At 47.0% G+C, this 142,688-nt stretch overlaps 3 protein-coding genes across 3 annotated transcripts; 1 reads left to right on the top strand and 2 right to left on the bottom strand.

The window, feature by feature from the left end:
• Window positions 1–50,741: 50,741 nt before the first annotated feature.
• LOC128416688 (uncharacterized) lies at window positions 50,742–72,054 on the top strand. Its single transcript, XM_053394741.1, has 15 exons — window positions 50,742–50,890; window positions 51,350–51,479; window positions 52,082–52,186; window positions 53,888–54,028; window positions 55,416–55,500; window positions 55,948–56,011; window positions 56,840–56,919; window positions 57,616–57,825; window positions 59,729–59,785; window positions 60,588–60,728; window positions 60,849–60,916; window positions 61,675–61,702; window positions 62,918–62,984; window positions 69,437–69,516; window positions 71,894–72,054. Exons 1-15 carry the CDS (start codon window positions 50,743–50,745, stop codon window positions 71,927–71,929), a joined length of 1,440 nt encoding a protein of 479 aa, XP_053250716.1. The 5' UTR covers window position 50,742; the 3' UTR covers window positions 71,930–72,054.
• Window positions 72,055–72,932: 878 nt separating this feature from the next.
• On the bottom strand, window positions 72,933–93,378 carry BPI (bactericidal permeability increasing protein). Its single transcript, XM_053391732.1, has 16 exons — window positions 93,372–93,378; window positions 92,954–93,217; window positions 91,150–91,264; window positions 88,878–89,006; window positions 87,606–87,761; window positions 86,560–86,623; window positions 84,967–85,030; window positions 82,196–82,287; window positions 81,722–81,898; window positions 80,317–80,376; window positions 80,037–80,204; window positions 79,525–79,592; window positions 78,509–78,551; window positions 76,131–76,194; window positions 74,627–74,703; window positions 72,933–73,581 (listed from the first exon to the last, which is right to left on the bottom strand). Exons 1-16 carry the CDS (start codon window positions 93,376–93,378, stop codon window positions 73,543–73,545), a joined length of 1,587 nt encoding a protein of 528 aa, XP_053247707.1. The 3' UTR covers window positions 72,933–73,542.
• Window positions 93,379–99,137: 5,759 nt separating this feature from the next.
• Window positions 99,138–135,405, bottom strand: KIAA1755 (KIAA1755 ortholog). The gene is made up of 14 exons (XM_053394740.1): window positions 134,668–135,405; window positions 126,218–126,415; window positions 123,088–124,363; window positions 120,835–121,014; window positions 120,064–120,187; window positions 116,830–116,923; window positions 115,352–115,438; window positions 107,286–107,402; window positions 105,787–105,885; window positions 104,365–104,513; window positions 103,441–103,579; window positions 102,169–102,294; window positions 100,896–101,087; window positions 99,138–100,663 (listed from the first exon to the last, which is right to left on the bottom strand). The coding sequence occupies exons 1-14, from the start codon at window positions 134,668–134,670 to the stop codon at window positions 99,731–99,733; spliced, it is 3,717 nt and encodes a 1,238-aa protein (XP_053250715.1). The 5' UTR covers window positions 134,671–135,405; the 3' UTR covers window positions 99,138–99,730.
• Window positions 135,406–142,688: the final 7,283 nt, after the last annotated feature.

Raw genomic sequence — 142,688 nt, 5'->3', positions numbered from 1 at the left:
ACCATACAAAAAAAATAGAAGTAGAAGAAAATATAGCAACGAAAGGATTAATATCATCGCTGTATAAATCAACTATAGAGGTCTACTTCCCTCCCCAGAATAATTTGAGAGAATGGTGGGAATCAAACAGAGATTTAGAAATTGAGGAAGAGGCATGGCACGGACCGTGGATCAAAGCCCAGTATAAATCCATTGTGCCAATGACAAGAGAAAGAGGCCTCAAAATCATACTTGGCTGGTCTTTAACACCTAGACGTCTAGTTTATATGAAACCCAAGAGCTCTCCTATGTGTTGGAGAGGGTGTCGCACTACTGGGACATATGCTAGTGGCCAAAATTGTGGAAACCTTTTGAGAAAAGCGTATTTCCGAGGTTTGATGGCTCATAACACCACTTCTTTTTGGAGTAATACCATAAAATTATGTATCAGTGGAAAGATGATTTAATGATGGAGTAAATTTAGAGGAATTTTGGAACCAAAGATACCTTTGTGGACATCTCCAGCTGAAGCAATAGCAGTTAAAAGGAAAAACATGAAGGGAGAGTGGCCCACCTACTGGATAGTACTAGAACCAGACAAAGATAAGCCAACTTTAAAAAAAATATGATGAAATTAGATGCCACCTGTCTGATTGGATACAATATTTCCAACTAAATCAAAAATTGTGTACAGACAAGAAGGTCTTGCCAAAGAAACTTCCATCTTTGAAAGAGAATTAATATATAATAAGGGAAAGTATATATCAAGAATGTATGAGTATCTTTTAGAGTGGGAAGTGAAAGAGGAGCAGGGAAAAACATGAATGATAAGGTGGGCACAAGACTTTGGATATAGTATCTATATGGAGCAGTGGGAAAGACTGTGGCGGCAAGGTATCAAATTTACAGCATGTTACAACTTGAGGGAAAATACCATGAAGATACTTTACAGATGCTTCACCCCCTCCCCCCGTCAAAACTTGCTAAAATATACAAAGGTAGTTCAACATGTTGGTGATGCAAAAAAGAGATAGGGTCTTACTATCTCATGTGGTGGACCTGCAAAATTATAAGCGAATTTTGGAATAAAATTTGATGAATTTAAGAAATTATTTAAATTTACCGTCAACAAAAGGCCAGAGATTTTCCTTTTAGGAATATTGCCAATAGAAATTAAGCAAAACACAAGACCACTGTTTATGTACGCAATCACGGCTGCAAGAATACTTGTAGCCAGAAGTTGGAAATGTGAAACACCACCAACAATAACAGACTGGCAAACACTCATGATACGAGAATTTCCAAATAGCAAAGCTGACCAGAAAAGTCAGGGGAGCTCTAAATCAAGAAGTATATGGAGAATGGAAATTATTTAAGGAATATATAAGACTATATTGCAAAAATGATATCATCCTAGCAGAATTGAATGATACTTATGTACAATAAATAAATGGAATAAATGGAAAAAAGTTATAAAATAAACTGAGCGATAAAACCAAGACAATAGAAAAAGTATAATGAGACCGATTGGAAGATTTTCATAGAAGACTTTATTGGATAAAGATGCTGTATAAATATTTGGTTTTTTTATTGGCATTTTCTTGTTACTGGTAAACTTTTTTGTTCTTCTTTGTGCTTAATCCTATTGTACGTACCTTTATTGTATGATTGTATTTTAAATTAATAAAGATGTTATTTTTTTAAAAAAGGAAAGATGATTTAATGAAGAATGTAATGCAACAAAGTTGGCTCAATTACCTGTATTCTATCAAACGTTGTGGCCAAATAACCAGATAAAGCAAGCACAACTGGCTTAAGTTGATATGCAGTAGCTTTTCTTCATTTGAATGTAGCCAATGTGCATGAGTGTTTAGAGCAGGGGTCAGCAAGGTTTACCTTGCCTGGGTTGGTTCACTCCAGCAGAGATCTCTCTGTGGGCCTGATTGTGCGCGTGCATGAGTGCGCTTGCCCACGATTTCCAATGGCTGCATCAACACATTTTTCAGCGCCTGTGCATGTGATTTTCGCTGCCGTGGAAACGAGTCCCCACACCACGCCGGTCTAGTGCAGCACATGGGGACTCGCCGAGGGGGCAGCTCAGTTTGGGGGCAGCTCGTGGGCCGGTTAAACGACCCCCGTGGGCGCTTGTGGCCCATGGGCCTTTGGCTGTCTAGACCAGGTGTAGTCTTCTATTGCCTATTGTCTTCTTGAGATACGGATTCAGCCAAGAACTTTATGAACTGCCTTAACTTTTCTTGTGTTCTCGTTTTGTAAGTACGTTTAGCTAGCGATGCTTTACAATGTTGTTATTTTTTCTGTCTGAACCATGTAAGAGATGTACCTACTTGTAAGTATGTTTAATCTTGTTTTTTAAATAAATTTTAAAAAGAGGATTTTCCTATTTGTTCTGTGTGCCTTTCTGGGGAAAGCCTGAATCCAAAGTCTGACCACTTAGCCTCCTACTGAATCTGTTGAATTCCTGCCTGTAATTTGTGGAACCTGTTGAATTTCTGCCTGCATTTTGTGGAAGCAATTGCAGGGTGGGGGCAGCCGGTAAGCAGGAAGAGTAACCTTCTCCCTTGGGTTAATCTTCTGGCTATCCCTGGACAAGGGAGTGGTGGCAGCAACTATGACTTTCGTTGTGTTTTGTCCTGAAAAATGTAAATGTTGTGGCACCACCTTCCCTCTTTTGGCCTGGTCCCGCTGGATTGTAGGACGGGTGAGGAAGGGACGTGTGTCCCAACATTACTACACCATAGGTAGGCAACCTATCTGCCTCATCTTGTTTTGGCAATGATTTAAACAGGTCACAGTAGGATTCAGCTATTGATGTTAAGTACCGGAGCTGAGAGGAGGACATTTGTCAGTGAGTCATGTGATTGCTATCAAGTTGGTTGATCTTTTCAGTGTTCTTTCATTTAGGGAGCTTGTAAAACATAGTAAAATTAAAGAAATGGCACAAAGAGTTGACTGGTCACCCAGAAAGCGATGTAAAATAGTACTATTAAGTGAACAAGGCTACAGTTATGAAGAAATTAGAAGAAAAATTGGTGGAAACTTAACCAAAGGTGGCATTTCTGAATTTCTGAAGAGGTATAAGGAGACTCAGTCACTATAAAAATCAGACTGCTAAAGGCAGGAAAAGGTGCACAACAGCAAGTGAATTGAGAGACTGCCTGGGTAACAGAAGAAAACCATCTGGGTCTTGGGCGCTGGTGGGGTGGCAATGGGTAGGGCTGGGCGAGCTGCTTGTTTGTGTTTTTCTGCTTCAACAATATTTCATTATGCTCCTATCATTTTATGTAATTGCATTTTCCATAAAGTATAAAAATTATAAATAAAGCATGTTCTATTGGAAAACAAACGATTGAAATAGATACCTTTCTACCAGTAGGACGTAGTCAAGATTTTTGTTGAGGGGGGCAGAACCTCAGATTTTTATTGATTTTTACTTATAGGTGTGACGGAAAAGTCTGTTTACTGAGCAAGTTGAGTCACTGAGTATCCCCGTCCCCCCCCCCACCTGCCAGCAAACAGTTAAATAGCAGCAGCTCCTGATTGGCCAGAGTTCGAAGGGAAGAAGTTGGAGTAAAGGGAGAGCTGTGAGTTGGATTGTGTCCGGAGAGCTGAGGACAGCCAAGAACTCTCAGGAGATGCTCTAAGGCAGGGCTCAGGAAACTTTGTCAATTTTGGCCCTGCTGGACTACACAAAAACCTTCAAAGCTCAGCCCAGAATTGAGATACGTCAGTGAGGATCATGTTTCTTTTACCGGGTTGTCAGAGACATCTTCTAGTCCCCAGCCCCCAAAAACACAACAGGATCAAGCTTCTGCAATGGATGCCTCGGCTTTGCATCCTACTACATCTCAGCTAATCAAATCCTAGATGTTCCCAAACAGGAAATAAACGCTCATTTAAGAAGAGTTTGTAATCCTTGCCAGAATACACACTTTGGAATGGATTAGTTCTTGTCACTATTGACTATAGATTTGTGAGTAGGGACCACTCCCACTCATGAAACTTACATTGGCCTGAGTTCTTGGTGTGCTTTTATCTAAGGCAGGGCTCAGGAAACTTTGTCAATTTTGGCCCTGCTGGACTACACAAAAGCCTTCAAAGCTCAGCCCAGAATTGAGATACGTCAGTGAGGATCATGTTTCTTTTACCGGGTTGTCAGAGACATCTTCTAGTCCCCAGCCCCCAAAAACACAACAGGATCAAGCTTCTGCAATGGATGCCTCGACTTTGCATCCTACTACATCACAGGCAGCCTCAGCTAATCAAATCCCAGATGTTCCCAAACAGGAAATAAGCATTCATTTGACAAGAGGACTGATACCTATTGTCAGAATTTCCGCCCTCCCTTCCCCACAGGTGGGCAGGGTTTGCGGCACCAAGCGGGACTCACCTGGGCAGGTGCCTCCCACCCACTTGGGCCGGCCTTTGATCCACCCTCTGGCCAGGGGCGGGGCTAAGGCCAAAGAAAAGAGGCTGACCCCTGTGATGTTAGCATATGAGAGTGCTGGAGGTGAAACAGGTAAACAGGTTACCCAATCAGGACCCAGGGGGTGGAGTCAGAGGGACTATAAAACCAGCTCTGGGAGGAGCGATGGGGGGAGTTTGTTGGGAGTTGGGTGGTTGGTTGGAGTGGGAGTGAATTGGGATAGTTTGTGGGGAGTTTGAGTTAGTGCAGCAAAAGAAGCTGAGTCAGGAACAGTTAGGGGCTAGGAAGACAAGTAAATATCTGAGAGGTGGTGGGGCGTTTGCCTCCTAGGTGGGTCATAAGGAAAGGGTTAAATGAGTGTGAAGTGTCTGGCCAGTGGGAACCCAAGGGGAGGACTTGGAGTTGCGTGGAAGTCAGTTGAGAGTTGGGAGTTGGAGAAGGAAGAGGGAGGAGAAGTCTGTGGGTTGGTCGAGTTGTGTTGTGAGGGGGAGAGAGAGAGAAACTGATAGGAGTCAGACAGTTAGCAGTTATTAGGAAAGGTATAAGCCGGTATAGAAACTAAGATTAAGAAACTGACAAGAAAAATTATCTGAAACCATAAACTTGTTAAGGCTTATAAAACAAACTTGCTTATTTGATTTAATATTAACAACTGTCTGGACTCTGTGTGTACCCGAGAGAAACGGGTCGGTGGCAGCGGGAAAGCAATCACAGTGGTGGCACAGGATCAATAGACTGTCAAACGTCCAGGGGCCCTGTGTGATCACCACAGGTGGTTTAGTGAGCGAGAACAGGTAGCGGAAGATATAGGTCTGGATAGGCACCCCATGAATGTAATTGACTGATACAGTTTATGAAACCACACGCTTCTTAAACTGCAATAAAGAGAAGTTTATGTTCCAATTTAGCACTGTCCTGACTCAGTATTGTACCAGGAAGGGCCTGGGTGGGGACAGCAAGAAATCAAGTGGTGGCACAGGGATCAATAGACGGTGAAACGTCCGGGGACCCTGTGTGATCGCCACAACCCTGTTGTCCCAGCCTTTTTTGGTTTTCTTCCTTCCAGGATCAGGATCATCAGGAGTGTGCCCAGGCGGCCAGATTAAGGTAAATTCTGGCCTGATTGGAAGGGGCATGGCCTCTCTGCCAGGCTAGGCCACAATTTTGCAGCCTTTATTTTCTGGGCAGGCGCCCAGCTAGGCTGCAGGGGTGGCCTTTTTAGTTTTTACGGTGGTGGGGAGGGCATGGCTCCTCCGCCACCATGGGCCCCAGCTAGGCCACAGGGGGGCATTTTTGTTTTTGCGGTGGTGGGGGGCTTGGCTCCCCCAGCGCCATGATCCGCTGGCACAAGGCACCTTGCCAGCCCAAGTGGGCGCCGGTTAGGCTGCAGGAGCGGCTGCCTTGCTTTTGCGGCAGCGGGGGGGGGCATGGCTTTTTGTTTTGCAGCGGTGGGGGGCTTGGCTCCTCCACCGTAGCCATCCACCGCCCTCCAGCTGTAGGCCACATGGCGGCCGTTTCCTTTTGGCGGATGCGGGGGGGGGGGGGGGTGGAGAGCAACCTCTGTAAATAATACATGTAAAAGGAAAGTGACCTATACTTTATTACTAAATGAACAGAACAATGTATGCAACAGGTTTAAAATGAATGAAATATGGAAAGGACGGGAGGCCAGAGGCTTTGGAAGAAAATTTATTGTTAGAGTGTTTGTACCGTATTATTCCCTCTATAGAATGTCCCCTTGTATAAGACACCCCCATTTTGGGGGACTCAATTTTAAGAAAATGAGGGGAGATGGCCCAAAGTTGTTGAGCCTCTCCCCCCAGCAGCTGCGCGCAAGAAACACTCCCTAGATCATTTCCCATGTGCAGCGGCAATGGCGAAGTGTCAGGAGTTTCCAGTTTCCCAGAGGGAGAAAGCATTCCCGGGGGGGGGGGGGGGGGAAGAGAGCAGTGAATCTAATAGAAGAGAACAAGAGGAACAAGAGGGAGGGACCGGCTGTTCCCAGGAAAGGCCAGGGTTCAGTTCTAGCTCAGATTGGGAGGAGGGGAGATACAGGCCAGCTCTAGCCAGGAGGGGAGGAAAAAGAGGGAAAGCGAAGGGAAGGGCGCCTTCGCCATTTTGAGAGTGGCTGGGAGCTCAGAAGGTATCTGAAAGAAGTGACTCTGAGGAACAGTAGTTAAAGATAAGGACCATTTATAAGTTTGTTAATATGCAATAAAGTTATGAAAGAACTAGAAGCGTTTGTGTGGTGATCTGAAGAGGACGACCAGTCCTGACAGGAAGTTGCGCTCCCGCCAGCCATCTGGGTGGCAAGAGCGCAATCGTCCCCCGGTGCTGCCACCGCACAGGGAGAGCCCGCCATGCACAGCGGCATCAGGGAAGTTGTGCTCCCACCAACAAGCTGGCTGGCGGCGCACAGCTTCTCCCCCCACGCAGCTGCAGGCAGAGAAACACCTCCGCTCCAGATCACTCCCCACTCGTTGCAGTATCGGAGGAAGCCGCGCTCTTGTGGCTGGCTGGCGGCACACTCCCCCCCCCCCATGCCACTATCCATGTATTTGATGACCCATTTTTTGAGTCAAAAAAGCTCGCCCAATACACGGAAAAGTACGGTAATTTTTTCTGACTTTGGATGATTTGGTTTATTGATAACAATGAATTTAAGTTTGTGTTGTTGATATGCAAGTATGCATAAAGGTAAAGGTATCCCTGCCCGTACGGGCCAGTCGTGTCCGACTCTGGGGTTGTGCGCCCATCTCACTTAAGAGGCCGGGGGCCAGCGCTGTCCGGAGACACTTCCGGGTCACGTGGCCAGCATGACAAAGCTGCATCTGGCGAGCCGGCACCAGCGCAGCACACGGAAACGCCGTTTACCTTCCCGCCAGTAAGCGGTCCCTATTTATCTACTTGCACCTGGGGGTGCTTTCGAACTGCTAGGTTGGCAGGCGCTGGGACTGAGTAACGGGAGCGCACCCCGCCGCGGGGATTCGAACCGCCGACCTTTCGATTGGCAAGCCCTAGGCACTGAGGCTTTTACCCACAGCGCCACCTGCGTCCCTTTCAAGCATGCATAGCAAAGCATAAAAAAGTTTTTTTTTTTTTAAAAAAAGAGCAGGAGGCAAAAGGCAGCACTGTCACATCTGCCACCATATTATCTTTTCAAAACGGGGGCTTTCTTCATGATTAAACAATTTAAATGGCAAGTCCAAAAGTTAAGCACCTTGGAGTATTGCTAAAATCCATCCCCTAGTCTGCAAGGAAGAGGTGGTGGCCAGGATAGTTATGTGTCAACCCTACAGCAAGGGATGTAGGGCAACCAGCTCTGCTTTTTGTTATGATGATGGTGCTTAAACACCAACAAAAAACCCATACACTCATGTCATTTGTTACAAAAATTTCAAAATTAACGAAAAATTAAATTCATACATTCCGCACAATAAATCTTAAAATACATCTAACCTCCCATCGTCTCCATACTTCATTTGGGATTAACTAACTTGTTACTTAAACCTATCAAATTCTTTCATAATAAAGTATTATTTCTCCTGTGTCCATATTCCTTACTTATTACAGCTCTGTTTCAAAAAGTGAGAAATGCCCAACTGACTTCAGGGGCATCCACTCTGAAGAAGAGAGAGACATTTCTTTCCTTCCGTTCTTTCCCATGGTTTCATTCATTGAGCCTAAACCAGCCTTCCAAACTAGGCGGCGGAGGGGATTCATAGTCAAAAGAACCCATAGATTGTTTAATTTGATGCAAAGATTCCCAAAGATGGAGGGGAACCAGCCCCTAAAGTCTGATACTCTGTATGCGTAAGGGATGCATTTAAGGGCTGTCAGCAGGTTTGAAACCCAAACTGCAATATCTAATTGTAATAGTCGCATAATAGGACTGGGAATGCCCTTCCTGTGAGCACGATCTGACCCTTTAACCCAGCCATTGCACGGGCCTCTTGTTGCTGCCGCACACCTAAAATCCATCCCCTAGTCTGCAAGGAAGAGGTGGTGGCAAGAATTGTTCTGTGCAAAACAGACACAGCAAGGGATGTACGGCACCAGCTGTTTCAACAAGTGAGAAATGCCATATTGACTTCCGTTCTGAAGGAGAGACATTCACTGAGCCAAGTTAAGGAACCAAACCAGCCTTTCAAACTAGGCAGTGGAGAATACCCCAGTCACTGGACCTGCCCGACTGACTTCCAAGAGATTTCGACAGCCCTCTGTAAGGAGAGGGTGCGCTTAAGCCTGTATGGCTGCAGGACAGAGCTCCCCCTGGAGCCAAGGGCTTCGGGTTCACTCTAGGAAACTGCAGCAGCAGCAGCATCTCACTGGCAAAGGGAAGGCAAGCCTCTGCGTGAGGTTGCAGAATCCCTGTACCGCAGGGTGGCAGAAGAGGCAAGGACTTTGGGTCTACTCATTGTGCTTTCTGTGACGGAAGAGTTGGTTCCACAAGTGTTTCTTTTTACTTTTTTCTCCTGCCAGCAAATGGTTAGGAAGGAAATTAAGAGAGGAAAACTTCAGTTAATAAAGTGTTCAACCCAGCGAAGGATTAAAGGATTGGACTGTGAGGAGTAATTTAGTGTGAAACCTATGTAAATTAAAACTACCATTTCTAAGGGGAATTCCCAAGGAAAAAGCAGTATTAAACCACGACAACAAGAAATTAAGAAACGGACTCCGAAGACAAACCTAGATTAGTAAATTGTTCCTTGAGAATAACTAACTTCAGCTTCCGGTTGATCGTGTGCCATCACAGTCGGGGGTCTCTTCGTCGGAGACCTCGGTACATCAAAGGCAGGGGAAACTACTCCAGCGTAGCGGACCCCCAGGAAAAACCTCAAATCGAGCATTTTGAGGACGTGGGATCTTGCGGGTGTCAAAAGAGGGCTCCCCGCCCCCCTGGTAAGCTCTGTTATGAGCACCGAGAGCGAGGGGGTTGGAGCTGCGGCGCAACGGATGGAACGCTTCCTTTGATGGTACGAAGCTGTGAGACTGAGGCATTGGCGGTCAATTCTTCCAGCACTAAAATCATTTAAGGACTGTACCGTGGGTACCTTTTACATTTGAATTAAAATTTGGAACAATCTGGACACGGGTAAGGGAATTGAAAAACGGAAGTCAGTCCCTACCTGCTGAGAGAATGAGAGAGCAGCGACGTTGCTGAAGCTAAGTGAAAAGATTCAGAGACTTTTAAACTTTCAAAGACTGAATCTATTAACCCCCCAAAAGCAGGTCAAGGGGGGGAGAATTTAACATTACTGAAATACAGGCGTCAGCTGAGTGAGGACCCATTGCCTGCAGGTGTTCCACTCTCAGCCCCGTCAGGGGAAGGTGAGGTTGCCTCTGGGTCCAGTAACCCTCTAGCCTCTCCTGAGCTCAGGCTCAGGGAAGAGAGAACTAAGTTCTCGCAGGAGGAGTGCTCACCTCCAGGCCAGGAGAGGCGAGTCACCTGAGGATCAGGTCCACCCTATGCCTCAGGGCAGATAAAAGCCAGCCAGCCCCAAGTTGCAGGAGCAACATTGTTGGTTGCTAGTTCCTGCCTGAACCCTGCCCTGCTCTTCTGCCAGAGTTCCTGACCTCACCCGACTCCCTGCCTTGGACCCCGCTTCAGCCTTGACGGACAGCCTCCATACTGCACCCTCGACCTCGGACTGGACCTCACTGCACAGTTAACCCTTGGGACCAGCACAGAATGCTTGTTACTTTCGTTTTCTACTTGGATACTTTGAAGTTGCTGCAGAGGTCTGAACTGAGACATTTTAACCCTTAAAGTAAAAACTGGCAACATATCTCTATCTGAATTGTTTGAGGAGTGAAAGGGGAAAATAAATAAGAAGGGCAGGTTGGAAAAATTGGGACTGTATTTTAATTGCCTTGACTTGCAAATTGGAGTTGCTGTCTGACGTCCAGCGTATTATTCCTGTTTTGAAATAAAAGTATCTCTGACCTTGGAAATCTGAGTTGCTAACGGTGTTATGGCAGGCGAGTCTGGGGAAAAGGCACAAACAAGAAAAGACTCTAAAGACCAGCCTTTCCATGAGCAAGTACAGGAGTTTTTGAAAGATAATAAGCAGGGTTTGCAGAGTCTTGCAACAGAGGTCAGAGCTAATACGAATTGTCTCCAGGAATTCAAAAAGGATTTTGGAATTTTGCATAAAGACCTCTAAGAGGTTAAATCAGAAGTTGCAGGTTTACAGACAAGAGTATCAGAGATTGAAACAGTTAAACTTTCGGATTTGGAAAAATCACAGGAAGAGACTCAAACTGTAATAGCTTTTTTACAACTTAAGGAAAGAGAGACATATCTTTGAGAGAAATAATTATCTGGACCTTACAAGTGCTTTGAGAAGAAAAAGCATCTTCTTTCGATGGGAATTTCCACAAGGCCTTTCATTTAAATACCAGCAAAGGAAATATCAAATTAGGTCAATCGAAAAAAAGCGAAGATTTATGGAAAAGAACGCTAGTGATTTTGGATTTGACACAGGAGCAGGAGTTGGACTAGCCACAGGTGCAGATCCAGGATCAGGACCCGGACTTGGAGCAGGAATTGGACCTCCAGATTTGGACTGAGATAATATGGCATTAAGAATTTTATCTTGGAATGTAAATGGACTCAATTCACAGCCTAAAAGACATAAAATCCAACATGTGTTGACAAACAGAATCTAGATGTGATATGTTTACAAGAAACTCATGTAATAAGAACCCACAGGAAAATTCTGCAAAATAAAAAATTAGGCCAGGAATTTATTTCTTCAGATAAGGTTAAAAAAAGAGGTGTTGTGATTTATGTTAAAGAGAAATTCAGTCCCAAAATGATCTTTAAGGATGAAGGAGTAATTTAGTGTGAAACCTATGTAAATTAAAACTACCATTTCTAAGGGGAATTCCCAGGGAAAAAACAGGATTAAACCGCGACAACAAATTAAGAAACGGATTCCGAAGACAAACTTAGATTAGTAAATTATTCCTTGAGAATAACAATAACTTAAATATATAATCCAAATTAGAGCTCAAACCTAAGGACAGATAAACAAATGGGCTCTAAGAGAACACAAACAATGATCAGCCTAACCTCCGGAACAAATTAAGCAAGAAGGGCATCAGTGGTAGAGAACGAGGCCAATGTGGAAATTAAAGAGTTAATTTTGTCAATAAAACAACCTACAAACAGGCTAAAACCTGACACCCAATCAGCACAATGGTGGCACCAGAGCGTACCAACACCCACATTCCCACCCCAACATACTGCTAATAACATGTTGCTAATAATATTGGCAACACTGCTTATGAACCCTATACCCGACACTGGCGTCACAAAGACGCTTAACACCGTCTCACTGACCACCCCCTATCGCAAACGACAGGGAGGATGGCCTGCCCCTTAACTAGGCTGCCCCCACACCAGCTGAGACCTAGGACCAACCGGCTAAACGCCAGATGGCCCAAAATACCCCTAATAAACACCTACATGACTACATATAGGATACTCTCTATAATCTCAATGCAGAAGGACTTAGGAGACAAAGTAAGTACGCTAGATGGGAACATAAGAGCACTGGATGAGAAAGTGGAGAGTGTGGGTAATAAAATTGGGGGGGGGGGACTCCACTCTTATGGACGTGACACATCAAGTAAATCAACTATCAATTAAGAATGAGGTAAAGACAAAAAACATCAAAAAAGGAGGAAACTATGAAAAAAAATTGGGGGCCAAATGGAAAGAAATGAAGAAAACTCAAAAGAAAAATAAGAAATAAATGAACTTTGGAAAATACAAGAATAGACATGGGATGCAATTGCCATCCTTGAAATGAAACAAAAAGAAATGACTCTTCAGTTCCGTGGAATAGTGGAAAGTCAAGACGAAGACATCACATCAAAACTACTAAAGGAACTGGCGATCTGGCTAGGAGGAGTACAGGAAGATGACCTGTCCCTGGACATCGACAAAAAAATTACGATAAGATTGTTTGGTCTTTCTAAATTCAAGACTACCCAGGTAATTGTATCAAGAACTCCTTGGTGCCTCTCTCCCATTGACTCAACAGCAATTCACAGGAAAAATATGAATAATGATTGGTTAACCTATAGGGAGTTGGTAGAAGAGATAAGTAACTATCCAAAGCTAAGGAATTTTGAAGAATTAAAAAACATGGGATTAAATTGGCTAGAAATTCATCAATTAAATGCCGTTTTCGAGAAAGACAAAAGAATGAAGGGTTTTGACAATAAAGCACCAAATTTGGAGGACATTCTATATAATAACCAAAAGACTCTTTCAAAAATTTGTAAGCTGCTGATAAACTGAAAGTTGAGGAATAAGGAAATTAAAGAGGTTATGAGAAAATGGGACCAAGACCTAGGTTATATGATTGAATTAGACAAATGGAAAGAGCTCTGGGCAAAACACTTAAAATTTATGGATGGCGCCGGGTCAAGTTTCAACTGAGTCTCTGCTGCGTGAGTAGGAGCTCTAATGATCAAATTACCCTGATAAAAAGGCTCAACCTATGAAAATATCTGCCAACTTTTATCAGTAAAAGACTCCGGGAGCTGTCGGGTGGACTTTTAAACCTCCCCTCCCTTTTAAAGCTACTTAAATCAACTTTGAATCACCTCCCTTGAAAAGCCCATAAAGCTGTGGGCTGGATAAAATAGCCCCATTTATTTCTGAGTACGAAGATGGTACTTACAAGACAATGTTGCAAAGAACTGGGGATTTCACCTTTACAACCTGTAACAACTCCCCCAAATAAAAAACAGGCCATACAGTTGGGGACTTCCGGTAAGATGGCGTCGGAGATAGCAGCATAGTCAGGTTCGTCTGCCTTCAATTAAGATTTTAAGTAAGTTTTTTAGCCTTCCTGGACTCTAATTTTACAGTTTTAATGATTTATTGGCTGCCTTATCACCTCACCACTGCCCCTGTTTCTCCTAGTTAACGTTTTATTGTTTTATTGGCTTGTTGCTGTGCTACTGACCAAGCTGGCCCCCTCCATCAACAAATGCCTAAAGGAGCGGCTCCTGTGATTGATTGCCTGCTTTGATTCCTGGCTAAAAACTTGGACTAACATAGGGAGCAGCAGCCCCACACGGCTCTCTGATGTTGCAGACAGCTACAGCTTTTGCCTGTTAAGCTTTAGCTAACACCGACTTCGACTCCAGCCTGAGTGATTTATTACCTCCTTATCTTATTGGCATTTGGCTGCTGGAGGTTTGCCTACCACAACGAAACATCTTTCCAAGTGCAACTATAATAGAGAGAGGAAGAGAGAGAGAAAGGGAGGAAGAGAGTACTGAGCTTACACTTCGGAAACCCACGCAGCTGGCGGGGCACAGCGGGGGCAGTAAATTAATGTTAACATCACTGGAGGGCTTTCAACGCCGTCAGGAAGTATCACTACATAGTCTCTTCGGCAAGTAAGATGGCGGTTCAAGCCAGATAGGATTTCATCGCCCTCCTCCCCTCAACGTTTCATCTGCCACGGTCGTTGTAAGTAATGCCGCTGTAAAAATTTATTTCATCTATCCCCCTCTATCTCTGACCGCTAGATCGTGAACTGTTGGAAAGTCTGGTACGCAGTGGACCACAGCCACTTCTAATTAATTAACTAGACGTGGAGCTTCTGGGGGAGAGCGTTATTTAACGAGAGGAGTGCTAATTCCAGCTTGTCTAATTGGGACCAAGCGGTGCTATTTTCACATCCACATTTCCCACATAGCTCCATATACTCTACGGAGATGGTGCTCACCAGACAGAAATGTAAAGTTTTGGGGATCTCCCCAACGCAGAGGGTTGAATCACCACCAGTAACCTCGCAGACGAAAATTTGGCATTATTTTAAGCCTAAAACAAAAACGCCCATATGCTCCGAGTCCCCACTTCGCCACGTTTGGTCTATTGACCGAACATGGTATGGGAAGGAACCTGATATTGGTGAGGAGAGAGAGGGGATCAGTCTGGCAATGGAGATGGCTCAGATAGTCTCCCAATCTAGTGCCATCGACACTCGTAGAACATGAGCAAGAGTGAAATTTGAAACGTCTGGAAGTCACACTAGATGGATCAGTCAATGCAGCCAGCCCCAGCGAAAAGGCTAGGATGGAACCCTCAAGTGCGACGAGAACAGAGGAAAATCCAAGTCAGCTAAAAGGAGCCTGCTGGGACACAGATAGCAATATCTATATCCTGATTGGGCTTTTCAATGAAATGATGAAAGAATGCCAAATGCACATAAGTAAAGAATTAGGACCAATTAGGAACTTTCTTACGGAATGTGTGGGTTTGCTAGTAAGCCTGACTGAGTTCATCAGGAAGGGAGCAATCTCACACACCCCCCACTCCAGCGGCTGAAATTCCAACAGAGCCCAGTAGCTCAGAGAAGGTCCCAAAGAGAGCCACTCCCATGTCTACCAACAGTCGAGTCACACACCCCTCACCTAAAAAGAAGCATTGCCACCAAAGAATACACCCACTTCACATGAAGAAGTCTAAAAACATAAAAGTGGGAAGGCAGACTAAGAGTCATACATGAATTAAGAAATTGAATTTTTCCAAGCTATTCAAGCTCCTGGAGAATCTCACAATAAAGGAATCAAATACAAAGAATACTAAACCCGTGACCCCAAAACAGAGCATTATCCAGCAACCTAAAGTGACAAGCGCATCACAATCCCCTAACCCTCAATCAACGAAAGATCGGAACAAACAACTAGATAAAGACCGGCAAACCTCCTCTGCTACTGTGGAGACTATTACCCCCATTCGCAATAAGATAACTCAGAACAATCAAACGCTGATCCTCAACAGAAGCAGATTGGTTATTTGCCCTATGTACAACCGTACAGAATTACATTCACTGGACCAACAAAGAACGTATATATTTAAAAAAATTGACTTAGTACTCAGAGGCCTCCTACTACAAGGTAATGTTATCAATGTAGATTTTCTTCCAAATGACAATAAGTATAATCGAGTGATGCTGACATTTAAAGATGACTCGACCGCAAAACAAATGTTAATTAATAAGGAGAAACTGCAAAGGGTGGGCCTGACAGTGACTCGCCTATTCGAAGTGCCCGGCCCCCCCTCGCAACTCATCAAATTAAATAAGAAAGACATCTATTCAAAGGTGGTGGAAAACAATAAAGCTGAATATCAGAATAACCACCAGTCGCCTCACGAACTGGACACCCCCCCCCACAACTTCTCCTTTGAAGAAAATACCTTAATTAGTCAATTCTGGACATTCCCACCTTTAATACAAGTTGAAATCCTAGAAAGATTAGAAACGCTAAGAAATAAGCTGGCCGGGAGAGACTTATATAAGGAAACTAATGTGGATGCCCAAAGAAAGAGCAAGAGCCCTCCCAAAACGATCATCTCACAAGAACCCGATTCAGCGGCTCGTCGACCACGTAACCTTCAGATAAAGGCAGAGATTAATCTACCTGCAATTAAGAAAGTACAACTCACAAAGGAGAACAATGCATCGCTCCCTATAAGGAAAAACATGCCTAAGGAAACCTCACCAGGCTTCTGGTCCAAAATGAGATATTTAGATGAAGCGGAATTAGGCTACAACCAGGTAGAGTACCCCCAGGAGGAGGCCTTGTATAGCAAAGGCCCAGTCTCTACCAATGTGAGCACTCCACATTTACCATCTGACACCATAGAATACCTGGGCAGCTCTCCATGTAAGGATGATAGTCAGCTGCCACGTGGAATGGTAAACTCCAACAGTACCTTGGAAGATAATTGACAAGGAGTGGATCTTGGTAAAGCCAACCTTAGCTTTTTATCATGGAATATCGCAGGATGGCAAAAAAAGGCAGCTGATCCATCCTTTGCTAAATTTATCCAAGGCTACGACATAGTATTTTTACAGGAGACATGGCTCACAGGGGACCTAGAAGTTAACGGCTTTTCCTCAATGTCCCTCACAGGATCTCCAAGCACTAAAGGGGGGGGGGGAGTCAAGGGTGGCCTAGGCATTTTAATATCTACAAGGTTGAGGGCGTCCTTAGTAAAGTTAGAGACACTGAAACATCTGGCTATGGCCGTACTAGTGAAAAGCAGATTCTTCACCCTGCTATTGATTAATGTATATCTTCCCCCCCAAAGAGGCAAGCAGCTGATTAAAAACACCTGGCATGGGCTGGAAACATACATTGATGGTTTGATGACTCAAACCCCTGCAGCTTCAGTGCTAGTGGCTGGTGATCTTAATGCCAGAACTGGCCAGTCTGACGAAGCACTATATGCACACTTCCACGACTCGCCACCCAACGTGGAAGAAAACCATCTTATACCCACAGACTCTCAAAAGATAAGGGATGTAATTATGCAGGTCTGTGCCTATTGCGTCTTTCTAACAAGCTGGACCTGGTCATACTAAATGGGCGCAAGAATGGGGAGACTTGTGGGGAATTTACTTTTATATCAAATGCAGGAGCTTCCACTATCGACTATGTTATGGTATCATTTAATCTCTTAAATAGAGCCCTTGAGTGCAAAGTGGAGGAGAGGGTTGATAGTGATCACTTACCGCTACGCCTCCTCCTGGATGCAAGAAAAGATTTATTTTGCAACGATAAACTTGAAGCCCCCAGGTCCTCCAACATGGAGTTGAGATACTCACGTATTAGATGGTCCAAAAAGCTGAATGCCGAAACATCTGAAAGGCTATACTCGGACATATTCCTCATGAGAATAGATAATCTCTTAAACTCACCATGTTCTGATTCCAGAATAATCTTGTTCCAGGATCTGATCTCACTTTTGCAACCCCACCTGACCCAAAAAAAGACATCGCGCCAACCTTTATTCCCCAACAAATCCAAACCCTGGTTTGATCAGGAATGTAATGCTACGAAGCGTTCTTTGCTGGATAAGTACAGGAATTACAAAGCAGCGAACCTACCCTTGCTTCCTGCGGAATGGTTCGAAGCCAAACGTAAATATAAAGATCTGATTAAAAAGAAAAAGCTTCAGGCCCAAAGGGGGGAGTGGCAACGTTTATTAGAGGCCTCTCGAAGGAAAGACTCAGCCACTTTTTGGAAAATAGTCGCGAAAAGTTGGCAAGACTCCCCGATTGAAATTCATTATACTATACCAGTTGGGATTTGGGAGGCTTACTTTCTATCCTTATATACATCATATCAACATCTGCAGGCCATGCCCCCAGCTGCAAGTGATATTGGCGCCGAATGGCCCCCAGTAGCAACAGAAGAGATCTATAGGCTCATCCAATCCCTTAAACCTGGAAAAGCACCCGGCGTAGACAACATTACACCGGAACTCCTTAAGGCTAATGTTGAATGGTGGGCCCCTGTGCTAGCTGCCCTATTTACCAGCATAGATCAATCGGCCACTTTCCCTGAGGACTAGCAATCATCATCCCTTTATTCAAGAAAGGGAGCCGATCAGATCCGGCTAATTTCAGGCCAATCAGCATCCTAAGTATCATTAGCAAATTGTACGCTGCCCACCTATGCGACAAATTAGTGAACTGGTTGGAACAAGACCACATTCTTTCAGAAGCGCAGGCTGGTTTTAGGGCAAATCGGTCAACTTTAGACCAGGGCCTTGTTCTCCAACATCTTGTGGAGAAATATACATCAAGCAAAGGAGGCTCCCTATACGTGGCCTTTATAGATTTCAAATCTGCTTTTGATTTAATACCAAGGGACAGGCTTTGGGGAAAGCTAAGCGCCGCAAATATAAACAAACGCCTGCTGTATCTCATCCACAGTCTATATGAAAATACACGGATCCGGGTAAGGTGTGACCGACAGGGCCACCTATCCAAGGAAATCCAAATCCACCAGGGGGTCAGGCAAGGGTGTGTCCTTGCGTCTACTCTATTTAACTTCTATATCAACTCGCTAGTAGGAAATATGGAGAAAGAAAATGCCCATCCCCCCAAATTGGCTGGTACGCCCCTCCCGGTCCTTTTATATGCGGATGACACAGTCTTAATGTCTTTTTCTTGTGTTGGATTAAGAAAACTTTTGAGATCTCTTACCAAATATTGCAGCATCGAACAACTAACAATTAACTACAACAAATCCAAAGTCATGGTGTTCTCTAAAAAAAGGAGGAGGCATAAATGGAGAATAGACAATCGCTCAATAGAACAGGTAGCAACCTTTAAATACCTGGGTGTAACCTTCCAGGAAAGGGGCTCCTGGCGCTTTCAGATTAATAATACTATTGCAAATGCAGAAAGATCTACCAAAGCGTTAATAAGATTCTTCTATGGGAAAGGGGGCCAACACATACCGGCAGCCTCCCAGGTCTTTGCTGCCAAAATACTATCACAATTGTTATATGGATCCCAGATCTGCAGCTTTAAAAACCTTACTCTCTTAGAGGCATTCCAAACTAAGTTTTTCCGCTGCCTGCTGGGGATCCCCTCTTGCGTATCCAACATAGCAGTTCGTTTGGAGGTTGGGCAAATTCCTATCAGTACTCGGATATGGATATTGAAGATCCATTATTGGCTAAAGCTTATTTTCTTCCCGGTTGGGCTGGCACCTTTAACCTTACTAGATACCTACCAATCCAAATGGAAAGCTACACTGCTGGAAAAGCTTAAAGGCTTGGGGATCCCACAGCAGACCCTGATAGCGACAGGCTTCGAGAAAGCTAGGACTACAATTCGCCAGCGTATCTGGGACGTAGAATTACAATGCCACATGAGCGAAATGATTAAACATCCAGCAATAAGGGACCATGGGAGAGGTTTCTCTCCAGCTAACTATCTGTCAGGTCTTCAGGTACCCAAATACAGACGGTCTTTTACCCTCGCCAGATTCAACGTTCTCCCTTCTGCCTTACTTCAGGGCAGATTTGAGGGTAAACCATACACACAGCACGGGTCTGCCCTTGTGGCTCGTTGGAAGTTGAAACTGCTTCACATGTACTATTACGTTGTCGTTTTTATGAGGATATACGTTTGACTTTTATTACACCTGTTTTGCAAAAGTCCAGGAAAGAATCGGAACACCATAGTTTAAAACTACTGCTAGAGGACAAGAATCCCAAGACTACATTAAATGTAGCTAAATTCTGTGCGTCTGCAATCAATCGCAGGAAGCAAGTGGTATTCCATAGTGACTAAACCCCTAAATGTTAATTACAGGGGGCACGCTAATAATTAATTTTAATTTTTATATTTAAATCCTTGTTATATTCATATAGCCTTTTGTATTTCTGATATATATTTTTTATGATCTGTGATATTGTGTGTGTTGACGCTGGACCGTATTAATAAATTCATTCATTCAGGCCATACAGTTGTTTTAACTGCATGTTTTTAGTTCTTATCTGTTTTAATTATCAGTTTTTATCCATCCATCATCCGTGTTTAATCTTGTATTTTATTCAGATGTTTTATCCTATGCTTGTTTCTTTGTCCTTATTTGCTTCAGCATCTATCAGTTAAAAAAAAAAATCCTAACTGCTATTTTATTTATATGTTGTTTTTTTATCCTGGTCTGTGACCGTAATAAAGTTCATTCATTCACTTAAAATTTACGTCCTGCTACTTAATAAGGGAAAATTTCATGAAAATGAAATACAGGTAGTATCTAACTCCTGTTAAGTTGTCTAAAGTATGTATATCTCACAACAATAATTGTTGACGAAAAAACCAAATAGGAACTTTTTATCACATGTGGTGGTCGTGCCCAGAGATAAAATTTCTGGGACATGACTTATGAGAAAATAAAAGTTACTGAAAATCACATTCTGCAAAAAACCAGAAGCATTCCTTTTGGGAATCATGACAATTAATATCCCTAAAGATTATTCCTTTATGCGACATCGGCGGCAAGGGTCTTGGTGGCTAAATATGGGAAAGAAAATCATATACCCACCAAAGAAGAATGGTTATACAAGCTGACCAAGTACTTGGAACAATAGTTAAGAATGGGATCATTTAAACAACTACCTGATAAATCAAGGTTCAGCACCTAAGATCTGGTTGAGCCTAGAATAACACTGCAAAAGCAATAGTGTCCCGATACCAAGATGAGGAACCAACTGAAATACAGGAAAATATCTTTACTAAGAACAATGAACTGCTGTGGTATTGGCGGAAGTCTTTTTTTATATAAAAAAATAATTTTTATTGATTTTCTTTTCTCATAACAAATATTCAGTATCATCACTTAGCATTCATTTTCCCTGTTGACTTTCCCCAACTTCCATTTCTGGTTTGTTACACCAAATGTTATGAAGGAATGGGTTTCTATGTAGTAAGTTTAAAATCTGACTCAACCCCCCCTTTTGTTCTTTCAAAAGAGAGCACTTTTAAATGCGTAAAACTACAACTGTTGAGCAAAACCATAATAAGGACACAACTGCATAAACAGTTCTGTCCTTTATCAGAACAGGCAAGGGATGGCCTGGCTCTCCAGGGGAACAAAGAAAACACGTCAGAACTTTATTTTATGTGCTGACCACAAAATACGCGCAAGACCAATGTCCGGGAAAAACGCCAAAAGCGTGTTCCCAGAGATTATGACGTCTTCCCAGATAAGAGTAGGAAGAGGAAGATCCTTTTATGGTCAGAAGTACAGGAAGGAAGATCCTTTTATGGTTGAGAGTGCCAGAGCAGAAACATATGTGATGTCAACCTGCGTATGTAGGCTGACGTGGTTGGGCTCCTAGGGGAGGAGTGAGAGGGTGCCTGGAGGATATATGAACTGCATGAAACCTGTCATTTCTTTGTACTTGCTGTGGACTCACCACGCAAGTGCCTTCTGCTATCCGGAGAGCAGAATAAACTTTCTTTGAACCAACTCGGTGTCATTTGACTTCCTTCTTCCTGTCCCGGAGCAACGCAGACCCAATCGGTGAACTCCAATAAGGCTACAGTTACATTCTGTTTTTTATAAAGTTCTGTTATCGCCTGTTATATTTCTTGTGCTCTGTAAATAAACTTGTAAATGTTTATTTAAATCCTGCCAACGAGTCCAAGTTGTTTTGTGGCAGAAGTCTTTATTTGTTGTTTTGTAGGTAGCATTGTATGTAGTTCTGTATTTTAATTTAAGAATTGTAAAATATTAGTCTAACAATGAATAATTTACTGTTATCCTAGTTATATATATGTACATATGTATTTTTTTCTCCTTTCCTCTTTCATACTTATTTTTTCTTCTATATTATAATTTTACTTTTCCTTATTTTTGATTCTTCTTTTACTTACTTAATCTGTTTGATGACTAAGTTTTGTTCTAATTGTTTGTATGCAACATAATTCAATAAAATAAATAAAAGGTTTGGGAGCAAACGGGCTGAAATAGCTCCTCAAACCCTTGTTCAGGTTCCCTCCCAACATCTGAACTGTGGGAATAATATCCCACTGTGTAGATTAAGGGTCTAGATTTAATTTTGATGAAGGACTTAGCAGAAGGGAAAGTAGAAAAGGAAATTGCAATCTTTTCCTTTTTTAGATTAGTATGATTTTTATTTTATATTATGGAGAAAACTTTCAACAAAAACTAGCAAAAAATGAGAGACCTCAATCTCTGCTTTTCCAGCTACAGGCCTCAGAAAAGTCCCTGCACCCTCAATCGGCTCTTCCTCCCTGGCTGCCTCTTCTGGCAGTGTGGTGCAAGGGTTAGATCGCTCTCCTAGGAAATGGATGAGAAACCAGAATGTCAGGGTACCGCTGATCTGGTAGTTGTGGGTCTGGCAAATAACGCATGCGCGCAAGCTATTTCCGGTGCTCCTCCAACCCAGAAGTGGGCAGCTGCGCAGCGCAGTGCCAGCAAAAGCGGGCAGTGGCAGCGGAGGTCGCCATGGGCCAGATAAATGAGTCCCCCGGGCCTTATCCAGCCCGCGGGCCTTAGTTTGGGGACCCCTGATCAAAACCACTTCAACACTAGGTGAGTTCATTGATGATCTAACTGACACAATAGAACATTTGATTCCTCGTTCTTTCATAGCAAAGTCAGTCTTCCTTCCTTAAAAATTTAGAAGAAATCCTTCCATCACACACTGCCGTTATTCTACTGGATTTCGGTGAAAACTTTTCATTCTTGTTTCGCCTTCCTGGGCTTCATCAGTTGTAGATTGCTGTCACCTGTAACTAAAATCAATACTGCGCCTGTCTATATAACCTTACATTGCAACAGTTTTTCACTGCAGAAACCACCATGTCATAAGTTCCATTATCTTGATATACTACTTACGGTATGTACACCTATGGTGCAATTGTTTACATTATTTGTTAAAGTATGTTGAAATACAATATTATATTCATTTATATAATTTAGAACATGTACAACTGATGAACATACAAAGACATATGTGGAACAGAAACTAGCAAATATTTGGACTCTATGAATGAGCTGATCTATTGGGACTTCCGTTTACTTTGTTGTACTTTACGTGTTGATTATGTGCAAGAGAAATATTTGATACTGTGATAAATACAGAAGAGCATTGTTTATGTGAATGCACAGCATTTTGTGTGTTTGTTGAATGTATTTTACGTAACGCTAGGTTTGATGTTGTCTTGCAAGTTATAAAACATAATGCATAATTTTAAATTCTTTAATCTTTTTCTTGCTAGGTTTTATTACCTTGTCAGCATTTAAAGTTTATAACCAATTTTTTTATTATTATTTCACGATAGGCAATTTTCATAACTTTAAATACCCCCAAACTAAAAGCAAGTCTGCACTTTCGGGGGGGAAACCTAAAACCCATATTATGTTAATTTTTAAGATGAACCACTTTGTTTCATTTTTTTTCTATTACAGCTATGGGTTGTAGGAAAGTTGTACCCAGTAGCCATTCCCTCCCCCCCATGATGTTCAAAAAACGTAAAATTTTCATTACAAGGAATAAAAAACCATAAATTTTGTTCTTTGTTGAGAAAGAGCATGTCTTTGCAATAATCAAAAACTTTTGGTTCCATCACGCCCACACACTGAAAATTCAGGTTTTCTAAACCTAGTCTTTCCGCCCAAAAAACTAGGCTACAAGTACATTTATAAAAAGTTTTTAGACATTTATAAAATCTTTTGAGTGTTGGTGTATTTTTTTCCTGAAATCCTCATCATTTTATCGCGCTCTGTAAAATTTCAGAGATCTGATCATTGGTTATTGAGAAAAAAAATTAAAATGTACACAAGGGTATCTTGTGCCAAAGGTCTCAAGAGGGACAGACAACATGGATTGAATGAAACTTCGAAGTGCTATAAAATTAAAACAATTTGAGATAGAGGGGGGAAATTTAAGGGGGTTTCTTTCAACCATAAGGGAAGGGTTTACACCAAATTTCACCAACATCCGAGACTGAGGGTGACATGACCTCGTTGAAATGACGTGGAATGACTCCATGAGCGGTCGGTGTCCATATAGGAGAGCGTCGATCCCGCATGAGAAATCAAGTCATGGAGCTACCATCACGCAGATACAGACATACTTTACAAGGTCCTATGGGTTAATCCAAGAAAATTCGGGTTGAGGAGAGATCATGTCAAATTTCTGCACCAACAAGAAACTACTAGACTTGTTTACCTATTTAAATCCCTGCACCCGGGGGGGTTTGAACAATGAATTAGATTTCAATTGTTTTATTTAATTGTTCTGACAAGATGGCTGATGTTTGTGTTCTCTATGCTAGATTTTTGGCACAGTATCTTTAAATTTCCTGAAATTGTATGTGATCCAGTGCACCTGTGGGTTGCTTTCGCAATGCTACTAGGGTTCTGGCCAAGAGCACCAACTTACTACACTTCTAAGTGATTGATGCTCCATGGCTATTTGATATACCTGTGGAGACAATTTATTTGGTATGTATTTCTTATCGGTTGTGTACATGCAGGTCTGTCATTTCAATGTGGAATGACCCCCTGGTCACAGCCATGTAATTGCAACCGATGTGATTTACAAAAATATATATACGCTAAGTGGGTCCTTGGGAGAACTGGAAAGCCAAGCTATGTGGTAGCTGGAGTAGCTGCCAGGCTGGCAGCTAGGGGCTGCCCCTGCCGGCTGGCTGGCTCAGGTGTTGGGCTGGAAGGGAGTAGGAATGCCGCGTGGGCACTGCTGCTTGCTGCTGGGGGGTGGCAGCAGCAGAAAGGGATACAGATAAATGTCACCTTATATGTCTGCAGAGAATTGAGGGGTGCTCCAGAGATCAGGGTGGTCATGACTTGGACCACCACCCAACTTTATTTAGCCTCCTGAGGCTAAATCAAGATGCCTGGAATATTTGCCTGCCAGTTCTTCATGGTGGGAGAATAAAAATTATTTGTCAGGGATTTGTGAACCTGGATCTATGGAGGACAAGAGGCTACATAAGATCCAAGCTGGCAGACATTTGCCAGCAGGCCTGCAAGCTGGCCACCCACAAGTGGAGAAGTTGGAGAAATCCTCCTGATACAGCGAATGTCTTATCTGTGGCAGATATTAACTCTCCGTGTGGGATTGCTCTGCCACCAGAGAGAATCTTGGCTCATTGGGTAGGAAGGAGGCAGGTCTCTGATTCAAGAAGACTTCAGGGGCATCCATTCTGAAGGAGACAGAGAGAGCCTTTCTTTTCTTCTGTTCTTTCCCAAGGAACACATGATAATGTTCCAAGTTAAGAAACCCAACCAGCCTGCATAACTAGGGGATGGAGGGGGTGCACAGTCAAAAGAACCCATAGATGGCATGAAAAATTTCACCTGGAATATTGTTATTTTAACTGTTGAAACTGTCATTGTGGAGTAGGACGTCAATAATTAAAATGACCGTGCTACCAAAGATCTTATTCTTATTCCAAACCTTACCAATAATTAGTGGAGTCAAATGCTTCAAAGATTGGCAAAAAGATCTGGCTAAATTAATCTGGCAAGGTAAAAAACAGAATAAAATTTAAACTATAAACAGAAATCAGACGGGAGGTTTTGCGGTCCTAGACCTCAAACAATACTATGAAGCAACAAGTTTTGTTTGGCCCAGAGAATGGATAATACAGTATTAAAAAATACTAAAATACTGGACAGAGGGGTGGGATAACGTATTTGGGTGGCACGGCTATTTGGGGCATAATAAAGTGAAACAGAGGATGCAGATTGAATCTTTTTGATTTGTTTTTGTTACTGTCTTTGTTTTGTCTTTTCCTTTTCCTGTAACCTTTTTCTTTTTACATATGTTGAGATGTAAGGTTTTAAGTCTGATATTACCATATTTTTCGCTCTAAAGGACGCACCGCACCATAGGATGCACCCGACCATAGGAGGGGGAGAACAGGGGGAAAAAACATTCTCCCCCTCTCTGCTCAGCGCCCCTTCAGCGAAGCGGCAGGAGAAACAGAGCCCCTTCCATTTCTCCTCCCGCTTCGCTGAAGGGGCGCTGTGCAGAGAGGGAAAACTGTACAGCACCTCTCCAGCGAAGCGAAGCCTGGAGAGCAAGAAGGATCAGTGTGCACCGCCCCCTCTCGCTCTCCAGGCGGTGATCCGCAAGCCTTAGGAGCGCAGCGGGAGATCCCAATATACTTGTGTTGGTGTATTTATTTTGAAGGGAGCTGGGGGGTCCAGGGTATGTAGTTGATGGTACGTTTGCCAGGGTATTTGGGTGTCCCCCAGTTTGTCCTGTATTTCCTGTGTCAACAAGAGTTTATTATTCTTGTAAATGTCTGCTAGGTGATTTAGCCTTTGTGCTGCGTGATGTGATGGAATAATGGGTGATAAACCAAGGAGATTAGTGGGGTTGGGGACAATATGCCTACTTTTTCTCTCCATGCCTTAAAAATGGATAGTGTGAACCTATTTAGTGTTGTGGGGAGGTTTTTCCCAGCTTGTTTTGGAGGAAGGGATATGCAGCAGGGGTGTTTTCAATTGTATCTAACATCGACTGATCCAACTGTCTCCTCGAACGTATGTTATGATGCGTGTTTGGTTGCCAAGGTAGTAGTATTCTATACTGTGAATTCCCCAGCCTCAGTCTAAGTTTTGTAGGATAAAATGAGTTGTAATTTGTTTGGCCACATAGTAAGATGGTTTGGTAGATGGTGGAATGAAAGGGTTGAGAATGGGTAGGTTAATTTTGGAAGGGTGATCATTTTGATTGTGGCTGTTTTATCTGAGAGAGTGAAGTTAGTATTATTCCATCACCTCAGGTCTTTGTTAATTTGTCGCCACGGGGATTTTTAATTAGGGAGGTATAATTTGTTGAGGTTTCTGGATATTCGAACCCCTAGGTATCTGAATTTGGTACAACAGAGTTTTATCTTTATTTTATGTATTTTTGGATATTAGAGAGTGTTGAAACACATTGCCTCAGATTTAGCAAACTTCACTTGTTGGCCTGACACCACTGCAAAAGTGTTGAGTTCTTTGGCTAGGTGATTGCTGTATTAATAGGGTATGGTGTCGTGACCATTAGGCCTGCAAAGAGCCCTAGTTTATATGCTTTACCTTCTATTTCCACTCCCTTGATATTAGGGGCTGCCCAGAGTTGGATTGCTAGAGGTCCTAGGGCCACAGGGCCATGATGAATAGGAAGGGAGGCAGCAGGCTCCCGTTTGCGCCTCTTTGGACTGCTATAGTGTTAGAGTCCATATTGTTACGGTATTTGATTTATTTAGAAGTTATCAATGTATTTATTTATTTTTTGTATATTTTAAAAACTGAATAAAAAAAGCAAAGAAAAACTTCACCTGGAATATTGTCATTTTAACTGTTGGCATTTTTATGCTAAAACCCAAAGCAACAAATAAAGTTTGGTATTTAATATAATGGTAGTGGCGGTCTTTTGCAGGTGCCCTGCCAAACAGTTTAACAGGAATACAGAAATATGTTTTGATTGAGCAGGAAAATTACGCATACCTCCCAGGGTTGGAAGCTGGGGGAAGCTCCCAGGTGGAAAAGATCACCTTTTCTTGTGTGGAATAAGGGTCAAAAGTTAATTAAAAAGTCCTGCATCAGCATTTCCTTTTCTACTTCTCTTGTTTTCTTTTAAAACTTTAGTAAAAAAAAAAAAAATAGAAGAGAATTAGAGAGTGAGCTCCATGTTTGCTTCTCCAGCCACAGCCCTCAGAAGGGACCCTGGTCCCGAGATCGGCTTTCTCCCTTGCTGCCCCTTCTGGCAGTGTGGTGCAGTGGTTAGACCGCTCTGCATGAAGCCCACGGGGTGACCCTGGGCAACTGACTGTAAGAAGTCAAAACGATGAACCTTTAATGGAAGAGCCTTTTGCACTATTTGATAAAGTACCATCCATGCATGCAGGATTTTAGATTTGAGCAGCAGCAGGAGAATGTCAGGTTATTACGAGAGCTAGACAAAACCACTTGCAGAGTCAAGCCTCCGCTTGCGTCCATTTCGCCGAACGTCCGCGGCAAACCTGGAAGTAACCGGCAGGTTTGCCGCGGTCCACACATGCACAGGAGTGGCGATTGCTGTTTGCGCATGCGCAGACGCGGCGCCTCTACACGCGAGCAGCTTCAAGGTAGGGACGGACCTCTGGAACGGATTACGTTCGTTCAGAGAGGTTCTACTGTATTCATTAAAATCTTTTCTTCTGCACTGGCACCAGCCAACTCCAGATGAACTTTCAAATCCGAGGAAAGTGCGTGTTGGGGTTGCGCCAACCTGAGTAGGTCCAGGATACCTAATGCAATTGAAAGTGGGTGCTGCTGCTCCCTATCTAGGGGGTGATGCTAGGCAAGGGGCGCACTCAAGATGTAAGTAACAATCAGACTTTGAAAAGTTGGCATCACTGGACCAAGTCCATCCATTTTGTTGAATTAAACCAGGAATGGGGGATGTGAGCACAGACAAACGTGTGAATAAAATATCACGGGTGGGCGTGATGCCTGTTTAAAACCCACTATTTTAATTGCTGTGAAGCTGCTCTGAGCAACGCCGAATGCGCTGGAAAGGCAGGACATACATATTTTGAATTGAAAAAAATAGTATTTATTTACTTTTCCAGCCTTCTTTTGCTAGGTGCGCAGTCACTAAGGTGCGACGTGTGACCAATGGTCGCTTCTGTGATGAGAGAGGGAGCGCCGATAGGCAAGGGGGCACTGGAGATGTAACTATCAGACTTTGAAAAGTTGGCATCACTGGACCACGTCCATCCATTTTGTTGAATTAAACTGAATAGTTTTAATTAGATATTGAATGAATATGCAATTAATTGTTACTGTTTTGAATTTCATCGTGTTATTATCTTCCTTAGTGGGTCATTCAAACCACAGGATTCATTATCGGTATCCTATTCCCGTCACTTATGTGCCTTATCTTTGACAGGCTTGATGCCCAAGAACCGCTCCAAAAAGACAACCCACAGATGGCTTGAAATATTTCACCTGGAATACAACTAGTTTAACTATCGCTATCCCTTAAGATTTGGAAACCCAGGGAACCATGTCCTGGTCAGATTATGTCCTCAGGTCCACTTTCAACGCTTAAGAGGGAAATGGCTTGCTTTTTCCCCTGGGGACATCAGAACAAGAAGAGCCCCTCCTCTTTTTGGCATGATTCCCTCCTTGGTGGGTCGAACTCCTTGCTGCACTCTTTATTAGAGGTTCGTAACAAGAAATTCATTTGCTAGGTGCCCCAAAATGGACTGCATGTAGATCTAGGAATGATCTGCTCCACTCATATTTTTCACAGCAATGGGAATGTTGTTTGATAATGTATTAATAAAAATAATTTAAAAAATTGTTCTATATACAGTTCCAATCATCGGGAGGGGGGATTGTGGATATACTGTGCTCAGAACTGACTGACTAAATATAAAGAAAATATAGAGAAACCAGAAGGAGGAGGGAGCGAAGTACAAATTCTTTTAGAGTTGAAGTATTAAGGTTCAAAGAAATAAGGTATGTATTATGATGGTGAAATTTGGAAAATCTCTAAAGCCAATAAAGATCTTTTTAAAAAAGAAAGAGGCAGGTATTGCTGATCTTCGTGTTTTGGGGCTTGAACTGAGGGACCTCTGCAGAAGATCTGGAGAAGTTCTCAGTGTTCAGGTATCTAGCATAGCTCCCCTTGCATGAGCCACTAGTTTCAATGTTTTTCTGGAGGCCTTAAACGAGCCGTTTTGGGTTTACTCAGTCTGCGAAGGTTTCTTTTCTCATAAATTCTTTTTTCTTGCCTTATTTCCTTTTGAATTTTGTTGCTGCCGCTACCACTTTACGTTTATTTTGATATGAAAATGGAGATTTTACTGTCTTGTCATTGCTTCAGGAATGTGAGGTTTTCCACCCGTCTGTTCAATGTTCTTCTCTGTGCCTGGATTCCCCCCCCCACACACACACACCTCTGCCGGGGGGGGGGGGGTTCCGGCGAGGGGTGCCGGGACTCCAAAGAGACACTGCCAAAGTTCCTTTGGCTTGGGCTTCCAAGCCTTTTCAGGGGTTGTTTAGCCCAACGTTGACCCCCCCCCAGTACCGGTGTACACCCCAACTCTCTTACTGCGATTAGAGCTCACCCATTGCAGCTGCAGTAAAAGTGGAAGTAATTGCTTTCTAATTCTAAGTAGCGCAATGGTACGTTGGGCCCAAGATCTTGGTCATAATATGTATATGAACCAATGGGAGACTCTTTTTGGAAAAAAGGGTATCAGGTTCACAGCCTGTTATAGGTTAAGAGAAAATATTATGAAAATGGTATATCGGTGGTACCTCACCCAAGCCAGATTGGCCCAAATGTATAAGAGCAGATTGGAGAATTGTTGGTGTAATGAGGGGAGAGGATTATTTATGCAGATGGGATGGGAATGTGGAAAAATTAGGAAGTTTTGAGACATTATATATAACAAACTAAAAAGGATGTTAAAAATCCCATTCACAAAACGACCAGAAGCCGCCTTATTAGGGGTAATGTCAACTGAAATAAAAAAAGATCTCTATGTATGCAACATCCGCAGCCAGAATTTTAATTGCAATGTACTGGAAAAATGAAACTACACCCACAAAATCAGAATGGCAAGTTAAACTATTAGAATATCTGCAAATGGCAAAAATGACAGGGCGGGTAAGAGGATATCCGATGCAAAAGGTAAATCAAGAACGGATTATATTCAAGGATTATCTGAAAAATTACCATGATAGCAAAAACCTCCTGGCACATCTTGAATGATTCTTGCAATGTACAGGTAATATATGTGAAATTTAATGTTTCTACTTAATTTATTTTTTATTTCTTTATCAAAAAGCTTTATGAAAATAATGTAATAATACAACACTAAAATATAACAGGTGTAATTTAGCTTTGTTTGAGAACATTCGGAAGTCTACTTTAGGTCTTTAAAAAATTTCTTGTACAGTGGAACCTCGACTTACATACCGCTCTTTTTACGTACGTTTCGAGTAACGACCTTCGCAAAACCGGAAGGAGCACTGCAGCCTCCACTGCCGGGGAGAGGGCCCCCATCCCACCCCCGAAGCCATGGAAGAGGTGCCACCTGCAAGAGGCACATCAGGGCGCCCTGCAGCCCCGAACCTGGCCTGGCAAGAAGAAAAAGTGACCCTGGCCAAAGTGAACCAGCTGTTTTCTGACCCTCACCCCACCCCCAGCTTGTAGCCAGGTAAGCCCACCCATCCTCTGGGAGTGGTTGAGTGGAAAATTTTGGGATTCTGCCTTATGGTATTTTTTTGTGTGCCTTGTGCCTTTTCCCTTTGTTTTGGGGGGACTCGCCCTTCTGCCATTGTTTTTTTTTGGGGGGGTGGAACCCAGTTCAGCTACTGATTGATTGTGTGACTGCAAAAATGGATAAAAGCCCTCCCATCCAATGACTATCATCAGTGCACGTAAGGAAAAAAATGTTATTTTTTATCATCTACGATACTGTTATTTATTTCATAGTAAAGGTAAAGGTACCCCTGACCATTAGGTCCACTCACGGATGACTCTGGGGTTGCGCGCTCATCTCGCTCTATAGGCAGAGGGACCCGGCGTACAGCTTCCAGGTCATGTGGCCAGCATGGCTAAGTCTCTTCTGGAAAGCCAGGGCAGCACACGGAAACACCATTTACCTTCCCGCCGGAGTGGTACCTATTTATCTACCGTATTTTCCAGCGTATGGCGACTTTTTAACCCAGGAAAATCTTCTCAAAAGTCGGGGGTCCTCTTATACGCCAGGGGTCGTCTTATAGGGCGGGTGCTGAAGCTTCTGAGGTGGACTGGAGAATCTGTGGTCGCCACATATGGTGCGGGGAGCTCAAAAACGGCCGCGGCCGCATCCCCGCCATATGCGGTGACCGCATGAAAGCAGCAAGGGCAGCGCTTTACAAGTACGGTAGAAGAAAATCCACTCACCAGGATTCGTGGGAAGAAGTCACTTAACGTGGTCCCAATGATGAGGTGAGGGGGCGCCTCACTGGGAAGGTGTAAGTGAAGGGCGGAGCAAGCTGCAGGCATCCTGGGTATGGAAAAAAAAGATGGAGCGGCGCTGTGCCCAGAAAAACATGCTTCTTTCACCTGTCTGGCCCGCCTTTGTATCCTATTACTGTACCTCCTTCTCTGCCCCTCAGATCTCGCTCCTGAGGACTGCAGTGAAGCGGCGCAGGCGCGCATGTGCGAGATCTGAGAGGCAGAGGAGGAGGTAATAGGATGCAAGGGCCAGATGGGTGAAGAAGGCGTGTTTGCGCTACCGCTCTGATGGTCTTGGAGACAGGGAGGGCTGGACAGGCATGGAGATCTGACCCATCCAAGCAGGCTTTGTATACAACAACCAGCTGATGGCCGGTAAGGTACATACAGTACAGTATACAAATGTCCAAAAGTCAAAGCCCCATCATGGCTCCACCAGCAAGAAGAAAAATACGAAGCCAGTTTCAAACTTAAAGTTGTAAACTTTGCCACGGAACATAGTAACTGCACTTTTGCAAGACAATGTGGAGTAAAAGAAAGATGGTTCAGGACTGGAAAGCAAATGAAAAAGCATTAAAGAGTGTGCCAAGGGATAAGTGTGCATTAAGAAGAGGCACCCCACATTGGCCAGAACTCGAAAAACATGTAGCAGACATGGGGAATTGAGCATCGCCAAAACGGTCATGCAGTGACGAAATAAAATACGTTTGTTTGCACGTCAGTGGGCCAAATCTAACCCAGATCACAGCAACAGATTTAAGGCCACTGTACCCTGGTGTACTAGATTCATGGGAAGGCATAATATGGTACTGAGGCAAAAGACAAAAATTGCCCCAAAATTACCTGCACACCTGATAGCAAAGTAAATAGTTTCTATCAATACGTAATACAACAGCGCACTAAACATGGCTATGCATTAAGTAGCATTGGAAATATGGATGAAACTCCAATCAATTTTGATATGGTTGGAAATAAAGCTGTCCATCAAAAAGGTGAAAAAACAATTTTAACTAAAACAACAGGACATGAGAAGTCCAGTTTTACAGTGGTACTAGGATGCACTTGATAGGTTGGAAGTCCAAAAAGCAAGGTATCGTGGCCACAGCTTCAACAGAGGCTGAATACTGTGCTTTATCAGAGCTGTGCAATGAAATAAAATTTTACGTTCAAATTCTCAAGGATTTAGATATATAATGTGATTATCCAGTTCAAATATGGGAAGACAATCAAGCTATAATAACTTTGGCTGGGTCTGAGCAGTTTAAAAATAAATCCAAACATTTAGAAATTAAGTATCAAAATGTGACTGAAAATGTGAAGCAAAACCTGATAATGCTAAAATACTGAGAGTATGCAAACTGTGGCTGATATATTTACGAAAGCACTAACTTTGGAGAAACATGCCAAAATTAGGAATTGTTGTGCATGATGCATAAATATGTTTTGTATATGTTTAAAGTACTGTTGTTTCTGTTTCTGTTTGAATGAGAGGGGGTGTTGAAAGAATCATTCTGCACAGAAACATGTTTGTACCTTTAAGAACAGTTTATGTGAGCTTTGGGCTAATTGGTTGCAGCTGGCCATGGCTACAAAAGAAGAAAAGCTGCAGTTTGAACTCTGCCTGCAAGAAAAACACCCAGAAGCTTTGCTGTTTGTTGTTTTATAATAAAGTCCTTATTTAAGTTTGGTTTTACACCTGTCTCATGGTGTCAGTCTCTGTCATATGCCACCAGTGAAAAAACTCCCTCTAACATGCACAGCTGATGGCGCTAAACTGAGACCAATGGTCATTTTTAAAAGAAAAACAATGCCGAAACTCAAGTTCCCTGTTGGTTATTTTGTACATGTGAATGAAAAAGGCTGGATGGATGAAGAAGGGGTAAAGCTATGGCTTGATGTATGGAGCAGGCGACCAGGTGGACTTGTTCAAAAATGTCGTCTACTGGTGTGGGATATGCTCAGGGCTCATATATGAAAAGAGAAAGAAAATGCATGTATAACCAAAAGTTTGCATAAAGTAATTCTTGACTCTGCATTCGAGTGTGGCTACAGTTCTTGTCTGCCACCAGGGAACCTTTGATAAGACACTTTGGGAAGCAGTTACGGTTGGTGACCTAAAATCAATCAAGGTCCTAAGAGGGGGGTGGACCTTAAGAACATTTTTTCTCCTTTTGAAACAACCCGAGACAAAAAGGATTTAAAAGCTATGAACTAAATCAGAGTCCAAACCGCTCCTATAGTGAAGTTAGGAAATCCTAGTATGTCCAAACTTTGGTTCATGCAGGAGTGAAGCATTGTGAGGGAGAGTGGACTCCTGGGGAATGTGTATCTGGTTTCTTTAATTGTAGAACTCTGTCTTTGAGGGTGTGAATCAAATTGCCTCCTGTCTTTGGGCAGGAAGAAGCCCTTATCTAATTTGTAAATTCTGGCAGCTGAGAGTCATGGATGTGGATTGGTGTGAAAAGGCTATCAGGCGATTTGCAGCTCAAAGAGCCTGATATGTCTCTGGGAATGAAGGGGGAGTCTTTGATTCTCAAGGTCTCTGAGACTAAACAGAGTTCAGCTTTCCGAGTCTCCAGACAATCAAGTTATTGTCTCCGCATACAGCCATTGGCAAATTGGTAATTAAAGACCTGATTGGTCCCTAAACCATTTATCCACATGGGATTCTCAGGAATAAAGGTCTGGGGAATTGAGATGCAAATTGCAGACCAACTTGCCATGAAAATCCTCTTGCCCTGGTGTTTGTGCCTGAGGGCGCTTGACCAGCTAAGAAATCTTACGGTCTTGCTATGCTTGAACTACTGTCATTTAGTGAGCATGTTTTTAGTCAGTTATACTATGCAACTTTTTAAAGTTCTTGTTTGTAACTTTTAAGAAATGTGCAAGCTTTTATTTTCTGAGTGACCTTTTCAATAAACTTGGAAAAGGACTTTTGCCTTTTTGAATTCTGTACCTTTGCCCGGAGAAACTAAACCAGCGTCTGGCCACTTTGGACACCTACTGGTTTTACCTGTTGGATTTCTGTCTGCATCACAGTACAGTGACACAGAGCTGGGCAACCCGGTAAATACTGAAAGGGGATTTTCCTCCTTGGACTCTTTACCAGGGTTGACCCAGGAAAAGAGGTGTTTGGCTTGTGCCTTAAAACCCCTCGCGTCCTATCCGTCTCCCTGCTAGGTCCTGCCAACTGGTGGGGGGGGGTGGATAGTGTCCTGCGAACCACAACAGCTGCCTATCAAATTCCGTTGCCCACTGCCCCACATTCCTCTTTATCACCAAAATTTCAATATCGTTGCCCTCCAAGAGACATGGGCGGCGGAAAATACAACATTGAAAGGGTATTATTCATATGCAGTTAAGGCTGTCCCAGGCAGACTCAAAGGGGTGTTATGTACTCTGATCTCGCTATGCCTAAATGCCACTTGCAAGGAGTTGCACCCCTCAGAACAACTAGCAATGGCCTTACTTAGATCATGCGGAAGCTGTAGTGTTGGGAGACATTCTGCACAGAAACGTGTGTACCTTTAAGAAGTTTCTGTAAGCTCTGGGCTAATTGGTTGCAGCTGGCCGTGGCTACAAAAGGAAAAAAGCTGCAATTTGTACTCTGCCTGCAGGAAAAACACCCACAAGCGTTTCTGTTTGTTGTTTTGTAATAAAACCTTTATTTAAGTTTGGTTTTACACCTGTCTCGTGGAGTCAGTTTCTGTTCTCTGCCACCAGTTGAAAATCCCCCTCCAATATGTAGTTTGTTATAAATGTTTATATTCCTCCAACTAGCAAAAATATTGATATCGAGAGTAAGTGGGAAAGACTGGAAACCTATGTTAGGTCACTGCTATTGGATTACCCGGGGGCAAAGGCCCTGTTGGTGGGTGACCTAAATGCAAGGTTAGGGCCAGACAACTCTAGTTTAGCAGTTAAATACAGGTATAAAATTGGGTTCCCTGAGGTGTTTGGCCCAGAGGTTCTACGGCAACCAAAGCTATCAAAAGACTAACACTCAAATTATGCTGGTGCTTGCCTCTTCAAATTTCCATATACCGCTCCCGCTGCCATTTCCCCAAAAGAAATCTCCTCCGTTTTTTATATACTCAAAGACAAACATCCACCAAGGAACCCTGCGCTTTGCTCTGCCATGCTAGTCTGGAGGGCACAAAACAGCATGAATCATTCAAGCGTCTACGATGGTGTGCAGATAAAGCTAATGCAGGTCACCTGAGAAGTCTGTTAGCTCAGGGGCGATATTCCTGGGGAATACACGTTCAAGTCAGGGTCAAAAACCAGTACAATTGACCACATGTTGGCCGACAGTGATTTACTAGCAAAAACTAACATTGCAAGTGCTCCCATACGTAGAGAGGGATCATTTCCCTCTACATCTGCAGGTGTCCCTTAAAAACAAGATAATTTTTCTCAAAACTGTTTATCCCGCAGAGATTACTGCTTTAGAGCACAATTTGAAGGAGATTCTAGCTTCTGAAAAACTGCTCACACTTACAAACGGTTCTGTGAACGATTCCAACCCAGAAGACCCACTTTTGGAGCACTTGTTACAACGTATAAAGCCCCATCTCTTCAATATATCTGAGAAAAGGCCAACTAAACCGTTAACAGTAAATAAACCTTGGTTTGATCACATTTGTATTCAGGCTAAGAAAGCTTTGCAAAACGCCTACAGAGCTGCCCTGACATCTGATAACTGTCAGGCAGCAAGCCTCTCTCTCAGAACCTGCCTTAAAGAATATAAAGCCCATCAAAGGAACGTCTACAGCAGAAAATGCTGGTCGGAACCAATTACTGCCCAGTGGCCCAAATTGGCTGTTCTGGCCATCTAATTTCTTCTCCTAATCCTAGGTGAGGACTAATATCCACTCAGACCCCTCCAAGTGCATCCGTGTCCTAAGGTTTGATAGAAATTTGAGAACCATGCCATGGTTTGAGTATTTAATGTTTGTCCTCATTGCCACTTTAGATGCTTCCAGAGAAATGGCTTGCATTTTCTCTTGGGAGCATCAGAACAAGGGCACCTCTTCCTCTGCCTTCATAACCACTTTGCCTTCAGAATCGGTTCAGGAAAACATTAAACCACCCATCACCATACAATTGCAAAGAGCGCATCCTTGGACAGCCACTTCACAAAACATATTCCTTAAAAATCATGGTTGAACTTGTTGAATGGTCACTTTAAAATGTGAAGGTTCATTATCGCTTCCCAAGTTGTGTATGTCTTTAAGAGCCAGGGCAGATAACGAGCCCCCGTCTTGCAGCTGTGAAACATAGCAGGTGCTGCTAGGTTGTGTTAATTAAGCTGTGTCAGCATTTGGGCATAGTATATAAGGAGCAGCACCTAGCTCTCCCATTCCCCTGGGGGATGGGTTGGTGGTTGGGTCATGTTTGTTGTTTGTTATCTTTAGTGTAAAAGGAGTTTGTTTTGTTATTAAAACCTTGTTAAAGTTATTTTTGAGTTCCTTGTCATGCATGGCCTCCCCAGCAAGCTCTCTGCAGCGCTACTAACCTGCAAATAAGCCAACAGAACTCGCATTCCACACTTCTGATTTTCCCTAGGACTAACCCTCACTGCTTATTCTTGCTTTGCATTTCAGCAAATCAATCAAAGCCTCTGCCACCACAGACATATACATGGACCCACACTCACCCAACATACAAGCATGCACACTCCAAAACGATAAGCTTTACTACAGGCTTCACAGAAGCTGGATAAAACAGCATCTCACTCCTTTCACAACTTTGCTCATTGTTCATACTCCAAGAAGCGCCCATAACACATACCTGACCCGAAATTCTCTTGGGAGGCAACTTAGAAGAATGGAAAGACCATTTTTCCTAAACCTATACTGGAAGACATACCTCAAAGGCTGATTCACCAAATTCACGGCTGGAGTAACAAGGGTTAAAAACAGAGAGGGGGGGGGAAGCACCTGAAACTAACCGGAGTCACAACTTTATACTTGGTCCACAACTAAATGAAGCCTTGCAAAAGTGCAACTAATCACTAAACAAACTGCACCACCTGGAAATGATTGACTGGTCAAATGAGAGGAAAAATAACTTTTTTAAAGAGAGCTTGCTCAGGAGTAAGTTTACCCATTGAGAAGGGAGGGTGTGGACAGATGCCTTAAAGGATAAAACCTTTTAGAGAAAAGGCCTCAAAACCAGACCTTGAAATGACTAGACTGAACTCATTTAAAATCAAAGACATTTAAACCTCCCCCCCCCCAAAGCAGGTCACCAGATCAGTCTGGGCTAATCTGATGGAAACCTTTTAACGATTATTTAATCGAGATAAATCAAAGTCAGAACTCAAACCTCAAATAGGCAATGCCTGGACATGGAAGTTCCACCTTTTAACAACCAATTTACTCACTTTCTTCAATCATACAGTCCGAGTTCAGAATTTCCTTTATGCCCTTCAAGAAGATATAGTTAAAGGAAAGTCGCCTATTTTACTCAGCCGTCTCAAGCCCACTCCACTTCATAACATTACATATCCCCCCTCACCCAGCTCAAATACATATCAATTCTATTTTTATTGCTTGCTCTGTAAATTTATTAAGAGCAGCCAGTAGGCGCATTCATAAATGAATTTATGCCAATTAATTTTCATTATAATTCATTATGCATTAAAATGGTTTTTTTTTGTTGCTGCTAATTTATTGCCCCATAAAATGCATCTTGGAAATAAAGTGCAGCTTTTCAGCAGTTTCGCCTTAAAATAGAAGGAAATGAACAAAAAGATCGAATCTTGTTACATATTACATATATCCTACTTTATGCTCCATAGAGTGTTGGTGTTCTTAAATCTCAATAAAAAGCATTTGGGGGGGGGGGGAATAGAAGGAAATGAACTCCACGTGAGCTCTCTTTTTCTCTCTCTCTCGCCCACAAAAGCCCTGCATAATCCAAAACTGAAGGCAAAAATTACCTGGATAGCCGCCGCCCGACGCCGTGGGAAGAAGCACCGCAACGAGCCTTCTCCGCCGCTCTTCAAGCCGCTCTGCAGTCCCGGGGAGCGGGGCACGTGGGCCTTTATGGCAAAGGGTCGGACCAGAGTGAAGCCCGCTCCCTCCAGGTCCGCTCCCAAGCCCCGCCCCCTTGGCCGGGCCGGATTGGCCAGAATTCAAACCAGGTTTGCAAAAGCGGGAAGAAGAGGCGAGGCAGGTGGAGGAATGGAGATTAATTTGAAATGATCCAAGGGATCATCTGCCCTGCCTTCAAGGTCCTGGATGGGCTGCAAAACGGCTCGAAACAAGAAATGCTTGCAGCTGGGGCAGCAGAGCGTCTCTTTCCAAATTACTTGTTTTCTGCTCAATTGCAGAGTCCGGGGCACCTGGCAGTGCTTTCTAACTTAAGTTCAATACATGCACGCGCAATATGCATGCTTCAAGCTCCACACACACCCCGCGCGCGCTTTTTTATTTTTAGCAAGGAGCTGCTTGCTAGAGTGCATCTTCTTTTTACTTTTTGCAATCCCCTGTGGCTTCCACCAGTAAAAGTTCATTTTGCAAGCCTTTCTTGTCCACCTCGCCCCATCCGTTTGTGCCCAATCCCAAGCATGTCTACTAGGACGTAAGCCCCATTAAGGTCAGTTGGATTTACTCCCAGGTAAAGGTGCATGCAGTCTCTGCTTTTTATTAAATTTTCTGTTTTGAAAGGGTTAATCTCAATACTATCTGCACCTAAGCTAACTTCTGCAGTTGTGGTTAAGCAGCTAGCAAAAAACCGCAATTGCAAGCTGGGAGCTACTTCCTCTTTGCAATTGCTTGAGCTCTGCAAACCAGGAACTGCTCTCTGCGCATGCTCTTTGCTGCAGTAACGCAAGAGAGGAGCACACGAACAAGGGAAGGAGGTGGGCTTAGCTAGCCAGATAGCTATATACCATATAAGGAAATAAGCTTAACCTTGCTAGCTGATTGGAGAATTTGAAGAGGTGGGAAGAGATGGGCAGACTCTCAGGTATAAAGATGCTTGTTTATTTGTATCTATGGGCCAGTCTTTTGGGAACGATCCCACTGGCCACCTCTGTGCACAGATTTCAATAAAACTTTTTTTCTCCAAAGAAGAATCTTTCCTGGTGCTTTTTGCTCTCTCTTCGGCCCTGGGGACGCAGGCAAACGATTCCCTGGCAAGGATAAGGCTTCAGCCTTCATTTTGGTGCGTTGGCCGGGAAACGCCCCACCCCAGGGGGCCGGGGAGGGCCAGGCCCGACCTAGGTGAACAGCCCCGGACCGGCGTTCGCGGCTCCAAGTGCGCACCCCTGCCTGTTCGTGGGGGGAGCCGGCCACACCGCTCCGGAGTGAGACACCTGGTCGAGGGAGAAAAGAGGACGGCCGAAGGAGGGGTCCACAGCGGAACAGGTAACCCTAAGGGAAAGGGCGTGGTAGGAAGCCTGGACAGCTTCACCTGGCTGTGAGCAGTAGAGTGCCGCCAGAAAAGGGATAAAGGGTCTGGCTGTGAGCAGTAGAGTGCCGCCAGAAAAGGAACAAGGGAACTGGCCGTGGCAATAAGGTGCCGCCCCGCCAGACAGGGACGGGAAAAGGGAAAAGGGGAAACAGAGGTGGCAGTAGAATGCCGCCAGTAAGGTTGGGGAAAGGGGAAACAGAGGGAAAATTATTTTGGTGTGTTTTGTGTGTTGCATGTTGGAATTATTTTGGTGTGTTTTGTGTGTTGCATGTTGGAATTATATTGGGGTGTGTTTTGTATGTTGCATGTCAGATACTCCAGTGGTTGAATTGTCAAGTGTGGGCCGGGGCTTAGCGTCCCCTTGGCCGAGCAATTGCAGGGCTGTGCATTTCTTGGCAACGAGAGTTCGCCAAGTCACAGTCTGTAGTGGTTGGTGTGTGAAAGGATCTTAAGCCCGGTTAGGAGCGGAGTATCTGAAAAAAAAATGGGGTCTGGGGCAAGCTAACGTAGTCCTCTGAAATGCTTTTTAACCAACTGGAAAGCAGCTACGAAGCATGATGATTGGGTTCAAATTGAGAAGAGAGAGGATGAGGACATTATGTGAGGTTGATTGGCCCACCCAAGGAACTAATTGGCCCTCGGAGGGCAGATTTAATTTGCAACTAATCAACCCACTATATCAAAATATCTTGAACGTCCACCCAGACCAGATCCCTTATATTTCTACCTGGAAAACCAATGTAGAAAAGAATCCACCGTGGCTGAAAGCCTGCCGAGGCGACGCCCCACAAAATACAATATGTGCAGTCCGACCGGCAGGGAAGTCAGAAAGGCCCCCCCGGTGATACCAGAACCGGAAGGAGAAGAGGGGGAAGTCATTAAACCGCCGCCACCCTATGCTCCACCAACTGCCCCTCTAGCGAATCCCCGAGGCCCAGGGCCCCAGGACCAGGGAGGAGCCGGCCCTCAGCCTGAACCCTCCAAGGTTGATGAATTAGAGAGCAAAGAGGAAGAGGATGATGAGGAGTTTATGAAGGGACTAATTGAGTTAGCAAAGAAAGGAAAAATGTGGACACAGTATCAGACAATTGAGATTGCAACAGTATGTACAACCCTATGCGAAAGAAGTGGATGTTAGTTCCCATTTGTTGGCAGCAGCAGGATGTTCCCAACACAAGGGAAGAAATGGCAGAAGGAATGGATAGAAGCAGCAACCAGGGCGTCCCTCCATAAGTCCCATAAGGCACAGAAAAAGGGTGGGACTGCAATGATGCCTCTACGCAGAGTGTATGACCCCCCAGGCCCCCCCCCCCAGGACAGGGTGGGGAAGCACCACCATGCACTTATACAGTCCAACATGTGCCTTTTTCAAGTGCTGATGTGTGCAATTGGAGAAATTAGAACCCTACCTTTGAGGAGAACCCAGATGATATTGCCAACGCCCCATTATAAAGGCTGCCTTTGTAGCTCAGGCAGCGTCCGATATTCGCCAAAATAAAAAATCCAGAAGCATAAGGGGTTCATCGGCCATGGGCTGGAATAGATGTTGGAAATAGCTCAAACCACTTACAATCAGAGAGATGAGGAGGCCCAGAGAAAAAAGGAGAAGTATCAAACAAGGAAGTTGATGGCATTACAGGCTACCACACCCACCCCTCAGGAAAGAGGAAGTGCCCGGGGAGGAGGGCGAAGCCGTCTCGGACGGAATCAGTGCGCCATCTGCCGACAGGAAGGGCACTGGAAGAGAGAATGCCCTATTCTATTATTAGGAAGAGATTTGTTGGTAAAGTTGCAAGCCCAAATTACTTTTAAGCCATCGGGAGAAGCCACATTGTCCACTATGTCACTTGGGGAACTGGTTGTGGAGGCACCCCTGAGGGAGTACTGGCGCCTCATGATGGTAAAAGAAGAGGAGGGACCCATCCCCGCCAGTATTCTGGAACAAGTGAACCCCGCGGTATGAGCTGAAGGTAACCCCCCAGGAATGGCAAAGAATATCCCACCAATAATTGTGAAGCCCAAGCCATTTGCCAATCCTGTTGTAGTAAATAAGTATCCCATCCCACGAAGGGCGGCTGAAGGAGTGTAGGTACATCTAGAGCGACTGCTCCAACATAGGATCTTGAGGCAATGCCAATCACAGTGGAACACCCTTTTGTTACCAGTGAAGAAAGGAAGCAGGCTATTATCCTGATACCAGAACCAAAGAACTCCGTGGCTTTCTGGGGTCTGCAGGATTTTGTAGGATATGGATATTTAATTACAGCATCATTGCCAAGCCTCTACATGAGTCAACCAGAGGAACTGAGAGAGACCCCTTTGTTTGAGGCACAGAACAACAGCAAGCCTTCGTGGATTTGAAGAGGGCACTACAGCAAGCCCCAGCGCTTGGCATCCCAAACCCTGAGAAACCCTTTACTCTATTCGTGGATGAGGACCAAGGGACAGTGAAAGGGGTTTTGTGCCAAAAATTGGGAAGCTGGCAACAGCCAGTGGCATACCTATCTGAGCGCCTGACGCCTACAGAACAAGGCTTACCGCCGTGCATGAGAGCAGTTGTGGCAGTAGCCACCCTACTGAACAAAGCAGACAAATTTACTTTTGGCCAAGACACTGTTTGTGTGACCCCGCATGCAGTCCCAGCTCTGCTTGACATGAAGGGTACCTATTTTCTCTCCCAAGCGAAGATGAGAAAGTGCCAGATGTTACTGCTGCATCCGCGTTTGAAGTTTCAGGTCACCACCGCCCTCAACCCAGCTACCCTGTTGCCAGTAGGAGAAGGTGAGGAGCAGATGCACGATTGCATTGAAGTAATGGATGAAGAATATTTCAGCAGGCCTGACCTCAAAGAGGAGGCAAACCCCCATTGGCCTTCATGGTTTGTGGATGGAAGCAGCTTTGTTAAGGCTGGACAGCGGAAGGCAGGCTATGCAGTGGTAGCCTTGGAAGACCAAGTGATCGAAGTGCAGCCACTCCCGCCTGGAACGTCGGCCCGGCTGGCATAAATAACAGCGCTCACCAGAGCCCTGACCCTAGCAAAGGGACAGAAGATAAACATTTATACTCTAAGTATGCCTTTCTGACTTTACATGCCCATGGAGCCTTATGGAAGGAAAGAGGTTTGCTTACCTCCAGAGGAAACCAGGTGGCCCACCCACAAGCCTTATTGAACCTTCTGGATGCTGTATGGGAGCCCAAGGCAGTGGCAGTTATCCATTGTTATGGACACAAAACTGGACTAGGAGAAGTGGCCAGAGGAAACCGACTAGCAGACAGGGTGGCCAAGGAAGCAGCCCGGGAACCAGCTCCCGCGTCAGTTATTGGAGCACTGGTCCCTGGAAGGATCTTGAACACCGCTGATAAGCCAATATACACCAAAAGGAGAGGGACACTGCAGATGCCCAGGGGCTGACCATGTCCAAAGAAGGATGGTACCTTACTCATGATGACAGAATATGGATTCCAGAGTCCCTTTCTCGGCAGATTACTCAGAGATACCATGAGTCCACCCACATGGGACCAGATGCCACAACCAGACAGCTGAAGCAGTGCTTCTACATAGCCCACCTTTATCAACTGGCAGCCCAGATTTTCAGGAAGTGCCCGCTATGTCAAAAGAATAATCCCAGAACCGGACCCTTGGCTCCCCCGGGGATTCAGCATAGTGGAACTGCACCCATGGAAGACCTTGTTGTGGATTTCACTGAATTGCCCCGCTGTGGACTATACCGCTACCTGCTTGTGGTGGTCTGCACGTATACAGGATGGGTTGAAGCTTGGCCTACCAGAACTGAGGGGGCGTCCGAGGTAACCAGGTGCCTGTTATAGAAGATCATTCCCCGCTATGGACTACCTAGGTCAATAGGATCTGACAATGGACCAGCCTTTGTCCACTCAGTTTTGCAATAACCCCCCATGCTAGTCAAAATGTGCAGTTTGATAATTATGTGCAGTAATTCTCCCGAGATTTTTTCTCTTTCTTAACAGGTGGACCCAGGCCCACTGCTGTTAAAGTTGCTGACCTCACCCCTTGGGTCCACCACACTTAAGTGAAGAAGGCTATTTTAGATTGGACAGTTACACCAAATCCTGATGATCCTCCGAAGCTAACCATCTCCAGAAGAGCGCCAGACGGCTGGACAAGTGGATGGGAGGGACGCCCGCGGGCAGCGTCCCCAACGTAGAGACTTTTTTCCCAGCAAATTTTAAGGCACCGCCAGGACTTTTGATATTGGGGCCAGCCGTGTGTCAGGCCTCTGCAAGGGTGGATATATATTCCTGTGGGTATATGTTAATATATGTAGAGGGAGAAGCCCCTTTCGGATACAGTGTGTTGGGAAGAAATCATGAGAGTATTAAGCATCCACAAGGACAGGTGGGAAAATTGGTTAAGATAATAGGCTCCTCCTCAGAGAGGTGGGACACAACCTCCCAAGAAGCAAGGCAGCTGATAGAGCACGAGTATCAGTGGGCCCTTCAGCAATAAAATAGATATGTCCCAGATAATAATGTCAGCATTTCAGCCACCATTGATCACATGGAAACAATGATAGCCAGGAACCCGCTGAAAACTACAGGAGGTGATCTATGGGGTTGGGTATGTTCCTGGCTGCCTCATGGCAGTTGGCTCAGGCATATTGTGGTATTATTAGCAAGGCTGCTATTAATCCTTTTGCTTCTTTGCCTCTGTATACCCTGCTTGGTGCAATGCTTACAAGGTGTGATGCAAAAAAATAAAAATAAAAATATCATGGCCCTTATTGTTCTCCCCCAGGATTATAAACCCAAGAGACCAGGACGAACCTAGGAGATAGGTTGTCCAAAAGAAGAGGAGGGAATTGAAAGGGTTAATCTCAATACTATCTGCACCTAAGCTAACTTCTGCAGTTGTGGTTAAGCAGCTAGCAAAAAACCGCAATTGCAAGCTGGGAGCTACTTCCTCTTTGCAATTGCTTGAGCTCTGCAAACCAGGAACTGCTCTCTGCGCATGCTCTTTGCTGCAGTAACGCAAGAGAGGAGCACACGAACAAGGGAAGGAGGTGGGCTTAGCTAGCCAGATAGCTATATACCATATAAGGAAATAAGCTTAACCTTGCTAGCTGATTGGAGAATTTGAAGAGGTGGGAAGAGATGGGCAGACTCTCAGGTATAAAGATGCTTGTTTATTTGTATCTATGGGCCAGTCTTTTGGGAACGATCCCACTGGCCACCTCTGTGCACAGATTTCAATAAAACTTTTTTTCTCCAAAGAAGAATCTTTCCTGGTGCTTTTTGCTCTCTCTTCGGCCCTGGGGACGCAGGCAAACGATTCCCTGGCAAGGATAAGGCTTCAGCCTTCAGTTTTACAATTTAAAATACTCATTTTGCATCCCTAACATTTCAGTGACTTTCCTTCTCTTTCCGTGGTTCATATTACATATCATACATCCCTGCATATTTTACAAAAACTACAGCAATCAGTATTCCATTACTGCATCCATCAAAATAAATTTACACGGTTGAATTTATCTTAATGAAGCCAGTGTTTTCAGCTGTGCACAATTATTTCCCATATATTTAATAAACGTCTTCCAATCTTCTTTAAATGTGTGATCTTATTGTTCTCTTATTCTATATGTTAGGTCTGCAAGTTGTGCATATTCTGTCAATTTAAGTTGCCATTCTTCTTTGGTTGGGACCTCACTTGTTTTCCATTTTGGGGCTAATGAAACACCAGCCGCAGGTGTAGCATACATAAATAATCGTTTCTAACACCTGGGAATTTCAGTCTGAATTATCCCTAACAGAAAGGACTGGTTTTGGGGGGCAAGTACTTATAAACATTTTTTTCAATACATTATAGATCATTTCCCAATACTCTTTTACTCATTTATATGTCCACCACATATGAAAGAACATTCCCTCCACCTCTTTGCATCACTTGTCTGATTCTTTCTTTTACATCTTAGCAAGCCTACTCAGAGTTAAATACCATCCGTTAATCATTTTCAGTTGGTTCTCTTTCAAAGAATAATATGCTGTAAATTTCAAGTCACTTTTCCAGAGTTTTTCTAGGCTTTGCAAAATTAGCTAGCGCTCTCTCTCTCTCCCGCCCTCCCCAGCAAAATCCCAAACATGTCTACTTGGAAGTAAAGGTGCATGCTGCTGCCTCTGCTAGGCTTAGGTACTGGGCAAAGCAAGCAAATTTGCCATTTGTGTGGGAACTGGAGGCTGTTGTTTTGGGGGTCTTTAAAAGTTACATGAACTCCATTGGGCTGGTGCTGTGAATAAGTGTATTAAGCTTTTTCATTAACCCCTTTTGATGTTGCAAATAAATCTTTCTGTTAGACTTTTAAAGCACTGCAAGCCTTTGAGTATGATGGCACTGCATGTGTTTACGTGTGTCATCATCGTGTGTGTTTTGTTTGTGTGGTGTGTGTTTGTGTATGCAAAGGTAAACTTTATATCCTATATAGACTGGCACCTCCCCCTGCTTGCAGAGTTAGTGTCCCTTTAACAGATATATGGCAGGCAGAAATTCAGCAGGTCAGAACCAGCCTTTAAATTCCCACTTTTAACAAGGGTGGCAAATCCCTCACTGACTTGAGTGGGACAGCATGTGTATAAGATTTCAGACTTGAACACCCTTGTATTTGAGATTGGTGGAGCTCACAGTTTGAGCCATGTTTGCTTGTTTTAAAGTAAGTCCCACTAGAGCAGCTCAGCCAGCCAGGCTCTTTCCCCTTTATTCCATCAGCGGTGAGCATATATGTGGGGTGCAGAAATGGCACTGATGTAAATTAAAGGTCAAGGGACCCCTGACCATTAGGTCCAGTCGTGGCCGACTCTGGAGTTGCAGTGCTCATCTCGCTTTACTGGCCGAGGAAGCCGGCATACAGCTTCCGGTTCATTTGGCCAGCATGACTAAGCCGCTTCTGGCGAACCAGAGCAGTGCACAGAAACGCCGTTTACCTTCCCGCCAGAGTGGTACCTATTTATCTACTTGCACTTTGATTTGCTTTCAAACTGCTAGGTTGGCAGGAGTTGGGAAGGAGGAACGGGAGCTCACCCCGTCGCGGGGATTCGAACCGCCGACCTTCTGATCGGCAAGTCCTAGGCTCTGTTGTTCAACCCACAGCGCCACCCACGTCCCTTGATGTAAATTAGAAGGTCCTTATTTTCATCCGACAAATGTTGAAGGGTATGTGTACTCGGTTCATTACCTCCCTGCCCCCCAGCCATGCAGCCCCTCATTTAAACAATGCCATAGCGAAGGTGAAAGATGCAGGTAACAGGTAAAAAGGGGGGAGGCCCTGAGGGAGGGAGGACAGACAGACAGTGTCCCTGAGGGCAGCCATGAGGCCCATTAAGCAAAGCAGCCCTGCCTATGGTGGCATCCCTTTGGCTGGGCCCTTCAATGACTTCTTGGGCTTTTTGTTCTGCCAATGTTAATGTTGTATTTTAATCTTGTTTTAAGTTGTATTATATTGTTTTTATACCTGGTGTTAGCCGCCCCAAGCCCAATCTTGGGCTGGAGAGGGCGGGGTATAAATAAAATTTATTATTATTATTATTATTATTATTATTATTATTATTATTAATTAAAAGGCTCTCTGTCCCTTTAAAAGCTTTGCAACAGGCAGGCATGCAACAGGTAGAGTCCTTATGTGTGTGTCTCCCCGCCCCCCGCCCCCCCCATAATAACAGGATGCTGGACTAGATGGGCCTTATCCAACATCAGTCCTTTCTTAAAACACATCTGCCAGAGGCATAAGGGGTTCAGTACTGGGCTGCAATACTTTCCTCGCCCTGGGCCTTGGCAACTCACCTGATGCCACCGCTCAATTAAATTCCCTGCAGAGTTTTTCTCCAAGGTGCCCAGAGGGAGGTGCCCAGTTGCTGTGCGATGGCACCGAACCCCTGGAGAGTCAGCAACAGTAGTGAGCGGCTGTCTGGCCTCCCTTTGCCTAGAGCTCAGCATCTCGGGCAAGGGTCTTCTCTGGGGGCTTCTGGGCAGAACCGGCTTGCATAGCCAGTGGGAAGAGGAGAGCAGGCTCCCTGGAGAGTCACCTGGCCGGCAGGATTTGCAGAAGCCTTTCTAGCTTCCGAGGTGAGTGGCAGCACCCTTCTTCATTGCATCAGGCACTGCAGCACAGTGTGCCCAGAAGGTGCCACCCCGACCTTGGCAGCAGCAGGAAGGGAAAAGCTGGCCGGTTTTGTTTGCTAGGTTACTTCTTCCTTTGCCAAATGCATCTGCAAATGCCGCTTTTTTGAGGAAAGTTGCTTGCTTGCTGTTCCTTGAAAAGCCGCCCATCAGTCAGTCTGGCCCAATATCTCCATCTTGGCTCTGGGCCCTTCCACCTGCTGGCTGTGGGGAGACCAAAATGGGGGGCATCTCTCAGGAACTCCCTGCAAATGGCGAGATGAAGGGGCTGCCCATGAAATGGGGGGTCTCTGCCTGTGCCAGAGGGACCCCCTTGGCCAAGGGCTCCTTCTCACCTGGAGGTACCTTGGGACACTCAGGAGTCACCTAGTCAACAGGTGTGGAGAGAGTCCTCTTTTCAAGGAAGGGAGGACTAGAATTAAGGGGGGGACTGAATATGCAAACATTAATAGACAACCGTCCTTTAAAATTTACACTCCCCCCCAGTTTTTGCAGTGCAGTCCTCTGGCCAAGAAATTTGTACAAGTAGATAGATATTAAGATAAAGTGAAAATAACCTAGGAAAGCATGTTATGGGAGGAGAAATTGCTTTGCCGAACTGTGCATGTTAGGAAGAATTGCACGCAACCATGTGTGTATCCAGAGAAATGTACACTGAACTGTTGATGGATTTTCCTGGGGACTTGCCTGCCCCCCGATCCCTAATGCCGGGAAATGAGAAACAGAGAAATGGGCAGCAGGTTCTCTCCTTCCGGCTCCAAGTCCTGCGATTCTAAGCAGCCATAACTGGGGTTGGGGCTCAGGTGCGAGATGAGGGCAAATGCACATCCTTCTCCTCAGGGACACCATTGCTCAAGCCGGGCTGCCAAGGGACTCCTTTTCCCAGCAGCGCCTGATCCTGCCATCTCTCCTCCTCTCTCTGGACTCTCTGATAGGATTCCTGCCTTGGGATCCCTTCTAACTCTCCTCTGGCCAGAGAAGGAAGCCTCTGAGCTTAGTCTGAGGGGAAACAGATCCCCCCATTCTGTTCTGTAGGGGAGGGACCTGCCTCGCAGGGCTGGTTTTGGCTGCCTCCGACTTCTCTGAGCAGCCCCAAACTTGGCTTTTCCAGAAGGTGGGGGACCCACAAACCTCCCCAATCCCCTTCCATCTCGTCCAGGGAATTGGCGGCTTCCCCCACCGTTTTCAGTTTTTTATCCCAGATGTGAGGAGACATGTTTAAAGAGCTGTTCCCAAACTATCATTTGCTTCAGTTCCTCCAGCGCCTGACCCTTCCTTCCCTCAGCCAGGCTCTTGAGGCCATAACATAACTGGGCATAAGTTCCCCCAGGTTTCCTCTTAATTTCTCCAAAATGTTTTCCTGCTCTGCTCAGTCGTGAGCCCCAGTCAAACTCTCCCTCATTCTTTAAAGAGTCCACAATTGGCGGTTTCCTCATCCCTCATTTCTGAGTAAACTCCCTCAGGAGATCCTTCATTCTGGCCTCATCCAGAAGCTCTGAATTTGGTTCTCTCAAAACTGAATAAAAATGCTTCTATATCATCTCCTTTTTGAAATTTTGTTTGTTCCACTGAGGTAACCTCTCCACTTCTCTGTGGAACCAGTCGTTCTGCTCTAAGCTGTACTTTTTGCATTTTAAGATTATACATTTCTAACAGAATCTTTTTTTCTGCTTCTATTCTATTTTCCATTTCAAGTTTGATCTTTATAAGTTCAAACTCCTGACCAGAATTTCCCTCAGAAGTCTCTACCTCTGACTGAGTTTCTCCTCTTGCCTCTGGCTGCCATTTCCTGACAGGAATTTTCCCTCACAGAAATCTAAAACACTTTCTTCTGCTTGTGGGATTTTATTTCCATCTTATTTTTTTCTGAATAAAATTCTCTGATACTTGGAGACTTAAGGAGATGTTTAACAGATGAAATAATTTATTTTTCAGAACAAAGTTGGTATATCAAAAGGTGTGTCAGGAGATAGAAATCTTTCAAGGAACCATTAACTTTTTTTAGATCTATTAAACCTAGTAGATGTTACAGGCTGCTAAACTAGGTTCTTTTTGGTTATTTCACTTTAGTTTCTTAAGCTTAATTATATAGTTGTTACAGCTTAGGGGTATACACACACACACACACACACACACATACTGAGTATTTAAAAACAAATTGTAAACAAAGTAAGACATTAGCAGGACTATTGTAAAAACTTCAAGTTTCTAAAAGAAAAAAAGAGAGTAAATTAAATGGAGCCGCTGAAAGAGGGGGAGGGAAGTTGAGGACTGATAGGTGAGAATTTTGTTTTTGTTTTTTTGTTGAAATGTTTATTTTTAAAAAATGAAAATTATGTGTGTGTGTGTGTGTTGATTTACAAATGTTTATAATATACATATCCATAATAAACATTTTATATTGGGTTTAATGTCATGCTGGGGATTTTTCTGCAGCTGCGATCAGAGGCGGAGATGATCCGGGCGTGGGGATTCCTCTTCTTCTGGGGTCTCCTGAGCCTGACTTGGGGACATGAAGGCCAAGGGGCCTTTCTGAGGATCAGGAAGAAGTACCTGGAGGAAGGTAACCTCACATGCAAACCTCACAATCCTTGCAGTTAGCAGGGTGAGGCAAGTGCTTGGGTCTCATCTTCCCCATTTTGCACAAGATACATGCATGTCCTGAATTAGGTAGGCTGAACTTTTTTGGCCTTCGTTCCATCTCTTTGCTGTGATTTCTGCATTACGGGAGGGGGGGTGGACTAGATGGCTCTTCGGGGCCCTTCTACGATTCAAATAAATAAATACAAATCAGGACTAGCATGTTTTAAAAACGTCCTTGCTTGCCTCTCCATTATATCACTGTTTTGATATATTTTTAAATAATACTGTAATAAAAAATAATGTAGTATGAGAAAAGTAATGAAGTACATCGTCCTATATCTCAGCATTTTTCACAGTCAATAAATGCCTGAGCTGCTTGACTTTTTATTCACTACCTCTAAAGCACAGTCACTGATGGATCAAACTACAATTATTTCAGAGCTTGGGAGATGTCTGGTCAGTTCGGACATGGGAGAAGAGTTAACTCATTTGGTAGGGGAACTCAGCCCTCAACCACCCCCTGATTCTGGAAAGCCCTTCTTTGGACACATCCCACATCTGCCTCCCAGGTACGATCTGTGCAGATTGGGAGCCCCCTTTGAAACAGGAACTCTGGAAGAGCACAGTAACGCTTATGTGCAGGTCCCATTCCATTTAATAGGGTGTGTTCAAGAGAATCTCTTTTATGGAGGACTCCCTTCTTCATGCAAGGGATGCGGGTGGCGCTGTGGGTTAAACCACAGAGCCTAGGACTTGCCGATCAGAAGGTCGGCGGTTCGAATCCCCGTGACGGGGTGGGCTCCCGTTGCTCAGTCCCTTCTCCTGCCAACCTAGCAGTTCGAAAGCACGTCAAAGTGCAAGTAGATAAATAGGTACTGCTCCAGTGGGAAGGTAAACGGCGTTTCTGTGCACTGCTCTGGTTCGCCAGAAGTGGCTTAGTCATGCTGGCCACATGACCCGGAAGCTGTATGCCGGCTCCCTTGGCCAGTAAAGCGAGATGAGCGGCGCAACCCCAGAGTCGGCCACGACTGGACCTAATGGTCAGGGGTCCCTTTGCCTTTACCTTACCCTTTTTCATGGGGTACCAGAAATATCCAGCCCACAGTTTTAGGCACCTCCCCATTTAACTCAGAGCCCCCACTAGTTGAGTCGCCTTTTGTTGTCTTTGCAGAATAACGGTGGAGACCCCGTATCGCCCAGCTATTGATATAACAATGCGATCAGACGATTCACTGAACCTCCATTGGATAGTGGTATTTGGCGTCTATTTAGAATAGTAAGTTCTTTTTCAGCATCTTCTTTTCAGGAAATAGCCTTGAAGACCAGCAGTGAAAACTCTGCAATTCTATAAGTCTGTGATATTTGGGGGCATCCAAGCACTCTTGCTGTTAGAGGTGAACTCTGTTGACCCCCAAAGAGGTCAAATCTGTGTGAGCATCCAAAGTGTCTTCTTATCGATCATTTTAAGCCAGTTCCGATGCCTTTGTGGCTGGAAAGGGTGGTGGAAATTTTCAGATAAATAAATAGATGAAGTATTATGCCACTAGGATAGAAAACTCCATCGGTAGCATGGAACCTATTGCTCCCACAGGAGGCACTGTTATACAGTGGTTCAGCTCCTTCCTCCTGGGCCGTGTTCAGAAAGAGGGGAGGATGGGTGTTCAGACCCCTGGGCCCTCACTTGTGGGGAGCCTCAGGGTACCATCCTCTCCCCCATGCTTTTTACATCTATATGAAGCCAGTGGGAGAGATCATCAGGGGGTTTGGGCTGGGTGTTCATCAGTATGCGAATGATACCCAGCTCTACCTCTCCTTTAAATCAGAACCAGTGAAGGCGGTGAAGGTCCTGTGTGAGTGCCTGGAGGCTGTTGGAGGATGGATGGCGGCTAACAGATTAGGGTTGAATCCTGACAAGACAGAAGTACTGTCTTTGGGGGACAGGAGGCGAGCAGGTGTGGAGGATTCCCTGGTCCTGAACGGGGTAAACGTGCCCCTAAAAGACCAGGTGCACAGCCTGCGAGTCAGTTTCGACTCACAGCTGTCCATGGAGGTGCAGGTCAATTCTGTGTCTACCAGTTGCATCTGGTACGCAAGCTGAGACCCTACCTGTCTACAGACTGTCTCACCAGAGTGGTGCATGCTCTAGTTATCTTATGCTTGGACTACTACAATGCGCTCTATGTGGGGCTACCTTTGAAGGTGACCTGGAAACTACAACTAATCCAGAATGTGGCAGCTAGACTGGTGACTGGGAGCAGCCACCAAGACCACATAATACCATTCCTGAAAGACCAACATTGGCTCCCAGTACGTTTCCGGGCACAATTCAAAGTGTTGGTCCAGCTTTGAGGGCCTTCTGGCTGTTTCCTCACTGAGAGAAGTGAGGTTACAGGGAGCCAGGCAGAGAGCCTTCTTTGTAGTGGCACCCACCCTGTGGAAAGCCCTCCCATCAGATGTCAAGGAAATAAACAACTACCTGACTTTTAGAAGACATCTGGAGGCAATCCTGTTTAGGGAAGTTTTTGATGTTTTATCGTGTTTTTAATACTCTGTTGGGAGCTGTCCAGAGTGGCTGGGGGAACCCATCCAGATGGGCATGTTATTAATAATAAATTCTTATTCTTATTCTTACTACAGTACCACCAACTTGGGTGGCTTTAAAAACAGATTAGATTAGACAAGTACATGGAGGAAAGATCTCTCAATGACTGCTAGCCAGGATGGCTGTTCTCTCCTGCCCAGTTGGAGGAAGCAATGCTTCTGAATACCTGTTGCTGGACAGCCCAGGAGGCAAGAGAGCTCTTGTGTTCAGATCTTCCTTGTGGCTTTCTCATCTGGTTGGCCACTGTGAGAACAGGATTCTGGGGCCAGTGGCCTGATCCAGCAGGCTGTTCTTACGTTCTTAGGTAGGCTAAAACCAGCACTTTGTGTTTTCGGTGCGTGATACAAATGCAATGTATCCTTTCCTTCCATCTAGTTCCTTTGATCCTTTGGGCAAAGAGGTGGAGATTCAAGTCACAAAGGACTTCTCAACTGTCATGACCATGAACAGCAGTGGATTTCAAATGAGGAGCTGCCGCTCCTGCGGTGGTTGGTCAGATATCAAAACCTGGTACAGGTAAGTAGCAGACAGAACATTTTCCTAGGGCAGGTGATGGGGAAGAAGAGAAACAGCCAAGCAATTCACTCAGGGCAAAGAATGGCAGGCTAGACCGTGTAAATGAATGTTGTGTTCCGGCATTCCTGATGGTTGGCAAATGATTTCAGATGCTTTCAAGTCATCAATCTGACCTGGTTTTTGTTTTGTTTGTTTACTGCTTAACCTACCTGATAAAAACAAATTAAAAGCAGAGTTTTCTGGTTCTTTGTTTGATCCGAAGCATTTCATTCCGCCAATGTGCTCCAATGATTGGTGTGTGTGTGTGTGTGTGTGTGTGTGAGAGAGAGAGAGAGAGAGAGAGAGAGAGAGAGAGAGAGAGAGAGAATGTCTGCCAGCCCTGGATCTCACTGATGTGTTTCTCCTCCTGCCCTCACCAGAATGAGAAAAGCAAGCCTTAGGTTTTGGCCATTCTGTTGGCACATACTCTCTCTCTCTCTCGTCCTCATTGAATTGGACTGTAAATAACAATCCATAGTCTTTTTGATAGTTCCTTTGGAACTCTTTGCCACTGGATTTTCAGCAGGTGCCTTCTGTGCCAGATTTTAAAGACTTGCTGGAAACCTTTTTATTCTGTCAAGCCTATGCAAGCAATTAAGGGTAAAACCCCCAACCAAGGTTTTATTGATATTTGCTTTTAATTTCTATTTGCTTTTAACTCGTTTTTCACTTTTTATGATTTCATTGTCTAGTTTTACATTTCTATATTGTTGATTACTGTCGTATATTTGTTATGCTACGGCAGTGTGTGCGTTTGTATGCACTGGTGGTTGTTTTTTACTGTCTTCCAAGGGCTTGGAACGGCACTGTTAGAATTCCTGCTCTGTGATTGCAGTCATGGGATTGTTGTCTTTCACATGACGGTGTATGTTTTACTCCACAGAGTGGGAAGTGACGGAGACAGGATGTTTGTGTCACTGTGTTCTTTGAAGTGGGACTATTGTCCTTTGTTCTTTCTCTTTGCTGTCTGATGTCAGAGAGAAAGGGAGCCATGTTGCAGTGCTCCGTGTGTGTTTATATGTAAATAAAGTTGATTAGCCAAAATGCTGAGTTGCTGAGGTCTGTTATGCAAGCTGCGAAGACTCTGTGGATCCCTAAGTGTGCTGGTGTCTGTTGGCATCAGTCGCTGTGATGTTTGGGCAGAAGAAAGCTTTTGAAGCTCCCGAACGATTAACCAGGAGGGAGAGAACATGCCAGTCGGGCATGTGTCTCTGCCAGGGTCCTACTCGAGAGTAGGACGACGCCCTAACAGGCACTGCTAGGATGCACCTTTTCATTTAAATTGCAGGCAGCTGTTCTAACTTCTGCAAGCTTTTCGCATCTCTTTCCCATTTTTATCACTCATCAGATCTTCCAGCACTTCGATAGAGGGTGTCACGCCAATGGTACAGATTGCTCTGGGGGAAAGACTGATCCCTGTTTTGGATGAAAAGGTTGGTCTTATCCTGCTGGAGCTGAGGTTGAAATGTACATAGGGCTCTGACTGCTGATGTTAAGTGAATTGATTTTGATGCTGTTCTTGGTGTTACCGGTGTTCATAGAATTGTAGAGTTGGGGGGAATCTCAAAGGTCATCTAATCCACCCCCTTGCAATGCATCCTTTGCTTAAAAACCTCTGAATCCACCACCTCCCAAGGGAGTCCGTTCCACTGTCAAACAACTCTTCCCATCAGGAGGTTCTTCCTGACGTTTAGCCGCAGTCTCAACCATTGGTTTGAGTCCTCTCCGCCAGAGCAGGAGAAAGCAAGCTTGTCTGCCATATCACCTCTCAGTCTCCTCCAGGCTAAACAGACCCAACTCCCCCAGCAGCTCCTTGTAAGGCTTGGTTTCCAGGCTTGTGTTTCCCACTCACTCTTTGCTTTTCCGGCTTTATATTTCAGAGCTGTGGCCTCTTGCAGTCTGCCCTGTCCAGGCCTGGAGGTTGCCTTCTGAGCCAGACTCTGTGTAAGCGGCTTCCTTCTTTTGCACATTCCTTTAAGAAATGCTAAGGCAAATCAGGGAGAAGCTACTTCAAACAGATCCTTCTGATGCTGGTTTAGTTGATATTTTAAACACACAGAGGGGGAGTAAATGAAATATGCACATTCCCCAAATTTGAGCTAAATGACTATGGATGCCATTAGGTTTGAGAGAGAAACGGTGCCTTCAAAATACCAACCCCCCTGCTTTTATTAGACATCATGTTTGAAGACCAGAATTGCAAAACTTCAAAATTCTGATACTGTTCCTTTGATGCTGTAACTGGTCCTGTGGACTTCCCCACTCATTCAGCCGAAGGTGCTGATCTTTGTGTGCATGCCGTTGCACGGAAGGAAAGAGTCTCCCCATTGAAACGTATGGGGAAGTCCATAGCAAGGCTTCTTTCAAAGGAAATGGCAATTGGGAAGATTTCCTAAAAGACAGGAGAGGTTGGTGCAAGTAATGCATATTCCAGGAGCTCTGAGGCCACAGGGGTAAAGACATTTGCTCCTTAGTTAAAGAGTATCAACACTGAATGAGTCTCCTCACTTGAGAGGCAGTGTGGTGTAGTGGGTAGAGTGTCAGAGGAGGAACTGGGAGACCAGGGTTCAGATCCCAACCCAGCCACAAAGCTCTCACTGAGTGACTTTGAGGGCCAGGCACTGCCTCTCAGATTAACCAACCTCACAGGGTTGTTGTGGCGATTAAATGAGGAGAGGAAGAGTCACGGATGACGCCTTGAGTTCCTTGGCCAAAAGGTGTGATACAGATGCAATAAATATATAAATATATAAATTCTTGGCTTCCCTGCAGTTGACTTGTCACCTCTTGGGATCCAGTACTTTCTCGAGAGCTTCCTTCTGAGAAACGACACTTTCATCCTCGAGCTGCGTGTAAGTACCAACCAGTGCCATGCACTCCTGCTTCTCTGAAAAGGGATTCAGGGGGCCAAGGGCTTGCCTACACTCTCTGCCCTGCTAACTATTCATCAGGCTTCAAAAGTTTTTGTTCCCAGTCAGGAGGAACACCATCTCAACCCGAAAAGTAGTTAGGGACTTGCGATGGCACTCCGCGGCCATGGTGGTGGCTCAACTATGACCCTATCTGGACAGGAATAACTTGGCTACAGTAATCTATGCTCTGGTAACCTCAAGGTTGGTGTGTGGCAATGCGCTGTATGTGAGTGTCCTTTGGAAACCATTCAGAAACTTCATACACGCGGCAGCCTTTGAAAATGATTTGGGAAGCTTCAGTTCCTGCAGAATGCGGCTGCCCAACTGTTGAGCTGAACAGATCATACAGCGCAGTGGCTGACCAGACGCCACAATGGGAAACGAGCAAGCAGGATTTAAGCACATAAGCCCCCTCTCCTCTCCTGTGTTTTCCTGCAACTGGGATTCAGAAATACTGCTTGCCTTCAGCTGTGCAGGCAGAACATAGCCTTCGTGGCTAATAGCCACTCACAGCCTTCTCCTCTGTGAATTTTGTCCAGTCCTCTTCTAAAGCTGTATAGATTGGTGGCTCCCACTGCGTCCTGCAGGAGCGATTTCCATAGTTCAACTATGTACTTCTTTTGATGCTGCTGCCAGGTCTCGGAAGAAGAAGGAAAGCCGGACGGCAGAGCAGAAGAGGCCGACGGTGGAGCAAAAGAGAGGCTTGACAGCCTCTTGGACTCTCTACCTAAAATGCACAAGGAAGCTGTCACTGACATTGCCATGGCGATGAAGCAGCTGGACTGGAACTTTGCCCAACTCCTACAACCTATAAAGCCCATCATTCTGGATAAGAACCACAAAATGGTGAGTGGGGCCAAACCCTGGCCCAAGTGGAAACTGTGCAGGGAGTGTTTCACCTGTACCCCAGACCTGTGCCCTCTCTCATGGCATGTTGGCAGCCCCCAGTGGCATGCATGGAGCCTAGTTGGCATATTAGGTCACATGTTGAGTCACATCAAGCTGCACATGTGATTTGGAGCCCCAAGGAGCTGTGACTCAAGGCCGGAGTGTGGCTCTGGCAAATGGAGACTAGCTGTGTGGATGGCAGGGACAGAGAGAGGAAGGGTGAAGAGATGCTGGTCCAATGCCATCCGTTGGGATTTTCCATTGCCGGGCTGCCGTCTCCCAAGAGAAGCCAGATGGCTCCCTCCTTGCTGTCCTCCCATTGGCCTTTGGGAACTAACTGTTTCGAAGGAAAGAACGGGTGCTGTGATGTTTTTATTGCAATTATCTGTAGGTTTTAATAGATCACACAGGCAGACACATCTATAATTCTAATCAGTGTTTAATTGCTTTTTAATGATTAGTGTTTTTTCTCTGTTTTTAGTTGTTTCTATTTTATCTGTTAGCCACTTTGAGTCCTTGCCTGGGAAGAAGGCGGGATACAGTGGAACAGTTTCAGGTTAAGAACAGACCTCCAGAACGAATTAAGTACTTAACCTGAGGTAAAGTAAAGGTAAAGGGACCCCTGACCATTAGGTCCAGTCGTGGCCGACTCTGGGGTTGCGGCGCTCATCTTGCTTTACTGGCCGAGGGAGCCGGTGTACAGCTTCCGGGTCATGTGGCCAGCAGGACTAAGCCGCTTCTGGCGAACCAGAGCAGCGCACGGAATAATAATAATAATAATAATAATAATAATAATAATAATAATAATAATAATAATTATTATTATTATTATTATTTATTTGTACCCCGCCCATCTGGCTGGGTTTCCCCAGCCACTCTGGGCGGCTTCCAACAAAGATGAAAAATAAACTAAAATGTCACATATTAAAAACTTCCCTGAACAGGGCTGCCTTCAGATGTCTTCTGAATGTCAGGTAGTTGTTTATCGCTTTGACATCTGATGGGAGGGCGTTCCACAGGGCGGGCGCCACTACCGAGAAGGCCCTCTGCCTGGTTCCCTGTAACTTGGCCTCTCGCAGTGAGGGAACCGCCAGAAGGCCTTCGGAACTGGACCTCAGTGTCCGGGCAGAACGATGGGGGAGGAGACGCTCCTTCAGATATACTGGACCGAGGCCGTTTAGGGCTTTAAAGGTCAGCACCAACACTTTGAATTGTGCTCGGAAACGTACTGGGAGCCAATGTAGGTCTTTCAAGACCGGTGTTATGTGGTCTCGGCGGCCGCTCCCAGTCACCAGTCTAGCTGCCGCATTCTGGATTAGTTGTAGTTTCCGGGTCACCTTCAAAGGTAGCCCCACGTAGAGCGCATTGCAGTAGTCCAAGCGGGAGATAACCAGAGCATGCACCACTCTGGCGAGACAGTCCGCAGGCAGATAGGGTCTCAGCCTACGTACCAGATGGAGCTGGTAAACAGCTGCCCTGGACACAGATTTGACCTGTGCCTCCATGGACAGCTGTGAGTCCAAAATGACTCCCAGGCTGTGCACCTGGTCCTTCAGGGGCACAGTTACCCCATTCAGGACCAGGAAACGCCGTTTACCTTCCTGCCGGAGCGGTACCTATTTATCTACTTGCACTTTGACGTGCTTTCGAACTGCTAGGTGGGCAGGAGCAGGGACTGAGCAACGGGAGCTCACCCCGTTGCGGGGATTCGAACCGCCGACCTTCTGATCAGCAAGTCCTAGGCTCTGTGGTTTAACCCACAGCGCCACCCGCGTCCCTTTAACCTGAGGTACCACTGTATAATTAAATATAATAATGAACATCATCATAATAATTACTTGTCATTTCATATACCTCCCAGGGCTTTTGCATGTTGGAAAGTGTTCAGCCTCTGCTTCCAGGGCACGTTTCTGATGAGGTGAGTGGCTTTTTATCTGCTCGGCTTCTGAACCCTCCTTTCCCTCTTGCCTGGTCTTACTTGTATAATGGTAAGTACGTCTACTCAGAAGTCAGCATGGAATAAATCCCCCCTTGGGAGTTGAAGGATAGAGGCTCACACCAAACTCCCAGTCAGTCAGATTTTATTCAGCAATGCATTACAGGACAGAGTCCGAAGGGCCTGGGAGAGCATCTCCAGTAGAACACACACGGTGTGGCATAGGAGCCAAGTCCTAGGGGCTGAGGCCCCTCTCCCCCCCTAAAATATTTGAGGGCCACCCCCCAAAGTTGGGGGGGAATTCCCATTGAAATAGTGTGTGCGTGCCGTGCCATATGATGGATTATGTGTGGTGGGCCTTACCTGCCCCCCCTATATTTTATTCGACACCCCTGCTGTGTGGGAAATGTACATCATCTTAGCTGCTCATCCTCTCACCCAATTAGCTACTGCTCTTTCAGGACCTCACCATCTCTTCATCCAACTACAATCCTTGAAATGCACGTTTAATTAGTCCATTTTCATGGTACCTTTCAAAACCCTCCTTGTACCTTATCTGGAGTTGTTATTCAAGGGGATTTCCTACTCAGTGAACATGGCTATTTCCCTGTGGTAACACAGGTGCCCAGATATATGAGGAAGGCATTTCTGAATTATTTCAGGCTGTGCCAACATCACCCTGGATGTTTTGGGGAGGTTGTTTCCTTTCCTTTGCATTTTAAATTATTATCTACACACTCATCATTTGTGCCCTCATTCCTGTATTTAAACCAAATCTGTACAGGAGTTAGAAAACTATGTGATGAACTTAACCGCTCGTGAACCACCTCGATTCTACAGCGACTTTGGCATGCTTTACGTGATTCATCTATTGGAGTTGGAGACGTTTAATGCTGAGGGGATCTCCGTCTGGAGACTAGATGAAGTAAGTTTCGGCCCAGCTCTCTCTGCAGAGCCTTGTGCAGGAGAACTTCCCAGGGGATGGTGTCCATCAGCACCATCTCTCTCTGCTGAATGGTTCTTCTTTTGTTTCCTTTCATGGCAGACTTACTATGCACCAGCTGATACTTTGATTGCAGACAACAAGCTGAAGGTCTCATTGTCTCTAGAAAGGTAAGACCAGACCACTTGCCTTGCTGTCACATACTTTGCTCACACAAGCAGGATGGTGCTAGCAGTGTCAAAGCATCATTTTTGCTAAGTACAGTAGATAGTCTAATGTTATGTTTCTTATTTTCTTTCTATTCGTCATCTGGCGTAAAGTGTAAATGCAGCTAGAGACATGGTTCACAACTAAGATACAGCACAGTCTGCAGGGCAACAGTTGGTGTGGATCTAATACTTGGTTCCTGAACAGGGCTAGCCAGTTGACTACAGAACCATAGAATCAAGGAAATGTAGACTTGGGAGGGTGCAGAATGCTGTGGCCAGATTGCTGGTGGGGGCATCTGAGCAACATGTGGTGCCACTGTTAAAACATCTGCACTGGCTGCAGTGGTGGAGCTTCATGCTCCGGCACCAGGGGGCGAAGAGCAGGTGGGGGCAGGGCAGGCGCGTGTCCTGGGGGCGTGGTGCTCAGCGCAGGCGGGGGAGCAGCCGTGATGACACCCCAGGGGGATTGCACTGCCAGGGGCAGCGCCCCCCCCCTGCACTCCTCTTCCTCCGCCACTGCTACTGAGCCAGGTTCAAGGTCCTTGTATTAACTTACAAAGCCCTGAACAACTTAGCTCCAAGTCACCTTAGGGACTACCTAAGGCCTTGAGATCTCAGCTTGATATCACTGCAAACAGCTTCTTGGGGGCTCCTGGCAGATGTTGTTCACCGGAACCTTACGGAATGCCGAGTCTAACATGTGGTTTCCTTATTTTCAGTGGATTTCTTCAAACACATATGAGGGGTGTAAGTTCTTCCTTATGTTTCAATTTATGTGATCATACTAGAGGCTGCATCCCTGCTTGCATTGCTTGCCACCCCCACATATCCCGCCTCCACCTGCTTGCAATCCCTCTCTCTTTGCACCTTACCCCCAGAACCCCTTCCCCTTACAGCTCACCCCCAACCACCCCTGCCCTCCCTTTGCATTTTGCCATTCCTGCCCCCCCCCACCAGGGGCAACAGGAGGAGTGTGTGAAAACTTGCATACTTGGGTTGTTAGTAGACCACAAGCATAACATGAGCCAGTAGTGTGGTGCAGCAGCAAAAGAAGCTAATGCAATAATTCAACAGAAGTCTAGTGTCCGGATTGAGGGAAGTCATAGTACTTGCCTTGGAGTCCTGCTCTCACAGTGGCCAACCAGATCCCTGTGGGAAACCCACAAGCAGGATTCAAGCTCCAGAGTACTCTCCCCTCCAGTGGATTCCTTGAAGGATCCCCTGCATTCCCCTCATTCTGTGGAACTTCCCTGGAGTAGGAGACAGAGGCTTCTGATCTGTGGGGCACGACCCACCTGAAATAATTCTCCACAATCCTCTTGGAATACTACAGCGCCAGTCAGTGGGGTTTGAACAGTTGTTGTTGTTGTTTAGTCGTGTCCGCCTCTTCGTGACCCCCTGGACCAGAGCACGCCAGGCACTCCTGCCTTCCACTGCCTCCCCCAGTTGGGTCAAACTCATGCTGGTAGCTTCCAGAACACTGTCCCACCATCTCGTCCTCCGTCGTCCCCTTCTCCTTGTGCCCTCCATCTTTCCCAACATCAGGGTCTTTTCCAGGGAGTCTTCTCTTCTCATGAGGTGGCCCAAGTCTTGGAGCCTCAGCTTCTGGATCTGTCCTTCCAGTGAGCACTCAGGGCTGGTTTCCTTCAGAATGGATCGGTTTGATCTTCTTGCAGTCCATGGGACTCTCAAGAGTCTCCTCCAGCACCAGAATTCAAAAGCATCAATTCTTCGGCGATCAGCCTTCTTTATGGTCCAGCTCTCACTTCCATACATCAGTAGCTCCATTTAAATTTCTGGGCGTGTGGAATAAGCAACCATTAGTCAATCCACCTCAGGACAGTCTTTGTGCTGACTCCCCATGCAAACCACCCTGATTGCTGCAGGGTCCTCGCTTCAGGTGCTTTTGCTTCTGGGCTGTTTCTTGGACTTTGGTAATGACATTTCTTCATCCCAAAACAGGACCTATCTAACGTAGTTAGCATGTTGGAAACCCTACTGGAATTTGAGGATCCTGTTGCATTGTTGGGTAAGAATTTGTCCACTTTTGTGAGGGGTGGGCACTTGCTTCAGAGGAACTTTGACAGTTGGTGGGTACAGTTGTGTTAGGGACAGTCCCACATCTGTTAGGGTTGTGACGATTTTGCTCTGTTCAAAGAACAAATCTAATTGTCTAATTTCTGTGTAGCAGAAACTGAGTCCAAAAGCTATTTTTTTCAGCCAAGTTCATTCTATAACTGCCATGTTAAAGGGACAGTTAACCTACCACTTCAAATATGCGCTCAGAAAATTTTCATTGAGATAATTTAGAAAGGTTAGACATCTTCAGGAAAATATTTGATAAATTATATGCCCCAAACCCATGCATTGCAATGTTGATTCAACACAGTTAACTATCATTAAAGCAAAATAATTTTGGCAGCATCTAATAACACTATTTTTAAAAAGCATATCTAGATAGAAGTCACACAGACAAATGATAAAAACCTAAATGATGGAAAAAGGAGTTTGACTCACCTCTGAATATGCTAAACGTATTAACGTTAAAAGTAGCACTCATTATGAACAGAACTTGTTCTGAAAGGGTTAATCTCAATACTATCTGCACCTAAGCTAACTTCTGCAGTTGTGGTTAAGCAGCTAACAAAACCGCAATTGCTTTAGCTTTGCAAGCTGGGAGCTACTTCCTCTCTGCAATTACTTGAGTTCTGCAAACCCGGAGCTACTCTCTGCACATGCTCTTTGCTGCAGTAACGCAAGAGAGGAACACACAAACAAGGGAAGGAGGGGGGCTTAGCTAGCCGAGTAGCCATATGCCATATAAGGAAATAAGCTTAACCTTGCCAGCTGATTGGAGAATTTGAAGAGGTGGGAAGAGATGGGCAGACTCTCAGGTATAAAGATGCTTGTTTATTTGTATCTATGGGCCAGTCTTTTGGGAACGATCCCACTGGCCACCTCTGTGCACAGATTTCAATAAAACTTTTTTCTCCAAAGAAGAATCTTTCCTGGTGCTTTTTGCTCTCTCTTCGGCCCTGGGGACGCAGGCAAACGATTCCCTGGCAAGGATAAGGCTTCAGCCTTCATTTTGGTGCGTTGGCCGGGAATTGCCCCACCCCAGGGGGCCGGGGAGGGCCAGGCCCGACCTCGGTGAACAGCCCCGGACCGGCGTTCGCGGCTCCAAGTGCGCACCCCTGCCTGTTCGTGGGGGGAGCCGGCCACACCGCTCCGGAGTGAGACACCTGGTCGAGGGAGAAAAGAGGACGGCCGAAGGAGGGGTCCGCAGCGGAACAGGTAACCCTAAGGGAAAGGGCGTGGTAGGAAGCCTGGACAGCTTCACCTGGCTGTGAGCAGTAGAGTGCCGCCAGAAAAGGGATAAAGGGTCTGGCTGTGAGCAGTAGAGTGCCGCCAGAAAAGGAACAAGGGAACTGGCCGTGGCAATAAGGTGCCGCCCCGCCAGACAGGGACGGGAAAAGGGAAAAGGGGAAACACAGGTGGCAGTGGAGTGCCGCCAGTAAGGTTGGGGAAAGGGGAAACAGAGGGAAAATTATTTTGGTGTGTTTTGTGTGTTGCATGTTGGAATTATATTGAGGTGTGTTTTGTATGTTGCATGTCAGATACTCCAGTGGCTGAATTGTCAAGTGTGGGCCGGGGCTTAGCGTCCCCTTGGCCGAGCGATTGCAGGGCTGTGCATTTCTTGGCAACGAGAGTTCGCCAAGTCACAGTCTGTAGTGGTTGGTGTGTGAAAGGATCTTAAGCCCGGTTAGGAGCGGAGTATCTGAAAAGAAAAAAAATGGGGTCTGGGGCAAGCTAACGTAGTCCTCTGAAATGCTTTTTAACCAACTGGAAAGCAGCTACGAAGCATGATGATTGGGTTCAAATTGAGAAGAGAGAGGATGAGGACATTATGTGAGGTTGATTGGCCCACCCAAGGAACTAATTGGCCCTCGGAGGGCAGATTTAATTTGCAACTAATCAACCCACTATATCAAAATACCTTGAATGTCCACCCAGACCAGATCCCTTATATTTCTACCTGGAAAATCAATGTAGAAAAGAATCCACCGTGGCTGAAAGCCTGCCGAGGCGACGCCCCACAAAATACAATTTGTGCAGTCTGACCGGCAGGGAAGTCAGAAAGGCCCCCTGGTGATATCAGAGCCGGAAGGAGAGGAAGGAGAAGAGGGGGAAGTCATTAAACCGCCGCCACCCTATGCTCCACCAACTGCCCCTCTAGCGAATCCCCCAGGCCCAGGGCCCCAGGACCAGGGAGGAGCCGGCCCTCAGCCTGAACCCTCCAAGGTTGATGAATTAGAGAGCAAAGAGGAAGAGGATGATGAGGAGTTTATGAAGGGACTAATTGAGTTAGCAAAGAAAGGAAAAATGTGAACACAGTATCAGACAATTGAGATTGCAACAGTATGTACAACCCTATGCGAAAGAAGTGGATGTTAGTTCCCATTTGTTGGCAGCAGCAGGATGTTCCCAACACAAGGGAAGAAATGGCAGAAGGAATGGATAGAAGCAGCAACCAGGGCGTCCCTCCATAAGTCCCATAAGGCACAGAAAAAGGGTGGGACTGCAATGATGCCTCTACGCAGAGTGTATGACCCACCAGGCCCCCCCCCCCAGGACAGGGTGGGGAAGCACCACCATGCACTTATACAGTCCAACATGTGCCTTTTTCAAGTGCTGATGTGTGCAATTGGAGAAATTAGAACCCTACCTTTGAGGAGAACCCAGATGATATTGCCAACGCCCCATTATAAAGGCTGCCTTTGTAGCTCAGGCAGCGTCCGATATTCGCCAAAAGAAAAAATCCAGAAGCCTGAGGGGTGCATCGACCATGGACTGCAATGGATGTTGGAAATAGCTCAAACCACTTACAATCAGAGAGATGAGGAGGCCCAGAGAAAAAAGGAGAAGTATCAAACAAAGAAGTTGATGGCATTACAGGCAGCCACCCCCACCCCTCAGGAAAGAGGAAGTGCCCGGGGAGGAGGGCGAAGCCGTCTTGAACAGAATCAGTGCGTCATCTGCCGACAGAAAGGACACGGGAGCGGCCAACTCGGTCGTCCCCACCCCCGTTGCTAAACCAACCCCTGAATCCATTACCATAATAGGAGCCACCAGAAAATCCCAGCGGGCATCGTTTCTGCAACCAGTTACCTGCAAGTTGGGAGGCCAAGTGGTGTAACACAACCTTTTGTATATCCCTGAATGCCCTATTCCATTATTAGGAAGAGACTTGTTGGTAAAGTTGCAAGCCCAAATTACTTTTAAGCCATCGGGAGAAGCCACATTGTCCACTATGTCACTTGGGGAACTGGTTATGGAGGCACCCCTGAGGGAGTACTGGCGCCTCATGATGGTAAAAGAAGAGGAGGGACCCATCCCCGCCAGTATTCTGGAACAAGTGAACCCCCCAGGAATGGCAAAGAATATCCCACCAATAATTGTGAAGCCCAAGCCATTTGTCAATCCTGTTGCAGTAAATAAGTATCCCATCCCACGAAGGGCGACTGAAGGAGTGTGGGTGCATCTAGAGCGACTGCTCCAACATAGGATCTTGAGGCAATGCCAATCATAGTGGAACACCCTTTTGTTACCAGTGAAGAAAGGAAGCAGGCTATTATCCTGATACCAGAGCCAAAGAACTGCAGAGAACTCCGTGGCTTTCTGGGGTCTGCAGGATTTTGTAGGATATGGATATTTAATTACAGCATCATTGCCAAGCCTCTACATGAGTCAACCAGAGGAACTGAGAGAGACCCCTTTGTTTGAGGCACAGAACAACAGCAAGCCTTCGTGGATTTGAAGAGGGCACTACAGCAAGCCCCAGCGCTTGGCATCCCAAACCCTGAGAAACCCTTTACTCTATTCGTGGATGAGGACCAAGGGACAGCGAAAGGGGTTTTGTGCCAAAAATTGGGAAGCTGGCAACAGCCAGTGGCATACCTATCTGAGCGCCTGACGCCTACAGAACAAGGCTTACCGCCGTGCATGAGAGCAGTTGTGGCAGTAGCCACCCTACTGAACAAAGCAGACAAATTTATTTTTGGCCAAGACACTGTTTGTGTGACCCCGCATGCAGTCCCAGCTCTGCTTGACATGAAGGGTACCTATTTTCTCTCCCAAGCGAAGATGAGAAAGTGCCAGATGTTACTGCTGCATCCGCGTTTGAAGTTTCAGGTCACCACCGCCCTCAACCCAGCTACCCTGTCCCCGGTAGGAGAAGGTGAGGAGCAGATGCACGATTGCATTGAAGTAATGGATGAAGAATATTTTAGCAGGCCTGACCTCAAAGAGGAGGCAAACCCCCATTGGCCTTCATGGTTTGTGGATGGAAGCAGCTTTGTTAAGGCTGGACAGCGGAAAGCAGGCTATGCAGTGGTAGCCTTGGAAGACCAAGTGATCGAAGTGCAGCCACTCCCGCCTGGAACGTCGGCCCGGCTGGCATAAATAACAGCGCTCACCAGAGCCCTGACCCTAGCAAAGGGACAGAAGATAAACATTTATATTGATTCTAAGTATGCCTTTCTGACTTTACATGCCCATGGAGCCTTATGGAAGGAAAGAGGTTTGCTTACCTCCAGAGGTAACCAGGTGCCTGCTTAGGGAGATCATTCCCCGCTATGGACTACCTAGGTTAATAGAATCTGACAATGGACCAGCCTTTGTCCACTCAGTTTTGCAATAACCCCCCATGCTAGTCAAAATGTGCAGTTTGATAATTATGTGCAGTAATTCTCCCGAGATTTTTTCTCTTTCTTAACAGGTGGACCCAGGCCCACTGCTGTTACCTCACCCCTTGGGTCCACCACACTTAAGTGAAGAAGGCTATCTTAGATTGGACAGTTACACCAAATCCTGATGATCCTCTGAAGCTAACCATCTCCAGAAGAGCGCCAGACGGCTGGACAAGTGGATGGGAGGGACGCCCGCGGGCAGCGTCCCCAACGTAGAGACTTTTTTCCCAGCAAATTTTAAGGCACCGCCAGGACTTTTGATATTGGGGCCAGCCGTGTGTCAGGCCTCTGCAAGGGTGGATATATATTCCTGTGGGTATATGTTAATATATGTAGAGGGAGAAGCCCCTTTCGGATACAGTGTGTTGGGAAGAAATCATGAGAGTATTAAGCATCCACAAGGACAGGTGGGAAAATTGGTTAAGATAATAGGCTCCTCCTCAGAGAGGTGGGACACAACCTCCCAAGAAGCAAGGCAGCTGATAGAGCACGAGTATCAGTGGGCCCTTCAGCAATAAAATAGATATGTCCCAGATAATAATGTCAGCATTTCAGCCACCATTGATCACATGGAAACAATGATAGCCAGGAACCCGCTGAAAACTACAGGAGGTGATCTATGGGGTTGGGTATGTTCCTGGCTGCCTCATGGCAGTTGGCTCAGGCATATTGTGGTATTATTAGCAAGGCCGCTATTAATCCTTTTGCTTCTTTGCCTCTGTATACCCTGCTTGGTGCAATGCTTACAAGGTGTGATGCAAAAAAATAAAAATATCATGGCCCTTATTGTTCTCCCCCAGGATTATAAACCCAAGAGACCAGGACGAACCTAGGAGATAGGTTGTCCAAAAGAAGAGGAGGGAATTGAAAGGGTTAATCTCAATACTATCTGCACCTAAGCTAACTTCTGCAGTTGTGGTTAAGCAGCTAACAAAACCGCAATTGCTTTAGCTTTGCAAGCTGGGAGCTACTTCCTCTCTGCAATTACTTGAGTTCTGCAAACCCGGAGCTACTCTCTGCACATGCTCTTTGCTGCAGTAACGCAAGAGAGGAACACACAAACAAGGGAAGGAGGGGGGCTTAGCTAGCCGAGTAGCCATATGCCATATAAGGAAATAAGCTTAACCTTGCCAGCTGATTGGAGAATTTGAAGAGGTGGGAAGAGATGGGCAGACTCTCAGGTATAAAGATGCTTGTTTATTTGTATCTATGGGCCAGTCTTTTGGGAACGATCCCACTGGCCACCTCTGTGCACAGATTTCAATAAAACTTTTTTCTCCAAAGAAGAATCTTTCCTGGTGCTTTTTGCTCTCTCTTCGGCCCTGGGGACGCAGGCAAACGATTCCCTGGCAAGGATAAGGCTTCAGCCTTCAGTTCAAGTAATCTATAATGGTGATTTGAATTAGTCATGTCAGTTCTGTGTGTGTGTGTGTGTGTGTGTGTGTGACATAGCATATGTCTGAGCAATAGCATATAGCTGAGCAGTTTCAAGATCAGCCAATTCTAGGAGGGCAGCTTCCATGGGCGTTAGTCCAAATACAACGGGTCATTTCATTAGGGACAAACCTGAAATTGTGGGGCAGCAGGCACAGTAAATGACATTAGACAGAGGAAGGGGTTGGCAGGCAGAGCAACACAAGGTCCCTGCTGCAGAGTTTCTAGAGGGCCACATGCCAGTCTGGACAGGTCACCTTCTGTTTGCCCAAATGCGGATTGTGCTTCTTTTCTTCAGACAATCTGGAGCAGGAGTTCCTGCTGCCGCTGGCTCCAGGCGTGGGTGATGTGGTGAGAATGAAAACCAGCTGTACAAAGGTGAGTCCTTTGGGGTTTCCCATGTTTCAGGATGTAGGTTTTGAGCTCCTCAGGGTCTTCTCGGTGGCTGCTCCCAGTCTCTGGAGATGCCTCCCTGAAGAAGCCGTCCTGGCTCCCTCCTTATTCTCCTTCTGCCGGCAGGTGAAACCTTTCTTGTTCCAAAAGGCTGTTGGGAACTGACTCCTTTTAATGAAAGGGGGGTGCAGTGCAGTTTTTGTGACAGTGATCTGTATGTTTTTAACAGATTTCTTATGTATAAACATAGTTTCAATTTTATCAATGTTTAATTGTTATTTAATGATGTTTTTTCTGTGTTTTTAGTGGTTCGTATTTTTATCTGTATGCTGTCTTGAGTCCTCTCAGGGGAAAAGGTGGGGTATAAAATACATATATCAAAGAAGCAGTAATACGTAGTCCTGGGGTGTAGGGGGGAAAGCTCAAAAGTGGAGCCACTTTTTCAGAGGATAACTTCGTGCCCCAAGGACCTTACAATCTAAAACTCAGCACAGGGGACAATCTAAAAGCCCGCACTGGCAGGTATGGAAAGGGATACCCAGAGGAGGAACATGTCTTTATATCAGCTACTCAGAGTGAGGTAGATGAGCTACTGGAGAGAGAGAGAGAGAGAGAGAGAGAGAGAGAGAGAGAGAGAGTGTTCTGGGGTACAGAGGTAGTGCTCTGTCAAAAGCAATGTCAAGCTCAGGCTGGAGACCCCCGTAAGAGAGGGCTCAGGTGTTGTTTCAGAGGCAGCCATCCTCAGACGAGCCTTAAGTTGGGAGGTGCAGTTCCGCTGTAGCTGTTGGCTCCACCTGCGCGGAGATGAGTGTCTGCATTGAAAGGAGCCTGGCTGGCTTGAAGAGCTGTCGTTTGCAGAGAAGTGGGAAGCCTGTGCTTCTCCCAGGACTGCTGAGACCTCTGAGGCAGAGGTGGACTCCATGCCACCCTTGGGTTGGAGGTGGGCTAGCAGAATGGGCTTCTCTTGCACAAGAGCTCCTGGTTTCATATGGACAACTGGACAAACTCCCTCTGCCACTCATTCCCTGAAGGAGGGGCGACTGACCCAGAGTCAGGAATGGGAAATGTGGCACCCAAGTCCACATGGGGTTCAGGGATGTTGCCTGTGGCCAATGGGCAGAGATAGAACAGCCAGGGACACGTTTATGAGGGACTCCGAAGGAAACCAAGGAAGTGTTTCCCATGTGATGGGGCTAAAAGATATCCAGCAGTTCAGAAAAGAGCCAGCCAATGTCAGGGTGGTACATGACCCCAGTTAAGCGTGCAAAAATTTATCACCTGCCTGACAACAAGTGTTGGAAATGTAAAGAAGCTGAGGGAACATTCTTTCATCTTTGGTGGACGTGCCCAAAGGTTAAGGCTTACTGGGAAATGATCTACAACGAACTGAAGAAGGTATTTAAATTTACCTTTCCTAAGAAACCAGAGGCCTTCCTTTTGGGCATAGTCGGCCAATTGGTGCCAAAGAAAGACAGAACATTTTTTATGTACGCAACAACAGCAGCAAGAATACTTCTCACTAAATATTGGAAGACACAAGATTTGCCCACCGTGGAAGAATGGCAGATGCAAGTGATTGACTATATGGAGATGGCAGAAATGACCGGCAGAATCCGAGACCTGGGAGAAGAGTTGATGGAAGAGGATTGGAAAAAGTTCAAGGATTATCTACAGAAATATTGTAAAATGTTTGAATGTTAAAATGATGTGGGAGGTGAAGGTAACATGGCATTTGGGATATGGTTAAAAGAGGTATGAAAAAAGAATCTTAAAAAAGAGAAGGGGGGTATGACTAGAATAATATTATGTCAAAGTATATAAGGTGGAGTAAAGGACCAAGATAAGGGAAATTAGAGACATAATAAGTGGGAATATATAATTATAAACGAGGTTTGAAAGAGGGTTAGAATTTGCTGAATTTGACGGAATAAAGAGGAACACAAAAAAGGGAGATGCGAGGAGGTCAGGAAAGAGGGATATAGAACCTTGAAATTTAAAAGTGGATCCTTTTTCTTTTTCTTTTTCTTTTTTTTATTAAGTGTGTATTTTCTGTTTTCTGTTTTGATATATGTGTTTGTTTGATTTCTATGTTTTGTAAAATCCCAATAAACATTTATTAAAAAAAAGAAAGAAAAGAGCCAGCCATGTCAGGTCATGGAATCCAGCAGCGTAAAAGGAGTGAAGGTAGCAAGGAGGATCAACTGTGCTGAAGGCTGCAGAGAAATCCCTTAGCACTGGGTTTGGGAGACAGAGGGGGAGCAGCAGCTTGGAGGGGTCAAAAAGCAGAATTAGAAAAAGTTTAATGGTCCCACTTCAGGAATTGGGCGGCCCGTTTTGAACTCTTCCTTTTTCTTCAACCTAGGAATACCTTTTGATGTCTCTCATCCCCAAGCAATGATGCCCTCTGGAGCCCTGCATGAAAAACCAAGTGGCTGGAATTGTATCTTACTATTTCCTCTAAATTTGGATCCAGCTCCTTCTGTTGCACCAACCATGCACTGGGGTGTGTGTGTGTGGCAGAAAATGCTTTCCCCAGCCTTGGAATGACTAGTATTCCCATAGTTAAGCAGCATGCAAGAAATAAAATTGCTTTAAACTTCTGAGTTGTGGCAAAAGGCAATGTGCGCAACCCACGTGTGGGACTTGTGTTTGCAAACCCCTTTGGAACAGATGGGAACCACACAAGGATTCCTGAACAGGCTTTGCACAGCTCCCATTCATTTCAGGGAAGCTTGTGTGAGAGAGCTTGCAAGTGGTTTGTGTTTTTCCAGTCTTGTCTTTCAAGGGCTCTGCATGGCTTCTAGCCAGGATGGCTATGCTCTGCCTTCACAGCGGGAGGGAAGAGGGGGTCTTGTGCTCCAGTCCTGCTCCCTGGTTTCCCACAGGCAACTGTTTGGCCACTGGGGGAGCAGGATGCTGGACTAAATGGGCCATTGGCCTAATCCAGCTTTCTCTTTGACATTCTTCTGATGTCCTCTGTTGATGGATGAACTGAGCACAAGGCTCCTTTGACGGGTTTACCTCTCTCATTCCTCCTGTATTCCAAGCATCAGCCTGTGGATCGTGTCCAGCAAAATATGCTGCTTGTCTGACTATCTTGTCTCCCCCTCACTTTCTTCCTACCCAAAATGTCAGCATTGCTATTTCCCCCTCATGAAGGTTTTCTGCAATAAAGTCCTCTTTCTGCATTAATAAGCCTTTTGCTTCCTCTGCATACTTATTTATTTATATTCAATGGATTTATAAACCACTTCACAATGTAGAGTTATTGAAGCTGTGTACAATAAAAGAGAAAATGAAATAGAAACAAAACAGAGGAGAAAATGTAGACTCTAAAAGCCAATTTGATCATACCTACAATTGTGCAGTTAAGATTATACAAAAGGATTAGGGAAGCCTCCTTAAACAAAAAAGTATTTAATAAGTGCTCAGACATCAAGATGGGAGAAGCCTGTCCAGTCGCTCCTTATAATGGTTCCAGAGGGCAGGGGCTGCAACACTAAAAGCCCAGTTTCAAGTGCAAGCAAAGCATGCCTCTGGGGCATGTGGGACTCTCAGCGGTGCCCTATCTGAGGAGGGCAGTTTCTGGACATGGATTTCTGGGGTGAGGCAATGTTACTTCTCAGGCTACCAGTTTATCAAAAATTAATCTCTGCCTATGCTATCATTCTGATGCTCCTACTGGCTCTAGGATCTACACTGGTGTAAAGCAACCTCCATTGTCCACCATGACCGTTTCTGAATCCATTGCTGAACCCGGATTTAATCTCAATCGCATCTATAGTCCCATCTCAGTGGAAATCAACATAAATACCTCTTGAACTGCTGTTTATCTGAACAGTCATTAGGGTTTACCAGTGTGAAAATTATTCCAAAAACAGGGAGGGGCCCATTTCCAGGGAAGAACCCCCACCCCACCCTCCTGTCTGGAAGACCAAGCAGCAGAAGCAGAAGAGAGGGCGACATTCTGCATTGCGTCTGGGCTCTCCTCTCTCTCTTTCTGCATCGCCATTAACCGTAGCGAGCGTCTGCTCCAAAGAGCAAGAAATCCTGGGGAGAGATCAGAAGGCAGAATTAGGAACAGAGGAAACTGCTTATACAGAGTCAGGCCATTGGTCCCTCTAGCCAGTGCCGCCAGACTGCCCCCAAGATCGGGGGCGGCAGCATGTGTGATGTCATGTGCACATCATGTGATGTCACACCCATTTTCCTGACACCAAGCAGGCCAGTGAAGCCTCCTGTGACGTTGCTCTGGGCCCCCTCAATTTTGGGAGGGCCGGAACCCTTGCAAAGAAATATCGAGGGGTCGGAAGACAGCTCTGCCGCCTAGAATTGGCCTGCCTGCCTCTAGCTTAGCAGTGTCTCTCCAGCAATGGCTCTCCATGACTTCAGGCAGGAGTCTCTCCCAGAACCGCCTGGAGACGCCAGCGAAGATTGAACCTGCAACCTTCTGCTTGCGAGACAGACATGCTACCCCTGAGCTATGGCCCTTGCAGCTGAGTCTTCCTATGGCCAGCAGCAGGATAACAAAATCCTGGCATCCAAACACAAACGGTGCAGGATGCCTACCTTCTGGGACGTGTGCTCTGGAAGCAGGGCTGTTTGTTTTATTTAATATTTCCTAAAAATTTATACACTGCTTGAGTGTAAAACAACAACAACCTTCAAAGCAGTTTGCAAAATAAGATAAAGCAATAAAATTATCGCTGAGAAAAATTCACAACCACGATTCAAGAGTTTTGAAAAGTTAAAAGAACAATAGACTAAAAACAGATCTGAACTCACCTCAGATTTCTTAAACATCTGGGTAGCCTCGTCGAAGCAAGAATGTTTTAAGCAGGCGCAAGAAAGAGTAAAGTAACGGAACATGCCTGGTGTCAAGAGGCAGGGAATTCCAAAGTGAAATAACTGAGTTCTTGCAAATGTGGAAGGGGTATTATGGGATGCCTGCTGGGCCAAGTGAGGGCTGCCTCAATGTGGGCTTCACCTGCTCCCTCAGGGAGCTTTCCCCACAATTCGTTTTTAGCCTCAAAATGCAGGAAGCTTCCCTGAGTACCCAGAGCTTCTTTTGCAACAGGGCTAATGCATCACCCACCTGGCGAAGCTGCAGAAAGGCACTGGAGAGCTCCACGTGGTCCGGGAGAGGGAGGGGAAAGCCTTCAGCCAGTCGCGCTGGAAGGTAAAATTTATCTTGCACTTACAAAAATATTGTAAAGAAGTAGACTCACTGGCAGGGTTTGATTAAACATTTACAATTACAAGGAAACAAGTATAAAAGTTAAGATGTAATAATGCGGAATGAATAAAGGGAAAGATGTAATTTGGGGGGGAAATGGTACAAAAAGAATACAAGAATATTTAATTAAAAATTTGTGAAATTAAGGTAGAATAAGATGGACAGGAGAAGCAAATATTTAAAGAACCAGAAGAGGAAGTTGAGAGAAGTCATTGGGGGGGGGGATTGGGATTTATAGATTTTCCTTGTGATAATGATTGTGTTGAATATAAAATTTTAAAATTCAATAAAAACTATTTTTTTACAAAAAGGGAGGTAAAATTAACTGAGGTCATAGAATCACAGAATTGTAGAGTTGGAAGGGACACCCAACCCCCTGCAATGCAACTAAAGCATCCATGGCAGATGGCCACCCAACCTCTGCTTAAACACCTCCAACGAATGACAGTCCAGCACCTTCCAAGGGAGTCTGTTCAACCACCAAACAGATGTGGCACATTGAGTGAACACAGCTATATGAATCCCTCCCAATTATGAAGAGAGTCTAAAAATGTTCTGCAAATTGCAAAACGATATATAAGAGATTTCGCCCCCCCCCCCCCGCCGCCAGACCTGAGGAGCTACCGGCAGCTACTCAGCTCTATGAGAGTCCTGCTCTGCCATCTGAACTTATTCAGGTGTGCAGCCATAAAAACTAGAAACTTGCTTTAAACTATGGAAAAGAAACCTGGCCTCCACTCAGTAGTGAAGGTTCACCATTTGCGCAGCCTCTTATTTATTCATTTATTGTATTTCTGTGCATCTATCTCTCCAAGGACCTCAAGATTATTCTGCTCTTAATTTCACCTCCTCAACAACCCTTCAGGGTAGGTTAAGCCAAAAGGGACTGACTGGCCCAAGGTCTCCATCCAGTGAGTTTCGGGGCCCAGTGGGGATCTGAACCCTGGTCTCTCCTGGGTGCTCTAACCACTACACCACCACTGCCCCTCATCCTGGACTCTTGCCTGCAACTGGGGAAGTGTGCATTTGCCCTGCAGTTTCCCCCGCTGCTCCTGGTTGTCCCCTCACTCTGAAGTGCTCTGCGAGCTCCCCAATGTTGAACTTGGGATGCTGGACATTCGTCCCCTAGTAACTGAAAGTAGCTCTTTCCATGGGGTTGCAAGGCTAGAGTTTTCTCAAAACGGCACAGCCAGATGCCCTCTCGGGAACCACCTGCCAGTCTCCTCTCCTCCTTGGAGATGCAACCGGAGGGGTCTTTGCTCTATCCTGGGAGTCCATATCAGAGGCCTGGTACTGTTGGGATGGTGAATGAGAAACAAGGCTACAATAAAGCATGTGGTGCAACAATTAGACTGATATTTACCATTCATTGCAGGCAGGAGGGTGCTTGAAGCAAGGTAGTTCATGATGGCTTGCATTAATTGTACCTGGAAAGAGAGAGACAGAGACCATAAAAGGGAAATCAAGATGAAAGGGCTCATAGAATCACAGAACTGTAAAGTTGGAAAGGAGTCAAGGGTCCAAGGGTCATCTAGTCCAACCTCCTGCAATGCAGGAATCTCAACTCACAGTCATTCATCCAATTTGAAATCATACTGGACCATGCTTACCTTTACAAATGCACTAGCCGTTTTGTTGCTGCACGGGGCAGTGGGGAGGAGGATCAAGGAGTCCTCTAATTCCCCACCCTGACTTCTGGCTTCATCCTGGATGTCCTACATCTGCCTTGGCCGGTACATAAATGGGTGTGTGAATCAAACTCCCAGTCAATTGGAAAGAACATTAAGCCCGTGGTCCATTCTTTCCAGTTCTCTCCATGGCCAACCAGAGGTCCTCAAGAAAGACCTGAGCACAAGAGCTCTCTCCCTTTCTTTGGTTTCCAGCAACTTGTATTCGGAAGCATGAAGACCTCCAATTATGCAAGCAGAGCAGAGCCATCATCCCTAGTGGCCATTAATAGCCCTCTCCTCCTCAGCCCAGTATACCTGAAGGAGCGTCTCAACCCTCATCGTTCTGCCCGGACACTGAGGTCCAGCACTGAGGGCCTTCTGGTGGTTCCCTCCCTGCGAGAAGTAAGGTTACAGAGAACCAGGCAGAGGGCCTTCTCGGTGGTGGCGCCCGCCCTGTGGAACACCCTACCTTCAGATGACAAGGAACTAAACAACTACCTGACTTTTAGAAGACATCTGAAGGCAACCCTGTTTGGGGAAGTTTTTAATGTTTGATGTTTTATTGTGTTTTTAATACTCTGTTGGGAGCAGCCCAGAGTGGCTGGTGAAAGCCAGCCAGATGGGCAGGTTGTTGTTGTTGTTTCCATGAATCTCAGGGTTGTGGGTTTGAGATTTGCACGTTGGGAAAAAGATTCTTGCATTTCAGGGGGTTGGGTTAGATGAATCTCAGGGTCTCTTCCAGCTCTACAATTCTATGATTCTGTGATCTGTCTTGAACCTTCAAACAACCAGCTTAATTGAATATCAACAAGTTCTAGCGTCGTGAGAAGGAGGTAGAACCTTTTCTCTGTTCACTTTCTCCATGCAAGGCATAGTTTTATAAATATCTATCGTGTCAACTATTTCTTGTCTTTTCTCTAAACTAGGAAGACCTCAGCACTTGCATGCTTCCCTCACAGGGGATTCCCCTCAATCATTCTGATGACCCTTTTCTGAATCTTTCCCATTTATTCGGTTTGCTAGTACAGTGGTACCTTGGGTTACAGACGCTTCAGGTTATGGACGCTTCAGGTTACAGACTCTGCTAACCCAGAAATAGTACTTCGGGTTAAGAACTTTGCTTCAGAATGAGAACAGAAATCGGGCTCCGGCGGTGCGGCAGCAGCAGGAGGCCCCATTAGCTAAAGTGGTGCTTCAGGTTAAGAACAGTTTCAGGTAAGAACGAACCTCCAGAACGAATTAAGTACTTAACCCGAGGTACCACTGTCGTTTTATCTTGCCCAGGGCAACCCAAAGCAACTTTGTAAGGTGAGGCGACCAGAAGTGTATGCAGGACTCCAAATAAGGTTGCACCATAGATGTGCAAAACGGCATTATGCTATTGGCAGTCTTCAATCTCTTTCCTAATGATCTCTAGAATGGAATCTGACATTTTCACAGCGGCTGCACACTTGGCAGAACCACCGAGAGGAATGACAAAGCAGGTGTGTGTCTGTGACACCTCAGGATGGGGGTGAAATTTGGGTCGGTCCACATTTTAGTGCAAACCTTATTTACCCCTTCTGAAATAATAAACAAACCAAAGCTCAGCTGGCCTTCAACATTCAGACTATTTTGCAGCGGTGTTCTCCAGGCAAGTAATGTCTACAAAGAAACCACATGCTTAGAGGTTTGCATGTACTTGAGTAGAAATAAAATAGAAAAAAAGGCATGACGTTTGAGAAAATTGAATGCCAATAATATGTGTATTAGGAGTTACATGCAAGGAGAAGTTGGTAAATCTTCACGAGGACAAATAAAATAAACGCCAAAAACTGATGTGTAAAAGGGGGGAACTAAACTTAAGACTGCAGGAGTGAGAAGCTGAGATTGATAGGTTTGCCCACTGAGAGTGGCACCAAATCTTTCAGGGAGGGTATTGGCAAGAATGGGCTCTGAGAAGAAGGCAAGAGAGCCTCTGGCCACGGAGTACGCACGTTGAGAGCTTGAACCTCTAGCTGTGACCATGGAATCCTCAGGGGTCACTTAAGATCACGGGATCAAGCAATTTAGGGAACGAAAAAGATCTTACTGAGAAAGGCCCAACGTCCGAGTGCTTCAGAGACAGCTGCAACCTATATGAGGATATGGGGGGGGGGAGAGGAATGGGGGTTTTATGCCTTATGACGACAATATACCTTATTGACTTGCTGAGTTACGGTAAGTCAGTGGAACAAGCCACAGGGTCATGGCTGATAACTCTTTTCTGCACTCCTCTTTCTGCATGCCCTTTGGGGCTGCTGTGCTGCAGGGGAGCACCTTTTCGGCCGAAAGGTCCAATAGAAATAAATTGGAAAGTGTAGTACAACCCAGATCTCGTCTCCCACAGTTTGCAGTGCAAGGTAAGCAAGCATTCGGTGTGACCCTTTGGAACTCCCTGCCACTTGAAATGCCTGCTAAAAACATTCTTGTGTAGACAAGCCTTCCAAGGGGCTTAGAAAGTTTGAATGGGTTTAAATCTATACTGTGGTTTTAACTTTCTGTATATTTTAAAGTGTTGTTGGGTTTTTTAAAAATATTTTTATTGTTTTAACTTCTCTGTAAACTGCTTTGAGGGTTTTTTCCCTACCATCAAGTGGTATACTGTATAAATTTTATGAAATAAATAAATATGCATTGCAGGGGATGACCCCCAGGGTCCTTTGCAACTCTGTAATTCTATGATTCTACGAAATAAAGTCAATATGGTTTTTTTCCTGGATAATAGCCAAACAATGATATTTGAATTATAGAATTGTAGAGTTGGAAGGGATCCCAGGGTCATCTAGTCCAACCCCCTTACTGAAACAAAGATATGCTACGTCCACAGCATTCCCCTGATCCGTCAAGCTTGTAACTCTATCAAAAAGGGAAATGAGATTCATCTGGCATGACTTGTGTTTGAGAATGCCATGCTGGGTCTTAGTAATCACAGCATCCCTTTCTAAGTGCTCACAGACTGACTGCTGAATTCTCTGTTCTAGGACCTTTGGTGGTAGCTTCTAATCAAGCAAAAAAACTTTTTTGGGGGGGGTATTAAAATGGTAAAGCACATTTGTTGTTTCTTACTTGCCAAGCTTCAGGGACCCAAAGATCTTGGTGGAGTTAACAGAAACTTTGGCTGAAATGGTGGTTGACTGAAATCAAAGAGAAGCAGGTTGAGTGTGCTTTGCAAAGAGATCAAAACAAGTTTACATCATGTGAAATCTATACATATGAAGATTTGGAATTCTTTTAATCATTGGGGAAATTTGCAACAAAAAAAAGAAAAGGAAAGAAGGGAAGGGAGGAAGGGAGGGAGGAGGAGGAGGAAGAGGAGGAGGAGAAGGAAAAGGAAAAGGAGAAGGAAGATCTCTTTGAGAAAACGCATCTGTTAGCAAAACTGAGGGGAATGTATAACATTCAAAAAGAAAAATATCTGGGAATAAGAAAGGGAAGAGGCAGAAATGAGCACCCACAATTGACAAAAGCTCTGATGAAGGTGGAAGAGGAGGCTTAGGGCAATGGGCAGACTGGAAGGGGGCACAAAATACCCTCCTGATCATGGCAGCACCAAGGCTCAAGGTGTGTCCTGAACTTACCGCACCAATCACAAAGAGCGAGGCCAAGGAAGCGTTGGGGAGGATGGCAAATGCTCTGATGTCGACCGCCGGGGACAGCGAAATGGCGTCAGGTGTGATGGTCAGAGACGGGGCAGAAGAAGGTGAGACTTGGAGCTTCATGAGCATGTTGGGGTACAGCTTTTCCAACTGGGTGTGGAGAGCAAAGGCAGCATGAGAATCTCAGTGGAGCCTGGCTGCTGGATCAGGTCCAAGTGGACCCATCTTCTCCCGTAACCAAACAGATGCCCCAGCTGCTCACCTGTGGAACAAAGGGCTTGAAGCATGTGGTGTTGAGCCGGACTTTAAACTCCTTCGGAACCTGCAGCAGGGGAGAAGAGGCAAGTTGGGGATGGAGAGATAGGACAATATACTATGACTTGGAAAAGCAGAGGTTAGAAAGAACAGCCCCTTTAAACCTTCCTCTTGTTCTCCTGCTGGCTTTTAGCTGTGGGGGACATTCCTTGGGTGCCAGCCACAGTAGTGGGAGTCACTGGACCTCGCTCGTACCAGGTGGCACTCAAAGACGGACGCTTGTGGCGCCGGCACATAGACCAGCTTAGGCGCAGGGTTGGGGACTTGGACACTACCGTGGGGCCCCCAACTGCGCTCGTAGCTCCGGAACAGACACTTACAGATGGTGAGGCTCCACCTACACCTCTCTCGCAAACTGCCGGCGTGGAGCCGAACCAAGCCACTTCAGAGGGTCTGCCGGACTTCCCACGGACTCACACCACTGCTGGGCCTGACATTCCGCCAACTCCACTCGCGGAAGTTCCACCCACAGCAGCGGATCCAGGGGACTTGGTTTCAACGCCACCTAGGGTCGTGCCACAGCCTCAGCAAGAATCCGGCAGCCCACCGGACCTGGGTACCGCTCCCCGAAAGTCTGGCAGAGTTTCCAAGCTCCCAACTTATTTAAAGGACTATGTTGTTGGACATGTAACACTGTTGGTCTAAGTATGTGGAAGTATGTGAAATGTAACCGATATGCTTTTGTGCCTAATTGAACCATTACGTGTAGTGCTGTATATAAGGAAACCATTACGATTGTAACTAACGCCTTATCTCGGTGGGGAGGGGTGTTATGTACTGAAGTTCTCACCCTGGGCCAGCAGGGGGATACTGTAGATAGTTATGCAAATGAAGGATCAAAAGTGACGTTCAGTGATTGGATAGTTTTAGAAAGTTGCTACAGTAATGTTGTACTGGAGCTCTATATAAGCAGGCTGACTGAGGCCTTCAGTTCAGTTCAGTTCTGGCCTCTGAATAAGGAAGAGCTGTTTGAAGAATCGCTGTGTTGTCTGATATGTTCACCCACAACTTAACAACTTGGAAAAGCAGAGGTTAGAAAGAACAGCCCCTTTAAACCTTCATCTTGTTCTCCTGCTGGCTTTTAGCTGGAAACTCAGCCCAGAATCTCCCATCAAAGCCAGCCTTCCATTGTGGGCCATCGACAGGCTCCTATCGTCTTACTGGTAGAAAAACATGGCGGCAGCATTGAGGAGATGAGAAAAGCCTGCTGCACCAAGCCAATGGCCCATCTAGTTCCACATCCTGATCTCACTATCAAAGGGAGCTACTCAAGAGCCACTGTAGAGGATTGGAGCATGATTCACCCCTGGTAAAGCCAGCTCTGCAGACTTGGGCTCCCCAGCCCTCCTTACCATGTCGTCTGTGATGAAGAAGTTCATCTCCCCTGCTCCGTAGTATACAAGGCCTGCGGTGTTGAAGAAGTAAGTGGAGATCCCAAAATAAAGCATGTGGTCGTGATCCACCGGGAAAGCGAGGGCTGGTGGTGTGAAAGGAGGAGGAGAGCGATGGGCGAGGGAGAAGAATTCACCCTGGTGGGAGAGGAAATGTGAAAAATGGGAAGCCATTCCTAGGACAGAAGGCTAATGAAGGGGACTCAGCCTGTTTCTTTTCTCCTTCCTAGAATCACAGAACTGTAGGGCTGGATGGAGCCCTTCGCTTCTTCTGGTCCAATGCAGGAATCTCAGGTAAGTGTTTTAGGAAGAGATGAAGGGAAGCGACAGGCAAGCGTCTTCCCACCAGGAAGCTGCCCGCAGCACAGGAGGCCTCCAGGAGGGAAAACTGGCCACGATCCATAAACCTCCCTCTCCCTCCCTCCTTTTCCCTACCTTCAGGTCCAAGTCTAGGGAATTCTGTGAAGCCACAGGAGGAGCAACCAGAGAGTAATCGATTCCAGACACCTTGTCAATTCTAGCCGTGACTAGGAAAAAAACAGGACAAATCGAGGAGCTGGGGCGAGATGGCGACAAAGCAGCGTCGGACAAAGGTGTCCATTTCAGTCTCTCATTTTCCCAGTCTTGAATCCAGTTCTCTGCATTTGCACATCAGATTATGCTTTTGGTTTTGTTTGTTGTACCCCCAGAAAGAAAGAAAAACCCATCAGCATTTTAGTGCCAATTTCTATAATACAGTACAGTGGTACCTCAGGTTAAGCACTAAATTCGTTCAGGAGGTCCGTTCTTAACCTGAAACTGTTTTTAACCTGAAGTACCACTTTAGCTAATGGGGCCTCCCGCTGCTGCCGTGCAATTTCTGTTCTCATCCTGAAGCAAAGTTCTTAACCCGAGGTACTATTTCTGGGTTAGCAGAGTCTGTAACCTGAAGCATCTGTAACTTGAAGCTTCTGTAACCTGAAGCGTCTGTAACCCAAGGTACCACAGTTCTCATAAGCAGAACCCTGCTGGATTGGTGTGTTGAAGCAAAGTGCAAGCTCCATCTTGGTAGTCAAGGTAACCCAAAAAAGAATTGGTAGTTGTTGCAAGAATGAGCTCAGATATGTTTCCTTGCTTTGATGTATGCTAATGGGTTTGCTTTGATGCTGTGCTTATCTGAGGGCCTTGGGATGCTGGGCTCTGGGCCCAGAGAGGACAGAAGCAAACTGGGCTCTGCTGCTTTGTGCATAAAGGATGCCTAAATGTTTGCTTGGGTGTGGACAAGCCATGGCAACCTCTCACTGCTGTGGGGTCTGTCCCATGTCTGTAATGGCAGCGAGGCCCAGCAGGCTGACTTACCATAAACTTATTCTTTTTTCATATGTAATAAATCACTAGAACTGATCCCTCAGGTGTCTTTGAAATCCTTCATGGGTATACCTTCATCAAACCACTCCCATGAGCCCACCTTTGGGCTGGTGGATCGGGACAATCAGGCCAATGGCCCGTCTAGTCCAGCATCCTGTTCTCCGAGGGATCCACTAGATTCCTCCACAGGAAACCAGCAAGCAGAAAGTGAGCATAACAACTGCTTTTCAGAAGCATGGCTGCCATCTCCTCCTGCATGCATTTGTCTAAAGCATGCAGAACTCCCTGCCACTTGACATCCGGCAGGCGCCTCTACTCTTTTTGGCACCTGCTAAAAACACATTTATTTAGACAAGCCCACCTGGATGTTTAGAAAGTGGATGTGAGTTTTAAACTGGTTTGAGCCTATTGCTATTTTTAACTTTTAACCATTTTAAATCATTGCTGCTATTTTTCAAAAATCTTTCCTTTTGCAAACCGCTTTGAGGCTTGTTTGCTTTTTGACAATCAAACAGTGTATTAATGAATAAGCCCACATTATGCCAAGGTATGCAGGGGCCCAGAAGCATTTTAGACTGCAGACTGAGCAAATCTACGGATCAGCTGGTCACAGACTTCCCTACTAGACTGAGCTGGGTTGTATATCTATTTACATTTAGATCATAGCTGTCAACATTTCCCTTTTTTAAAGGGAAATTTCCTTATTCCGAATAGGATTCCTCACAAGAAAAGGGAAAAGTTGACAGCTATGTTTAGAGTAATTATCTCTAGAAAATTTAATCTGCATCTGTACATATAAAAGATGTGAGGTTTATGTAAGTCTTCCTCCTCCTCTATCCTCTACGTTTGGCTTAGAAAGAAATCTCCCATTGCCCTACTGACAACTTGTGTTACAGAATTAATATTAGCCAAATATTAGCTGAAAGCATTTTGGTCTCCCAAATCCTCCAGATTGTGGGTTCTGTTTAAGGCCAGAGACGCTGACTGGGCCAAAGTCGGAGTCTCACTTCATAGAATCATAAAATAGTAGAGTTGGAAGGGGCCACAAAGGGAATTTAGTCCGACCTCCTGCAAAGCAGGAATAAAGCAGGCATTGCTTAAAGGTAAAGGGACCCCTGACCATTAGGTCCAGTTGTGGATGACTCTGGGGTTGCGGCACTCATCTCGCTTTATTGGCTGAGGGAGTCGTCGTACAGCTTCCGGGTCATGTGGCCATCATGACTAAGCCGCTTCTGGCGAACCAGAGCAGCGCACGGAAATGCCGTTTACCTTCCTGCCACAGTGGTACCTATTTATTCTACCTATTCTACTTGCACTTTGAGGTGTTTTCAAACTGCTAGGTTGGCAGGAGCAGGGACTGAACAACGGGAGCTCACCCCATCGCAGGGATTCAAACCGCTGACCTTCTGATCAGCAAGTCCTAGGCTCTGTGGTTTAACCCACAGCGCCACCCACGTCCCTATTTTGATAGTGTTAGGTACCACCTGAAAAACATTTTCTTGAAATTCTCTTTTATGGTGTAGCAAGCGGCGAACCTACTATCTATACATCAGAGCCTTTCCCACTGTTCCAAATATTTAAAGGGTGGGGTGTTTCCCTGCTAGCTGCAGAAGCAGCCCTGAGATCTTGAGTGATGCAAAAGTGGTGCTTTCGAACTGCTAGGTTGGCAGGAGCTGGGGCAGAGCAACGGGAGCTCACTCCGTCGCGGGGATTTGAACCGCCGACCTTCTGATTGGCAAGCCCTAGGCTCAGTGTTTTAACCCACAGCGCCACCTGTGTCCCTAGGCATTGCTTAGAAGGAGCTCTTTCCCCCTGATGGGGTCCAGCTTGTCACCAGCTTCCACCATCATTGCTCTTACCTGGCAGAGTCTGCAGGAAAGGCTGCAGTTTGGAGCCAATGGAACTGCTCACTTCTTCACAGACCTGGGGGGAAGAGAGGAAAGGCCATAAGGACGCCTTACTCCTTGGCAGGAGCCCCATGTGTCCATGGGCTCGTTGCTTGGCTCCAAAACTAGCAGAACCTCCATTCCCAGGTGTGGTCCGTGTTGAAGTACTGGTGCTAGATGTGGGGCACAAACAACTGTGAATGGTGATCTTCACTGAGCCTCACTTGCGGCCCCTGGTCTCCTCCTACCATTGTTTACCCACATCTGGCCCAGGGGTTTATCAATGCAGTTTTGGACCATGCACACCAGAGGCATATTATGGGTATGATGGTCTTCTGCACTGCAGAGAGTTGGGCTTGAGGACCTTTGGGAGATCCCTTCCCACTCAACAATTCCATGGTTCTAGGAATTGCTGGGCCTTTTGGGATGGGTACAGAAGGCTCTGCTTATGTTCCCATGAGAAGAAGAAGAAAACACTTCGCTACCAGCTCTACCATTCTATGATTCCACAAAGGCTCTGCTCCATAGGCCTTAGACACAGAATCATAGAATTGCAGAGCTGGAACGGACCCCAAGACTCATCTAGTCCAAACCTCTGTAATGCAGGACTCTAAACTAAAATCAGGTGTCTGTGATGGGGCTGGACTTTCCAGGGTCCTCCCTGCAGGGAGACTCGGTCATTCCTTTCTCCGCCCTCGGACACAGCAGTTGGTGCCAGGCAGCCATGTAGCAATTACCGAAAGTGGCTTGTCGACAAGGCTTGGCGCAGGGCTCCCCTCCTGCTGCCTTTTGTGGAGAACAGGAGAGCCCATTGTTCCCAAGGGCACGCTTGGCTAAATTAAGCTCGCAAAGGCCTGTGAAATCGAAGGAAGCTAATTCCTAATACCCAAGGCACCAAAAAAATCCCACGTCTTTTTGGCTCAAAGCACATTTGAATGCTGAAGTCCTGGGTCTGTTTGTGGGGCTACTGAATTCAGAAGCAAACAAAACCTTCCTTAAGAGGGAAGCGGTTCCTTCAAGTCCAAGTGATGCCACAGGAGGTTTGCAATGCCATGTGTGAATTTTGCAGCGAACACGGAGTGTGCTCTGGAGGCGCAGCAGCGGATTCTGCATGCTCAGCTTTTCCTTCCAAGTATTTGGCCCCCCACTCCACCATCCCCAGGGCACATGCAAGCCGTTGAGTCAGAAACAGGAGCAGGGCTAGAGAACCAGGCTAGGAACAAGCCAGAACATGGGCTGAGGGCCCAAGAGCAGGAGAGGCACCGTGTGTTTCCTAACAACAGCAATGTACTTCCAAAAGCTTGCTTTTGCTATTGCTGTTGGTCTCCTAGGATGCCAATCTGAGCACTGCCGGGCGAACTCCTGCTTCTGAGCATGTGCAGAATGCCATTCCCTCTTGTAGAGCAGCTAGCTCCTGCAAAACCGGGCTTTTTAGAGGGAGCAACTTCTGGGCCAGAAGGCAGGGTTTAAAGGTGCACCCTTGCAGGGGTCCCACTTATTCGAGAAACTGTGGAAAGTGAGACAGGAACTAGGAAAGAGCCCTTGGAAATCCTGTGAAGGCTTTACCTTGCCTTCCATGGCATTTCTGAATGACGACTCAATGTTTTTGTCGAAGAGGTTGTACAGCCAGCTGCGATGGGGAGAGAAGAATGGGAGGATCAATGTCAATAAGGTAAAAAGCTTTTATTTCCTAAAGTGCTTGCGCTACTTTCCCCCTTGAAGATCCCAGAAACTAAGAGCAGCTTTAGGTGTTCTGAAGAAGCAAGAGGGCAGGAAGTGCTTCCTGCACTGCAGGGGCTGGACTAGATGACTTTAGGGAGTCCCTTCCAGCTCTGCAATTCTATGCTTGACTGGAGGTTGCAAAGGCTGTGGCTGCTGAATGCGCAGCGATCTTGCCAATGGAGTTCGCAGGGGTGCTATACCACCTATATGAAAGACCACACGATACAATGAGAGATACTGTGCTGATGTTAAGTTAGGGGCTGGTTCCTTTTCGAGATGGATGGATGAAATGAGTTTTCAAAACAACGGATGGAAAAGGGGAGCCTGCCCTGAGCACAGGGACACTTGGTTTGGGCATCATTTCCGAGTACGTTTCTGAGCACAATTCAAAGTGTTGGTGCTGACCATGAAAGCCCTAAAAGGCCTCGGTCCAGTATACCTGAAGGAGCGTCTCCACCCCCATCATTCTGCCCAGACACTGAGGTCCAGCGCTGAGGGCCTTCTGGCGGTTCCCTTGCTGCGAGAAGCCAAGTTACAAGGAACCAGGCACAGGGCCTTCTCGGTAGTGGCGCCCGCCCTGTGGAACGCCCTCCCACCAGATGTCAAAGAGAAGAAAAACTACCAGACTTTTAGAAGACATCTGAAGGCAGCCCTGATTAGGGAAGCTTTTAATGTTTGATGCATTACTGTATTTTAATATTTTGTTGGAAGCTGCCCAGAGTGGCTGGGGAAGCCCAACCAGGTGGCCGGGGTATAAATAATAAATTATTATTATTATTATTATTATTATTATTATTATTATTATTGGAGGTAGCAAAGGGGAGACTTGTGTCGAGAGCAAGCAGGGCAGCCTTCCAGGTCAAGCTGCAGGGCAACGGACAACCACCTACCTCAACCTGCCTGAAAAGTGCACTTTGACGTCGGAGATGTGAGCGGCGCAACCTGCTGTGCCCACAGTCGGCCTCCCAGCAGCATCTGCCCCCAGCTTCAAGCCTACGGAGATGGAGATGCCCTCAACCTTCAGGTCAAATGAGCCGTGGTCCTTGCTATTTGGGAAGACAACAGAACAAAGGATTTTCAGCAGCAGGAGCAACAACAAACCCTGCCATTTCTATTTTACAAAAAAGGTGCTTGGCTGTCCATGGGTGGGGGAAGGTATAACCAGTATCGTGGGGAACCAGGTTGGTGCAGTGGTTAGAGTATTTGAACCCAGGAGACCAGGGTTCAGATCCTCACCCGGTAACCTTGAGCTGCCTTTCACTTTTTCTCTCAGTCTAGCCTACCTTACGTGTAGGGATCAGATGGGATTACCATGAGGAATTATAAAATATACATCAAGCCATCGTGTCCACGATGAAAGCATTGTGTTGACTGGGTTTGATATATTGACGATAGTTTCTGATTAAATCCCATAAGATTCTACTTTCATGCCCTTTTCATGCCCTTTTGCCTCTGCTGCCCATTTCTCCTTGCCTGACAAGTCACGTACACAACCAAGTTTCTTTGAAGTAGCTTCCATATATATTAATGTTAGGATGTTAATCTTAGGGCCAGGAAACAGGTTTCACATTAAGGTGATAATGGTCACTGTTCTCCTGGCCATCCTTCTTATCATATGTGTATTGATTGTTTATGACCTCCAGAGTTGCTGTATTCCCTCCTTTGTAGTTTTTCATTCATTTACCCAAAAGTATGTATGCCTAACTAGTGTTTATAGTTTAACTTTCTCCCCACGTGGGTTTGTGGAATGCTCAGAAGAAATCTGATTGGTTCTTACGAACACTCTGTAAAAAGCTCTTTTGTGAATAAAAGTACCTGGGCCAAGGGCTGCACATCGGACAAGCACAGAGAGACGATTATACGCACCCTTCCCAGAGTCTTGCTGGTTCAAGTCTCTGTGTGTATTCTTATTAAACAGAGTTCAATCCTTCCTTTACTTTGAGAACGCAACACTTACAGGGTTCTTGTGGGGATTAAATGAGGAGCAGGAGAACCAATTCAGGAGAGGGAGAATTTCTAGGGGCTGTGTTTTGCTCTGCATATTGTTTCAGGAAGCGAGATTTGGTGAATTTGCCTTCCCATGTGGACTGAATCAAATTCCTCCCCACTGCCTCTAAGCGACCCATGCGATTCACAAAGGTAAGAGGCAACGATGGACTCACAACCAGCGCTTCTTCACCGACCAGTCGCCCGTCACTTCAGCAAAGGCATTGGTGATGGAGACCTTGAGGCCCATGCCTGGGACCGGTGCTATAGCGGAGCTTGGCAGCTGGAAACTGCGAACGTTCAAGCTGCAGGAGAAAAAGGAAGGAGAAGGTCATTGGTTTGGGGAAATCGTCAATACGATGGAGAGATTCACCTGATTTGAATAAGGGGCTTGCTCTTGACAGCAGTACGTGTGAAAAGGATCTAGGGGTCTTAGTAGACCACAAGATTCACATGAGTCAACAGTGTGATGCAGTAGCAAAAAACGTGAATGCAATTCTAGGTTGCATCAACTGAAGTCTAGTGTCCAGCTCAAGAGAAGTCATAGTCCCTCACTATTCTGCCCTGCTCAGACCACACCTGGAATACTGTGTCCAGTTGTGGGCCCCAAAATGTTGACAAGCTGGAAGGTGTGCAGAGGAGGGCAACCAAGATGGGGGTGGCAGATGGGGGAGAGTGGGGCTATTAGTTTGCCTTTGTTCTTGTTTTTATTATATATTTTTTGGGGGGTTTCTTGTATTTTTATGTAGTGAACCACCCTGAGAGCTTTGGATGAAGGTTGGTATACAAATTTAATAAATAATAATCATAAAACCAAGGGTCTGGAAACCAAGCCTTATGAGGAATGGTTGAGGGAGTTGGATATATTTAGCCTGGAAAAGAGGATACTGAGTGGAGATATCTTTAAATATCTGAAGGGCTGTCCCATGGAAGATGGAGCAAGCTGGTTTTCTCCTGCTCTGGAGGGTAGGACCCAAACCAAGGTCTTCAAGTTACCGGAAGGGAGATTCCGACTTGGAAAAGCTTTCTGGCAGTAAGAGCAGTTAGACAGTGGAATGATCTCCCTCAGGAGGTTGTAGATGTTAGAATTACTGCTCCATGATTGCAGTCATGGGGTTGTTGTCTATCACATGACGGTATATGTTTTGGCTCCACAGAGTGGGATATGACGGAGACAGGATGTTTGTGTTACTGTGTTCCATGAAGTGGGACTATTGTCCTTTGTTCTTTCTCTCTTTGCTGTCTGATGCTAGAGAGAGAGGGAGCCATGTTGCAGCGCTCCGTGTGTGTTTATATGTAAATAAAGTAGATTAGCCAAAATGCTGAGTTGCTGAGGTCTGTTACACAAGCTGCAAAGACTCTGTGGATCCCCAAGTGTGGCGATGTCTGTTGGCATCAGTCGCTGTGATGTTCGGGCTGGAGAAAGCTTTCGAAGCTCCTGAACAATCAACCAGGAAGAAGAAGAAGAAGAGTTTGGATTTGATATCCCGCCTTTCACTCCCCTTCAGGAGTCTCAAAGCGGCTAACAATCTCCTTTCCCTTCCTCCCCCACAACAAACACTCTGTGAGGTGAGTGGGGCTGAGAGACTTCAGAGAAGTGTGACTGGCCCAAGGTCACCCAGCAGCTGCATGTGGAGGAGCAGAGACGCAAACCCGGTTCCCCAGATTATGTGACTACTGCTCTTAACTACTACACCACACTGGCTCCAGTGTGGGAGGGGAGAGAATGTGCCATTCGGGCATGTGTCTCTACCAGGGTCCTACGGACCAGCTCCTGACAGTAGACTCTCCTTCCTTGCAGGCTGGATGACCACCTGGCATGGATGCTTTAGTTGAGATTCCTGCTTTGCAGGGGGTTGGCCTAGATGACCTTTGGAGTTCCCTCCAACTCTACAGTACAATGATTCATTGGCCTTTGCTTTGGAACTCTAGATCTTAATGTGAGCACCAAAACGCTTTATCCAGAGGCCTCCAGAATGTTCAGGCCTGCGAGTCACACAAGATGAGTTTGGCCCTGGCTGAGCAAGAGTGCCAGCTTGGCCCTGCAACCGTGGGTGCCTGGGGCCATGGGTGCCAAGCAATATGACCCTGGCACCAAGATTTGTGGGTGCCCAGTCCCTTCATGGGCACCCAGGGCCCCAGGGAGTTGGCACCTATGTAGCTGGGTGATGTGCTGTTGAATGAGGCTGTGCAGGAGAAGCTGTGGTGGACCCTGAACTTTTTGGGGTGGGAAGGACTAAGCCATCTTAGAAATGAGCCTCCCTGCTCATTCTCAAATGATTGATCTACTTATTTAAGTCTCTGCCTGCCCCCCAAAAAGAAATTTTATCCCTCCCAACTTCATTTGAGTTGTCTCCACAAGACACCCCAACTGCACCTTGCCCGGGGCAGAAACCATGTTCTCCAGAACCTATTATTGTAGTCTCTTCCAATCTGTGGTGGCCTCACCTGTAGAGTTTGTAGTCCACTCTTCCAATAACTTTAACTCTGAAGGATCCAGAGAAGTCGGGCAGAGTCAGTTGTGCCAGTTTCTGCTGCAAGGCTGCCACCCCCTCCTGGCGAGCTGAAGCAAAGGGGAGAAAAGGTTGGCGTCAGACCGTTTGCATCCCTCTTGAAGGAACCGATTTGCCTTTTTTGAGCCCTCTCTCCCTACTTAGAAAAAAAAATTCAAAGCCAAAAGCAATGGCTTTATTTAGTGTAAAAAGGCCAAACATCCCAGAGCAAGTGACAATAAAACAATACCGTTAACATTGAAAACAGCTCTTTCAAACATTTGAAAAGGGAAATCAGCACTAAACTAAAAACAGATTAAAACATACATCAGAAATTCTACATCCCTGGACAGGCTTATCTAAACCAAAACATTTTTATCACACACCAAAAAGAGTGATAAAAGAGTACAGTACCAAAAGAATACAGTAAAAGAGTACCAAAAAGAGTACAGTGAAAGTGTCTGCCTGGCGTCAAGAAGCAGGGAGTTCCAAAGGTTAGGTACTGCCACACAGAAAGATTGCCTGGTTACAAATAATAATAATAATAATAATAATAATAATAATAATTTATTTTTACCCTGCCCTCCCCAGCCAAGGCCAGGCTCAGGGCGGCTAACAACCAATAATAAAAACAAGTTGATTGAAATACAACTTAAAAACTTAAAAACAAGGTTAAATACAAATTAAATGTGGGATGGGGGTGATGTGGCACATTTAACTGCATGAGTTCCACGGATCGAAGCGGTCAGGTGGGCAGGGACCCAAGAAAGAAAGGGTGGCAGGCCTAAGGTGGACCCTGGACCACCTCCCCAGCTGTATCCACTCAGCCAGCAGTCAAACTCTCGTTCCTGCAGGCAAATATCTTGCAGGGCAAGCAGTGACCCAGGCGGAGAGCCCACGCCCTCTTGCTGTCTGGGAGAGCAGAACTGGCAGGGATCAGGATGGTGCAAAGCAACCCCGTCCCACTTCTGTAGGTCTGCTCCCCAAAATAGAGAAAGCAACAGATTTATTGTTTCAAACCCACCTAACTTGCCACCTTTCACCAACCAGGTGCCCTCTTGATGTTTTAGATCACAGCTCACGGCACAGAGTTCAACTATGGAACTCCCTCCTGCAGGAGCATTCGTCCCTCTGAGCGTGGAAGTAGAGCAGAGGCGCCAAGGCAGCAGCCAGCGATTAACCCCCGCTGCAGGAATTTGCCTAATCCTCTTTTAAAGCTGTCCCGTGGGAGGGAGTTCCGTAGGTTAACTATGGAATTGCTTTCATTTGTCTGTCCTGAATCTTCCAACATTTCAGCTCCATGGGACGTCCGCGGGTTCTAGAGTTATGAGAGAGACACACAGAGAGAGAATCTTTTCCACTTTCTCTGCGTCAGGCATCGTTGTATAAACTTCTATCAAGTCAACTCTTGCTTGCCTTCGGTTTAGAGAAAAGTCCCAAGCGACTGCAGCCTTTCCTCCCTTCCCCTGGTCATTTTGGGGGCCCTTTCCTGAAGCTTTTCCAAACCTACAATATCCATTTTGACGCGAGGCGACCAGAACTGCACACGCTATTTATTTTATTGATGACGTTTTGATCCTGCTTTTCCTTCCAGGCACTCAGAGTGGGGCAGAAGGGTCTCCTTCTCCCCGTTTTATCCTCAACAAGAACCCTGAGAGGCCGGTTAGGCTGAGAGACTCCAGACCTCCTGGCTCTTCAACCATGACATGACCCTGCAGGCTGGGGAGGGGGGCTCAGAATGGGGAATAAAAGGCACCCACCATAGTCCAGGCCTTTGTCCGTGATTCTGACCACAAAGCCCGGTCCTGTGGCCCCGGAGAGAGGACTGTAGTGAAGACAGAGCAGCAGAGAAGCCAGGAGGAGGTTTCTCGCCTTGGACATCCTGGCTGCAGCCCCGAACCCCTTCAGATCCTTCTGCCCAGGGACTCTGCAGCTACGAACCCCTCTGCATTTAGCTGAGAGGAAAACGGAAGTGAGAGTGAGCAGGCAGAAGCAGAGGGACCAGAAAGCTATATTTGTATTTCCTCAAGAAGGTTTTTCCCCTCTTGCACAATCTGCAGCCAAGGTCCGGGTGGGGTTTGTGGATTTTGTGGGCTGGGCGTGCATGGAGGCTTTCTCTGCCAGGGGCCGGACCAGACACGGGAGCTGAGACTCAGGGCTGCGTGCTCTGTGACTCACGCGGCATGGGACGGATCCTGCAACATGTGGATGCTCTCGCTGTTCGGCTTGTGACGGGCATGCCAGGCTCCAGGGCTTGGCTTCAAAAGCAGAGCTGCTCCTGGACCTCAAGAATGTAAGAAGAGGGTCTGCTGGATCAGGCCCATCTAGTCCAGCATCCTGTTCTCACAGTGGCCAACTAGGTGCCCAGTATGGGAAACCTGGAAGCAGAAACTATGGTTTCCAGCAACTGGTGTTTGCAAGCACTTTTGCCTCCCTTCAGCTATGGCGGGCAGAATGTAGCTCAAATTGGAGAACAGCCTTTATCAAAGGTGTCCTGGGCTTTGAAGACACTCGAACTCAGGACGCAAGGGAGAAACGTGCCAAGAGGAAGGCACGCTTGGCATATCCACACCATGATCAACTCCCGCCTGGAAACCAATGTCCCCACTGTGGAAGGACGTGTGGGTCCAGAATTGGCCTCCACAGTCACTTATGGACTCATTGTTAAAACCGTGTTCATGGAAGACAATCTTATCTTACTCAGCAATGAGTGATCACCGAAGAAGAAGAAGAAGAAGAAGAAGAGGAAGAAGAAGAAGAAGAAGAAGAAGAAGAAGAAGAAGAAGAAGAGGAAGAGGAAGAAGAAGAAGATTGTGGCTAATAGGCATCAATAGCTGTCTGCTCCTCCATGGATCTTTTAAATCCATCCAAGCTGGAGGTGATCACTGCCCCCCCAAAAAACCCTTAAAAGGGCTCCTCATTCAGATGATCCATTTACGTACCATGTTTACAATTATCATTAACATCCTACCTTTCCGCCAGATCAGGACACAAGGCAGCTTACACAAATTAAAACAGCCTCAAATAAAATACTAAAAACGTGTAAAAGATCATCGTTAAAGGGTGATCAAACTTTAGCAGAAATAAAACAATATAAAAAAACACAAATCTATTAAAATACAGATAATAAAAACAGCGTTGTTTAAAAGCCCCTTCCTTTAAAAAAAAAACGACACCCCAATCAGTTCACAAGGCCTGCTGGGCGGAAGGGCAACAAAGAAGGAGCCCGTCTAGTGTTCTGTTGGAAGCTGCCCAGGGTGCTGGGGAAACCCAGCCAGATGGGTGGGGTATAAATAAATTATTATTATTATTATTATTATTATTATTATTATTATTATTATTATTCTCTGGGGAGGGCATCCCAAGGTTGTGAGCAGCTGCCACCAGCCTCTCTGAGCCCTTAGGGTCACATAAGAAACTTGGAGCCTATTATACAATGTTCTGAAGACCTGAACGCCCTTGCTACGTTTGGGCACACTTTTTATAAACACCAGCTTCATCCAGATATGTATTTGGATATTTGGATGGCATCTGTTGACCTCCAACAGAAGCTCAGGTAGATGCACTGATGTGGTTTCTCTTGTGTAGTTAAATGTGCTGTCAAATGTGGATTTTCCCTGCTGTTTTTTCCTTAATACATTTGCACTGGAAATTAAAAATGTCCTAACAAATAAAGCCAAGCCACGAGTAGAAAATACTTCCCCAAAACAAATGGTTCACACCCTCACAAAGTCTTTTAGCAACCTTCAGCACTGAAGTTGATGCATTCCATAGAGAGGGGGCCACAACCGAGAAGGCCCTGGCATGGGTCGATTTCCCCCTGAGAACTGGAGGAACCCCCTTCCTCAGATTTCAGCTGCTGTTTCAAAGACACCGATTTCTGAATCCCTTTCACCTCGGTCACTGCTGCCTTCCGAAAGCCACTCCGCAGCTTCTGCTTTCCGTCATGCGGGAAGGGATTGCAAAACCTCCTTTCCTCTAAATATATATATATATATATATATATATATATATATATATATATATGTGGGAAGAACTTTCACCTTTTACAGTACTTTCAGTCTTGGGGGGTGGGGGGGAGGCCAGAACTTGGTGGAGAAGCAAAGCCTCTATTGCATTCCATGGACAGGAAAACAACCGCCACATTCTTGTGCTTGCAGGGGGAGGATGCATGTCAGGAAGGTGTGTGAGCTAGAGTGAGCATAGGCAAACTCCGGCCCTCTAGATGTTCTGAGACTACAATTCCCATCATCCCTGGCCACTGATCCTGTTAGCAAAGGATGATGGGAATTGTAGTTCCAAAACATCTGGAGGGCTGGAGTTTGCCTATGCTAGCTGACACACCTTCCTGACATGCATTCCCCCCCCAGCACAAGAATGTGGGGTTGCCCCACACCAGAGCAACACAAAGGCTGCAGATTTTACAATGTGTTTCTCTTTCAAACACTTGCAAGTCCACTCTCATGTTTGCAAACGAGGGTCTCTTTGCACACACGGATTTAGTACAAATAGCAGCAACATTGTGGAAAGTGCACCTTCCACACCCACACCCCACAAGGGATGGGGAGGGGATTCAATTTTGTTTGTAGTTTAATGAGAAACCACCCAATTCACATTTTTAAAAATCAATATGTGAAATAGACTCAGAGTCGCGTAGTGATTCATGCTCTTTATTGCAGCTCGTAAAACAGGGAGAGAGTCAAATCCTCACACCCCCACACACATACCTCAGGCTTTATGTACATTATTTACACAATGGTTTCTGTCTGATTGGCTGATTCTGCTTCCCTCCTGCCGGCCAATCAGGTTGTTGCATTCAGGGATCCTACTTGCCTATTGTTCTAGGATCCAAGCTCAGTACGGTAATAAATGAAAATCTGCCCTTATTCCCTTATGGGGGACACAAGAGCCCTTATAAAGTCCTTTGCAGGTTCTCCATCGGTCGGAGAAAAGAACAGAGGCCAACCAGAGAATATTGAGAAGCAAAGCAGCTTGTAAGCCTGATCTTTATCGAACTGCTGCAACAGGGGGCTCCCCTCACCACACGCAGGAGGGAAGAGGACCCAGAACCAAGGTGTGTTCGCCCTTATATAGACGTGTTAAATTGCCTTCCCTGGAGCTCAAGACCACCCCTCCATACATCATACCTACATCACAGAAAAGGTGGTCTACAACAGAAATTTGAATGCTGTTGTTTTTCCTGTCTGCCAGGTTATCTGACAATGCCTTATCTGATTGCCTTTCCTGGTAGTCTGCCCATTCCTTTGAGATGGTGATTTCCCAGTTCCTGAGACAATGGGAAGGTTCCCTCACCCCCTCCCTCCTTGCAGAGAGAACATTGGGTCAGTCTGGGAGTCAAAATGGTTCCAGGACTGCTTTCCTGTGCTGCTTCAGACATGTGGTTTATAAATTTACATACATGTTTGCTTGATACATTTGTGAACATTTAATATATATATATATATATATATATATATATATATATATATATATATACCTTAATTTTTTTTATTTCAATTTTTATTTCAATATATAACAACATGCAAAACAAAACAGCTGTATCATGTATAATGAGATAAGAATCCAATGTCTCTTTTCAGACCAGGTCTCTCCATGGTTTTAAGTTTGTGCTTTTGACTGGGGAACATAATGCATAATCCTAGAAAATGAAGACCCTGATGTTGGGAAAGATGGAGGGCCCAAGGAGAAGGGGACGACAGAGGACGAGATGGTGGGACAGTGTTCTTGAAGCTACCAGCATGAGTTTGACCAAACTGCGGGAGGCAGTGGAAGACAGGAGTGCCTGGCGTGCTCTGGTCCAGGGGGTCACGAAGAGGCGGACACGACTAAACAACTAAACAACAAGAAGTCCTAAGAGAGAGCGTGAGTTTTCAAGACAGCCTCCCTACTTTTGTCCTTTCCGCTCTTTCCTCCACACTCTGCAGTTTCACTTTTTGCACAGCTACAAGCATACAGAGGTCCTGGGCCCAGTCTGGATCCCGCAAGGTGTTGCAGAGCAGCAGAGCTGTAGCCTGCCTGCCTGGGCTCCTGCTTCTCAGCTTGAAGGACAAATCAAGTCTCCTGCGCCTTTCCCTGCCTGGATCTCCTTTCTCACGAAGAGCCCTGCTTGTCTCCAGAAGTGGGAAGGAAATTTTGGCACTGAGAAAGAGCGGTAAAGAGGGATGCAGAGATCACTTGCAGCTGTTTGGAAAGCGAGCGTGTGGGAAGGCCCCATGCTTAGAAAAACTGCCCAGCTCTGCCTCATTGCAGACAGAAGGGATCAGATCCAAAAAAACAGATGATCTAATAGATCTGCTCCCCGTCCTTTTCTGCAAAAGCCACCCACCTCCCATCCCTCTTTGCTCTGATAGCCCACCTGGAGGCTGCAGTCTAAAGCTTTTGGGTATTTGCAGCTGGGATTTCTGACATCCTTGCTCTGGGTCTTTCCAGACTGTTCCTCTTTGGGACGGGGGGGGGGCAGAGAGAGATTCGGTCACATTCTGGCAAATCCAGGTTGCACAATCAAAGTTAATCTGGAGGTTTTGCACAAGCCCGTTTCTCCAAAAGCTTGCAATTTTTTTTCTCCGATAAGGGAAGTGATGAGGAAACCCCTGAGCGGTGTCCGATAGCATTTGCTTGGCTCAATGTCATCTAGACTCTATCTTCAAAAAAATCAGAAATGAATGCTGAATAAGCAGGCTCTGTGAAAGATCAAGGAGGGCAGATGAATTCCCCCGAAGCAAGAATGTTTATTCGGGGACAGGGGTTCTCAAACCTTTCTGAGCCGCTGCCCCTTCAGTTCTATAAGCCTCTCCCCAGCCCCCAACACTATAGAAAGCATTGTTCAGAACAGCGGTTTACACGACTCACTAAGGAAGATAAGAACACAATAAAATTCAAAACTGTTAATTGCACATTTATTCAAAATCCCATTATAAGTATTCAGTTCAATCAATTCAACAAAATGGATGAACTTGAGTCCGTGATTCCAATGTTGGGAGCCGCTCCGTTCTAGGAGACCTTGGTGAGCATGGGATGCCCAGGTGTGCCAGGCCCACAGAAATCGGTCTGCAGGGGGGAATCAGGGAATCAGGAGAGGGCCGGGGGGGGCAGGGAGGTCCTCCCCTCCTTTGCTCTGGTTCTGATGGCTATTCCCCCCTCCCCATCTCAAGCTCCCGGTTTCTTATTTCTTTACCTGCATGGAAGAAGATGTGGGAACAGAAAAGGAGCTCTGTGGGGGGGGGGCTAATAGGCCACAGGGCAAATGATGAGGTCCTTCACCCCGGCTACTTTTCTGTTCCTGGCTGCAGGTTTTGAAGCTACCGTATTTTTCGCTCTATAAGACTCACTTTTTCCCTCCTAAAAAGTAAGGGGAAATGTGTGTGCGTCTTATGAAGCGAATGCAGGCTGCGCAGCTATCCCAGAAGCCAGAACAGCAAGAGGGATTGCTGCTTTCACTGCACAGCGATCCCTCTTGCTGTTCTGGCTTCTGAGATTCAGAATTTTTTTTTTCTTGTTTTCCTGCTCCAAAAACTAGGTGTGTCTTGTGGTCTGGTGCGTCTTGTAGAGTGAAAAATATGGGACTTTCCACTAGAAGATGGAGATGATAGAGGAGAAGGAGGAGGAGGAGGAAAAGAAGAAGAAGAGGAGGAGGAGGAGGAGGAAGAAGAAGAAGAAGGGGGGAGGAGGGGAGGGGGAGAAGGAGGAGGAGTTTCTTGTCACGTCTTCTGCAGCCTCTGGATTTCTGTGAGGCACAGAAAGCAGCCCAAGCGCTGTCTCATTTTCACTCTGAACGGGCGTCTGGGGAAGCATTGCAGAACGGGTGTTTGGGTCCTTTGATTAACAATGGTGAAAATAAACATTTGGGGAGAGCTGCTGAGTCCCAGGGGCAGAGTCATTTGCACAGCTCTCAGTTCTTGAATCAGCTGGGGGGGAAATGATGTTTCCAGGTACGAACTTCCATTCTGCTCTCTGTTTCTGCAGAGGACCAAGGTATTAAACATCAACCCTGAATGCCACCGTGAGACTCTAAGCGATAGTCATTGCAGGGACTTGACCCCTCACCCTTTGGCTGCAAGGACAGAGCCCTCAGATACTTGAGGGTTCAAATGCACGACGGCTTTGGGACATGCAGCATCAGTAGGACTGTATTGCCATGCAGAAGTGTGGCCTCCTGCCCAGGGCAGGGGGAGGGTTTGCTAGCCAGTTACTAACCAGGTTCCTAATGGAACTGGTGGACTGAGATGGGAACAGGACAGACTCTCTCCGCCCTGAAAGCGACCGTCTTCCATCGCATCTGCTCCATGCAAACCACAATAGGAAATGATGGCTGGCTTTGGGGGTGGGTAGCCTCCTGCCCAAACAGAGCTACATACCAGCAACAGGAAGAACTCTTAGCAATGTCCAGCAACAAACGGCAACGATAAAGGCTTTCCCTTTGAGACATGGGGCAGTGGAGCACCCAGGAATGTATCCAGCATCAAAAAAAATGGGTGCAGAAGGCCCGGCCTGGCAGCACCCAGGATGGTCCCCTGGTCTCACTGGGTGGCCGTTGCGTCCGTCAGACTGCCTGTGCTGTGATTCTCCAGATAGAGAATCCCCAGTGCCTTCTCCTGAGTCCAGGCTCCTTTGGACGATTCCATGGGCAAGGTGACACTCGAGCTCAGAGCGTCTTCGGTGGAGCTTTGGGAATCTGCGTCTTCGGAGGAAAAACTCCCGTGCCTGGAGAGCTGGAAGTACTGGGCCACCTCTCTCTTCCTGCTGCGTTGGCCTCTGGTGGGCATGGAGAGGCCAGGCTGCTTGGTGGAAGGGAGGCTCTCGTAGGGGGCTGGCACCTTCTTGGTGTTGGGGGAAGAGGCACAGGGGAGGGTTGGTGGAGGGCAGTCCTGTCTTGTCACGTGGGCGCTTCCGGGGGCTTCTTCGCCTGGGTCTGCCTGAGCCTCGGGGCCCCCACATTCCAGAATAACATCCAACGAAGCAAGGTAGGCCTCTTCGCTGGCCTTCACACCCTTCAGCATCCCACCACCACATGAGGGGACCTCTTGGGAAGCCTTGTCATGGACGCCAGTTCCACCCATATCTTGGGTCCTTCTGTCATGCTCTGTTTTCTCAGCTTCTGTTGATGCTCCATCTAAGCAGACATCTTCCCCTGGGGGTTTGGTAGCTGGGACGGGATCCGAATCTTCTGCACCTCCTTCCCGAGCCTCCTTGGACCTGGCAAGGGCATCTTCGAGGAGCTGCCTGGCTTCCTGGCACCTCTCCAAGGCTTCGTTCCACACGGCTAGACCCCTCTTGCTGCGCACGCTGGAAGCCTGCACCTTCATCTGCTGGAAGGTCTCAGTGGAGAACTCCCTGGAGAGCTTCTGGAGGGCATCCTCCATATCTCGCTGGGCTTGGATGCTCTTGGGCTCCTCCTCTCTGCAGATCCAAGTGGCCTGGTGGCGCTGGCAGTCCAGGTTAAACTGCGTGACCTTGGAGGCAAAAACACAGGACAACCATTCTTACTTGCTCCTTCCAGGGCTTCATCCTGGCCCATTTTCTCATCCTTCCTATAATTGGTGGTAGCAGATATGCCCCATGTCCCAAGGAGAACGGAAAGGTCCTATCTGCCTTAAAGATTTCCCCTTCCTTGTTCCAGTCCCCTTCACACACCCACACACCCAACCTCCCTCCCTCATTTCCTTCAGCTTGTGGGACATTCACCTTGTCACAGAACTTGTAGAGGTCCAGGAGTGTCTCCAGCTCAGCACCTTTCCTCTCCATCTCCATGTAGAACATGGTCAGCTTGGCCTGGAAAGCCCTTTTCGCTGCCTCAAAGGCCTCCGTCTCTGGGAACCTGGACCCCTGGACCTTGCTGGCCTCCTTGGACAGAGACAGACCCCGGTTGTAGTGGACCTAACAGGGGAAGGAAGGACAGACTTGAAGAACATAAGGAGAGTGTGCTGGATGAGGCCAGTGGCCCATCTGGTCCCACCTCCTGTTCTCACAGTGGCCGACGAGGGGCCCATTAGGGGCAACCTGCAAGCAGCATCTGAGCGCAGGATCTCGTCCCTCCTGCAGTTTCCAGTAACTGGGATTCAGAAGCATCGCTGCCTCCAACTTGCAGAGGCATTCTAACAGAGAAAAAATTGTCTGCAAAAATGTGCATGTAGGAGAAATTGCATATTAACCGGTGCATATTTGGATAAATTTGCACCAAAATGCACAGCCCCTTTTACGTTCTTATGTTCACATTTTTGCATCTTATTTTCATTATTATATGTGTGTTTATGCATCATTTCTGCATTTTCTGCACGTTACTTGGGTGAAGAACTGCATTGCAAAATTCAAAGAGGTGCAGGTTTCAATGGGTGGCTGCCTTCTGGTTTACGTATCGTTTTGGAAAGTGTGAATTAGGAATGTTTACCTTTAAATGCAAACGGATTCACATTCCTCCCATATCTCTAAGGTTGGCAAGTGAATAGCTGACAGAATTATCTTAAACCTTTTGTGATTCTTCTTTTTAAAATAACGTAATAAAAATAAACATAATTTTATTATTTATACCCAGCCCATCTGGCTGTGTTGCCCCAATTACTCTGGGCGGCTTCCAACATATATAGAACATAGTAAAACATCAAACATTAAAATAAAATGCACCTAAAATGGCCAGTGTGATATAGTGGCTAGAGGCTGGGCTAGCATCCCAGAGAGACCAGGGTTCAAATTCCCACTTGGCCATGAAGCTCACTGGTTGACCTTTTGGACCAGTCGCTGCCTGTCAGCCTGTCCTACCTCGTAGGGTTCTTGTGGGGATTAAGTGAGGAGGGAGACACCCACCTTGAAGAAAATGGTGGAATATAACTGCAGCAAAATAGATAAATAAATGCTTTTTAAAAATATTGGAAGTCTGACTCTTCTGGCGCAGATCTTGCCCAGTTTTCCCAGTGTGCGTTTCCGGTGCAAAGCAGGCAGCAGGAAGATTCGGCCAACGTACCGAGGCTTCTTTGAAGAATTCCTTGAACCGCTGGTGGGACTCTTGGGCCGCCTCCGGGCTGCCCTCGGCTGCAGACCCTGCTTCATGCAGCGCCGACTCGCCTTCTTCATCGAACCACAAACTGAGCTGTGTGAAGAAGCCAAGGTTTTAGCAGCGGGACGCAAGAGGCGGCTTCTTGGAAGGAACCTCCTCCAGGGAAAATTTCCGACTCCCCAGTCAAGGAGCCCAGATCTTAGGAACAGAGGAAAACTCGCTTGAGACGACCTAGCTGTGTGCTGTCAGCTCTGACTGACAGCCGCTTTCCAGGGGTTCAGGCAGGGGAGATGCCAGGAACTGATCCCTGATCGCAAGGAAGAACTTTCTGACAGTAAGAGCTGTTCGGCGGTGGAACGGTCTCACAATCCTGAGCTTCTCTTCACCCTCCCACCCTCAACCATCCCGGCAGAGGCGACAGAAGGCAGAATCAAATCCTGCCAAATACCGTATTTTTCGCTCCATAAGACACACTTTTCTCCTCCTGAAAAGCAAGGGGAAATGTCTGTGTGTCTTATGGAGCGAATGCACTGGATGGCAGAGGGATCCCTCAGCTGCCGCTGTAGTCGTGAGCTGAGGGATGCCTCCGCAACCGGAGCCACGGCTCCTGTCCGTCACTCACTGTGAAGCCAGCAGAGCAAGAGCTGCTGACACGCTCTGCGCAAGCGAGAGCTGCGCAGAGCCTGTCAGTGACTCTTGCTCTGCTGGTTTCACAGCGAGGCAGGAGGAGGGACGGACAGGAGCAAGCAAAGCGAGAGCCGCTTATGTGGCTTCTGTCCCGCTTTGCGCGGCTCTCACTTTGCTTGCCCATCCCTCCTCCTGCCTCACTGTAAAGCAAGCAAAGCACCTGTTCCGGTGTCTCCTCCCCCTCTTCTTGCTCCGGCGTCGCCGCGCTTTACAGCAAGGCGGGAGGAGGGATGGGCAAGCAAAGTGAGAGAGAAGCCATGTAAGCGGCTCTGGCTTTGCTTGCTTTAAAGCAAGAAAAGCAAGAGCTGCTTACATGCTCTGTGCAGAATATTTTTTTTCTTGCTTTCCCCTCTAAAAACTAGGTGTGTCTTATGGAGTGCAAAATACAGTATTCTCTTGCAGGGGGTTGGGTAAATGATTCTTTGGGCCCCTTCCAACTCTGAAGTTCTGTGACTACTGGCCATTCCCAGCCATTTGGGTCGGGCAGGCACAGCCGTGGTTGGGCAACCTTGGGTGGGTACCACTTGGCTGGGGCGGGGGGTCCTTGCTGACCTTGCCAAACTCCGCCTCCAGCTGTCGAATCTTCAGCAGAAATTCCAGGTGCTCCAGGCAGCCATTGGATTTGGTGACCAGCATGTGGACTTTCTCCTCCACCAGGTTGTAGAGGGTCAGAGCCCGGTCGATGCTGCTCCTAGCGAAGAGAAGGGCACGTTAGGGAAGGTGCTTTTTTAAAAAAAAAGGTGCAATTTGTATAAAAGCGCTGAAGAATTTCAACAAGAACTGGGTTAATTGGTGAGGAAATTCCAAAAAAAGATGTAAATTTGTTCATGTATGCCACAATGGCCACAAGAATACTTCTGGCCCAGAAATGGAAGCAGCAGGAACTTCCTACACTGGAAGATTGGCAGATAAAGATGGTTGAATATGTGGAGTTGGCAAAGCTGACGGGGAAGATGCGGAATTGGCGTGACGAGCTGTTGCAAAAGGACTGGAGCAAATTTATATTTTATATGAAAGGAAACTGTAAACATTTGAAAACGTTTGTAGGTCTGAGCTGAAATGTTTGGTAATGTGAAAATACGGAGCTGATTTACATATAAGGAAGTGAATGTTAAAAGATAGATATAAGGTAAAAAAGTGGCTATAGAAATGCGAAAAATTGGTAAAAGATGTTTGGAAGTCAGAAAGAGGGAGGGAAGGAAGTCGATGCTTTGTGTGAGCAATGTTTTAAGTCATGGATTAATGTAATGAAAATGTAATGAAATATGGAAAACTCAATAAAAATTATGATTTTTTAAAAAATTTCAACAAGAACTTTTAAATAAAGGAAATGTGGAGAAATTGAATTTGAGATTGGAAAACTGTGGAAGCGAAAGGAACTGCAGTAACCCGAATCAGGTTGCAAGGAGGTGACTTTTCTCCCCCAGACCCAGAGATGGCCTTGAGGAAGCCAGAGCTCCCCCCTTGCCTTCATACCGGACGTTGGGGGAGAAGCTGAGCCGGGCCGCCTCCTTCCTCAGTTTCGCCAGCGTGGCCCCACCTTCCCTCTGCAAGCTCACCAGCTGCACATTGCACAAGACCTTCTGCATCAGCAGCTGGTGCCTCTCCATTTGATGCTCCACTTCCTGCGGAACAATGGCCCACATTAGCCACATCCAGGCCTGTCAATGGCCGTTAGCCCTCAAAGCTCAAGAAAACCTCCATGGGCAGAGGCTGTCTACCTTGGAATACTAGCTGCTGGAGACAAATTGGGGCTGGGGAGAAGCTGTCTTTGTGAATTTCCCAGAAGCTTTTGGTTTACTGCTGTTGAGAACAAAATGGAAATGAACTGGGGGCCCCTTTGCCAACCTGGTGCCCTCAGGAATGCAACTCCCATCAGCCCCTGCCAGCCTGCACCAGGCTGGCAATTCTTGAACTAGGCAGAGCACTTCTTAGATTATTCTGAATGAAATAAAACGGCATTGATGGAATTATTCTACACCATAGCTGTCAACTTACAGATTTGAAAATAAGGGACCAGCAGCCTTGAAAATAAGGGATCAGCAGCCAAAATAAGGGATTTTCAGAGCACAGGTATGTTCAACTTCTAAGCCCCTCCAAGCCAAAGGCAGAAAGCCCAGCCAGCAGCCAAACGAAGCCTCAAGCGGTGGTTCCCACAGCGCAGCAACCCGGCAAAGGGGATGCAGCAAGGGAAACCACCGTCACCTCTCCGCTGGGAAGCGCTGAGCAAAGGCGAGTCCCCAGGCAACATGGCCGATTTGATCGGCACAAGGCATGCAAGCTCCACCCCCCAGTCATTCTTAGACTCCTTATTGGGTGAGCAACGCAGCCAAGCAACCCAGTTGGCGCCTCCCTCCTCCCTGGCCGGCAGGGAGGGAGGGAGGGAGAGGAGCTGCTTCCTTTGAAACCTGGGAAATTTAAGGGACATCATCAATAAGGGATAGCAGCGGGACACAGCGCTGGGATAAGGGACTTTCCCACCAAATAAGGGACGGTTGACAGCTATGTTCCACACCGTTGTAAGCTCTGTGCGACAGGCAGCTCACCTTCGGGACAGACCACAAATGAAGCCATCACAGCTCTCATCTGGAGGAAAACACAGTCCTTTTCTCATGGCAAAGGACTGTATCACACCATTGGCTCTCCCTATTGCGCTAGTAAAAGGGTCAGCGCTAATGCTGTGGGAATTTCTCCCTTTTCCCTACCCCCTGCACTTTCCCCCAAACTCAACTCCGGAGTAGATTTTGGAAGCACTCAGCAGGGAGGGGAAACAATTCGTTGTGCAAGGAAAAATCATTGAGCTGCATTTCTTGAGGTCCTAACGTGTAAAAAACCAAGCCCAAAGCTTCCTTGATGTCCTGGGGGGGGGGGGACACACACAGGAGGAGGAGGTGTTACCTGCAGGGTCTTCAGTCTGCCCCCCTTTTCCAGTTCTTGGGTGGTGTTCTGCAACAATTCGGAGGCCTTTTTGAGGTCGGTCACAAACTGGTGCATCTTCTAGGGGGAGGAAGCACAGGCAGGCAGCCGGTCAGATAAAATAACCCCAAATAAAAAGTTGTGACACATGGTTAGGAGAGGGCAAGAAGCAGGAAACTGAGGCAGGGAGATATAGGAGGGTGGGATCAGAGAGGTCAAAGCTGGCTTTGCGCCTGCAGCAAAGAACAAGATGGTGCCCATCGCCTCAGAAGCTGAGCAGACTGACAGTCGACTCTGATGATGCAGCAGAGGCCTGCAGGCTGGAGGATGGGTATTCTCTCCCCCCCCCCCAATTAATTTTTAAATTAAATTTTAGTAATACAGAAAAAGAAATGCACCCTACAAAGACATACAAAAATAAGGCTACTATTTATATACATAAACACATAAATACTTCCCATCCCCATATCTTCCCAGCACCACACCCTTTGACACCCCCCCAACAGCTCAACCTCCTTATCTTATAGATTTGATGCTATTGTTGCAATTTTTAACTTTTAAATGTTGATCTCATTATGACATTCCTAATTAATATTTTCTACTTTACTCCTTTAATCTAAGCATATCAACATACTCTTTCTTGAGCAGTGTTTGTCCATGTATTCTTCAAAACATTGCCATTCTGATCTGAGTTTTTGGTTTGCCTGTCTTCTCATGTATGCAGTTAGCTTTGCCATTTCTATAAATTGACTTAGTTTGTATAGCCAGTCTTTTTTTGTGGGTATTGGTTTGCTCTTCCATTCGCTGGCATATACTATCCTGGCAGCTGCTGTAGCATATAAGAAAATTCCTTTCCCCCCCCCCCTATGGTATATCTTTTCCCAATAAGCCTAATAAATATGCCTCTGGTTTCTTTTGTAAAGATGTTTTAAACATTTTTTTGAGTTCTTCATGAATCATACCCCAGTAGGTCTTGGTTTTTGTCGCAGCTCCACCAGATATGGAACAATGTTCCTTCCATTTTTCCATACAGTCATACCTCGAGTTAAATATGCTTCCGGTTGAGAGTTTTCAGTTTACGCTCCATGATGACCCAGAAGTAACGGAGCGTGTTACTTCTGGGTTTCGCGGGCTGCATTTGCTTCAGGAAGCAAACGAGGCTCTGGAACGGATCCCGTTCGCATCCTGAGGTACCACTGTATTTCCAACATAAATTAGACTTCTGTTTATAAATTTTGGCAAGCTTTGATGGTGTTAGGTACCACGTGAAAAACATTTTCTTGAAATTCTCTTTTATGCTGTAGCAAGTGGTGAACCTAATATCTATCCACCAGAGCCTTTCCCACTGTTCCAAATATTTAAAAGGTGTGGTGTTTCCCTGCTAGCTGCAGAAGCAGCCCTGAAGTCTTGAGCGATGCAAAAGGATCAGGCGGAGAAAGGGGAAAGAGGAAGGTAGCAACGTCCACTGCAACAATAGGCACCTGGAAGTATTGGACCCACTCGCTGTGGCAGTAGGGGAAGTGGCCCTCCAGGGCCGGGGTCAGCTGGCTGCTGTCGACGTGCCGCCCCAGGGCCTTCAGGGAGCTCAGCACCTCCATCTGCAGGGGCGACACCACAGCGTCAATATTTCTTTATAAAATGAGTCCCGTTTAACAGAACAAGTCAGCTAACACAAATTTCAAAACAACAAAGTATATAAAATACACATTTTCAAAAGACTGAGCAGAATTATCAGCCAGAGTTGTTTTAAAAACAACAACAACTAGCACAAGGATGGAAGAATGAGGAAATCCCAACGAAAGAACAGCGGCAAGAAAAATGGATGAGTTATGCAGAACTGGCTAAACTGACATACAAACTGCGGAACAAGGACAACTGGGACTTTAAGGAAGAATGAGAGCTTTTTGCAAATTATCTAACAAGACAACAAAATGAACTGGACTCCTTGGCAGGTTTTGAATAAACATACACAAACTTATTGCTTGATAATATGATAGATAGATAGATAGATAGATAGATAGATAGATAGATAGATAGATAATAGATAGTCTAATGGTTATGGGGTTGCTCGTGCGTAAGTTGCCGCCACTCCTGGGTAGGTGGCCTGGTTAAACCTTTCCTGGCTGGACAGCCCCTCACTTCGTGGCTGTTCAGTCGCTGGCAGAATCCGACAGTGGGCGTTTCTTCAACCTTCTCCAACACAAAAGTTGTTTGACGCCCAGTCTCCTCCTAGCCTCCCTGCGCGGAAGCCTTCTGCGCAGGGTGGGCATGGGTAGCGGAGGACCTGTGCTCTCTCCGCTGGTGTCCAGTGAAGAGTCCTGGAGCCTGCTCTCCGCTTCCCCCATTGGCCCCCCTCCATCCCTGGTGTCGCGCTGAATTTCTTCCCCAACAGGAAACCTGCCTCTCTCCCTACTTGGCCCCTCTCCAGCATCGCTGTGGAGCCTCGCCTCCTCCTCTAGTTCCGATGGCAGTTCCCTGACATCCATCTCCCCCCCCCAGAACCCCCTCCACCCCCGGCCTGACCTCTGGATCCAACTTCGTCCCTGTCCTCGGCCGACAATGCGGGAAATCCTCGGAAGGAGCTGTCGCCATCCTCAGAGGATTCAAAACCCGCTTCCCACCCTCTCTGATCTCTCCTCGCGGGGTGGGCCTCCCAGTCTGAATCCTCCCTCTCCGACGCTTCTCCTCCCTCCTCTTCGGAGTCAGGAAAACCCTCGAACTCCTCCTCGTCGTCGGTGGTGCCAAATTGCTCCTCCCAGAATCTCGCTGGTGGTTTTGGTTTGCGTGGGAACCGACTGTGGAACTCTTCCACTAGATACCCGTCATTGATTGCCTCCGCAGGAACCCACGTGTCTTCGGACCGGGGTTCTCCCTCCCAAGCGACCAAGTACTCTACCTTGCGCCCCCGCCACCTGGAATCGAGTATTTCCGTGGCTTGGTTGTGGTGTTCTTTCTCCTCTACTTGCGGGTGTGTGGTGACTTCCCCCTCCCGTCCCGGGAATTCCCGCCCCTCCCTGTACGGAGAGAGTAGGGACCTATGGAACACCGGGTGTAACTTCATGCTGTCAGGCAGCTTGAGCCTAAATGCCACGGGGTTCACCTGCTGTGTTACCTCAAAAGGTCCCAGCCGCCTCGGCTGCAACTTCTTGCACCCTCCCTTAAAGGGTAACCCTCGGGTTGACAACCACACCCGGTCCCCCACCCGTATGGTCTCCCCTTCCCGACGGTGGTTGTCTGCCTGCCTCTTGTAAATTTCTTTGGCCCTCTCCAAATTCATCTGGAGTTGCTGGTGCAAGGCCTCCATTTCTTCCACAAACTGCTCTGCTGCAGGTACGCTCCACCCTTCCTCCCCTCTCCCTGGGAAGGCCCTGGGGTGACACCCATAATTGGCCATGAATGGGCTCATTCCCGTGGACACGTGTTCAGCGTTGTTGTATGCAAATTCAGCCAGCGCTAGTTTCTCTACCCAATCGTTCTGTCTCTCACTGACGTAGCAGCGTAGGTATTGCTGGAGTATACTGTTCGCTCGTTCCGCTTGTCCGTTGGTTTCCGGGTGTCTCGCCGTCGAGAACCCCACCTCGACCTGCAGCAAGCTCATGAGCTTCCTCCAGAACCTTGAAGTAAATTGTTTCCCGCGATCTGAGATGACCCTCGAGGGAGCCCCATGCAACCTGAATATGTGATCTACAAACAATCTGGCCATTTCCTCTGCCGTCACCGCATGCGAGCAAGCTATAAAATGGCACATTTTTGTCAGTAGGTCGACTACTACCATGACTGCTGTCTTCCCTCTTGATTTGGGCAAATCAGTCATAAAATCTATGGAGACCGCCTCCCAGGGTCTTCCCGGTGTGGGTAAGGGTTCCAGTAGCCCTGCAGGTGCCGCCCTCTCCCCCTTTGCCCTCTGGCAGCGGTCGCACCCCCGTACGTACTCCCGTACATCTTCCCTTACCCTTGGCCACCAGAACTGCCTGGTGACAAGCAGCATGGTCTTGTGCTGACCAAAGTGCCCTGCTGTTGGGTTGTCGTGGAGTTGTTTGAGTACCCTTCCCCTCAATGTCTCCCCCGGTACGTACAGCGCTCCCTTATAGTACAGTACCCCTTCCTTTTCCTCAAATTCTCCCTGGTTTTCCCTTCCTTCCCGTAGTGCCCTGATTTTAGTTTGGGCGAACTTGTCGTCCCTGGTGAGACCGGCCAGTTCTCGTTTCCCAACCAACACTCCCCCACACACCCATCTGTCCTCGGGGAACACGTGTCGGGCTTCCGGCGGTCCCTCTCCTTCCATGTACTCCGGCTTCCGGGAGAGAGCATCGGCTCTAACATTCTCCGCTCCCGGCACATACCGGATCTCGAAGGAAAACTTGGAGAACTCTTGTGCCCATCGAATCTGTCTCTGGTTGAGTACTCGCACAGTCCTCCAGTACTCCAAGTTCTTGTGATCCGTGCAAACCTGGATCTTGTGCCGCGCCCCTATCAACAGATGTCTCCACCGGCGAAACGCTGCATAGATAGCTAGCAGTTCACGGTCATACACCGTGTAGTTCTGCTCTGACTTGTTCAGCTTCCTCGAGAAAAAGGCGCACGGCCTCCACTCTTGCTGGGTTCCGGGCTGCAAAAGTACGACTCCTATGGCCCTGTCTGACGCGTCGGTCTCTAGCCTCATGGGCTTCTCCAGATCCACGTGCAGGAGTTGCTCTTCCGATGCAAACGCTTTCTTCAGGCTTTCAAAGGATCGCTGGGCCCCTTCCGTCCAGACGAACTTATTTTTGCTGCTGAGACAGTCTGTGATGGGTGCTGTTAAATGAGCGAAGTTCTTGATGAACTTCCTGTAGAAGTTGCTGAACCCTAGGAACCTCTGCACGTCCTTCCGGGTCTTGGGGGCCTTCCATTCCAGTACCGCCTGTACCTTGCTGGGGTCCATAGCTAGACCCTTGTCTGACAACTTGTACCCCAGAAACTCGACCTCCCTTGTGTGAAATTGGCATTTTTCCAGCTTGACCCACAACTGGTGCTTCTGCAGTCTCTTTAGCACCTCCCTGACGTCTTTGACATGTTGCTTCTCATTGTCAGAATAAATTAAGACGTCGTCCAAGAAGGCTACGCAGTTTTTGTACAGCAGGGACCCCAACTCGTGGTGCATGAAAGCTTGAAAGCAGGCGGAGCTGGACTGTAATCTGAATGGCATAACTAGGTATTCGAAGGCTCCTAGGGGGGTGAACATGGTGGTTTTCCATTCGTCCCCCCTCCCTCATCCTGATCAAATTGTATGCCCCCCTGAGGTCCAGCTTGGTAAAAAATTTCCCCTGCCTCACCCGTGTTAAAATGTCGTCAATCCTGGGCATTGGGAAGGTCACGGGTTCTGACACCAGTTTGACGCCCCGGTAGTCCACAACGAGCCTGGGCTGATTAGTATCCTTTTTGTCCACAAAGAACACCGGACTGCCCCCCACCGCCTTTGATTCTCTTATGAAACCTCTTTTCAAGTTCTTGTCAATAAATCCCCGCAACTCCTGCAACATGGCATACAGTTTACCCACTGGCAGCTGAGCCCCTGGGAGTAGGTTGATTTGGCAGTCAAAGGGCCTATGGGGGGGTAGTCTATCTGCCTCCCTCTCGCTGAAGACCTCCTGCAGGTCAGCATATTGGGGTGGCACCTTCCCTTTTGGCTCCACCGCCATTCCCGCCACCCTGGCCACTGTCATCCTTGGGGTTCCCCCCCCCCATGCAATGTTCCAAGCAGTAAGCTGACCCAAAGGTGACTGTCCGCTGATGCCATGCCACTACTGGATCATGTAGTGACAGCCAGCTCATTCCCAGTATTATTGGGGGTCCTGCCAGTGTAGCTACGTGAAAGGCAACGGTCTCCGTGTGCCTGGAAACCCTCATTCTCATTGGTGGGGTCTGGTGCGTCACTTTCCCTCCCAGAAGTTCTCTGCCATCGATGGTGGTCACTTGCAAGGGGAAATCCAGGGGCAGCAGGTGGAGTTGGTGTGCCAGAGCGAAGTCCTTGCTAAAGAAATTGCAGGAGCTGCCTGAATCCAGCAGCGCCTTAACCTTGACTGGGTGCCCATTTGGGAGTTCTAGCACCACTTCTATGGCTATTGCTGCCTTGGGGGGGTCTGGCTGGGGCACTTCTATTAGTTGCTGGCCTGGCTGCTGTGCCCGCTGATCGGCAGCCAAGCGCTGGCGTTTCCCTGCGCCTGCCCATTTTCCTCCTCCTCCCCCTCACCAGCGGCTCCCACCATTCCTTGCCAGGCCTTTCTTTGAGGGCAGACCCTGGCAAAATGTCCTGGCTGTTGGCAGAGGAAACACTTCTTGGTGGTTTTCCAATCCTTTCCCTCCTTTTTGCGACCTTCACCGGAGTTTGAAACCTCGCGCGCGCGTGCGCTCCATCTATCTCCATTGGCTCAGCCGGCTGGGGAGACTGCCTCGGCATTTCAGGAATGCGGTAGTCATGGCAACGTTCCCCTCTCCCTCTGTGCTTCTCCTCCGCCCGCGCTTCCTGGCGTACTCCAATCGCAAGCACAGCTTTGGTCAGCTGATCCATCGACTGCGGGCGGGGCGCGCAGGAAAGCTCGTCCTTCACCGTTGGGGACAACCCCTCCTCAAACAACATTTGAATGGGCTCCGAGTCTAGATCCCACCCGAGCCGGTGGATCAACATCGCAAAACGCGACCAGTACTCTCTAACTGATTGGTTCCCCTGCTTGCACCCCATCAGTTCCCGGCGAGTCACATTTTGCTCCACTTGGCTGGAGTACATTGTATCCATCGCGCCAAAAAATTTCCTAAGGTCCTTCAAGGCAGTGTTTTGCATCGCCATTAGGGGCCTGACCCATTCCCGGGCGCCATCCTGTAGATGCCCAATAACATATGCGACCCTCTCCCCATCATCAGCAAAGTCATTATGCTGCAGTTCCAAAGCGTACTCTATTTCCGTCCGGAACGCGTTATAGTCTTGGGGCTTCCCCCCAAACTTATGTACCAGTCCCGGTACCTTCCTTGCGACGGGGGTGGTTCTGACCTGTCCATCCTGCGCCCGCCTTTCTTCTAGCCACGCCGTCAGCAGAGCTACATGCTGTTCCAAATCTCGGTTCCTCTCCACCAGATTTTGCACTCCAGCTGCCTGCTCCGTGGCGCCTGCTCCCCCGGTTTGGCTCATGGTGCTGCCTGCCTGTCGCTGCGCACAAGCAACTTCAGGGACTGTCGGATTGCTCTAATGGTTATGGGGTTGCTCATGCGTAAGTTGCCGCCACTCCTGGCTAGGTGACCTGGTTAAACCTTTCCTGACTGGACAGCCCCTCACTTCGTGGCTGTTCAGTCGCTGGCAGAATCCGACACTGGGCGTTTCTTCAACCTTTTCCAACATAAAAGTTGTTTGACGCCCAGTCTCCTCCTAGCCTCCCTGCGCGGAAGCCTTCTGCACAGGGTGGGCGTGGGTAGCGGAGGACCTGTGCTCTCTCCGCTGGTGTCCAGTGAAGAGTCTCTGAGCCTGCTCTCCGCTTCCCCCATTGGCCCCCCTCCATCCCTGGTGTCGCGCTGAATTTCTTCCCCAACAGGAAACCTGCCTCTCTCCCTACTTGGCCCCTCTCCAGCATCGTCGTGGAGCCCCTCCTCCTCCTCTTGTTCCGATGGCAGTTCCCTGACAGATAGATGATAGATAGATAGATAGATAGATAGATAGATAGATAGATAGATGATAGATAGATAATGTAAGGATATGTACAATTTTATAACATGCAGAGAATAATATGTGCTGAGAAATCAGAGAGAGGAGCTGAGGGAAGTTTCGGGGGGAGGGTTTGATGGAGGGTGGGGGCAAGGGGGGAATAATGAACATGGTATGTTTTGAAATTATGTTATGCTGAAATTGATAATAAAAATATTTTAAAAAATAAAAACAACAACAACATCAAATATTTTCAGGCACAATAGTAAAAGGCCCAGAAGTATAAAAATTGGAGGAGGAGAGGGCTGGTGTAAAATCAAGATTTTCAGTGTTTATACTCGGCTCATTTCCCCCCCAGCCCATTTTAGGTCCAGTTCAGTCTTCACCAACCTGACGCCCTCCAGATGTTTTTACTACAACTCCCTCCAGCCACAGTGAGCAGGGGCTGATGGGAGTTGTGGTTCAAAAACATCTGGAGCACATGAGGAGAGCCCTGCATGTGCATGCGCAAAGCACAGCCCTTCTGGCTAGTAGCCATTGGTAGCCCTCTCCACCACAAATTTGTCTAATCCTCCTTTCAAGCACTCCTGGTTGTTGGCCATGGCTGCTTCCAGTGGGAGTGAGTTCCACAGTTTAACGATGTGCTGCGTTAAAAAGGGATTTCCATTATTCCCAGCAGGTTGGCAAAGCCTGTGCAGTCTAGTTAGCGTGAAACAGGAAAGAGTCTGGGACGTGGGGAGGGAGCAGAGAGGGGCTCCCGCCATCCATCGTTGTGCCAAGCTGGAAACGGCAGCCTCCCTGAGGTCCTTTCTAGACACACACGGGGAGCCGAGGGTATTTTAATCACTGGCAGCAGAGGCGGTTTATCAAGCTCATTGAGATTTCTCATTCTATTAATTAAACCAAGCAGCATTCATAAAAGAGCAGCGAAACCTTCCCAGGGCTGAATTATTATCTTAATGCCCAAGTCTGGCCTGCGGAGCTATAATTGGGAGAGAGAGAGATGGATTTGCCGCGGGAACTCAATAGGGCAAAGCAGAATCGGAGTCATTATCTGGGCTGGGAGAGGGGAGAGGGCAGGAGCGGAACGGAGGGCACAGACTGGACGGATTCGGGGTGGGGGGAAATGGGGTGCCATGGGGACGTCCCATGGCAGTGATAGGATGCTTACAGCACGGGAAACAAGTCAATATTTAAGGCATAGGCTGCATCTGGTTCCTTAGGGGCCTGGCAGAACGCCAGGCTACACGGACCTCGGAGGGCACTCAGCAAAGTCTTGGATGGGAAGAAGTTCAACAGGTGAAGCGTTTCGCAGCAGATGGGGGAAGCTGCACCTGTTGGTTTCTTTCGCTTGATTTCTTGATTTCTTTCACTTACAACAGGCTGCAAATGAGGCTGACTGCATGAAGGTGTGAGGGGGGAGCTGAGAAAGCAGAATGAGCAACACAGGAGATCAGGTCCGTCGCTGTCTTGGGGGAAATGATGTTAGCAGTGCAGGATGGAGGAGAGAGAGGAGAGCCCATCTGTTATGTACTGAGCTGAATCCTAGAACCATAGGATCCAGAATGAAGCAGTCTGATTGGTCTGCAGGAGCCACCCAATCCAGCTCCAGGTGGAAGTGAATCAGCGACCTGATTGGCCTGCAGGAGCACCCAATCAGGCTTCTGGAGGAGGTGAATCCGCAACCTGATTGGCCTACAGGAGCAGCCCGGAATTAGCCAATCACGCAGGGCCCATTGTGTAAATAATGTATATATAGCTAGACGTTTTGGGGAAAGTTTCATTCATTGCTACTAGGAGCTGAAAAAAGAGCATGAAATTCACACTCGACTCTGAGTATATTTCAGCATCAAAATAACACAATGCTCTGGGACTCACCTGCACGCCAGGTAGCTTCTCCAAATGTGAGGCTGCCTCCTTCTCTGCCAGCAGGAAAACAGCATGGATGGAGCCAGGCAGGGTCTTCTGCAAGGAAAATGGGAATCTAGGATGAAATTTCACCAAACACCAGCCTCCCTTTCGCTGGCTTCCCAAACCGGGTTTCCCAGCCACCTTGATTCAGCCCTTTATCGGTTATCCCCACAGAATACGGTCCCTGGTTTCTCTAGAGGCAGGGAGGCACAGCGGTTAGAGAGCTGGGCTGGGACTTGGGAGAGACCAGAGTTCAAATCCCAGCTTAGCCCGGGAGCTCAGCCTCTCAGCCTAGCCAACCTCCCGGGGTTGTTGTGTGTGGGGGGGTTAAATGAGGAGGAAGAGAGCCCTGCAGGCCACACTCAGCTCTTTGGAGGAAAAGCTGGGGTATAAATGTGACAAATAAAACCAAAATAAAATTAGGTTTGCATTGTCTTCCTCAGTCTCCTGCAATTTGCCTATAGTTTGTGTGTGGGAGAAGGAAGACAAGCATTTACATTCTGGTTTTATAGAAATTGTTCATCGTAAAAAGTGATTCAAAATGATTATCCTTCACAGAGGGAAGAAGAAACTCAGTCCCAGGTCTCATCCCATGAAAGTTACGCTTGTATTATCTGTACTTAACAGATCTGTTTTTATATTATTTTAATTATATCCTTTTAATAACTTTTTAACAACCGTCCTTCATGTGTTTTTAGCTTTTTCCATTTTATTTGTGCTGCTTTAAATTGTGCAGGATGCCTGTTTTTATATTACTTAAATTCTATCCATTTAATTACTTTTTAATGATCATCCTTCATCTGTTTTTAGCTTTTTTCCATTTTATTTGTGCTGTTTTAATTTGTGTAAGCCGCCTTGAGTCTGGGGGGAAAGGCAGGATATAAATACATTTAATCATTATTATTAACGTGGGTGGCGCTGTGGGTAAAACCTCAGCTCCTAGGACTTGCCAATCGCATGGTCGGCGGTTTGAATCCCCGCAGCGGGGTGCGCTCCCGTTGCTCGGTCCCAGCTCCTGCCAACCTAGCAGTTCGAAAGCACCCCCGGGTGCAAGTAGATAAATAGGAACCGCTTTATAGCGGGCAGGTAAACGGCGTTTCCGTGTGCTGCGCTGGCTCGCCAGATGCAGCTTGTCACGCTGGCCACGTGACCCGGAAGTGTCTGCGGACAGCGCTGGCCCCCGGCCTCTAGAGTGAGATGGGCGCACAACCCCAGAGTCTGTCAAGACTGGCCCGTACGGGCAGGGGTACCTTTACCTTTACCTTAATCATTATTATTATTATAGTATTTTAAAAAATATCTGCTGTACCTCTGTTTCACCACATGAGGGCAGTGAGGAGCCGTTCCTTGCAGTTTGTGACATTAGGGCGACTTAGGGTGAAAAAGCCAGCTGCTCCCTGCAAACTCCCCCCCCCCCCGGATTTTTCCCACCCACCTGAGATTACCTGGACGGATCCGAGGGCAGCAGAGAGGGCGGGCGGGGGCATCTCCTTTCTGGCATTGATGACAAGTGCCAGCCCCGTGTCCTTCGACTGCTTCCTGCTGGATGGAAAGAGATGCAGAAAAACTGAGTCTGGAGGAATGGATGGTTTTTACTCCATGGTGGAAGAAGCAAACTCAAAAAACAAGTTTGAGTCCTTGCATGAGATGCTGCGGGAGGATTGACATTGTTGCACTTTCTGGCTCTATGGAGGGGGAGCTAAGGGGGCCACCCCCAGAAAAATTTTTTTTCTTTTTTTAAAATAAATATTTATTGAAATTTTCAAAAAAAAAAAAAGAAAAAACAAAAAAAAACAATTAAAAACACATAAAATTTGCATTTCTTACTATCAATAACCAATTTCCTTGACTTCCCCACACCTCCCCTTCTTGTATTCCAGTTCCAATTTTTAGCTCAGCAAGTTCTTGTCCCCAAACTTTACCTTATTTTCTTTAATTCATTTTAATTAACCAATTTTAACTTATAAACCTCAATCTTTATACATCAGTACTTATTCTTAAAAATCTTTTTCTAAGGTCGACCCCAATTCCCTTCCACGAATTCCCCATTTTTATGTTAGTAGCAAAACAAAATTAAATGAAACAGAATATAATTGTACACCCTTTGGATTTTCAAGGAGTGGGCCAGACCCCCTCTCTATTTTGCGGCCTGTGCAGTGCCGAATTTACGTATAAGCTCAACAAGCTCTAGCTTAGGGCTCCACTCTCCTGGGGGCCCCAAAAAAATTAAAGGAAAAAAACAACTGAATGTACATTTCTAAAATATAAGATAAAAAACCAATAAAATAAAACCTACCTACAGCAACAGTGTTTTGTGTTGTGTCGGCTCCTATGATGTAAATAATGGTCCTCGCCTGCTAGCCTGCTCCCTAAAAGATCACTGGTTTGCTCATTTATATATACAGGGTGCCTACATTCTGCTCTTTATAATTATTAGTAGTTTGCATCATATATGTACACCTATTATTATTTCATGTTATAGCAAGTTTCTAGAAACAAGATTATGAGTCTTTGTAAATTGTATTTCTAATGGAACTTTTGCTATTGCCAAATGCCAATGTGTTTGCATTATTAAGTTTGTTATGAATAAAAAAATTTTTAAGTTAGAGCTTAATAATTATTTCACTATTAATATACTTCTTCTTAACTGTATTTCAGTTCAACAATTACTTTGATAAAATACATATTTTGTTATGTGGAAATGGCTTTAGATACAGTGACAATTTGTTGTTGACAAAGGACAGCTGGACATATAAAGGGCCCCATTACCTTCAGGAGCTGAGGGCCGCATCAAACCTAAATTCGGCCCTGGGCCTGCGGTGGGCAACTCTACAATTCTATGATTGAAATCTGGAGGGCCAGGGACTTGCGGGACCAGGCGCCAGGCTCCCCATACCCCAACCCAGGGTGGATAAAAATCAATGATTTTTTATTATTATTTAAATTGGATTTTTTTAAAAAAATGCTTTTGGAGGAAAAATCTTTCTAAAGATAGTTTTCTATTTAAGTTACATTATTGTCCAAAGGCTATTCATCAGGAAAGAAGGATTTATTTTAAGATTTTCACGTGTGCTAAACTCATAAGTTTGAGTCTAAGGGGTTTTTTTATTTAAAAAATTGTTTATCCACATCAGTTAACAAACATGGATACATATGCTATAATGTTATTGTTTTAGTTAAATTGTTTAAATTGTTATTAAGGAAATCATTATTTTTCTCCTAATAAAGTACAGCAGAAAAGTTGTCCAAATATAAACAGTTGACTTATTAAACCTCACAATAATTTCATAATTATCTGTCTATGTATTTCTAACAGTATAACCAAATCAGTAATTTTTGATATAACTGCAAAAAAACTCTGAAAATTTATTATTCCAAAAAAAAAATTTCTCTTGTTGTCAATATTAAGATGATACCAGCAAGAATGAGTCATTCTGTAAAAGAAAAATGATTTAAATCAAGTCTTACTGACTAGTGACTTAAATCAATTTGGTTTAAATCACTAGTCAGTAAGACTTGATTTGATTTAAATCAATTTGATTTAAATCAAATCCAACCTGCCCCAACCCATATAAATAAGAGACCAATGAGGCTGGTTTTGGGGGTCAAAACGGGCTGTAACTATTGAATACAGATGAAAGAGGTTTGGCTTGTGCAGGGGGCAATCTAAATACATCCAGCCCGCTCATCGGAAGTGAAGAGTAGGTCGATCCAGGCGGGGGTTCCTGAGACTTACATAAAATAGGGCGACCCCCGCAGGGACCGCCGTCTGGGGGAATGACTTCGGCTCTGCCCCCCCGCCCCAGATCCCTTTGATCATGGGATACCCAGAGTTTGGGACATGGGTGGTGCTGTGGGTTAAACCACACAGCCTAGGACTTGCCGATCAGAAGGTCGGCGGTTCGAATCCCCGCAACGGGGTGAGCTCCCGTTGCTCGGTCCCTGCTCCTGCCAACCTAGCAGTTCATAAGCACGTCAAAGTGCAAGCAGATAAATAGATACCGCTCTGGGGGGAAGGTAAACGGCGTTTCCGTGCACTGCTGTGGTTCGCGGCTTAGTCATGCTGGTGGCGCTGTGGGTTAAACCACAGAGCCTAGGGCTTGCCGATCAGAAGGCTGGCGGTTCAAATCCCCGCAATGACGGGGTGAGCTCCCGTTGCTCGGTCCCTGCTCCTGCCAACCTAGCAGTTCGAAAGCACATCAAAGTTGCAAGTAGATAAATAGGTACCACTCCAGCGGGAAGGTAAATGGCATTTCCGTGTGCTGCTCTGGTTCGCCAGAAGCGGCGTAGTCATGCTGGCCACATGACCCGGAAGCTGTACGCCGGCTCCCTCGGCCAATAAAGCGAGATGAGCGCCGCAACCCCAGAGTCAGCCATGACTGGACCTAATGGTCAGGGGTCCCTTTACTTTTACCCAGGGTTTGGCCCTGATGCCCAACCACCAACGGAGCAACACTCGCCGCCAAACCACTCACATCTGCATCCACACCCTCATGCCTTCAATCGTATCTGACAACCAGAGCAGGTGAGCCCGGGGGCTCCTTCCAACGTGACGCTTCTATGATGTTATTTGTCTACGACTGCAGGAAAGAGACCTGAGCATCGTTCTCATTGACCATCACAGGAACTGACAAGGGAGGCCCAGGCGGCTGGCCGGCCGCTGAAGGAGGGGGACTGACCTAGACATGGTGCAAAGGAAGAGGAGAAGGCGTGCCACTTCTCTGGCTGAACACCACGGGGCTTGCCACGCTGGGCCACCGCTGCAGATCTGGACGATGGGTCTGCCAAGCTTATCCACGTTTCCTGGAGTCAAAGGAAAGTCAATGCGACCATAAATGTGATAAGATGCCAAGAGAGAGAGAGACTTAGTTCATTGATACCCCACCTTTTCCTCCAAGGTGTTCAAGGTGGTGTACTTGGTTCTCCCCCATTTTATCCTCACAAGAACCCTGTGAGGTAGGTCAGGCCAAGAGGCAGTAGCTGCCCCCAAGGTCAAAACCAGTGAGCTTCGTGGCTGAGTGGGAGGATTTGAACCCAGGACTCTCCCAACACTGCAACCCCCACTGGCTCTCGCATTCCCACACCTGCTTTTCAAAACCCTCCTGGTCTAGCGGCACCCATTATTATATTCAATAGAAGAAAAATATAAATGTGGATTTATTTATTATGGTCCGCTTTCTTTGGGGATAGCTAGAAAGGTTGCAACCTCAGGGCAGGAGCCACCAGAAAGTTCTCAGGTACTAGGCTTTCCAGACCAATGGAACAGTTTCCTGAAGTGGGGTGCATTAGTCTACTGCAGGATACAGTGAGCTGTGGTTCCCCCCAAGCCCAGATCACCCTGAGATGTTTTTAAAGTGGCCCATTGCAGTCTTTGGTACAAATGAGAGCTGTGCAAGAGGTCAGCTGCGTGCGAAGACGGTGACGGCACTATTGCAGCACTATTGCAGTACCTGGCAGACATACAATCCCAGAAGATAAAAGCTCAGGACTGAGCGCCTCCCACTGGGCCAGATCCTGTGGGCCAGATCCCGGAGGAGGCGATTCTCTGAGCAGGACATCTGCGGGGGACGTAGGAATGGCGACACTCTCCACATTCTTGGGAGCTGGAAGTTCTGAAAGCACAACGTCACCTGGCCAGGAGAAAGAGGTGAAAGTTAGAGAGTAGCAGAGATGGGTTGTCCCCAAACGCCATGATCTATGTTGATACACACCCATCACAAATCAGGACCACCCAAGAAGACCCCACAAATCAGGTCACAGTGTGCCCTGAAATCAGAGAATCTTAGACTGGGAAGGGATCTAAGGGTCATCTAGTCCAACCCCCTGCGATGCAGGAATCTCAGCTTCAGGCATCCATGACATGAACATCCAACCTCTGCTTAAAAACCTCCAAGGAAGGAGAGTCCACCACTTCTAGTAGCAGTCTGTTCCACTGTCCAGCAGCTCTTACTGTCAGAAAGTTTTTCGAATGTTTACTCGGAATCTCCTTTCTTGTAACTTGAAGCCATTAGTTCGAGTCCTACCCTTCAGAGAAGGAAAAATGCAGAGAGGAGGTGTCTCGTAGGCAAATCAGGGGAGAGACATATATTGGATCAGACCAAAGGCCCGTCTAGTCCGCAGTGGGAGGCAGCAGTGCTCCTGAATCCCAGCTGCTGTAAGAGAGAGGGCTGGGGAGAGGGCTCTTGTGCATTCAGAAGCATCGCTGCTTCCAGCTGTGGAAGCAGAGAAGAGCCATCAATAGCCCTCTCCTCCTTCATGAATTTGTTTGATCCTCTTTTAAGGGGATCTTCGGGGTTTGGGCTGGGTGTTCATCAGTATGCAGATGACACCCAGCTCTACCTCTCCTTTAAATCAGAACCAGTGAAGGCGGTGAAGGTCCTGTGTGAGTGCCTGGAGGCTGTTGGAGGATGGATGGCAGCTAACAGATTGAGGTTGAGTTCTGACAAGACAGCAGTACTGTTTTGGGGGGGACAGGAGGCGGGCAGGTGTGGAGGATTCCCTGGTCCTGAATGGGGTAATTGTGCCCCTGAAGGACCAGGTGCGCAGCCTGGGAGTCATTTTGGACTCACAGCTGTCCATGGAGGCACAGGTCAATTCTGTGTCCAGGGCAGCTGTTTATCAGCTCCATCTAGTACGCAGGATGAGACCCTCCCTGCCCGCAGACTGTCTTGCCAGAGTGGTGCATGCTCTAGTTATCTCTCACTTTGATTACTGCAATGCGCTCTATGTGGGGCTACCTTTGAAGGTGACCTAGAAACTGCAATTAATCCAGAATGCGGCAGCTAGACTGGTGACTGGGAGCGGCTGCCAAGACCATATAACACTGGTCCTGAGAGATCTGCATTGGCTCCCAGTACGTTTCCGAGCACAATTCAAAGTGTTGGTGCTGACCTTTAAAGCCCTAAATAGCCTTGGTCCAGTATATCTGAAGGAGCGTCTCCACCCCCATCAATCATTCAGCCTGGACCCTCTCAGAGTCTTCTGCTGGTTCCCTGTGAGAAGTGAGGTTACAGGGAACCAGGCAGAGGGCCTTCTTGGTAGTGGCACCCGCCTGTGGAACACCCTCCCATCAGTTGTAAAGGATATAAAGAACTATCTGACTTTTAGAAGACATCTGAAGGCAGCCCTGTTTAAGGAAATTTTAAGGGAATGGTTTTTTAAAAAAATGTTTTTAGATATGTTGTAAGCTGCCCAGAGTGGCTGGGGTATAAATAATGAAATATTATTATTATTATTATTATTATTATTATTATTATTATTATTATTAACCATTTGAACAGGAAGGCAGTCTGTTCATACTGTGTTGAAAGCCTCCCAGAGCGGCTGGGGGAACCCAGTCAGATTGGCGGCATATATATATGTGTGTGTGTGTGTGTGTGTGTGTGTGTGTGTGTGTGTGTGTGTTCCAAATTAGTGGCTATCACTGCCTCTTGTGGAATGCCCACCCTCCAGCCCTCCGTCGATGCCCACGAGTACCAGTCTTACGAAAGAAGGAGAAAAATTTCCCTCTGTCCCCTTTCTCCAAGCCATGCATAACTGTGTCGTGCGCCCTCTTTCTCCCCAATGCTGCAACTTTTGCACATAACCCTGAGCCAGAGATGCCAGTGCATCATGCAGACTTCAGTGTGTCTGACCCCCCGCAGGCCTCTGAGCATGCTTTTGCGCTGCTTCCTCCCAACCCTTCCCTTTATTCCCACTCTCACCTTTCCCAGCTGCCGCCTTTGCTCTGGCTGTGCGAGGAGAGCACACGGCCAACGTCCTTTTCCGGTGCCCCTCCTGGCCCTTCCCGGCCTTCTCCGCCCCTGGCAGTCCACCCGCCGAGGAGCCCAGCTGACGGTGGCCTTTCAGGAATGAGAATTTATTGCTGGCAGTGGGACAGTCGGCCGGAGGCTTCGGGAGTCTCGAGTGGCCTGGCTTGGAAGAGTCATCCTCCGCTTTCTCAATCGTCTTCGGCTCCTCAGAGAGGATTTGGGGAGCCCCCTGGCCTGATCCCTCCAGAGGCCACACGCCTGTGCTTTCCAAGGGGGAAGAGGAGCCCTGCTTCGATGTATCCATCTCTTCCAAAATAGCTGCCATCAACCCAGAGCTGAAGCTGACGGGGTTCTTGAGGGCCGCCACGTACGACTCACGGTACCTGCACCTCGGCTCATGGACCTTGGCGTCTTGGCCCAGCCGCCGCCTCAGACAAGGCGTGCAGGGCCCTTCCTCTGAGTTTTGCCCCTTCCCACAGCTCCAGCCCCCGGCCATCTCCCCATCGTCCCCGTTCACCAAAAGGAGGTCCTTCTCCACCTTGGGTGATGCTGCATCTCTGTGCAGCTGCTCCCCAAGGGCTGATCCTGTTGCCTTGACGGGAGGAGAATTATCCTGCTTCCCTTCTTCGGAAAACCCCAGGAGATTCACGTATTCGCCTTCCAGGTTGTCACCGATGATGTCGCACAGACTCGGCAAAGCAAATGGAGTGGATTTCTTCCAGGTTCCTTCTGCAACTTTGATGAGGCCAGGATACTTAACTGGAGAGGACTGCAAGCTCCCTGAGTCAGGACTGCAGTCCAGACGCAGGAGATTTGCTAGGAGGGCTGAGGACTCTTGCTCCACCAAACCCTCCGTTTTAGGCACCCCGACAAATTCCGGGGTGGCTATTTTATTCCACGGGAGGGGGACAATCCCATTCCCAGTGGCCACCAGGCAGGTGTGGAGTGTTGGCCGGTCCAGGTCTCGGTTGACCTCCTCCAGCCACTCTTTGGTGAACAGCAAGGAGCAGGAGGCTTCGGGGACGGAGATCTTCTCCACCGTGGTGAGGTCCCTGGAGAGGCACTTGACCACCAGGCAGGCTGACTGCTCCCCACAGGGCTCCGCTTGCAGGTAGAAGTCCCCCGGGCGAAGAAGGAGGGGGTTGAGCGCTCCGAGGTGGACAACCACTTTCTCGCGAAGGCACAGGGGCCACCCTTCGTGGAGGAAGACGCAGCCGGAGTAAGGAGCCTGCAGACGGGGACGAAAAAGGGGGAGAGAAGGAGAATATAATTATATTCTTTTCATATTTTCTTTTCTTGTGATTTTGGCATTTATGCCGGAAGACAATTATTAGAGGCCTTACAACACAATAGGCTCAATTCTAAGCTACCAACGGTTCAGGACCTGCTTTTTGACAGAAAAGATCAAATTACTTTAATAGTGGCTGAATTTTTGAGTGCTGTCCATGTAGAAAGACTGGGCCATTATAAAGAGATTTAGTGGTTCTTAATTGATTGGTGATGTGGTAATATTGTATTGTATTATTTATGCAAATTGATTTTCTCTGGAGTTAAAGATCCGACTGGGACAAACCTTCTTATGTTGAGCTCGTATTTAGCACAATTTGTATACGGTGTCTGTTTGATAATGTGTGGTCTGCTATGCCTAATAAAGGATCTATTTATTTATTTATAATTATGGGATGCAACTTCTCCTTGCTTTCTCAGCCTCAGTCCAGTATACATTGGCTCCCAGGACATTTCTGGGCACAATTCAAAGTGTTGGGGCTGACCTTTAAAGCCCTAAACAGCCTCGGCCCAGGATACCTGAAGGACCATCGTTCTGCCCGGACACTGAGGTCCAGCTCCGAGGGCCTTCTGGCGGTTCCCTCACTGCGAGAAGCCAAGTTACAGGGAACCAGGCAGAGGGCCTTCTCGGTGGTGGCGCCCGTCCTGTGGAACACCCTCCCACCAGATGTCAAAGAGAAGAAAAACTACCAGACTTTTAGAAGACATCTGAAGGCAGCCCTGTTTAGGGAAGCTTTTAATGTTTAATAGGCTATTGTATTTTAATATTGTGTTGGAAGCCGCACAGAGCGGCTGGAGAAACCCAGCCAGATGGGTGGGGTATAAATAAGAAATTATTATTATTATTATTATTATTATTATTATTATTATTATTACTATTCCATGGGCCTGCATTAGACAAGATCATGATGGGAGGATGTGGTCCTCTCTGCGCTTCTCCAATGCAACCAACCTCCATCTGTCATGCATGCTTTAATGGAGATTACTGCATTTGAAGGGGGTTGGACTAGATGGACTTGAGGGGTCCCTTCCCATTCTAACCTGGTGCCCTGTGGATGTTTTGGACTTTAGTGGAAAGGAGGAGGCTGAGAGGTGACATGATCGCCACCTTCAGATTTCAGAAGGGCTGTCTGGGTCCCAGGGAAGATGGAGCAAGCTTGAATAAGAAATCACGATAACAAACTTTTTATAAAAGAATGGAAATGGTTTATTGAATATTTACAGACAAATTGCAAGCAGATACAAACATTGGCAGGATTATTGTAATAACCTGCAGCTTCATAAGAGTTTATATTTAAAGTAGATAATTTAATTAAATGATAATTTAATTTAAGATAATCAAAGTAGCAAATTAAATGAATTTGGATATGCAGAAGATATTAACAACCACAGAAAGAGGGGGAAGGAAGTCAAACCTTGAAATGTTAAAATGATTGTGAAATGAATGAAATGTATAAATTTGAAAAGTATAAATAAAAACCTTTTTTTAAAAAAAGGAAGATGGAGCAGGCTTGTTTTCTGGTGCTTCAGAACCAGTGGGTTCAAATGACGAGGAAGGAGATTCTGGCTCGACATTAGGAAGAACTTTCTGAGAGAGGAATGGACGGTGGTGGATTGCCAAGGGTTGGACTAGATGAGCTGTGGGGTCCCTTCCACCTCTGTAATTCTAAGACTGTAGCCCCCATGGCAGAGACTGATGGCAGTTGCAGTCCAAGACCCCTGGAGGGCACCAGGTTGGGGAAGGATGCTCTAAAGGGCAGCTACCCAAAGCCCCGGCAATTCCTCTTGCACTTACGCAGGCCGCCTGCCGCACGTGCTCCAGAAGGCGCTTGGAAGGGATGAGGAAGTCCAACAGGCAGCACAGCCCATCGCTGTGGTATTTGGCCTCCAGGACACGGAAGAGCTGGCTGAGGACAATGGGGGCCGTGATGTCAAACGGGGGGTAGAGGCCCGAGAGCGTGTTCTGCACGGCAACATCCAGGGATTGGGGGTCCTTTAAGGGAAGGGGGACAGCAAGCAGTCAGAGCAGTTCACAATCAATTACATATACAGACACACATATGAATTCATCTTGTTTTGAGTCAGACCCTGGGGTCATCTGGCTCAGAATCAGATCTCGTCCATTGTGGTTTCTCTCCGTTTTGATTCCCCCCCCCCCCCCCCAGGTCTCAAGACCAGATCTCCCCATTTGTATGCCGGTTCCTGCATTGCAGAGGGTTGGACTGGATGATTTCTGGGGGCCCCTTCCTACCCTCCAGTTCTATGGTTCTCTGAGTTTCTCACTCCTCTTTAGGCTTTCAGGGCACAAACAAGCCACAGAGCTTTATCTCTGCCCTTGCCAGCTTCGACCTACAGCAGAGGCAATTTGCCTCATAGGTCACAGTCTGTATTTAGCTCTCCTTGACGCGGACGGGCAGGGATGGGGGGCCAGATGCCTCAGCAAAGATGAAGGCTGGCTTATGAGCCAGTGCCACCGGTGGCTGTCTCAGTAGGCTTCTCTTGTGGCCACCAACGTCCCACAACAATGAAGGACAATGGTGCTGGTCGACAAATATTTTGGCCTGGAGGCCTTGAGTCTTGGAACTCTCTGGACAGCTTTCAAAACTTTTTTAAAAACCCAGTTAATACACACATTTCCAACTATCATCACTGGTCAAACAGGTTAGCAGGATTTTGCTGTGTTCCAAAAACCTGCAGCACCTATTTATTTCCTTATTTGCTACCTTTATACCCACTTTTCCTTCAAGGAGCTCAGGGTGGCATACATAATTCTCCTCATTGTTTTATCCTTGCAACAACAGCCCTGTGAGGTAGGTGAGGCTGAGAGGCAGTGGCCAGCCCCCAAGGTCACCCAGTGAGCTTCATGGCTGAGTGGCAGGATTTGAACCCTGGTCTCTCCCAGATCTTTGTCCAACCCTCTAACTAGCAACCACTGCTTTGCCACTGGCTCTCTACGCTTGTTTAACCTTCTGCATTTCACGGGGTTGGACTAGGTGACCCTGGGGTGTCCCTTCCAACTCTATGATTCTGTGATAGCAAGGGAGATGAGGTGAGTAGACCTATATACAGCATCACCTCCTGGCAAATAGAAGGGGAAGAAATGGAGGCAGTGGGAGATTTTACTTTCTTGGGCTCCATGATCACTGCAGATGGTGACAGCAGTCACGAAATTAAAAGACGCCTGCTTCTTGGGAGGAAAGCAATGACCAACCTAGACAGCATCTTAAAAAGTAGAGACATCACCTTGCCAACAAAGGTCCGTATAGTAAAAGCTATGGTTTTCCCAGTAATGTATGGAAGTAAGAGCTGGACCATAAAGAAGGCTGATCACCGAAGAATGGATGCTTTTGAATTATGGTGCTGGAGGAGACTCTTGAGAGTCCCATGGACTGCAAGAAGATCAAACCTCTCCATTCTGAAGGAAATCAGCCCTGAGTGCTCACCGGAAGGACAGATCCTGAAGCTGAGGCTCCATTACTTTGGCCACCTCATGAGAAGAGAAGACTCCCTGGAAAAGACCCTGATGTTGGGAAAGATGGGGGGCACAAGGAGAAGGGGACTACAGAGGACGAGATGACTGGACAGTGTTCTCGAAGCTACCAGCATGAGTTTGACCAAACTGCGGGAGGCAGTGGAAGACAAGAGGGCCTGGTGAGCTCTGGTCCATTGGGTCATGAAGAGTCGGACACAACTAAACGACTAAACAACTAAACAACAACAACAATAGAGTGGTACCTCAGGTTACGTACTTAATTCGTTCCAGATGTCCTTTCTTAACCTGAAACTGTTCTTAACCTGAAGCACCACTTTAGCTAATGGGGCCTCCCGCTGCTGCCATGCAATTTCTGTTCTCATCCTGAAGCAAAGTTCTTAACCCGAGGTACTATTTCTGGGTTAGCGGAGTCTGTAACCTGAAGCATCTGTAACCTGAAGCGTCTGTAACCCGAGGTACCACTGTATACAGCTTGGGTAACTAGGGCTCCAATCACAAGACTCTGAAAAGTTCTCATCTGGCTCCAGCGTGAGATTAAACCTTTCTGGATCTCAGCTTCTGGCAAGCCTCTGTTTGTGTTGAGATGGAAACCTCTGACCAGGAAATCTCTCCCTGGCCTCTGTGTTTGCACAGAGGGCTCTTGGCGGTGCCTCGATCACCCGTCCAATGTAAGCAAGTCAAGCGCTGGCCGGTCCTGACGCCCCTGGCCTGGGGGACCTGAGTCCCAAAGAGCACCCTCCCTCCTCCCTCTTGCTCCCGGGGTGGCCTCTGGGGAGCTGCTCCCGCTCAGCCCGACATGAAAGATGTTTGCGGAGCTCTGTTCCCGCAGCCCACGCTCTGGAGGGACCACCCCATTTACCCTGCAAGCCAGACCTCTTCCCAGACTCTGCGTTCCTGGCAGATGGCCGAGGAGGAGGAGGAGGAGTAGGAGAAGCTGATCCTGCGTGATGAGAGGAAGATCTTGTGAGAGGGCCTGCTGCTCTCCCCAAAAACATCTCTGCCTCCCACAAAAGCTGCAGCGCTGCCAGCCAGCCCTGGAAATTTTATCACACTCCTCGTGATGCTCCCTTGCGGCGCTCCCTGCCAAAAGCCCTGGCTTCGGGAATCAGGCGGCCAAATGGAAATCCCAGCTGCGCCGAGGAGCTGGGTTTAAATTGGAAGGAACTTGCACCTCCTCTCCGTCCCGTTCTGTTTATGGAAAAGTTCTGGGAAGCGTTTGCGCAGCTGAAGGAATGCTTCGTGCCGGTGGATAGTATTGCCGGGGCTGGATCTTGTTAGCTGACCTGCTGGAATGCTTTGCGCTCATCTAAACATCAGAGGTTTCGGTGGAGATGGTCATGTTCATGGACCCAGAAATCTGTAGAAGCCTCATCCTGTCCAAACCCCTGTGGTTGTGTTACATTGCGATGTGTTATAATTATGGTCATTGTGTTTAAATTGTTAAACCTGTAAACGGAATGTGATTCAGAAGGTGACGGAGCGCGGGCCAGAGAGTGGAAGAAATCTCTCTCTGCTGTGAGAACTGTTTCAGATTTTAGACACTTGACGAGTAGTTTGGGGCCAAAATTAAGCCTAGAGTCATTATTTTGTCTCGCTAAAACCACAGCTGAAAAATCAGAGGGTGCAACTGAGTCCCACTGAATTCAACGTCTAAATCTGGCTGATTTTAGCAAATCAGGTTTGCGCTTGAAGCAAAATGTGAATCATGCATTTCACGGAATGAAAATTCTGCTCTCTCCTCACAAGGTATTCTAGAAGGTCTTTGAGTGGAGGACTTTGCTTCCTCACTTTTGACCTGGGGGGGGGGTAGGTGGGCTTCCCTGAAAGCTCCTCCCTTTCCCATGAAAACCCCATAACCTTCTGGTGCAGCAGGACATGGGGGGCAGAGAAGAAACACTGCTCCGGATCCCACCCCATCACTTCAAACACACGGTTTGAGGCATTTTATGGCTTGGTGAGGACTACTGTTGTTATTTCAGAGATTTGAGGCTTTGCCTCTTCTTTGGCTTCCCACTGCCTCAAAAAGACTTGTGGGCCCCGCAAGCCTCCTGTAACTTTCCTGCTTCTCCCCCAAAATTTATTCTGCATAAAAAGAGTTTGCTGGATAAGGCCAAGGGCCCATCTAGTCCAGCCTCCTGTTCTCACTGTGGCCCATCAGGTGCCCCTTAGGGAAGCCTGCAAGCAGGATCTGAGCATAATAATAATAATAATAATAATAATAATAATAATAATTTATTTGTACCCCGCCCATCTGGCTGGGTTTCCCCAGCCACTCTGGGTGGCTTCCAACAAAGATTAAAAAAATATTAAAATGTCACACATTAAAAACTTCACTGAACAGGGCTGCCTTCAGATGTCTTCTAAATGTCAGGTAGTTGTTTATCTCTTTGACATCTGGTGGGAGGGCGTTCCACAGGGCGGGTGCCACCACCGAGAAGGCCCTCTGCCTGGTTCCCTGTAGACTCACTTCTCGCAATGAGGGAACTGCCAGAAGGCCCTTGGAGCTGGACCTCAGTGTCTGGGCAGAGTCCTCTCTCCTCCTGTGGTTTCCAGAAACTGGGGTTCAGAAGACTTACTGTCTCCAGTGTGGAGGCAGCACAGAGCCATCCTGGCTAGGAGCCCTTGATAGCCCCCTTCTGCATGAATTTGTCTCAAACTTCTTTTAAAGCCATCTAGGTTGGTGGTCATCACAGTTCATCCCTCTTTGCTCTCTGCCTCTGAAGCCCCTTATCAAAACCAACTTCTCTCCTTCTCTTCTGCAAGGGGGAGAGAGAATCATCTAAATCTGAGGGAGGGAGGGAGCAAGGCTGCCTGAGGGGTCCCAGCTGCAAGGATCCAGCCAAGCGCTCAGACTGTCACTCAGAGGCAGCCTTGTGCCAATGGAGCCGAAAGGGGAAAGGGGAAAGGGCTGGGTGGGTGGGTGTGCTGAGGGCGAGCAGATCTATTAAGTCCTCTGTTTTCTGGACCTGATCCCTTCTGTCTGCAATGAGGCAGAGCCAGGCGGTTTTCCTAACCGCATCGGCTTCCCAGTCCCACACACTCCCTTTCCAAACAGCTGCTAATGATCTCTGCATCCCTCAGCCCCTCTCTCGGTGCCAAACTTTTGTTCCGAGCGGCAAGCTGTGCGTGAGAAAGGGGATCCTCTTCCCAGGCTGGGAGAGGAGGAGGAGGAGGGAACCTGCTTCATCTTGCAAACTGAGAAGCAGGAGCCCTGGCTGGTAGGCCTAAGAACATAAGGAGAGCTGGCTGCTGGATCAGGCCCATGGCTCATCTAGTCCACAATCCTGTTTTCACAGGGGCCAGCCAGGTGCCAGTTACAGGAAGCCCACAAGCAAGACCTGAGCACAAGAACAGCTTTCCCGCCAGCAGATCCCAGCAACTCCCAACAGCTACAGCTTTGTCAATAGTGACTGAGCTGAGCAACTGTTGAAGAAGAAACAGCCGACAATGCCATATCCTCCAGCATTTCTCCAATGAAAATAGGGAGCTTCCAACATATAGAAGAACATCGGACATTTAAAAACTTCCCCATACAGGTCTGCCTTCAGATGTCTTCTAAAGTTTGTATAGTTACTGATCTCCTTGGCTCGGGGGTCGCATAACTCCCTAACCTCCAGCATTTCTATGTTGAAAATAGGGACGTCCAAAGGAAAAGAGATGGGATGTGGGTGGCACTGTGGGTTAAACCACAGAGCCTAGGACTTGCCGATCAGAAGGTTGGTGGTTCGAATCCCCGCGACGGGGTGAGCTCCCGTTGCTCGGTCCCTGCTCCTGCCCACCTAGCAGTTCGAAAGCATGTCAAAGTGCAAGTAGATCAATAGGTACTGCTCCGGTGGGAAGGTAATCGGCGTTTCCGTGCGCTGCTCTGGTTCGCCAGAAGCAGCTTAGTCCTGCTGGCCACATGACCCGGAAGCTGTATGCCGGCTCCCTCGGCCAGTAAAGCGAGATGAGCACCACAACCCCAGAGTCGGTCACGACTGGACCTAATGGTCAGGGGTCCCTTTACCTTTAAGGAAAAGAGGGACATTCCAGGATCAAATGAGAAACTGGGGCAACTTCAGGGCTGACCCTGGAAAACAGGGACACTTGGAGGGTCTGCGAGGATGCAGTACTCCAGAGTTGGGTTGGAGCACTCATAAAATCAATAGCCACTCTTATATTTTGCCCTGTGCTTTCTAGGCAAAGGTCCTGTGCTTTAAAGCTCTGTGTCTGGGTGCTCTTCACGCCTCTCCCCCCCCCCCCCGGCAAAAACCTGCTCTTTAAAGCTGAAGCACAACTCAAGACAATTCCGTTTCTCCACGGATTGCCGTTTGCTCCGATTCCGTGGTAAAGAGTGGGTTTCGCAGTGAGAGCTCTGGGGCGAAAAATGAGAGCTAGGATAGAGAACTCTGAAGCACTGACCTGCCTGGGAAGCACAGAGGGAAGGTAGGTGTGGATAAGCCCATAGACCCATAGAATGGGATCTAGAAGTAACCTCATCTAGTCAAACCCCCTTCAAAGCAGGAATCCTGGACAGATGGCCGCCACCAAAACTCTGTTTAGAAACCTCCAGTGAAGGAATGCTACATCGGCACCTCCACTGGTACAAACCGAGGCAGGACAATATGTGTGGAGGGCAGGAGCATCATAGAACTGTAGAGCTGCAAGGGGACACCAAGGGTCATCTAGTCTTGCAATGCAAGGATCACAGGCACCGAATCCCTGACCTAGTGGCCCTGCCACCTCTCCTTAAGAGCCTTCAATGAAGGAAACTCCACCCCCTTCCAAGGTGGTCCTTTTCACTCTCAAACTGTTCCCACCCTCAGAAAGTTCTTCCAAATGTTGAGTCAGACTCTCCTTCCTTGTCATTTGAGTCCATTAGTTGGGGCCCTCCCTTCTTGGAGTAGCAGAAAGCAAGCTTGCTCCATCTTCCATCTGACCTTCAGATATTTGAAGATGGGTGTCACGTTACCTCTCATGTCTTGTCCAGGCTAAACATACCCAACGCCCTCAGTCTGCAAGATCCTGGTCCAAATCAACATTTTTGAACCAATATATAAATATGTGCAACAGGCAAAGGTGTCTCCTTAACCAGCCGAGTGAGGTCAAGTGAGGTCAGGCTATCCTCCGCCAAGGGGAAAGCACCCAAAAGTTTGCACGTCGCAAGAAGCACCTGCACCTCCAACCCTTTGCTCAGGGTGACATTACTGGCAACTAGAGGTACTCCAAAGAATCACACACTTTCTCCTGCACTGATTGAATTCCTGACACTTCACTCATGACAGGTACAAAGGAACACAGGTGGCTGCCTTATCCTGAGTCAGGCCATTGCTCCACCCAGTTCAGTACTGTCTACCCTGACTGGCAGCAGCTGTCCGGGGTTTCAGGCAGCGAAATCTCCCAACCCTTTCCAGAGATACTCTTGAGGAGCGATCCTGGGGCCTCCTGCCACTGAGCCCCTCCCCAAGCCCAAAGATGTCCAACGGCTTCAGGAATGATGCTTTGACTCAGCCCAGAAACCACGAGGAATCTTGTTGGATCCAAAGGCCTGCTGACTGTGGCACCATCTCAGATGCCACTTTGCTGAAGCAGAGCAGAGGCGACCTTGCTGGCCTCACCTCTTGTCCCAAACCACCAGGGGCATCCCTGGCGTGAACACAACTGCTTAAAAACTCTCTCATCATCAGCTTCCCATCTCCGTCAATTCCCACGGAAGGTCCACAGGCTTTGCAAAATCTACACCCAACAGCTGCTGGGAAACCAATGAAATGCCCCGTCTGACTAAGAAGGTCCTCCAACCGCTCCAGACCGGCTGTCTTTTGAAGGAGCAGGTGGTTGCAGGAACCTTATTTAGAGCAGCCTCGTTCCATCGGACAGGCACCTGCAGCTCTGGAAAGCTCTCAGAACAAGAAGAGAATCATAGAATCGGAGAACTGTAGAGTTGGAAGGGACCCCGAGGGTCATCTAGTCAAAGGTCATCAAGAGAAAGCGGACCTCTTGATAATTCCAAATGCCGAGTCATAGAATCAAAGAAGGGGTCCCAAGGGTCAGCTAGCCCAACCCCCTGGAATGCAGGAATCACAGCTAAAAAGTCCCTGACAGGTGGCCCTCCGACCCCAGTTTAAACACCTCCTATGAAGGAGAGAAAAGGGACGCGGGTGGCGCTGTGGGTTAAACCACAGAGCCTAGGGCTTGTCGATCAGAAGGTTGGCGGTTCGAATCCCCGCGACGGGGTGAGCTCCTGTTGCTCGGTCCCTGCTCCTGCCAACCTAGCAGTTCAAAAGCACATCAAAGTGCAAGTAGATAAATAGGTACCGCTCCGGCGGGAAGGTAAACAGCATTTCCGTGCGCTGCTCTGGTTCACCAGAAGCGGCTTAGTCCTGCTGGCCACATGACCCGGAAGCTGTACGCCAGCTCCCTTGGCCAATAAAGCGAGATGAGCACCACAACCCCAGAGTCGGCCACGACTGGACCTAATGGTCAGGGGTCCCTTTACCTTTGCCTTTTATGAAGGAGAGACTTTCCCAGGAAGCCCATTCCACGGCCGAACAGCCACAAGGACAATCTGTATCCTACACTGATCCCAATTCCTCCTCCCTCCCACTTATTTAAAGAAGCAAACCCGTAGCCTGGAGCAGAAGCCCCCTCCTCCCTCCCTGCTGCCCCATCTTAGCTGCCCCACAAGGTCGACAGAGAGGCGAAAGAGGAGGGTCTCACGGTGTGGCCGAGCCAGGGAGAAACTAAACAGCCACAAACGAAGCCCTTCGGATTACCATGGTTCCCTCGGAAGCGACGCTGGAGGGGCAGAGAAGCGAGGGGGGCACCAAGTCCCAGCGCCGCCGCCGCCCCCTCCCAAAGAAACCTCCTGGATCACTTGTTGGCAAACTCCGTGCTGCTGCGCCTGGGTCTCGCGTCAAGCTCCTTCCCAGCCATCTGGGCTGCTGGGCTTGTCTTCTGCGGTGGGGGCACCACGACGGACCCCAGGTGTGCCCCACACCCCCCAAGGAGACAGCGGGGAGGCCTCAGGCCAGCTTGCAAACCCTCCAGCCTCAACCCTGCCAGAGTCCAGCGCCACTGGTTGCTCCTCTCCAAACTTCTCCCATCCTTCGCGTCTTGCAAAAGAAAAAGGAGCCCGCTCTCTCTAGCTGCGAGGGGGAGGGATTGAGGAGTGGAAAGGAGGAGAAAAGACGGGGGGGGAGGCTGTCTGAGCTTTAAAAAGCTGCCTCTCTCTCTCTCTTTCCCTGGCTAGCGTTGCTGGAGAGGCTCTCGCAGAGCAATGCCAGAGCCAGCGAACAGCGGTCCTCTTTGTGCCCAGCGGCAGAGGCCCTGCCCCGTGGCCAGACAGGCCTGGAACCAGCTGCAGGGTGCCCAGGAAGGCTTGGGGGGTGCAGGATCCAGCCATGATGTCACACGGACCCTTTGCACCTGGGATCAAAGCCGCCAGGTCAACGGGCCAGCGAAACCATCGCCCTCCTTCCAGGCTTGTTTCTGTCCAGCTGTCCTTTTGCGCGCGCGCACTCACCAAATCCTCCCCGCGGTTTCTTTTCTCTCCTTGTGCTCTGAAAGGGGCCTGCCAGCCGCAGAGGCCTGTCAATGGGGCAGCTAAGCTTAAGGGGGGCCCTTCCCCCCGTTTCCTTTCTAAGGAGGTGACGGCATCCCCTTCCCCAGCTCTTGGATGCAGAAGAACTCAGGGGAGCGAAATAAGCTGGGTGGGAAGTGGGGAATCAAGGAGGATGCAGATCTCCACCGGTCCATACGCAACACCCCAATTATTTTATTTTTTTTGCTTCCGAATGCACATTTCCCAAGACGGAGGCCTCTTTCGTGCCGCACTCAGAGGTGTTTCTGCGCCTCTCAGACTGGGCTTGTGTAGAATTCATGGAGGAGAGGCTGTCGATGGCTCCTAGCCAGGACTCCGCAGTCAGAGGCAGCAAGTCCCAATTGCTGGAAACTTCTGGAGTCGGGGAGAGGCTCTTGCTCTCGGATCCTGTTTGCAGGTTTCCGACACGCATCTGGCTGGCCTCTGTGAGAACAGGATGCTGGACCAGACGGGCCATTGGCCTCATCCAGCAAGTCCTTCTTATGTTCATTCCTAACTTCAGCAGACCCTCCAAATGCCTCTATTTCCCAGGGACGTCCCTGATTTAGAGAAGCCGTCTCGGTTTCTGATCTGATCCCGGAATGTCCCGCTTTTCCTTAGAATATCACAGTTTTCACTGGAGAAACGTTGGAGGGTATGGAGTTATCTGACCACTGAGCTGCCTGAAGGCAATCTTGTATAGGGAAGGGTTTTTTGTTTAATGTTTTATTATGTTTTATATAAGTTGGAAGCTGCCCAGAGGGGCTGGGGGGCAACTCAGTCAGATGTGTGGGGTAGAAATAGTAAATCATTATGGAATGGGACATCCCTATTTCATCAGAGAAATGTTGGATGGTATGCTTCAGTTTTCATTTAGTTCTTTTGGGATTAATCCCATATGTGTGTGTATCTATCATCTATCTCTCTCGCACACAACCATATAGATATTTCCCCCCTTACTTTTGGAAGCCATGGGTTCCCCTAACTGGCCAATTCTCTCTCCCTCTCTCTCTCTCTCTCTCTCTCTCTCTCTCTCTCTCTCTCTCATGCACAGTGTTGTTTTGGCCACATAAGGATGCATTTGTCATTAGTAGCAGAGATGGATGGATCAATCTATATTTGGTTCATTTCAGTTTCCCACGTCTTCATTCATAGATATGTTCCATCTTTTTCTGCATCTGTCAGCATTTTTTTCAATAAAAAGCTGCATGAAAATTTGCATTAGGTTCACACATGTGTTTTGTTTTTACAAAACACACGCTTTGTGCACATTAAATCATTTGAACACATGCTAGCCATAAGTGTGTGTGTGCGTGCATGCATGTGTGTTCATGTATATTTCAGTACTTATTACTTCAGAAGGTGCAGGTTAAGTTTGTTACCTAGAAAGTGTGGCCAGAATAAGACCCTCAAGCATAATTGTTTGTTTGTTGATTGCATTTACATACCACCTTTTCTTCCAAGGAACTCAAGATAATGGAATCTCACTGTGTAATCTCACTGTATACATGTTGTACAAGTGACAATAAAGTATTTCAGTTTCAAGTTGCTTTACATTATTCTCCGCTCCTTGTTTTCTCCCAACAACAATCTTAGGAGGCAGGTCAGGCTGAAAGTAGCAGTGACTGGCCCAAGGTCATTCAGCGAGCTTCGTGGCCGAGTAGGGAATCGCACTCTGGTCTACCAGGCCACAGCCCAGCGCTCTCTCCACTATTCCGCACTGCTTATCATTCTAATTATTAGTGCATGGGATACATTCCCGCTCTGTGCATGTGCAGGAACTCCACAGTCTCCAGAGCTGGTGCCTGGCTTGCAAGCTGAATTTTAATAATAATAAAAAATTTTATTAATACTCTGCCCTCCCTGGCCAGAGCCGGGCTCAGGGCGGCTAACACCAGTAAAATTACAATAAAAACATAATGGGGGGACAGGACAATTTAAAATACAGGTTAAAATACAATTTAAAGTGCAGCCTCATTTTAAAAATAGCCCATAGATCAAGACCATAAGCGGAGGGAAACATAAGGGTCAGACTAAGTCCAGACCAAAGGCCAGGCAGAACAGCTTCGTCTTGCAGCCCCTGCGGAAAGATGTCAAGTCCCGCAGGGCCCTGGTCTCTTGTGAAAGAGCGTTCCACCAAGTCGGGGCCAGTGCTGAAAAGGCCCTGGACCTAGTTGAGACCTATCTAACCACCTTGCGACTTGGGACCTCCAAGATGTTTTTGTTTGAAGACCATAAGGTCCTCCGTGGGACATACCAGGAGAGGCGATCCCATCGGTACGTGGGTCCTAGGCTGCAGTCTTGAGCCACCTTTGCCCATCTTTTCTGACTCAAGTGATGAGTTGAGATGAGGGTCTCTGCTGCCCACCCCTCCCTCATCCCCCACCCACTCTGCTCAGCCCCCACCGCTGCTGCTCTGCACAGCTGCTTAGGGCAGCCCTCTGCATGGCTTTTCAGCTTCTTTGGAGAGGCACAGAGTCCCCATTCACAGATGCAGAGAAGCTTGGGAGGCCCCGTCCCGAGAGCCTCCTCAGAAGTCACCAACCCCCTTTCTTATATCTTATTCTATTTATTTTTTTGCCACTTGCCCCTGCCCCTGCACTCTGGGCATCCATTGTATCTCAGGTTGCCTCTCCAGACATCATGTCACTGAGCGGAAGCACTGGATGGGGTCAAGGGGGAGAGGAGGGTCTCGGGATGAGCTGGTGAGCAAGGAGGGAACAGGGAGGTTTTTATGGGAGAGGCTGACATCAGGGCGTGTGACGCGGAGCAAGGGGAGAGCCTCTGAATATGCCTTTCAGTGGGGAAGATATTTCTGAAACATAGGTGGGGGGTTCCTAAGCTGTGCCCTCTGTTCTGAGATGGTTTGGACCTTGCATTCTGTTGAAAATAGTGATTTACCGTACCTCATACTACTAAGCACATGTGGGACGCGGGTGGCGCTGTGGGTTAAACCACAGAGCTTAGGGCTTGCCGATCAGAAGGTCGGCAGTTCAAATCCCCGCAACGGGGTGAGCCCCTGTTACTCACCCCGCTCCTGCCCACCTAGCAGTTCGAAAGCACGTCAAAGTGCAAGTAGATAAATAGGTACCGCTCTGGCGGGAAGGTAAACGGTGTTTCCATGCACTGCTCTGGTTCACCAGAAGCGGCTTAGTCATGCTGGTCTCATGACCCAGAGTCGGCCACGACTGGACCTAATGGTCAGGGGTCCCTTTACCTTTACCTTACTAAGCAAATAAGCTGAGCCTTGCTGAATCCCACTGCAGGCATGACTTGGGCGCTGAACTCTATGCTCTGGTAGCTTCCAAACTGGATTACCGCAATATGGTCTACATGGAGCTGCCCTTGAAGATGACCAGGAAACTTTAGTTGCTCCAAAATGCATCAGCCAAATTACCAGACGGGGTTCCATTTAGATCGCATATAACCATACCCTCCAACATCTGGGTGGTCCAAATCAGGACACTCGTTTTTTGGGTCCTGAGCTTTTGCAGGAGCCAACTGACTTGTGCCAGAGCACCAGACCAAAAGAACAGGATGTTCCAAGATCCAATGGGAAGCCAGGAATGACTCCTGTAATTCTGGGATGTCCCACTTAAATCAGGACGGCTGAGCAGTATGATATATCCCTTTTTTAAAGGAGCTGCATTGGTTGCCAGTTTGTTTCGGGGACCAATTCAAGGTGCTCACATCAGTGTTGGTGTTGGTTCAAGGAAAAATATCCATGAAAGGAGAATTTCTGCAGATGCCAAGATCCAAGTCTGTGGCAAGATCCAAGTCTGTGAGAGAACCCCAGCAGAGATTTAAAACCAGCAAAATGAAGCATGAAAATCTAGGCTGTAAAACCTTTAAGATGTCCCTTTTCAAGTGAGTTCCAAAATTCCCACAGCATAGGAAAAGACAGCACATTTGGTTTACTTACAAACTCTCCAAAGGTCAGATTTGTATGCTTTTCCATACATCAGTCAGAAAAACTGCACGGGCTTAGTTACAAAATGGCAAACATTCCTAGAACTATTGGTATAGGAACACAAAAAAGGCTGGTGAGAGCCATGTGGCTGGAAGGAGTAGCTCAGAGCTCCTCACATGCCGAGCTTCTCTGGTAGACTAGGGATACAACAATAGGCTTGATTACCTAGTTCCCTGCAATGTGAAGGGGACACAGCTAAGCCCAGCAAGACAGCTTACTCTATGGTCTTAACCCCTTCATGCATTAATTAACCCTACCATTTAAAGCCCTAAATGACTCAGGTCTCAAATACCCGGAATACCACTTCTTTCCCTGTAGACAAGGGATCTACCATTGTATTGATCATAGTTATTGATCAGAGCATTGATCAGAGTTGTTGAGCTGTTGTTGTTTTTTAGGAGGATCGATCAGGGTCACACCATCGACCAGGATCGACCAGGGACGCACCACGATCAACCAGTAGGACATCCCTGCTATAGACCCTCTTGGGTGCTGAGATGGGCAGAAGGGGCCCTCTTGGTTGTTCATCCACCTCCAGAGGCTCAGGGATGGTGGCCCAGCGGGAGAGGCGCTTCATCTTGTGCCTTCATTGTGCAACTTCCAGAAAATGCTGAAGGCATGCCATAATTAATCTATGGAACTCCTCCTATAAGAGGCAGCAATGGACACCAACCCAAATGGTTTTGAAAGAGGATTAGGAAAATTCATGGAAGAGAGGGCTATTGATGGCTTTTGAATCCCAGTTGATGGAAACCGCAGGAGGCGAGAGTGGTCTTGTGTTCGAATCCTGCTTGTGGGCTTCACATGACTATGAGGATAGGATGCTGGACTAAATGTGCCATTGGCCCGATCCAGCAAGCATTACGTTCTTAATCATTCTCATGCCTCAAGTGCAGGGGGTTGGACTAGATGACTCCTGGGTCCCTTCCAACTCCCTGATTCTGTCTCTGTGTGTCACGGTCCAGTTCACGGGCGATCAAAGTCCCAGCTGGGGACGTTGGGACCAGGGGCAAGATGGTGGGGTGGGAGCAGGAACGGGGGTCCAGAAGCCAGGAGTCAGGAAGCCAAGAGTCCGAGGGTCAGAGAGTTGGGAGTCAGGAAGCCAAGGGTCCGAGGATCAAGAAGCAGGGAGTCAAGAAGCCAAGGTTCAAGCATCAGGAAGCAAGAAGCCAAACGCAGCAAGGCAGGAAACGAGGGAAATGCTGACCTTATATCCCTTCCCGGCTCTTGCCACCAGGTGCTGTGAGTTACCAATAGGCCTCACCTGTGTGGCCGCGCCTTGCCTCTCCAGAACAAACTCAGGAAGGCCCCAGTCCTGCAAAGTCCTATTGGTCACAGGGCCTGGCTCCTGCACGCACACCCGACACTGTGGTCCAGCAGCAAGTCTGGATGAGGGCTGCTCTGCAAAGGATGGTCTTCTCCTTGCCCTTCTGCACTCTCTGCCTTCATATGGGCATATTCCCCCCTCCGTCCAGCTTGGGCTTCCTGTTCTCCGTGTTCCAGCTGCCTGCTGACGCTTGCTCCGCCTTCAGACACATGGAGGCCATCCCAGGCATCGCTCTGGGGTCAGGCTGGCCTTGGGGGGAGGAGAGCCCAAAGCTGCAGCTGGGAAAACAGAAGCAAGGCAGGTGCTGCTGACCTCCTCCCTGACCATCCTTGGCCTCCACTTGGCCTGCTGTGTCTTCTTTTTTATATATATACATACTTCTTTTAACATATCATCTCCAACAGTCATACAACATAACTTCTCATCTTATACAATATTTTTTAGACTTCCGTCAACACCTCTGATGATTTTCCGTTCTTTCTCACTTACTCTGCATTTCTTAATTTCTCTATTACTCTTAATTATCATTAACTGATAGTTCTCCTCATAGTCTTTCTTGCAATATTTCAAATAATCATCCTTACAAAACTTCTTGCAATCCTACTAGCATGATCAGTTTATTACAATTGCTTTTCAAATGTTCAAATATTTACTCCAGTCTTCTAAGAATCTCTGCTCCCGCAGGTTTCGAATCCTTCCTGTTAATTTATCCAGTTCTGACTTCCCTCAGCTCCTCTCTCTGGTTTATCAACAAATGTTATTCTCTGCATGTTATAAAATTGTGTAGATCCTTAATTTATCTAACTAAAAAGTTTGTGAGTGTTTATTCAAAACCTGCCAAGGAGTCCAGTTTGTTTTGTTGCTTCTTTAGATACTTTGTAAAGGGTTCCCACTCATCTTTAAAGTCAAAGTTATCCTTGTCCCGTAGTTTGTGTGTCAATTTTGCCAATTCTGCAAAATTGGAGGGGTGGAGGGGTGAGTGGGTTATTTTATGGGGGATTCACACAGGTTCTCATCCACCGAACGCCTAGCCTCCAACAGTCCGTCATATTTTTGCAGAGCAAACCGAAGAGAAGTTCAGCTAGAGAATATCAATGTTGCATAGGGAAAAATAATCTGTCTCCTTAGCTATGTAGCTGGGAGAAACCAGTCAGATGGGTGGGGTGCAAATAAAATGATGATGATGATGTGTGGGGAGTGATTGTTCCATAATAATAATAATAATAATAATTTTATTATTTATATCCCGCCCATCTGGCTGGGTTTCCCCAGCTACTCTGGGCGGCTTACAGTGTTAAAAACGTAATAAAGCATCAAACATTAAAGAATGGAATATCTTATACAGACTATAAATAAAGCAATAAATCAATAGAAAACAGCCACAACAACCAGTTTACAGTTATACCCAAATTTTAAAAACTGCCAGCCCCAACTAAACATTTAACCAACCCCAACCCAATAAAACAATAACAACAGAGGAACCAAAATTGAAAACCCCGCAAATTAAAAACCTTCGGGAGTGATGGCAAGAAGGTGCCCCTCCTACTGCAATACAGAGAACTTGTGGACGACATGGGAGGTGTGCAAAATGCGCATTTTGCAAGAGCTTTCAGTGGATTATTTGTTTTAAATCAGGGATTGCAAACAGAGAATGATTCCCACCCACCCAGATCACATTTGCGATTTATGGCTCAGAGGAGACGTCTCCCGTGTCATGGCTGACCCTTCAACTATAAACAACGGCGGCTCAGCTCTTGAGCAATGGATCCGTTTGTTCTCTTCCCACGCAGCCCAGGCCAGGGTTTTGGGGTGGACAGGGGCTCTCTGGAGGCTTGCTGGATGGAGCAAGGAAAGCTCTGATCCTGCTCTCCCTCTCCCCCCAACTTCCGGCCTCTTCCCCAGAAGAAGAAACAAACGC

The sequence above is a fragment of the Podarcis raffonei genome, chromosome 6 (genome assembly GCF_027172205.1).
Source record: "Podarcis raffonei isolate rPodRaf1 chromosome 6, rPodRaf1.pri, whole genome shotgun sequence".
In the NCBI taxonomy this organism is placed as follows: domain Eukaryota; kingdom Metazoa; phylum Chordata; class Lepidosauria; order Squamata; family Lacertidae; genus Podarcis; species Podarcis raffonei.
The sequence above is the reverse complement of the archived record's forward strand: the minus strand, read 5'-3'. Positions and strand labels throughout refer to the sequence as shown.

Coding starts and splice junctions, on each gene's coding strand:
- KIAA1755 (XM_053394740.1), bottom strand. Junction 121,015..123,087: donor AAAGGCGGCAGCTGGGAAAG/GTGAGAGTGGGA, acceptor TCTCCTGGCCAG/GTGACGTTGTGCTTTCAGAA. Junction 115,439..116,829: donor CTGCCCTCGGATCCGTCCAG/GTAATCTCAGGT, acceptor TTTTCCTTGCAG/AAGACCCTGCCTGGCTCCAT.
- LOC128416688 (XM_053394741.1), top strand. CDS start 50,743: ATGCTGGGGATTTTTCTGCAGCTGCGATCAGAGGCGGAGATGATCCGG. Junction 56,012..56,839: donor CCTTCTGAGCCAGACTCTGT/GTAAGCGGCTTC, acceptor GCTTCCCTGCAG/TTGACTTGTCACCTCTTGGG. Junction 62,985..69,436: donor GGATCCTGTTGCATTGTTGG/GTAAGAATTTGT, acceptor TCTTTTCTTCAG/ACAATCTGGAGCAGGAGTTC.
- BPI (XM_053391732.1), bottom strand. Junction 80,205..80,316: donor TCAAGCCCTTTGTTCCACAG/GTGAGCAGCTGG, acceptor CTCCACACCCAG/TTGGAAAAGCTGTACCCCAA. Junction 73,582..74,626: donor CCTTTCTGCAGCTTCGCCAG/GTGGGTGATGCA, acceptor ATCTCTCCCCAG/GATTTCTTGCTCTTTGGAGC.